The 144,179-nt window shown below is 45.9% G+C and overlaps 2 protein-coding genes, 1 long non-coding RNA gene and 1 pseudogene across 3 annotated transcripts in view; all 4 read left to right on the forward strand.

The window, feature by feature from the left end:
* The first annotated feature begins 248 nt into the window (after window positions 1-248).
* Window positions 249-23,886, forward strand: LOC129406539 (RAD52 motif-containing protein 1-like; annotated as a pseudogene).
* A 3,170-nt stretch (window positions 23,887-27,056) lies between these two features.
* LOC129406540 (leucine-rich repeat-containing protein 37A-like) lies at window positions 27,057-79,335 on the forward strand. The gene is made up of 16 exons (XM_055144701.1): window positions 27,057-27,114; window positions 28,029-28,100; window positions 28,308-30,600; window positions 32,291-32,362; window positions 34,884-34,955; window positions 38,360-38,431; window positions 41,144-41,224; window positions 60,250-60,321; window positions 61,138-61,212; window positions 63,483-63,601; window positions 72,862-73,784; window positions 73,884-74,603; window positions 75,280-75,384; window positions 77,780-77,823; window positions 79,054-79,108; window positions 79,192-79,335. Exons 1-16 carry the CDS (start codon window positions 27,057-27,059, stop codon window positions 79,333-79,335), a joined length of 4,977 nt encoding a protein of 1,658 aa, XP_055000676.1.
* A 48,105-nt stretch (window positions 79,336-127,440) lies between these two features.
* On the forward strand, window positions 127,441-141,408 carry LOC129406519 (uncharacterized). The gene is made up of 5 exons (XR_008631064.1): window positions 127,441-127,532; window positions 128,224-128,375; window positions 138,348-138,458; window positions 139,651-139,844; window positions 141,270-141,408. It is a non-coding gene; the product is annotated as an uncharacterized LOC129406519 (long non-coding RNA).
* An 87-nt stretch (window positions 141,409-141,495) lies between these two features.
* Window positions 141,496-144,179, forward strand: part of LOC129406518 (ral guanine nucleotide dissociation stimulator-like) — a 3,794-nt gene continuing 1,110 nt past the window's right edge. The window contains exons 1-6 of the mRNA XM_055144628.1: window positions 141,496-141,586; window positions 142,172-142,381; window positions 142,853-142,956; window positions 143,144-143,213; window positions 143,511-143,564; window positions 143,906-143,977. Of these exons, the coding sequence (XP_055000603.1) occupies window positions 141,578-141,586; window positions 142,172-142,381; window positions 142,853-142,956; window positions 143,144-143,213; window positions 143,511-143,564; window positions 143,906-143,977 (519 nt within the window). The 5' untranslated portion in view covers window positions 141,496-141,577. The remainder of the gene's footprint in view (window positions 141,587-142,171; window positions 142,382-142,852; window positions 142,957-143,143; window positions 143,214-143,510; window positions 143,565-143,905; window positions 143,978-144,179) is intronic.

Raw genomic sequence — 144,179 nt, forward strand, 5'->3', positions numbered from 1 at the left:
GAAAACCGTCGGTAGCAAAGGCACCGCCCATGAGAAGGACGCCGGGATGCCGGGCAACCTCGTGCCGGCTGTCAAGCAGTCCAGCGAGACGCAGTGGGAATATCACAACGTGGCCACCGACATCGTCTCTGCCTCACAGAAACCACACCCCGGAGACCAACTGGACATGCAACTCATCCAGCAGCTGTGGTCCTGATCCCCAACAGTGACGTGAGGAAGCTCATTGCTCACGGGATCCGGACTCTGAAATGGACCGCTCTGAGCCCCAGGTGAGGCTGGCGTGTGCCAAGCTCCTCTCCGGAACCGGCCTCCTGATGAAGCGTCTCAGTGAGCAGCAGGAAGTAAAGGTTCCCGAGGCAGAATGGGATACAGACCAGTGGAAGACTGAGAACTACATCAGTGAGAGAAGGAAGACCAGGGTGAGCAGAACAGCCAGAGGCAAGTGAAGTGAGAATAGATCTTTCTTTCTTTCTCTTTCTTTCTTTCTTTCTTTCTTTCTTTCTTTCTTTCTTTCTTTCTTTCTTTCTTTCTTTCTTTCTTTCTTTCTTTCTTTCTTTCTTTCTTTCTTTCTTTCTTTCTTTCTTTCTTTCTTTCTTTCTTTCTCTCTTTCTTTCTTTCTCTTTTTCTTTCTTTCTTTCTTTCTTTCTTTCTTTCTTTCTTTCTTTCTTTCTTTCTTTCTTTCTTTCTTTCTTTCTTTCTTTCTTTCTTTCTTTCTTCCTTTCCTTCTTTCTTTATTTCTTTCTCTCTCTCTCTCTTTCTTTCTTTCATGAAGAGGCTCATGCTGAGTGAACAGAACAGCCAGAGGCAAGTGAAATGAAAACAGATTTCTTTCTTTCTTTCTTTCCTTCTTTCTTCCTTTCTCTCTTTCTCTCTCTCCTTTTTTCTTTCTTTCTTTCTTTCTTTTGTTTTCTTTCTTTCTTTCTATTATTCTTTCTTCCTTTCTCTCTTTCTTTCACTTTCTTTCTTTCCTTCTTTCTTTCATTTCTTCCCTTCTTTCTTTCTTTCTTTCTTTCATTCTTCCTTCCTTCCTTCCTTTCTCTCTTTCTTTCTTTCTCTTTTTCTTTCCTTCTTTCTTCTTTCTTTCTTTCTTTCTTTGTTTCTTTCTTTCTTTCATTCTTTCTTTCTGTCTTTCTTCCTTTCTCTCTTTCTTCCTTTCTCTCTTTCTTCCTTTCATGGAGAGGCTCATGCTGAGTGAAATAAGTCAGAAGAAGGACAGACATAGAATGATTGCACTCATTTATGGGATGTAAAAAAAAAAGTAAAAACATAGTATGAGATTAACACCCAAGGACAGTTAGCAACAAGGGCCAGGATGAATGGTCCGTGGTTGGAAGCCTGCCTCAAGGGCTGGGAGAGAGGGCAGCTGGGATAGAGAAGGGATCACGATAACAATGATAGTTGGAAGGGATCACTCTGGATGGGAGATGTGTGCTGAAAGTGGGTAAAGGATGAAACATGATGACACTGGTGGAGGGATGGGTGTTCTAGCATTGTACGGCTGAAGCTGGATCACAATCAGGAAAGCTTTGTAACTCTATCTCACAGTGACCTGGCTCAGGGGTTTCCGGGCTCTCAGGCCATGCCATGAAAGAACATGAGCAGGAAGACCACAGTCTTATTCCTGACTCTCCCTCTCTTGCTTGCTCTCTTTTTTCATGGCCACACAACTTTTTTTAAAATTCAGAATGTTCACTGTCATCCCGTTGCTCATCGATTTGTTCAAGTGGGCACCAGTAACGTCTCTCATTGAGAGACTTATTGTTACTGTTTTTGGCATATCCAATACGCACGGGTAGCTTGCCAGGCTCTGCCCTGCTGGCTCCATACTCTAAGTAGCTTGCCGGACTCTCGGAGAGGGGCGGAGGAATCGAACACGAGTTGGCCTCGTGAAAGGCAAAAGCCCAACCACTGTGCTATCGCTCCAGCCCCAGAATGTTAGGTTACCATATTGTTTTATTATTACTTCCCTGCTTTTAATTGATTCACCGTGAGATAGTTACAAAGCTTTCATGTTTGACCTTCGGTCATATAATCATCAAACACCCATCCGTTCACTAATGCACATTTTCCACCATCAAAATCCCCAGTATTCCCCCCAAACCCCATTCCAACCCCTCCCCTGCTTGGTGGTAAACAATTTCCCCCATACTCTCTCTCTACTTTGGTTACATCCGATATTTAGACACCAGTCCCACCATGACTCAAACCTGCTAGAAAGACAATGCTAGAATTTCATGGCATTCCTATACACAAATAACGAGAGGAGAAAAAAGTGATATGAAAAAGGCAACCCTGGGGCTGGAGCGATAGCACAGCGGGTAGTTGCCTTGCATGGGGCTGACCCGGGTTCGATTCCCAGCATCCCATATTGTTGGATATCATTGGTTTGTCCTGCTCTCCTTGCAACTAGGAGCTTAGGTTTATCAGTCACACCCATCAAAGTGCTCCCGAGTCACTCCCATTCCTTTGTTTATCTGTAACCAGCTCTTCCCCTAATCTGACTCTGCTAATTTGTAAGGTCAGAACTTCCTAGGACACTGAATATTATAACATTGCCTTTCTCCCCTCTTTATGCCTTTTGAATAATTTACTTTAAAGCTATGTCTTTTTTGTATAGACACAAGAAGACAATATTATGTTTTTGTAACTTGGGACTTAATTGGCCTCGAATATTATTCCCTCCCGGGCATCTGCTTTCTCCACTTAAGCCTCAGTTGCCCTCAGTTCCTAGCACCCCAAAAGTAGGGTCCCGACGAGGGACAGGAAGGATCCAGGGCAAGCGGTGAGTTATGTGCTACCCTGGCATCGAGATGGGCCTGGCCAAAGTGCCTAATTCTTAACTATAAGTTAAGAGCTTGATCATAGACAAATGCTGTCATGATCCAAAAGTAATGATGAGACTAGGACCCTGCTAGGGATAGGAAAGACTGTTCTGGCCTGAGCACTGTAGTCTGAGATTGAGATGGCCCCAGGAGAGCAATTCTATAAGCTTTAATGCATCTCTTATTGTGTCCATACAAAATAATTAATATTATGAATTCTTATATGTTTGCTGGCTGAGGAGAAGAGAAACACATTCATGGGACTCTGCCCTTGGTGGACCCTCCTGCTGAAAGAGAATTAAGTCCTAGGCGAAGCATCCCCTGAGGGAAAGGAACCTTACCCTATTGCTGACCACACCTATGTGTATGCCCCAACCCCCTTATGCTGTGGAGATTTAACTAGGCTGTAAGAGTGGGTTGGGGGCCAGATCCACAGATCGAGAGAGAGACCGAGAGCCGGGAGAGAAGCAGAGAGAGAGAATGAAATAAACCGATCGAGCAACCAGTTTCGCCTTCTTCCTTCCATCGCCTGCCCCTTGACCGATGGCACACACAGTGGTTCCGGGGTACCGAACGTGGGCGGTGAGACAGAGCCGCCCAGAGAGCCCGCAGGTGCGCGCGCCCCCTCGGGGAAATTTAGTTTTTTACACCATATGGTCCCCTGAGCACCGCCAGGAGTAATTCCTGAGTGCAGAGCCAGGAGTAACCCCTGTGCATTGCCAGGTGTGACCCAAAAAAGAAAAAAAAAAGAAAAGAAAACGGCAACCCCATTCACAATCAGGCCTCAGAAAATCAAGTACCTTGGAATCAGCTTAACTAAGGAGGTAAAGGAACTGTACAAAGAAAACTACAAAACACTACTTCAAAAATAAAAGAGAACACAAGGAAATGGAAACACATCTCCTTTTCATGGATTGGGAAAATTAACAATGTCAAAATGGCAGTACTCCCCAAAGTATTATACAGATTCAGTGCGATCCTTATATGGGTACCCATGACATTCTTCAAAGACATGGATCAAACACTCCTGAAATTCATATGAAACAACAAGCACCACAAATAGTTAAAGCAATTCTCCAGAAAAAGAAGATGGGAGAGGGCATCACCTTCCCAAACTTCAAACTGTACTTCAAAGCAGTAATAATTAAAACAGCATGGTATTGGGACAAAAGTAGACCCACAGACCAGTGGAATAGGATTGAACATCCTTACACAAACCCTCAAATATATGAGCATATAGTCTTTGATAAGAGCAAGAAATGAAAAGTGAAGAAAGGAAAGTCTCCTTAACAAATGGTGCTGGCAAAACTGGACAACCACATGCCAAACAATGGGTTCAGACCTCTACTTAACACCATGCACAAAAGTCACATCAAAATGGATTAAAGAACTCAACATCAGACCCGAATCCATGAGGTACATTGAGGAAAAGGTCAGCAAAACCCTCTACGACATTGAAGCCAAAGGTATGTTCAAGAATGAAATGCCATTGACCAAACAAGTGGAAACAGAGATGAACAAATGGGACTATCTTAAGCTACTAAGTTTCTGTACCTCAAAGAAACCGTGACCAGAATACAAAGACAGTCTACAGAATGAGAATCCAGTTTAATTCCAGGTTTAACCTTTTTCATTTGTTTGTTTTAGTTAGGGGGCAAACACAGAGGTGCTCAGGGCCTACTCCCAGCTCAGTGCTCAGGGGTGGCTCCTGGAGCTGCTTGGAGTTGGAGACTAGGGGGTACCCTCTGCTGCCAGAGGTGGAATCTCATCTCCCAAGCATGTACCGTGTGCCGTAGACTGTTAAACTCTCCCTCTGGTCTCTCTGTTTAGTCTCTTGAATACTACCACATTGTTAAAAACTAAAAGGTACAGTATGTTTTTCCACCTCTTCACCACCAATTTTGATTGTCTGCCTCTTTCGTTGCTGCCAGCCTCCTGGTGAAAAGGGACAGCTCGACCTGGTTTGGTGTGTTTTTTCTTTTTGTTTTTAACTTAACTATTTTTTAAAATTTTATTTTCCCTTACCTTATATAGACACTGTGGCTTACAAAATTGTTCATGATGATTTGTTACAGACATTCAATTCCACCATCACTGCACCTTCCCACCACAATTATCTCCAGTTCTTCCAATGATCCCTTAAGCCTATCGACAAAGCAGGTACTCAGTAATTTATTTTATATTGCTTCTTATAATTTGCTAAAAGAATAATGAAAAAAAATTCCTCAGAAGAAAATTAGTGAAGATTGTGTATCTCACCCTGAAGCTATTTTTTTAGTTATTTTTAGTTTTGGGTGTTTTTTTGGTTTTTGTTTTTTGTTTTTGCCTTTTGGTTCACACTCGGTGATGGACAGGGGTTACTTCTGGCTCTACACTCAGGAATTTCTCCTGGCGGTGCTCAGGGGACCATATGGGATGCTGGGACTTGAACCTGGGTTGGTCGCGTACAAAGCAAATTCCCTATCTGCTGTGCTATCATTTCAGCCCCTTACCCTGTAGCTATTAAGCAATTGTACAAGACATTGCTAAGATGTTGTTATAGGGTATGCTTCTATGTTGGTACTTTCCTAATCAAGACTGGATGCCTTCTACTTTACATCCCACCCAGTCTGGTGTGCTACTCCTGGCTAATGAGTGTTGTATAGTTTGAGGTGTCACGTGGCTGCAATGCCCCTGTACATTCCAGTTAAATCCAAAGTTTTCAAGGGTGTGATAGAGGTGAAGTGAAATTCTTAACTGCTCATCTAGCCAAGGCATGCGATTCCGTGCCAGAGCGTAAGAATGTGGTCCTTTTGTGCCAGAGACCACCAGTGTGACAGTGATCCTCAAGGGTCTCCAGAGCTATACCTAGTGATGCTTAGAGTCAGATGGTGCCCGGCATCAAATCCAGGCCTGGTATGCACCACGGCCCCTAAACTTGGTCTTTATCATTTGCCACATAAATGTTTTCAGTTTATTTCAGTTTTGGGACCATACCCGGTGGCACTTAGGGCTTACTCCTGGCTCTGTGCTCAGGGGTCACTTCTGGCTGAACACCGGAGACCATATATGGTGATTGGGATCGAACCCAGGCTGTTCATATGCAAGGCAAATGGCTTACCCCTGTCCCAGAGCTCCATGAAAAGTTTTGAGTTTTGATGTAGTCCAGCGTCTATTTCCTTTTGTCACTTCGGGTTTGGGTGTTTGTAATTAAGATCCTAATTGCCAGGTGTAAGGTCATGAAAATTTATTTCTGTGCTTTTTCTTGGGAACGTGATTATTTGCTTTGGACTAGTTGAATAGGGAGACGACTCTTGGCTCTCTATTTGGGGGTCACACTGGCGATACTGAGGGGAACCTGCCATGCTGGGGATCAAATTGGGCCTCCCCTGTACAACTCATGCATTCAGTCTGCTGGGCAGCCCTCTGGCCCACCGCTTCATAGTTACGGAGTTAGCTCTTATTTTTAGATCCATGAGCCGCTTGAGCTCCCTTCTATGTCTGTTGTAAAAAGGCCCTGCGTCCGCTTACCCCTGCCCAGTCACTGAAGTCTGTTTTTCCTGCCTCTTCCTCGCCCCCTTAAGATTTCTCTGTATTTACAGTTCCCTTATTTTTGTGTACACCTCAGTAATATTTACATATGGCATATACTCTGTAGCTACTTTATGTATCCAATTCTGGAACATTCGTAGCCCACGACAACAGTGGTTTCCCAACCCGGGGTCTGTGGGTTGGTGCCAGCCTGTCCTGCCAGAAGGTTTCTGCCACTTTGTGACAAGTGATGGCCACTTTCCATGTGGCAAACCAGAGGCACGATTTTCACTTTGCAATGTTAGACTTTAAAATGAATCCACAAAGTGACGTTATAAATGATGCCTTTTGTTCCTGCCTTGTTGGTCTGCAAAAGATCACTCCCCTTTTCGCTGGTTCCACAGAAAAGGGTTGAAAACCACTGGCCCCCTGCCTTGGTTGTAACTGCGGGCTTTGGACTATGTGCAGGACAGCTGTCGGCCCACCAATGTGACAACGTCGAAGAACGCTGCTCTCGAAGGTTCCCTCCCCCACACAGAAAACACACTCTGACTGATCCCTTTTCCCCGGATGGCAGCACACAGAGTGTACTGTTTATGCCTAACATCTTCGGCTGAGTGAAATGACCGGGATCCACCTGTAAATACAGCAGGAGGCTGCGCTTGTCAGTTTTCCCTCTGTGCAGTAGTATCCCCTAGGAATACTCTAGATTATTATTATTATTAATATCTCTGGATTATTTCCAGGGTTAGATTATTATGAAGAAAGCTTCAGAGGTGGACATTGGTTGTTGTTCGGTTGTTGTTCTGTTGACACAGCCAGGTGTGTGGTCAGGGACTGGGGATTGATTGGGTCCCCGCATCCAACATGCCAAGCATGCACTCCAGCCCTTTCGACTCTCTCCCCAGCCCAGCTTTTGTGTTTTGTCATGGGGGCCATCCACGTGGGACTGGGGCTGATGGTGCCTGAAGTCCCCGTGCATCGCTGCTCACCCTGGCTCTGCAGGCCTGGTGCTCTGGCACCCAGAGGTGTGGTACTTGAGCCTGATGAGACTTAGGCCTGGAGGTGTTTGAGTCCGCCAGAACTCCTGACTGTGCATGGGAGAGCACACGAGTTGGCCATGGAACACCCGCCTTGCACATGCCAGCCCTATGCTCCACTGCTGAGCCCTACCCTGGCCAAGTCTAAAACCTGAGAGCCACTGGTTTTTGCTTCTTTACCAAAAAGAAGATGGCACTGGAGAGAGAGTGCAGCTGGTAGCCAGTCCAGAAACTAACTGGAGGCACTGGGATGGGGGAAGCCCAGCACAGGCCCTGTTGGGAAAGGTCCTAGAGCCACTCCCTCCCTGCCCCCATTCGTTTTCCTTGGGGAGTTGTGCCAGTGGCTCTGGCAGATTTGTTCAAAGGCTGTGCTGTGAATGGGCCCCAGTGGCCGCCCAGATTGACATGCTGTCCCCGTCACTAGCGAGGAAGCCCCTGTGGGTCTGAGGGTGGAAGCCCAGGAGGCTTAGTGCTGAGGCTCCCCAGTGCCTGACTGAGCAGGAGGGATGAGGAAGTGGTGAGGAGGGAAGATGAACTAAGACTCGGGGAGATGGGCAGCATACTGAAGATGTGGCAACAGAGGAAGGAGCAGTGGGCAGGAACTGTCAGTGCCTAGCGAGCTTCGACTCACAGGGCCTGGGATTTTCTGGTTCTTTCTTGGAAACAGTGTGGAGCAACCCTGGGTTGGTTGCAGTAAGAGACCCACTTAAGCTAGAAGAGGGAGAGCACGAGGAGTCTTTTTTTACAAATTGTATTTAATTTATTCATTTATTTTGTTTTTTACATCACACCCAGCAGTGCTCAAGGGTTACTACTGGCTCTGTACTCAGGAATTACTCCTGGCAGTGCTCTGGGGACTGTATGGGATGCTCGGGATCAAACCTGGGTCGGCCACATGCAAGGCAAATGCCTTACCTATTGTACTATCTCTCTGACCCCAAAAACGAGCAGTCTTGCAGAGCCCAGCCAAGGGGCTCAGGGGAACCTTGGGAAGCAAGTGGAAATAAATCTGCAAAGCTGCAAAGTGTTTGCAGGAGGATTCAGAGCCACCGTGTGTAAGGAGCTTCCTTAGCATGCAGCTGACCTGGGTTTGATCCCCAGCATCCTTTAAGGTCCCCTGAGGCTGGCAGAAGTAATTCCTGAGTGCAGAGCCAGCCAGGTGGGACCGAAAACCCGAGTCAGGTTGCCTCTGCTTTGCTGGTAACCTGGCTCCACAGCTCCCCCTGCACTCCAGCTTTCTCCACTCCTGATGGGCCCCTCAAGTTCCACCACTAAAGTCTTAAGTCTTAAAGTCTTAAGCAGCCATGAGGGTGGCTTTGGTCCAGCCTAAGTACCTGGGATGCAAAGTCCGATGGATCAGCTCCTGGTTCCAAAATTGGAGACACGGGAGCATTTGCACCAAACAATCGTGTCTGGTCGCAGCTAGCCACGCAACATTTTCAGTGGAAAAAGAAATGTCCCATTCCCCAGAGAGGTAGACACCCTCAAGCAGTCAGCTCAGCCATGGCGGGTGTTCCCATGGTTACTGAACTTCACTGCCCTTCACGGTGAACAGATAAATTAATTGTAGAAGCACCTGTCCTCTCCAGGTGACTGTGCGGTGTTGGGCAAACTCAGGTACCTCAGGGGTACTTATGACTGACTCTTTCAAGAGAGAGAGTCTGTGGGGCAAGGGTGGGGGCAACATTTTTCTTTAGCAACTCTCAGCCCAAGCAAACAGGGCCCATTCCTGTCATGGGAGAAAACTGTTTAAAATGTGGAAGCCCCCGAATGGGGTAGAGCAAAGGCCACAGATGAGGGCAATTGACAGGAACCATCAGAAGGGCCACAGGAGGCCGGAGCAGAGATCCACCACAAAGGAGACCCAAGGAGTGGCCACGGGGGCTCACAGAGCACTGGGTCAGGATGGATGAAGCCAGAACCAGTGTTTTGTCTCTACAGGCTGATGTGGAAGCTGTGCTGTGAGGGCCGACCACTCTCTTCCTGGGTGACAGAGTGTCCCCTGGAATGAGGCGGGGGAAGCCGGCCTGCTGTGGAGTTTTCCCAGAACTACTCTCGCTCCTCACTTGGGGATTCTCCATTTCTTCTGTCCTTTGCTTTCATTCTCTGTCACTTTCTTCCCTTCCCCATCACAAGCCAAATGGAGCCAGAGCCCCAGGACTAATGGGTTTCCAAGGGCTGCCTTCTCATTCTCATGCAAGTCTGGGCCCCTAGCTCCTGACTGTCATTCATAAAACCAAGGGGACCCCAATGAAATGTCTATATTTGGGGGTTCATTAAAGTATTCCTTGTACGAAGAAAGCGTTCACATTTTCCTGATCGAATTTGAGTGTCAAGGGCAATCGGATCGCTCAGGGTAGTAAAAGGAAGATAAAATTATTGTCCTCGAATGTTCATTGTGAAGTGGAGACCTGTGTGAACAGTTTCACAGGGTATTGGGAGAGTCAGTGAACTCTGTAATTACTGGTTTGAAACAGTATCAGACTCCAGGTAACATAACTAAAGCCAATCGTTTTCTATGGAGAGAGAAATCTCGGGTACAGCTTTATGATCTCGTATTGATTGAGGCATGGAAAATAGTGGTGGGTGGAGGAAGTGTGTCAGAATGCCAAAGATTTCAGCCTGCTATGGAAGAATGAACTAGAATTCAGATCATCTTTACAAAGTCCTGGATAGGGCTACAGCAATAGTACAGCAAATGTTGTGTTTGCCTTGTACGCAGCCGACCCAGGTTTGATTCCCAGCATCCCATATGGTCCACTGAGCGTCGCCAGGACTAATTCCTGAGTGCATGAGCCAGGAGTAATTCCTGAGTGCATGAGCCAGGAGTAATTCCTGTGCATCTCCAGGTGTGACACAAAAAAAGAAGAAAAAAAAGGAAAAAAGTGCTGGATGGAATCTATATCTCTGTTTTGTTTAGGGCAGGGCTATTTGGGACCACACCCAAGTGTCTGGGGCTATTCCTGAATGTCTTGCTCAGGAGTGACCCCTTGGAGTGCTGGGGATACACTCCCAGTCATCAACCAAAAACAGGAACATTAACGATTAGGGATGATCCTTTCTAAAAAGACGAGGGTGGGGGGCTCCCAACATGTTCCTTTATATTTTACATACTATTCCAAGGATCAGAGTTGGGTTGGCCACATGCGAGGCAAGCACTTTACCCTCTGTCCTATGTATCTTACACAGGATCTAATTTTTTGCTTTTGCACCACACCCGGTGATGTTCAGGGGTTATTCTTGACTATGCACTCAGGAATCACTCCTGGCAGTGCTCAGGAGACCATATGGGATGCTGGGGAACGAACCAGGCCACTCACATGCAAGGCAAGCACCCTACCACTGTTGATTTCATTTTCTTAGGAGGTGCCAATATGGAATGAAACCTGCTTAAGGACTTTTAGGGGTTAGCAGATCTCTGCCCAGGGGAGGCGCGGTGGAACAAAAGAACAAAAGAACAAAACCAAGACAACTCTTTCTGCAAAGGCACGGGGTTTATTCAAGCCAATATAGCTATATTGGGACCTTCAACTGTGCCTGAAAAGCAGCAAAGTCGAAGGCCTCGGAACTCAAAAAGAGAGCTGTTTTTAAACCCTTTTTGGGGAGAAAAGGGAAAATCACACATATTGGACCAAAGGAAATTACACCTATTAGATCAAAGGAAATCACATCTATGGATCAAAGGGGATCACACATATGTCACTTAATTTGCTTATCTCAACATTTGTTGACTTTTAACTGTTTCCCTGCAAATGCAAATGTTTGCTTACAGTTCCTAGGGCAGTTTGTTGGCCCATTTGGTGACAGTTTCCTGCCCAGCAGTCTGGAAAACCTCTTTCAAAGCAGCCAAGAAGTTACAAAGGCAAATTTAACCCTTAACCTGCCCTCCTCTTCAGACAATACAGGGCAATTTGCAGAAAAGGGACAGATGGAGGCATGTCCTACATGTAGCAGCCATCAGTACTGATAAAACTGGGGTGTGCCTTGAATCACTCATGTTCCTACTTTTGAGTTTTAACTACAGCAGATATAAAATGAGAAATGATGATGTGGTAGTTTCCAGACGTGTAGGTTTCCAGAACAGAAAAAAACAAGAATAAAATTAAGACTATGATTAAAGATTTTCCATTTGTAAAGCAACTTTAAGACTGAAGGGAATAAATTATTTTTAAAATTCTTCTTTATAAAACAATTATTAGCATTGTAGAGAAGTCACACTTAACTAATGCAATCAGTTTTTGTCTTAGAAAAGAAGAACATTGGTTATATTATCCTTTATGTTTTTTGGGAGGGGCCAAACCAGGCAATGCTCAGGGGTTTCTCCTAGCTCTGCACTCAGGAATTACTCCTGGTGGTCCTCAGGGGACCATATGGGATGTTAGGGATTGAACCTGATCAGCTGCATGCAAGGCAAATAAATACTCTCCCTGCTGTACTACTGCTCTGACCCCTGATTATATTATCCTTTTTTCAAGTGTAAAAATCTAAGCAAGCCGAAGTGCGTGTGCACTCGTGGGCTCTCAGGGCGGCTCTGTCTCACTGCCTGCATTCGGTCCTCTGGAACCGCTGTGTTTGGGCTGGATCGGGAAGGCTGTTGGCCAAAAACAGGCGAAGGAAGAAGGAGGACCAAGCTGGTTGCTGATTCGTTACCGTTTATTCAATCTTCCATCTTTCTCATCTCCCGCACTCCTAGCTCTGTCCTCTCTCTGGATCTACTGCAGCCTCTCATCTCCTCTTTTTCTCTCTCCCCCTTGCCCCTAGGCTACACACATCCAGGCAGCAAAGTCAACATAGGAAAGCCCTTCCTGAGGGCTCTCAGGTTCAAAGCCAATACTACCTAAGGGCATTCCAAAGCCCTTCCCCACTGTCAGCAGGCAAAATACCTCTTAAGGTGTTTTTCTCCTTTCCTTCCTCCAAGAACTTATTCAGTCTTAATACTAGTTATTTTTGTATGGACATAGCAAGAGACACATTGAGGCTTGCAAGGCAGCTCTCCTGGCAACATTTTGCCACAGACTCAGACTACAGCACTCAGGCCAGATTAATCACTCCTAACCCTAGCAGGGTCCAAATCTAGTTATCACTGTTTGGATCATGACAGCATTTGTCCATGACCAAGCTCTTCACTTATAGTTAAGCATTAGGCACTTTGGCCAGGCCCATCTCGATGCCAGGGTAGCACACAACTCACCGATTGCCCTGGGTCCGTCCCGTCCCTCGTAGGGACCCTGCTTTTGGGGGGTGCTAGGAAGTAAGGGCAGCTGAGGCTTAGGTCAGAGAACAGATGCCCAGGAGGAAAATATCATGTAGAGTCAAATGACTCCCAGGTTACAAAAGCATAGCATTTGCTAAGTCTTCCTGTGTCCATACAAAAGGACATGGCTCTGAATAAATTATACAAAGGACTCAAGAAGAGAAAAACAATATTTACAAGTCAACAGAACACAAAGAAAGAAGTTATAAATAAACTCAGAGGGATGGGATCACTGTGATGAGAGTAACCCAAAAAACCTAAACTACCTGAGGCTATGTTATCCTACATACCCCCCTTTTTCTTTTACAGAAACACAAAAATTTGAATAAGGAACAATTCCAAATCACAACATAATTCCAAATCACAATACAGTCTTATTAGTTGTACTAAGATTTCAGTCCAACCCTGGGCTCAGAGCAGTGCTTGTAGTAAAGCGTCCAATTGTCCTGCACTGTCCAGGGGTGATAAGAGTCACCAATGATAAGTCATGTAGTCCCATTTTGAAGAAATGAAGTGTCTGGATCAAAATTGAAGAGTTGTTCCTGTAACAGCATCAGTAGTGGTTGCAGCAATGAGTCTCAAGGGAGCAGCTATTAGGAGTCTGATAAATTTCAGGAATCAGTTGGGGAACACTGGAACAGGAGCATCACAACTCCTGGCAGGAGAACTTCAGCAGGGGAATGCAGCCATTCTTTGGTCAGGTTCCTCGGTAGTCCTAGAGGTGCAACCTAGCTTATGTCTGAGAAAAAACACTTTTTTAAAGTTATCAGAGACTTTGACAGTTGAGGTTTGGTCTCCATGCCTGTGAATAGAAAGAGTCAGAGGGAAGCTCCAATACAAAAGGATATCCTAGAGAGAAATGAAAAGGTGTTCCTGTTAAAAGCCATTCCTTTCTCCTTCAGGAAACTGTGAATTCCAAGGAAAGAGTAAAAGTAAAATACTGGTAATTCAGGATACTTGGTGTGGCATTGTCCAATCCACAACCTGTAAAAGAGGGGTATAAGAGATGCTCTTAATGTGATCTCATGTTATTTTAAAGGAGTTCAGAGGCCTTTTCTTCAGGTTCTCTGACGCTGGCTCATCTTCTTTCCTTGTGATTTCCAGCTTGGAGCTGGAATTTGAAGGGTTGTGAGTCTCTGGAGGTCTGAGATCCAAATCACATGGTTGAATTCTACTTCTTATGAGACATAATGGGATCCAAAGTTTCTCAGTGGGGTTATCATCTGTTGAAACAAAAGCATAGCCTTTTCCTCGAATGAGGAGTTTTCCTGCTACATTCAGTTGAGAAAATACCTCCTTTTTGTATTTGATTTAACATTCCATATGTCCACTGAAGATGCAGAGGTTGTGGGCTTATTGAAAAGGAGTTGTAGTAACTGTATCTGGGCAGGAAATATCCAAGGCCTTCCTGCCATCACTGGCTTCAGCGATTATACTGATTGGAGCTCTGAAGCTCCACACTGGGAAGAGGGGCTGAAACTGAGAACATCCCCAGATTTTGTGGGGCCTGACTCTGGCCCCCTTGCAGGTGTCCCGAGTTGGGGTCACCCACTGCATCAAAATTAAAGCGACAATCTCTGGCCCAATGATTTCCCCTCTTACACCGGGGACAGGGCCCAGGATGTGCTCTCACAGTAGAACAATCTTTACAAAAGTGGCCTGGTTTTCCACAATTAAAACATCTTTTCTGAGCTTGTCTCTGTAAGGCATAGACCTGCACCATATGTTTAACAGAACCAACATTCCAGCATGCTTTCAAGTACCCCATTATGTCTTCCTTCTCCTTAATAGGGCACAGAAAGGCCTGGCGGTTCTCATTAGCATTTTCAAAGGCCTATAGTTTAGTCAACAGCTCCTGAGTTTCCTTGTCCTTAACCTACATTTCAATGGCTTTCATCAACCTTCCTATGAAATCTGCATAAGGTTCTGAGGCTCTCTGGAAAATCTTTGTAAAACCTCCCTTAAATTCTGCATCTGGGGCTGGAGTGATAGCACAGAGGGCAGGGCGTTTGCCTTGCATGCGGCTGACCCGGGTTCGATTCCCAGCATCCCATATGGTCCCCTGAGCACGGCCAGGGGTAATTCCTGAGTGCAGAGCCAGGAATGACCCCTGAGCATTGCTGGATGGGACCCAAAAAGCAAAAAAAAAAAAAATTTCTGCATCTACATCAACCTTCTCCCACGCATGCAGGGCTGCATCATGGACATGAAGAAAAACAGCACACAGCAAGGTGACTTGCCTTTCTGGGTCACGCCATTTCCTTTCACCAATTAACATCTCATAAATCAACTTAATTCCTGAAAAGTTTTGTCCAGCATGGCCTAGGCCTTGAAGCTTTGCCTTGGCCTCATCACTGAGACACATTCTCCACTCCAAGTACTGAGAAGAGCTTTAGCAAGTCTTAGCAACCACATGAAAATCTTGAGATACCCAGTAGGCCTTTTTTGCTGCAGCCTGTAAGATACTCCCTACAGTACGAAGATGTAGGCCCATATGAGACACAGGCCTTTTTGAAACGACTGAGAGAATCCATCCTTAACCTGCGATAAGATGGATGCTGCTTCTGCTCTGCCTGGACTGGGCGATTGGGAGCATGTCCCAAGCGGTCTGGAGTCCCTCTCGGACTCAGAATCTGAGTAAGTGGTGGCAGACTCATAACTCGCATCACTTTCATCTGATGCACTGGAAGTAGAGCTATATTCACCAGCCTCAGAAATATTTTTACTATGAAAACCCTTTTGAGACTTAGGTGTGGAAGGAACTGAGGTCGTGTTATTTATAATATTCTCCTCCACATCAATTGTACTTTTCAAAAACAGGAGAATAGAATTAACAATCTCCCATGTAATCCAGAATTCCACGGGGATCTTAGTCCCTTCCTTAGATGCCTTATAGGCATTATTCTTAACTTTTTTCCAAGTCTTGGTTTCTAGAGTTCCTTCATCTGGGAACCACGGGTTAACCTTATAAACTACTTTAAAGCAGGACCGGAGTTGGTCTCTGGAAATGCAGAGTTCTGGGTCTCCTGTTCTGCAGAAGAAAAATGGAATCAAATCCATAAATGGCCTGCCCTGTTCAGTCTGGCTCGAGAAAATATGAAAGATGTTGGGAAGGCCCAGAATCTGCCCCATCTTAGTGGGGGAATGCTGTTAGGATTCCAATCCCCAGCACACTAAAAATCCTGTTCTCCCACTCACTTTCTAGACTGGGGGTGCACCGAACGCTATTCTTACCTTTGGACTGGGTTGCGCAGATGCAGTGAAGCTGAGGAGGGCTGAGGTGGTACCTTTCACGGTTCCCAGCGAGAGTGACAAAACCCTGTTGGTGTGGGAGCTGAGCCCTGACCCCAAGGTCAAAGCCTTGCATGTGAGCCAGGTCCGGAGGGCAGGACGGGGTGTTCCGGGAAAGGCGCCCCGAGCCCTGACTTCCCACCGTGGCCCCGCACCCTGTCCTGTGCCAAGGGAACCCTGGCTGTCAGCTCGCCGCGACACTTTCTCCTGCTGCACCCCGGGGCCCGTGCCCCTGCGACGCTGCTGCAGCCCGGGCTTGCAGAGTGCAGCGTGCTGGGGAAGTGGCTCCCCGCGCGGGGCCGGGGCGTGTGCGGGGAGGGTGGGCCTCGGCCGCGGACTGTGCGGTGGGTGACCGCGGCGGCCCCGCATCGTTCTCTGTCCGCAGCCTTCTCCCGCTTTGGCCTCCTGTATGCGGTGCGCGTCTTCGCCAACGCTGCGGCCGCCCCGCAGGGTTCCTACGCCATGGTCAAGTTTTATTCTGCGCGCGCCGCTCACTCAGCCCAAGGGGCCTGCGGCCGGCAGCCGCTCTTCTAGTCCTCTCCGCTGAAGGTGGGTCCGCACTCGGCGGGGGCCGGGCCCCGTGGGAAGCAGTGCTGGGCGGGGGCACCTTACACTGGCAGCTAGCCGCCCCCACCCACCAGCCTCCCGCTGCCTTGCAGAGTGTCCCCCAGAATCCGGGTAGCAGGCAGCCTGTCCCCCAGGGCTGCTGCTGCAGAAAGGCCAGGGCTGGTTGCAGGAAGAGACTCGCTGACAGGGTCAGAGCCAGTTCCCAGCCTCCTCTGGGCTTTGATGGGGTCCACCTGTGCGCTTGGCAGTCCTTTTGGCTGGAGGGACTCCCGGCCAGCGTCATCCCTCTGTCTTAAGCCAGCCGTTCCCGATGCCCACCCCCAGTTTCCCACTGTAAACTTTCTTCCCTTTGAGTGCACCCCGCCCCACAGTCTCCAGCTCCCGAATTCCGTCTCGCTTGGGCCTCATTTTGGTCCCATTCTTTTGTCTGACCCATTTCCATTCTTCTGTGGTTCGTTTCGCTTTTGGTGGAATAGAGTTGGGTGTGGAGGGGATGGGGATAAGAACCTAGGGGTCCCCCTCTCTGCTGTTTTCCCGTGCACGCCCCCCACCACTTCCCATGCCTCTGAATATATGAATGAGGATTATTCTTTTACAAAACTTTCATTTGATAATTCTAAGCCTTCTCTGATTGGCTCCCTGAACTGGCTTCTCACCCCTCATCTTGCTGGTCATTCTCACTCCCCATCCTTTCCTCCTTGCCTGCTCCTCCATCGGACATGAGAACACCCCTCCGTGGTGACCATAGACTCTGCTGCTCCTCTGCAGGCTCAACGCCTGCTTCAGTCCCTGCTCTATGCCCTATACATACCTATACTCAGGAGCACATATGATTGCCCCAACCACCACCTGGAATGATCCCAGAGCACAGAGCTCCGAGTAACTGATTGTTGCTGAGTATGGGTCTGAAACAAGAGCAACCACCAAAGTTTGTACAATTTGCTCTTCACAGCTATCTTATGAAACTTGTATTGAGAAGTCTTGGGTCGGCTGAATTAGATCTCTGTGGCAATTCGTTCCAATCCTCGAGTATGTCTCTTATGTCTTTAGATTCGTCTCAGCAGACATAAAGCAGTTCAACATCGTGCCCTTGCCCTAAACAGCTCCCAATGCCAGGAACTGGCAAGCTACTATTTTGGTTTCAATGGATGGTCTGAAAGGATTGTCAGGGTAGGAAGTGGAGAGAGTTCAAGTGCAGAGCCTGTGCCCACCGTGTTCAAGGCCCTGGCTTTTGTCCTGAGTACTGCACGACTCCACAGCACTGTGGGTTGTGACCCCAGCAGGCCCTGTGGACCGACAGACCTGGCAGATGAGAGTTGTCTAAGTGAAAGTGTCTGAGCCTCGGTCACACCCCAGAATCAGTAAAGATCTCAGTGAATTGACGGTGTTGTCCATATTCTACAACAGTTGTGTGCTCTGCATGTGCATGGTTGGTGTAGTTCATGAAAAGTTTTGCTTAATGTTGAAGTCACAGGTTACTTCAAGTGTTAGCCTGGATTGCTGGAGTTTCATTTTTATTTCTAATTAAACATTTTAAAGTCTACATTGAGATGTCCAGAAGGACCTTCAATCTAAAATCCAGCTTCAGGATCTTTCTGACCTCGAAGAAAGGGAAAATGAAGATATTGTGGCACCACTTCAGAAGCAAAGCGTGAAGATCTTCTGTGCTTTAGAGGTGGTATTGTCACCCTTTGATTGCAAGAGCCCTGGAGTTGGCATAGCCAAGGAAATTTTGGATAAACTGGAAGGTCTCTGTGGGGACTGGAATGGGGGTGTGGGAAAGAATTCATTCTCTCTCTCTCTCTCTCTCTCTCTCTCTCTCATCATATTTTCAGACATCAGAAACAGCCCTTTCCTTGCTAAGTTGCTAAAGCCTTGGGCAGATGTTTTTAACAATACTTGTTCAAATCTTAGGTAGTAACCACAGAACCATTGTTTTTTTTTTTGGGGAGGGGAAGTGCTAGGGACACCTGATGATACTCCTTGCTCAGCACTCGAAATCACTCCTGGAGGTGCTCAGAGGACTCTGTGGGATGCTGGAGATCAAGCCTGGGTTGGCAAGTGCCCTACCTGCTGTTCTGTCACTCTGACAGAACCTTGAACTTCACAATTTTAGAGCTGTCTTCCTACCAAGAAGCTTAGGGGTATGGAGATGGGAACAGTGTTTCTCCTATTTGGAGTAATAATCTTCTTTGTTCCAAAGTATCTTTCAAGTATAGATCATGTGTAATCTTCTGTTATCCCAGCAAATTCTTCATCTAGATAATGAAATAAACTAATATAAATGTTTTTTCCCCCAGAATCTGTGGCACGTAGGCTTAGGGTATTCAGTCAAAGGCAGGGCTGTTAGTGAAAGAACTGGAACAGCCTCTGTTGGTGAATCTTAGGGAGAGACCAGCTCATCTATGCCACTACCAACCCTTTCTCAATCTCCTGTGGGTTTTTTTTGTTTGTTTAATTTTATAGAGTAATTCACATTATTGGATTACATTTAATATTCAAACACCAATCCCACCACCATTACACCTTCCTACCACCATATTTTGGGTGTTTCCATCCCGATCTCGAACTCCAGCCCCAAAGCAGAAAGAAAGAATTTATTTTGTATTGTTTGCTCTGAATCAACTGTTGAATATGCTCCAAAAAAGTTTCCTTAGAGGAAAGTATGTGAAGATTGCTGTATTTCCCTCAGGGACCATTAAGCCCTACAATAAGAGATTATTGATATGTTGTTAAAGGTTGAGCCTTGTGTAAAATGTAAAATGTATTTCCCTCTGTAAAAATGTATTTCCCTCTGAGATTGGTTGCCTCCTACTTCAAACCCCATCAACTGTGGTGTACTGCTCTTGGAATATTAGTGATGCGAGGTATGTCAACTTCCTAGTTTATAGTAGTGTAATCTGTAGGTGTCTAGCTTCACTTTGCCTATTTGAAATACATAATCAGTGTGAGCTCTGTGCCATGATCTTGACTGATTTCTCCCATCTAGTTCACTTATTCAGGAATGTACAGAATACATCAGACAGCAAAAATGTATGGTAATAGCCCTGACAGAATATACCTACCACAGAGCCTTTGAGACATAGCCTTGTTGAGCGGTATGGGCCATGTAGCAGCAAAGGATAGGGTTAATGTTTTGCTAACTTGCTTGATTGCTTTCTGTAACTTGCTAAATTGCCTTCTGTAACTTGCTAACTTACTTGATCACTCTCTGTAAAATAATACCTTGCAGTATGACCTAAGCTACACAAAACAAGGACCTGTTTCAGGAAATGAAACTGCCCAGACGCCTGGTAATGTCCAGGAAAGGCACGGACATATGGCGAAATTTTCTCTAGCAAAGCAGAATGTCACTGATGACCCCCCTTGATCCCAAAAAATGAAGATGTTGATCAAAGTTACCTTGGAAAAATGGGAAAAATGAGAATAATGATCAAAGTAATCTTATTTACTAAGGTGTATAAAAAGAGTCTGAACTCTGTATACGGGGCTCTCTTTCTCTCTCTCTAACCCTCCTCTGCGTAGGAGTGAAAGCGGAGGGAGAGCCCCAGCGTGCTGGCCTGAATAAATCCCCTTGCTGTTGCAGAAGGAGCAGTTTCGGTTTTGTTCCTTCACGCCTCCCCCCTCCCCCTGGCAGAGATCTGCTCGACCCTAACATTGTGTGGTGCCTTCCCTTACTCACTAAGATCATGATGTAGTTCTCTTTTTCTTTCTTTCTTTCTTTCTTTCTTTCTTTCTTTCTTTCTTTCTTTCTTTCTTTCTTTCTTTCTTTCTTTCTTTCTTTATCTATCTATCTATTTACTTATTTATTCATTTATTCATTTATTTATTTATTTCCTGCACAGCAGAGCCTGGCAAGCTACCAGTGGTGTATTCAATATGCCAAAAACTGTAACAAGTCTCAAAATGGAGACATTACTGGTGCCCGCTGGAGCAAATCAATGAGCAAAGGGATGAGAGTGATACAGTGATACAGTGATTTATTTATTTTTAATTTTTAAAAACGTTTTGGGTCACACCCAGCAATGCTCAGGGGTTACTCCTGGCTCCAAACTCAGAAATTACTTTTGGCAGTCCTGGCTCTGCACTCAGAAATTACTTTTGGCAGTGCAGGGGAAACCAAATGTGATTTCGGGGATCGAACATGGATCCACTGCATACAAGGCAGAGTCCATACCTGCTATAGTATTGCTTCATCTCCAGTTCTCTTTTTAGACTTCATTTAAGTCAGTTAATACAGATTGGCATTGTAAATCTATTTGTTTGGGTTGGATTTAGGATCATAATTATGACTCAGAAGTTTGCTATTCAAAAGGCTGTGTCAGATGCATTTCAGAAACTGCTCATTGTGGTTTTAGGTAAGACTTTTCTCAGTTGTCCTTGAAGTACTGCAGTTTTCTTATTTGAAGAGCAAATAAATTGAATTTGAGAAGTCAATTTTATTGAAAATGCACTGTGGCACTGTCATTCCATTGTTCATCGATTTGCTGGAGCACGCACCAGTAACATCTCCATTTTGAGATTTGTTGTTACTGTTTTTGGCATATTGAATGTGCCATGGTTAGCTTGCCAGGCTCTGCCGTGTGGTTCAGATACTCTCGGTAGCTTGCCAGGCTCTCTGAGAGGGAAGGAATAATCGAACACGGGTTGGCCGTGTGCAAGGCAAATGCCCTACCTGCTTTGCTATTGCTCCAGCCCTATATTGAAAATAATGGAAATAGTAGTACTTCCTATTCTTTTATTCACTAGATGCTTTTCAGAAGTCTCAAATTTGTTCTTTGTGGAACCTGTGAAAAATAATTACAGTAAATATTACCCCCAATGTATAAATATAGAATAGTTTAGATTGTAGAGTGTTTGATCCAATTCTTCTTTCTCAATTGCTAGTCAATAAAACAGAATAGTATAGTGGTTATAAACTTCAGACTCCTGTTTAAGTACTAGCTCTGTTCATTTTTCTGCCTTTGGACTGGAGCAATAGCACAGCGGGTAGGGTGTTTCCCTTGCATGAGGCCGACCCAGGTTCGATTCCACTGTCCCTCTCGGAGAGCCCAGTGAGCTACTGAGAGTATCCTGCCCGCACAGCAGAGCCTGGCAAGCTACCCGTGGCATATTCGATATGCCAAAAACAGTAACAACAAATCTCACAATGGAGATGTTACTGGTGCCTGCTCAAGCAAATCGATGAACAACGGGATGACAGTACTCCAGTGCTCCTTACTTTTCTGGGTTTTGGGCCACACCTGCTGATGCTTAGGGCTGACTCCTGGCTCTGTGTTCAGGGACCACTGCTAGCAGGACTTGGGGAACCACATGGGATTCCGGGACTCATCCTGGGTTGGCTTCATGCAGGGCAAATGTACTATCCACTGTAATATTACTCTGGCCCCTCTGTCTCAGTTTTTAAATGTAACTGTAGGTCTTCTAAACAGATATGCGAAGGTATTTCTAAGCTACAGTTTTCTGAAAAAATATACTTTTAATTTAGCTGACCTTATGGGCAATATTGTAAAAGTAAATACTTAACGCTTACATTTGTGGAATATAAAGTAACAGTGGGAGACTAGCACCCAAGGATAGTAGAGAATGAGACCAGGAGGATTGCTCACAGCTTGGATGCTAGCCTCACATGCTGGTGCATGTGGGACAGCTCAGATAGAGAAGGGAACACCAAGTCAAGAATGCTTGGAGGGCCCATTTGGGATGGGAGATGTGTGCTGGAGACTACAGACCAAACATGATGGCCACTTAATGCCTATATTGCTAACCACAACACCCAAAGGAAGAGAGTAAAAGGGAATGTACCTACCACAGAGTGGGAGGAGGGGTGTCATGGAGAGATACTGGGAACATTGGCAGTGGAGGATGGGCACTGGTGGAGGAATGGGTACTCAGTCATTCTATGACTGAAATGTAAGCATGAAAGTTTGTTCGTCTGTAACTGTTGTACCTCACAGTGATTCATTAAAAACAAGAAAATAAAGACATCAAATAATAAAAATTAATAAATAATATTTAAAAAACTTACCTAGAATTTAGTAACAGACAAAATATTCTAATTATTGCTACTGTTTTCCTACTGAACAGGAAACTCAACTGGCATCAGTTCAGGGTTGGTTTTCAGCACTGACATATTGAGTGGTTGTGATTTTATACAACAAACAACTATGTATTGTGAATCTTCACTGTGATTCTGCTGGGGCCAGGAAACAGCTGAGAGACGTAGTGCACATGCTGTGCATGTGGAAGGCCAAGGTTGGATTCCTGGCAACACATGGGTATCCAGGAGCACCCCCAAGTACCCAGCTCGGGAGAAGACACTAAACACTGCTGAGTGTGATCCCAAATAAAAACAAATAATGGTCATACTATTTAAGATTTTAAAATTTTTTCCTCTTATGAAATTTAATAGTGCTATGAATATTGCCGGCTGTGCCAGAAGGAAACTGAAGAATCAGTAGAGAATCCACAAACAGAATTGCTCTCCTTGCTCTATAGCCCTGCAGTCTTAGAGACAGAAATTTTAAGCTGTCAGAGACCTTATTTACTTACACGAGTAGACCCGGAGTTGACTTCAGCCTTCCAGTCTGGGTAATTCTTCTAGGAAAAGTGACTTCTTTGGTCAGTTGGTAGAATTTCTGTCAACTATAGGAACATTTAAGAACCAATGGGGGCTTAAGAAGATGATACTGGAGCCAAGGCACCTGCCTTGCACATCCCTGCCATGGCATATGGTCCCCTCTAGCACCACCAGGGAGCACAGAGCCAGCAATAGCCCCTGAGTACCAGAAGATATGATCCCCACACCCAAAATATAAAGAAACAAAAGAAGCAGTGGGTTGGACAGATAGCTCAGCAGACTGGGCACATTCTTGGCATGCAGGAAGCATAGTTTCAGTTCCAGCTCAGCATGGCATTACTAGGAGTGACTCCCAAGTACGAAGTGGGTATAATCCCTGAGCACCATCGAGTCTGACTTCAAAACAGAGAAACAAAAAGAACCAAACTTAATTTCTGCATTGAAAAGGAAAATGCTCTTATTTTATGCCTTAAAAATAAAATTATTGGATGTATAACGGGAGTACACACCAGTATCGTTGTATACTGCCTTTATAGAAATAACATTTTAGACAGTAATTTTTCTTTTTTGCTTTTTGGGTCACACCTGGCGATGCACAGGGGTTACTCCTGGCTCTGCACTCAGGAATTACCCCTGGCGGTGTTCAGGGGACCATATGGGATGCTGGGGGTCGAACCCGGGTTGGCCTCGTGCGAGGCAAATGTCCTACCCAATTTAGACAGTAATTTTGAATTTATCCTTGTTAACTTTATTTCAGAAAGTGGTAAAATACCTGTGGAATATAGGCCTTTTGAGGAGCTGACTGATGCCAGAACTACATGATTTAATTCAAGTATGTGAAGAGAAAAACACAAGGATAACATACAGAATATGGCTATAATTCAAAATAATGAGCCGACCTTGGAAATTTTTAGCATATGCAGTCAATTCTACCATCCCCAGAAAAAAAATGAACTCTAAAACTTTATTTGAGGGAATTTCTGAAGTTTTCCTGAAGTCCTGGCCCTTGGTTCTAAACTCTTATTTGAAATTTGGAGAGTTTTCCCACCGCTGCCGAGATGTGACCCCGGGGGCCGCACGCGCGTGCGGCTCCTCCACAGCTGCACGAGCATGAATCCAGACCCAGCTTCACCAACTTCAACATGGGCTGCTCCTTGCAGACTGTCTCCAGCCAGAGAACTAAGCCTTGACCCCATGCCCGCCTAGGAGGGGAAAGGTATTTCTCTCGCGAGCCTGTCCCTTCCCGGGGATGAAGGGCGTGGGGACCGCCATATTATGACGACCACTGATGGGGTTTACAAGCTTGCAATGATTCAATATCCGGAAGAAATCTTCCTGGACTTAGTTGTTAAAGTACAGAAATACAAAACCGCAGTAGCGGCCGCGCGACCTCATCTCTCTTCACAACAGGTCTGACTCTAGTGGGGTGCTCCTAATAATAATGGTGAGGTTTGTGTTGAAATATTGAATGTAACCAAAGTAAATAGAAAGTTAAGTGAAATTTATCAGTTACAAGGCGGGGTGGGGTGCGGGGGTAGGTGGGATGGGAGGTGTACTGTGTTTTTTTTTTTTCTTTGGTGGTGGGATATGGGCACTGGTGAAGGGATGGCTGTTTCAGCATTTTATGACTAAGACTTAAGCCTGAAAGCATTGTAATTTTCCACATGGTGATTCAATAAAATAAAATTTAAAAAAAGAAGAAGAAAATAAATTAGCCTACATTTAAAAATAAAAGAAATTTGGAGAGTTTTAAGTGCCCTCTGAGTTCTGTCAGAGAAATACCTTTTTGAAATCCCCTTAAACAGGATCTAGGGATTTTGGCCTTAATTGTGATTATGTTGCAGCATTTGAAAAGTTACATTTTTTTCAAGTAAGATACAATACCTAGAGCTCATTATCTCATATATATCTTGTATGAAACATTTTATGAAAGAACATTTCTCTTAAACAAGTGCACCGTATTCCAAATTAGGAATTAATTTGCTAATTTCCAGGAGAAAATATAAATGCACTATTTAACTGTGTGTGTTCTAGTGATGGCGGAAGGAGGGGCTGGGTGCAGAGGGGTGGGAGTAGGCGGGAAAATGTGTTTCATACCATTGGGATTAAATTTGGAGTTGGACATATGTAATTAATGTGGCTCAAAATCAGACAATGTATTTTCAAAGTTAGGAAAAGAAAGGGAGAGAAAAGGTGTTGTGTTCCTCTTTTTAAAAATATTATTTTGTTTGTAAAATAATTTTTATTTGTGGAGTAGGTAGCGTGGCTCACACTTGGCACTGATCAGAAATTACCTGGCCTCTCTCTTCCTTATAATCACTTGTCAAAGTGCTCAGAGGACCAGGTGATGGTAGGAAGCAAATCCAAACCTTTCTCCTGCAAAGCATGTGCTCAGTCTTTTGAACTCTTGATCTAGTTATGCAAAATAATTTTTCAAATAGTTTAAAACAAACACATCAAGAAAACTTCAAACACCTATACTTGGATCTTAACAAGACTAGCTCAGGAGCCTGAGACATAGTTATTCAGGCTGGAGCATGGACTGTGCGCGAGGGAGACCTGGGTTTGATACCTGCCACTGCATGGCCTCCGGAGCACTGCCAGGAGCAACCTCAAACAGCTCCAGGTGTGGCCCCCAAACAAACAAAAACGTCCACCTTATTATGAAATGTGAGAAGACATTTAGTACTAATGCCAAAGAATTCAGAAAACTAACACCCATCCCTAAATGAGGACTCTCTTGGAACCAACTCCATTCAAAGCTCTCTACTCAACTAGACACTGGGAGGAAGCCCCTTCACATGGAATGTATATTCTAGAAGTGTGAGATAATGAAAACTGAAATCCATGAGAAGGACTGTGAAGAAAGTTAAATGGGTGCTAGTCACAGTATTGCAAGAGAGCCCTGTTACATTCTGACATTAAGCTCTTCAGTGGTCTCTCCAGGAGTGCTAGAAAGGCAGGCAGCCCTCTAGAAAGGGGCTTGCTACTTTTTCTCTATGAATTAATGTTGAGCTCCATGCAAGAAAGGGGGTTTTGCCCCAGGCCAGTGTAAAGGAGTGTATATGAGTGTTCATTCGTTTATGGTCAGTCTCCCAGAATAAACTGTTTATGGCCCCAGAGCCCTCCTTCAGAAAATTTTGGGTCAGTGGTTCCATGCTATCCCCTCTCTAGGAGAGTATTAATCAGAGATACTGAGAGTTTAAAGGAAATGAGAACATTTGGGAACCCCCATCCATCCTAAGTAGTGCTCCTTTTGCAGGTCAGCTAGCTTTCTTGGAAGCAGGATGGGCCAGGGGAGGAAGAATGTGTCTCGGATTTCAGTAGTGAGGAGGACACACCAAGACCACCACAACTGGACTAGTACTGTTGAATTCGCCAGTGTGCCCAATGGGGGACACACTGTTCCTTCCCCTCCCCACCCCCACCACAGGGCTAGGCCCAGAGTCGTTGGCAGTCCCAGTCCTGTTTGGCTGGCAGGGGAGGCTGGGGGTGGGCGGAGAAGGTGGGAAGAGGACCTGATTGGACGTCTTTGGTGCCTTTCAAGTGCCTTTCTGGGTCCTGCTGGTTCCCCAATAAAGGCAGCATAAAGGGGCTGTGGGGGAGGGGCGCGGGGTTGCTAAAGGTGTGCCGTTGCTAAGGTCCTCAGTGCCTAAGGGTGCCACGGATCTCCTGGCTGCCACAATGGCTGGCCTCGGGTCCGGACGCCCGCGCCCTAGTGGCTTGGACCATGGCTCTCGAGTTAATCCGAGTGTCATGTCCTGGCAACAGCGATATGTCCTGTGTCTACTCTTGTGGCCACCAATGTGGCTGCTTGTGCAGGGAGCTCCGATCATGAAGCAGGTCCTGCACCCAGTCCCGCTGATCCCCGACCCCTCCACCCCCAAGCCCTGGATTTCACCTTCCCGTGCTCTGCACCTGAATCGCTTCATGCCCTTCAACCACGGGTCAAGTCCGGGTTTTTTCAACGTTTCACCCCGACTGTTGGCCGGATGTTGTTACCGCCGCAGAAGTTTAAAGGTTTCATCCCCATTCTGCATGAATACTCAGGTAAAGGGTTGCCCTCTGCATCCCATCGATTTGCCCTTCCACACCAGGGTTTGAATGACAAGCCAGCAACACATCAGAGGCTCCCAGTTGATCCAATAATATGATGGACTCAGGATCAGAGTCCACTTCTAGCTTTGTCTCTTAGAGGGGCAAGTACAAGTCCAACTATAGTTCTAGGTCAACCTGAAGATCACACATCTGAAATGCCTGCTCCACCTCTAGGTGGACAGGTTCCAAAACTACTAAACTTCATTATTTCTCCTGAAAACAGGAGGGAGGGTCTAGTTGGCCATCACCATGCTGCTGAAATTGTTGTGTTGGGTCCAGAGCCGCAAGAAGCAGAGACGGGCCAGACTTGCAAGGAAAAAGTTTATTCAAACCAACATGCTGGGGCTGCACCTCAAGTGGATGCAGCAGTTTGTGCTAGTTAGGGTAGTCTTTTTATAGGGCTCAAGTCCTCTGGGCCAGTCACGTTAGTCACGTAGCCTCGTCCGGAACCACTATCTCGGAATTCGTGTGTCTGGAGACATTCTTTCATTCTTCTTGGCCTTCGTCAGGAGTTACTATCTGTAGAACCCTGGGACCGGAGTCACTATCTGGGCTATGTGTCAGGGGCCGGAGTCACTATCTACTGGGCCGGATTCACTATCTGCTGGGCCGTGGGACCGGAGTCACTATCTGGGCTCCTTGTTCTCAGCAACTCCTTCTGTGAGCGGGTCCCTATCTTTTAGGCACATACGTGAATTCCAGCCCAACCGACAGTCAGATGTCAGGATGTATGTGACAGGACCCAGGCATAGTACATTATTATATACAGTTCAGGGTCATAAGCATGGTTACAGAAGCAGAACAAAGCGAGGTTACAAAGGTCAAGAGTGGGCTTTAACACAATATAATTTCTTTTAACTTAACAGTTGGAACTCCCAGAAAATCTAAGAAACCTCATCATCGACCACAACAGATGCAGGATGAGGACTTAGATTCCAGTATGGATATCTTTTATCCTGAGGGGAATGAACCCTTGGATGTACTGGGAGATTCAGAGCCACATCCACAGATCCCTCACAAGACTGAATCCTTTTCACCCCAGTCCCAGCATCCAGAACCCTCTGAAGAGCTAGAACAGCTTCCCTTTAAGGCCCTGGAAGCTGAAGTTTCAGCAAGCACACAACAGACCCCAGCTGCACTTCCAGGATTTCCCGAGGAATCGAAACCTTTAGTTCCAGACTCAGATTTGCTGTCCAGTACCCCTGAAGAGGGTGATACTGCTTCGGTCCAGCCAGAAATCCTAGTTCAGCCTACATTGGCTCCTGAAGAAAGGGGGTCTTCAGTACCTCAGGAGATGGAAGCTCAGTCTTCAGAGTCAGGTCTGAAAGTGCAGTCTTTACTTCATCATCAGCCAAATGAACTGTCTCCAGTCCAGAAAGAAGCCCATCTTTCAAATATTTCTACTGTCATCATCAAACCTGCCTATCTGCAGATTACTGGAACTCCAAGAGTCAACAAGAAGGATGAAATTTCAACCCAGCCAGAAACCCTAAGTCTAAGTCACACAGGAGAGAACCGTGAAGAGAATGAACACTCTCTAGCTCAAGAGGTGGCCCAGTCTCAGCCTCTAGAGAGCCCTGAGGGTGACTCTGCCATACAGCAGGAGGCAGTGGCTCAAGCTCCAGAGATCCTTGAGGTGACTGAATCTTCTATCCAGCAGGAATCCCTAGCTCAGCCTCCTGAATCTTCTATGGAGTTGGAAGCTCAACCATTTCTTCATCCTGCAGAAAATCTTCCAACTCCAAGTCAGAATGGAACTTCACACTTAAACTTGCCCCATGTCACTGCTCAGCCTTTGAGTGTGACATTTTCCATTTTTTCAGAGGTTGGTGATGAGGTTGAATCTTCTCCAGTGCCACAGGAGGCCCTGGATCAACCGTCTGAGCCATCTGAGGAATCTGTCACTAATCCACCTCTGCATCCCGAAGAGTTTATTACATCTCCACGTCACAATGAATCCCCAAGCTTAAATTTGACATATGTCAGTGCTAAACCTATTGGTGTGACATTTTCCATATCTACAGAGATCAGTAATGAGGATGAACCTTCAGTCCAGCAGGAGATGCAGGCTCAATCTCCTGAGCCATCTGAGGAATCCGTCACTCACCCTTTCCCGCATTCTGAAGAAAATATTCCATCTCCAAGTCACAGTAAAGCTCCACACATCAACTTGCCCAGTGTCACTTCTAATCCTAAGGGTGTGACTATTTCTGAAACTACAGAGGTCATAAATGAGGTCAAACCTTCAGTTCAGCAGGAGGCCCAGGCTCAACCTCCATCCCAGGAGGTCCAGGCTTCATTTCCAGGCCTCTCTGAGAACATGGAATTATCTGGCTGGCAGATTGTATCATCAACCATTTCTGAAACACAGATGTTCCAGAGTGAGATGGTAGCTCTACATTTGGGTCAGACTCTAACTCAGCTTTCGCCAGACAAGGAATCTGCTGAGAAAATGGAAATTTCTTCACCTGTGCAGGAGACCCTCACTCAGCTTTCAGAGTTACCAACAGATATCGTTTTGGCTCAGGCTTCAGAGCATTTGGAAGGACCACTTTCAGCATCAACTCAGCATCCATCATCAGTCCGGGTCACGACTCTCACGGCAGAACCAAGTAGGGAGAGCAAAGCTTCTACGACCCTGAAGAAGACTAGCGCTCCCACAGAGCACACTGTGACAAAACCAACAGGGAATGTGCGGACTCATTCAATCGCCACTAAGATTTCAGCTCTACCCAGTCTGGGGGTTTTGAAGACAGTACCTTCTCCAACCACACAAAAGACCACAGGTCAGACTTCTCATCAAAATCAACCTTCTACACACCAATATATAACTGTAACTCCGGAACGCACTGTGAAGACTAAACCCTCGACAACCCTGACAAGTACCAGTGCTACAGAGCACTCAGATGTGACACCTATTACACCATCTCTGAGTCCTCATTCAAACTTGAGTGAAGTCACATATCCACCTATAAACAAGGACGTTCCTGTCACTGAAGGCAGTTCAGTTACAGCTCCAACCATGCAAGAGACTGGAGTTCCGTTTTCAAAGGCCCCAAAGAAAGCTGAGGTAACAGTTTCAACAAGTACCACTCTGACAACCCCCACAGAGGGATTGCTGTCAGAACAGCGTCAGCATCAACACACAGATCTGAGTGAACAGACATCTGTAACTTTGGACGAAACGCCACAACCAGAAACATCAAGGACAGCTTCCCTGACTCACTCTTCAGCCCTATCTTCTGGACGATCTACTTCTGAAAAGGCACATGTAGATTTCCCTGAGCAACTGCAACAGAATGAACACATGACCTTCAACATATGTGAGCTCTGTACCTGCACAGAGGATACCCTCTCCTGCACCGGTCTCAGTCCAGAGAAGAGGCTCCGTAGAGTGCCTGTGCCAGGGCCCAACATCAACAGGACCTTCACTATACTGTAAGAATCACCTTTCCTCTCATCTCTGCATTCTGCCTATTGACGTAGCAAGCCTTTGCTTCAATGTCTTCCTGTATCTGCCTCATCCCCCATGTCCACGTTAAATGATTCTCTCTCTTTTTTCATATTTTGTTGGTCAAAAGATATCCTCATTCTTTGGGGCTGGAGCGATAGCACAGCGGGTAGGGCATTTGCCTTGCACTCGGCCGACCTGGGTTTGATCCCCGGCATCCCATATGGTCCCCCAAGCACTGCCAGGAGCAATTCCTGAGTGCAAAGCCAGGAGTAACCCCTGAGCATCACTGGGTGTGACCCAAAAAGCAAAAAAAAAAAAAAAAGATATCCTCATTTTTCTTTAAATGTTGTTTCTTCTTCCCCAGTCTTTTTCTTATAATTGTCCATACTCTCTTTCCTTCCCTATTTTTGTCTCACCCTCAACCTATCCTTCATCCCCTCATTCCTTCATTTAATTCCCTAACCTTTGTTTTCTTTTTTGCCCTAGCTTTTTTTTTTTTTAGACAATAGTATGTCTTCCTTATCTTTTTTTGCTAGTGCCACACCTTGTGCTTATGGACATGATTTCTGGAGCCAGACTGCCTGAGTTTGTCATTTGTTAGCTTTGTTACCTTGGACAAGTCATTTAGCTCTGTGACTCAGTTCCCTTTTCTTTAGGTGGGGAGTATGGTAAATTATCACTTCCTAGTATTGCTGTGATACTTGTTCATTTTGATACTTATGAAGTTAAGTACCAGGGGTAAGTCCTCAGCACCATCCCCCCGCACCCCTACCAATTTCATGCATCTATACATGTGTAAGTTCATAAACTTTGGTACAATAGGTCAGTAAAGTAAACAGGATAATGTGTGAAAATCCCACTTTCCCACTCTCCCAGCTGTATGACTACCGCACAGTAACTCCTGTTACCATCTTGGGTTTTCTTCTACTTTCTTTCCTGTGTATTTTTTCCCCCACTAAAGATAATTCTTTGTGATTTGTTCTTTTCCTGGTGAAGTACATTGAATATATCTCTCCTCACTAGTCCCATTCATTTTCTAATTTCCCTAGTCTGTCTAGAAATTTCTACTATCTCGAACTTCGAATAGAGAGTATAGATCTAAAACTTTGGTGTTCTCTGGCAATGTTTTTTAAATATTTATTTGCTGATAATTTTGTTCATTTCCCTGTATATTATACTTTTGAAATTAAAAGTTTCTCCATTGATTTGCAGTAGGAGTTACAATAGGTGTGAGTTTGGAAAAATGACTTACATGCTAATTAATTGGCATTATTTTAGCTACTCAAGGAATTAGGAAGTTTAGGTTGTCAGATATTTCATTGTTTGACTAGTCACCCCACATTATGTCTCTAGTGGGGCAAAATGGGAATCTGATAGCTGTGGAAATAAGCTGGTGTCTTCTGTGTTTTCTTTATTCTTTTACTTATTCTGTTTTGTTTTGTTTTGCTTTTTGGGTCACACCCTGCAATGCTCAGGGGTTATTCCTGGCTTTGCCCTCAGGAATTACTCCTGGCAGTGCTCGGAGGACCATATGTGAAGCTGGAAATCGAACCCGGATCAGCTGTGTGCAAGGCAAACGCCCTCTCTGCTGTGCTCTCGCTTCAGCTCCTCTTTTACTTATTCTGTTCATTCTTTTCCTACCTATTCAAGTCTCTGAACTGTGTTTCTTCATAGAAATTTCCAAGGAAACTCTATTTCTTCCATTGATGGAAATACATGGAAGGCATACCCTTGGGTTGAGAAACTGTGAGTATATTCTCTCCAAATATGAATATTAAAAAGTAATTGCACCATAAAATCCTCCTTAGTATACAATTTTAAGATCAATACCTCTGATAAAAGGAATTTCCCCCTCACATCCCATAACAACCTCCATTAGTTATAATAGTTTACTTCTTTAAAAATTTTTTGTTTACTGGGCTGGAGCGATAGCACAGCGGGTAGGGCGTTTGCCTTGTATGCGACCAACCCGGGTTTGAATCTCAGCATCCCATATGGTCCCCTGAGCACTGCCAAGGGTAATTCTTGATTGCAGATCCAGGAGTAACCCCTGTGCATTGCCGGGTGTGACCCAAAAAGCAAAAATAAATGAATAAATAAAAATTTTTAGTTTACCAAGCTCTTATTTAAAATGTCTCTTTGTTTTCCATTCTATAACTAATAGAGTTAATTTTATACACACGTATACATATATGTATATATTTTGGTGATGCAGCTGGTTTTTATTGAAACTTACTTTAGAAAGATGTGAGAGGAGAAAAAGAGAAGTACATGTTTTAGAGACAGCCCACACAGATGAACAAACATGATATGTGTTCACATTCTTTTTTATTTTTTGCTTCTTGGGTCACACTTGGCAATGCACAGGGGTTAGTCCTGGCTCTGCACTCAGGAATTACCCTTGGGGGTGCTCGGGGGAGCATATGGGATGCTAAGATTCGAAATTGGATTGGCTGCGTGCAAGGCAAACGCCCTACCTGCTGTTCTATCACTCCAGCCCCATGACTACATTCTTAATTAAAATTTAAAAAATGATTCATAGTGCAAAATTTAATCTTCTGATTTGTTTTTTTCCCTGTAAATATAACATCTGCCACTTGATACTTTCACTTTATTTTGCTTTAGACTTCTTTCCTTTATGGTACATAAAGGTTTACCCCATCCATTTAAACTCCTGTTTAATAGTAATTGTATTGAAAGATGTTTTGATTTTTTTAAATTTGTTTTTGTTTTTGTTTTTTGGGTCACACCCGGCAATGCGCAGGGGTTACTCCTGGCTCTACACACAGGAATTACTCCTGGTGGTGCTCAGGACCATATGGGATGCTGGGAATTGAACCTGGGTCGGCCACGTGCAAGGCAAATGCCCTACCCACTGTGCTATTGCTCCAGCCCCCTTGATTTTTTTTTTCACATGAATTACTGCAGCTCATGGTCTTGTGAATATGGGCAAATAGGTCTGTTAAATAGATAAATAGATATAGATTTGCTGGGCTGAAGGATATGTAGTTATAAAAATTTAATTGACCTCAAAATAGTTGTGCTAATTTAACAGTTCATGAAAGCATTGATTCTCCATGCCCATCCACCTCTGAGCATTCTTCATTCGGGGGCTGGTCTGATGAATGAATAAAAGGGATCCCATCTGTATTTTAATTTTTCTGGTTATTTTTGAATTTAAATACTTTTACATGTTCACTGAACCTTTGCATTTTTTGAATGGATGGTCCTTTGCCCATTTTTCTGATGTTTATTGCTTTTTTAATTGTGTCAATTGAGACACAAGTGATGTATAGAAAAATATTGACATCCGAAGTAGTAGACTAATCTTTTATGAGTTTTGTATGTCATTAAACTTGAATATGAGTAATAAATGATGTTTAAATTAATGAAAGCATGATAGTCATAGGAATTTGATACTTACTGGCAAGATCGGAAAAGGCTATAATTAATTCATTTTTAAAAATATCTTTTTATTTTAGCTATTTTGATTTACAGTTTTACAGTATTTGTCCATAGTAGTGTTTCATGGTTGTTCATGGTTAGGTTTCAATCGTACACTGTTTCAACACCCATCCCTCCACCAGTGTACGTTTCCCAGCACCAGTATCCCTAGGTTCCTCCCATCACCCCCCACCCCCCACACCGTGCCTGCTTTGGACAGGCACTCTTCTTCTCTCTGTCTCTGTCTCTGTCTTTCTCCTTTTGGGTATTGGGGTTGCAATATTGATACTGAAAGGTTATCAGGAATATCCCCTTATCTACCTTAAACACTCAATTCTTGTCCAGCGTGATCACTGGCCTCAATCATTCTTGAGTATTTGTCATATGCACTTTGTGCACGTTTTATTTCCCAGAACAAAAAAAGTTAATGGTGTTAAGTTTCAAAGGGCTTCCTTTACAGATTTAATTTCATTCTTCATGGGGTATCCAGAGTAATGTTTGGAAGAGAGGAGGGAGTGGCAATCCTGAGGTTCTGGTGTCACCCAGAATTTGGATCTGACAGATTTTCTGACCTAGAGAATATGCTTTGAATAAGTTACTTGGTGTGAAGAGTCAATAGCTGTGCTTGTGTGATGGATATCAGTATATGATGGATATAAGTGAGGACAAAACAAAGAGTTTAAACAGAGATCACTATCCCTAAGTTAAATAAGAATTGGGGTCTTTAGAAAGCACCATGATTATGTGTAAGAATTAGTCCTATGTAGTAAATAGTCATAGTTATTTTGCATTTTGGTCCAGAAATAATTTTTCCATTTCTCAGAATCCTCAGTGACAATTCTTTGACTGAATTACATAAGGATTCATTTGAAGGCCTGCTATCCCTCAAGTACTTGTAAGTTAGTTAATCATTCATTTATGAGATTTTAGCTCTGTTGTTTATAAAACAAAGGGTGTGCAAGTTAATCTTTATCATTTCTTCCAGTAATACAATTCTATAGTTTTGTGATTATAGCATTAAAAACCTCTCATGTTATTTCTGGCACTAAATTATATTTGCATTTATGTATATAAATATCTACATGTGCATATATAAAAAAACTTTAGGCTTACTCTTCAAGCCCATGTTCTCCCTGGATCGTGTACTTTGCTTACTTGTCCCCATGTCTCTTTGTTTGCTTTTTTTGGTCTGGAGAAACCCGGGTTATCTTGTGAACAAATTCTTTCTCTTTGCAACCCCCCCACATCTTTCTAAGAAAGTTTCATTCAATATAAACTGTCTTGCTTCACAAAAGTTTTTCTTTAAACTTTAATAATAAATGAAAAGTACTTATATTTGCATCACCCATGTAAACTTAACTTAGAGTGCTAATATACCATCTCCTCTGTGTTCGCATAGAGTTCCTTTATGTCCCCATGGATCAAAACCAATGCATGGTCCAGTTTTACATAGCCCATTAACTTAAGAATTGTTTTTGTCAGCTGGGGATATTGCACAAATGTTGAGTGTGATGCTTAGCAACAGGAGGCCCAGGTTGGTTTCCCAGCAGAACGAGGTTCTGGGCTCCCCATTCCCTGACCCCCCAGTAATGTTCCTGAAGCATCCTCTGAGCACTACTAAATAAAAACAAAGAGCTATGCAAATATGTTCCTGTTTTTATTTTTTATTTTTAAATTTTCATGTATGTATGTATGTGTGTATGTATTACTTTTGGATCACACTCAGGGATGCCCAGGGGTTACTCCTGGCTCTAAACTCAGGAATTACTCCTGGCAGTGCTGGGGGGACCATATGAGATGCTGGGGATCAAACCCGGGTCAGCTGCATGCCAGGCAAACACCCCACCCGCTGTACTATCACTCTGGCTTCATTATTTATTTATTTATTTATTTATTAAAATTTTGTGCATGAAGAAAGATAGATTTTATTAAAACTTATTTAGAAAGTTGTGAGGGAGAGGAAGTAAGAAGTATGTGTCCAAGAGAGAACACAGGTGAGACAGAGTGGAAATAAACAAGCAAAGAAACAGAAAGAAGCAAGTGAGATAGTCAGGCCCTGAAGAGCAAGCCCTGAGGACTTTCAGAAGGTGTTTTTATTCAATCCTTCCAAAAAGGTTGTCCTTTCCTGGAGTTTTGCATACTAAAAATTAGTCTGGGTGTTGTCACAGGAATGTCTTGCACTGTTGATGTTCTCTTTATAATCTCATGGATTCTTGTGTAATTTCTTTTCTGAGGGGACCAGCCTTTTCTGGGTGGGGCCTTGGATTTTTGCATCCTGGTGGTACCTCAGTTTCTCCTCCAAGAGCTCAGGATTTGCATTTCAAATGATGTGACTCAAGCTCTTGAGCTACTTTGGGGCTAGGGAATGTCTTCTTTAGTTTTAGTATTCCCCCAAAGTACATCTGCCAGCCTGCACCAGTAGGAAAGGGAAAGCAGTCCCAACCTCATCACAGGCATCCTGGGTCCACCGCCTGTCCCTTGCAGGAAAGAATTTCAAGAGGTGCAACAGTGAAGCAGATTGAATGAAACGTGCTTAGGAAGATGTGGGAGGAGAGAAAGGAGGGCTATGTTGGAGAGAGAGCACCGGCTTTTCCAGAGTGCAAGTGAATAAGCCAAGGAACATAGACCCTAGCAAGCGAGACACATGGGAGAGCACAGCTTGAAGAGCAAGCTCAAACTATGCTTGTGTTTATAAAGTTGATGTTTGTGTTTTTCTGTAAAAGAAAAAATATTATAAAAATATGCTCTGCAAAATCTAGAATATTATTATTTTTAAATTTCTGGCCTTTATAGAAAACTTTTAAAAGTTGGCTTAATAAAAATTATTTTAAAAATAAAAATAAACTTGAATTATAGAACAAGAAAATAAAGAACTTTACTTGAATTCCATTAGCCCAGAATTTTAAAAAATATGTGTAGTTTCATCATTGTGATTTGCAATACATTCTTACACCCTATGTCAGCATATTTCTGAATTATCTATAACTTAAATGAAAATTTAAATATGAAATACTTGGCTAAAACAGAGTGATTCTATAGCAGTACTATTAAGAACATGTGAGATTATCACGAGGAGAGTTCTGTTGTAGGAATTGTTGGGCTATTGTCACACAGACATCTTGGACAGAATCTTGTAAAAAGAGAGTAGGAGAAAGGTAGAACACAGGAAAAACACCTCAATGCTCTCAGAATACCAAAAAAGAGAGTAGACACCTAGACCCAGGAGTTGTAAGCCAGGGCTAGCATGCAGAGCTCCCTCGTGCCCACCTGCGCTGGGTCACTCAGGCCTGCAGTAGATCACTTGGAGGGCCTGTTAACCCCCCAACACAGTTCCTGCTCCAGCTGATTTGGAGTAGGTTGATTGGAGAACAGGCATCTTCAATCAGCTCCCAAGTGAGACTGGTGTTTGAGAACTATTTGGAAAGTTAATACATGACGGTGTGCATTGTGGGTCAGAAAAGGAAAGCCTGGGACTGGAATGATAGGACAGGGGTAAGGGGCTTGCTTCTGCACATGGGTGACCCAGGTTTGATCCCCAGCACCATGCAGGGTCCCCTGAGCCCCCCAGAGTGATGTGTGTGCAGTCAGGAGTGATCCCTGAGCAGTGCCAAGGAAGGGAACGAAAGAAAGAACAGAGGCAAGAAGAAGAGGGATGAGCTAGGAGATAGTTATACCCATCTTGGTCATATGTGAAAGAACTTAAGGAGAATTAATAGATATAAAACAGTCAACTGTAATCAAAAAAAAATTCAGCACTCTGAGGATTTTGTTTGTTCCACCCCTGTACAATGAAAGCAGTGAATTAATGGAATATTCAGAAAATATAGAACCAAAAATTGATTTTCTATTGTGATAAAAAAGTTTAATTCTAAATTAGTTCAAAGTTCTGTCTGAAAGGAGTAATTTCATTTCACATTATATGAAAAAGGATCATTTTATTAGCCTAGCTAAACAGGAAGGTATATAAACATGAGACTGTTCATTTGAATATTTGAAATGATTATATTAAATATAGTAATTTCACATGGAGGTAAAAAAAATTGAACTCCAAGTAGAATTGAGAACATAAAAATCACCCAATCAATTCTCTGCTCCAAGAAAAGATTAACTCCAATATTAGAACCAAGTAGTCATACAATTAATTCATGAAGATTTGTGGTTGAGAGAAATGAAAGAAGGTTAGGGGTTCTGGAACATTCAAATCTACTCATTCAATATTATTTTGACTTCTACTAGTTATTTCTAATATTATATATTTGGTAGTTAATTGAAACAATATTTTCCTCTTCCTTTTCCTAGAGATTTATCTTGCAATAAGATACAGTTCATTGAAAGGTGTACATTTGAAGCACTACCATTTTTGCAGCATGTGTAAGTTAAAAATCACTGTCACTGTCACTGTCATCCTGTTCATCATTGATTTGTTCCAGCAGGCCCAGTAACGTCTCCATTATCCTAGCCCTGAGATTTTAGCAGCCTCTCTTTACTTGTCCTTCCTAGTGGCATTGCATTAGAGGCTCTTCAGGATCAGGGGTTTGAGACCCATCATTATTACTGTATTTGGCATATGAATACATCACAGGGAGCTTGCCAGGCTCTCCCCCCATGTGGGCAGTAAACTCTCAGTAGCTTGCCAGGTTCTCCAAGTTACGTGAGTTATGATAACCATGTATAAACTAGCTAAGAGAAAACTACAGCAATTTGTTCTCAACACAATAGTTAGAAAAGTAAACTAGTTTTCAGGAAGTACTGGAAATGTCTAAAGTCTTCTATTCTGTAGATTCTCAAATGTAGGATGAGGCAATATCCCCAATTTCTCCTGAAAAGAGGAATATCCAGGTATGTTTAAAGACTTCATATTATAGAGCATTCCCTAATTACTTTATTTAAAGAATTAAGTGAAGCTTGGGTGAAGACTCATTAGCCTATGGTGACCTCAGTCGATCCTTATTTGGGATGCTTTGAAAGGTCACTTGACAGGATCAGCTACAGAAGAGCACAGAGATTTAATATAGACTGAGTTACTGTTCCTTGAATGAGGCCTAACAATGCAAATCTTTAATATCACTGTAAACAAGTATTTGAAAAATAATCAGCTAAGCAAGTCTAGTGCACATTTCTTTTACATTTACTTTATTTCTGGGTTCAAATTCAATGCTATTGTAATACAAATTTCTTTTTTATTATTTTCAGAAGACACACTCTCCTTCTACCACAGTAATTATGACTGAGACAGCATTTTAAAGCTTACATACACTCCCCCAAATGTCACCACATTTGATTACACTCGTACAGTGAAAGAATGAACAGGGACAGAACTGAAGAAAATTGGACAATATCTATTTTAATATGTGTGCACAGGAAAGCAACGCTTTGTTTGCTAGCAACTTCTTAAGATCTGTTTTATTAGGGGAAATATTTTTATAATTATTTCTAACAAAACTGTTAATAGCAGGGTCAGGAAATCAATTAGCAATAGAGTCCCACTTCCAAAAATAACATGTTTTTTATAAGCACCATAAAGATGATTCCATTCCCTTGTACAACGTTTTTTACTCTTTTCCGAGGCTAAGAAACACTGTTTAATATCACATACAGAAAGGGTTTCATTAGCATCATTGCACAGGCCTCATTGCATCCCTCCCTGCTCCCAACTTCACACACAATGCTAGACTCTAGCTTGGGAGACACATTTTAGCCCAGAGAGAGGCCAGTTGTGCAATGAAATCCAAAATAAAACCTTATGTTTGAGTTACTAAACAGTTCCCCTAACATTGTCAACACAGCGAATTTTAAAAGCTGCAAAGATCTTCACTTAACTAAGTTTGAAAGATTTTTTTCCTTCTTACTCCTAGTAGCTTCAGCTACTAAAACTACAGCAAATCCTTTTTTGCCTGTAAGTAAGTATTAGTATGAGAATTACTAGTCAGAGCAATGTGAACAATAGAACCATGGCCCTCAACCTGGATGATTTTGTGCCCACATGACCCTTGATAGTGCCATGAGGTAGTTTTTATTGTTTTAATTGTCAGATCTATAATGATGCTGTTGGTGCCTAGTGAGCAGAGACCTCCAGATACACTGCTGAATAGCTACAATGCACTGGACAGCCCCCCCATAAGTATCCAGTCCCCATGTGGCAGTAGTGCTGAAGTCATGAATCCCTGTTCTAGAGAACTTCATTAGTGAAGTATTTGTTAAGCATTTGCTATTTTGTGTCATAAACATCAAAGAATAAATCTTAAAGGTCTTTCACAGTGATGTTTAGTGCATGAAATGTGGTTATGTGAATTAGAAGTAATGCCTCCTTCTTCTCCTTCTCCTTCTCCTTCTTCTCCTTCTCCTTCTCCTTCTCCTTCTCCTTCTTCTCCTTCTCCTTCTCCTTCTCCTTCTCCTTCTCCTCCTTCTCCATCTCCTCCTCCTCCTCCTTCTCCTTCTGCATCTCCTTCTTCTCTTTCTCCTCCTCCTTCTGCTCCTCCTCCTTTTTCCTCCATCTCTCCCTCCTCCTCCTCTTCCTCTTTCTTCTTCCTTCTTTCTCTTGTTCTCCTCCTCCTTCTCCATCTTCTCCTCCTCGTCTTCCTCCTCCTTCTCCTTTTGCATCTTCTCCTTCTCCTTCTGCATCTCCTTCTTCTCCTTCTCTTCCCTTTTCTTCTGCTCCTCCTCCTTTTTCCTCTTTCTCTTCTTCCTCCTCCTCCTCTTCCTCTTTCTTCTTACTTCTTTCTTCTTGTTCCTCCTCCTCCTTCTTCTCCTTCTCCCTCTTCTCCTCCTCCTCCTTCTCTTTCTGCATCTCCTCCTCCTCCTCCTCCTCCTCCTCCTCCTCCTCCTCCTCCTCTTCCTCCTCCTCCTCCGGCTCCTCCTTTATTTCCTCTTCCCCTTCCTCCTCCTCTTCCTCTTTCTTTTTCCTTATTTCTTCTTCTTCTTCCTCTTTCTCTTCCTTCTTCCTTCTTCATCTTCTTCCTTCTTTCACCTTCCTTCTTTCTTCTTTCTTCCTTCTTCGTCCTTCTTCTTCTTCTTCCTTCTTCTTCTTTCTTCTTCTGCTGCTGCTTTTGTCTTCTTTTTTTTCCTGTGTTTTTTCTTTGGTAGGAATCTTGGTTGCAATTTAATCACTGAACTGAGCTTTGGAACGTTTCAGTCCTGGCATGGAATGCAGTTTTTACACAAGATGTAAGTAAAAAAGCAGATAAATATACATAATAACACTGCATCAAAACATCATACAGTTATTATTAACTAACTGGTGCAAGGCCAGTGTGAACTCTATGTCTTGAGATCCAATTCTTTTTGTTCAAACGAAGAAACTAAGGAACAAAGAGGCCAAGAGATTTGCATGATGCCTGGCATGCTTTGCTTTCTCTATTATTGATTATTGGCTCGAGCACTAACAGAAAGGTATCCATTAGCATTGTCTTGTGATTCCCACTGGTATGGCCCTGAACTGTGAATGAGGCTTTGAATTCCCAGTTTAATTCCAACTTTGGTTCCTGTTCATACGCAAAGTTTCTAACCACTTAAATGTATGCAACAAAGAGCCGGGAAGAACTAGGTATAACAGTTTTTACTGGGAGTTGGCTGAGAAGGAGAATTATGGATTCATTCCTAGCTGGTAGCTTCTTTTACATGGGGAAGGAGAAGAGTTCCTGAACATCTGTCTTAGCATATTTCCCTCCCTCATAATCTAGACCATTATTTTGAAGAAAAAATACATATGTATATATATAGACATATATATACATATATATACATATAGATACACACCTCTAAAGTGAATTCACTGTGGTCAGTATAAAGATTTGAGCTGTGGTAAAAGTTGGTAAAAAGCTATGATAAAAACATACCATAGGCTTCACACCTGGCAGTGCTGGGGAGGGATCCAGGATCACTCCTGGCAAAACTGGCATCACACTGGCCAGCTGAGCTAGAAGGCGGCCATGGGAGGCACCTGGAGTTCTGTGGTGTGGTGGGATCAAACTCTGGGCTTATACATGGCAGACATGTGCTCCATCTCTGAAACTATCTCTGTGACCCCAAAAGTGTTTGTGTTACATCAGAGTGAGTGAAAAACATTCATCAAACATACATTGTTCTTGCCTAATTTCATTGTACTTACTTTTCTGATTATTCATGTGTAAGAAGCGTGTGGTTTTATACCACTTGGGTGAAAAGTTCCCTCTGATTTCTCTCTGATTTGATGTGACACAAGCAGATCAAAATTCAGAGGCTTAAAGGAAATTCTGTACTCAAGCGGAAGGTCCTCCTTTCAGTCTGACTTTGAAAAGAGTCTTCACCTGCTTGTGTTTCAGAAATCCAGTTTTATACCATTCCTGCAGATTAGATAAAGGAAGGGCAGGAAAGCAGCTCGGTGATTCTGCATGGGTATAAACCTGAGTCGATCCTCCGGCAGACAGATTAGATGGGGCGGGTAAGGGTTGGAGTGTGTCTGGGCCGGGGTCACAGTTCCTGCAGGTGCCCACCTGTAGCAGCTCCCCTTCACCTCCTTAATTTACTGACAATGGCAAAAAGAACCCTGAAGACCAGTTTAGTAAGGAGCAGGCTTAGAGATTATTGTCACCTCAGTGCCTCTAATGCCACATTTTTACTAAGCATTATATTATACCAAGCACCGTAAGAACCTCAGTTTTGGTATAGTTTTGTAGGAGACAGCGGGGGCGGGGTGGAATGGCATCATACTTTATAAAAATTAAGACATTCAAGAACATTCACAGAGTGCCATTTCTTCTGAGTGTCAAGCCTAACTATATGGAAGAATAGAGCAGGGTGTTTGTCACCAAGAACCTTGAGTACTGGAAGAAAGAAGACAGATGCTGGTGGGAAAACATGAGAGCCCTACTGCTAGTGCAGACAGCAGGGTAACAAGATAGTGGGGCGACACTGGAGATAATGGTGGGTGGTGTACTGAGAAGGACTCATCATGAATGAGGTTGAGGAGACAGCTCAGAGAGCTGGAGCCTGAGCTTTGCATTGCCAGCAGTCACTCCCATTCACACCTCCAAATGTGGTCCCCAAACAATGAGAAGAAAACCCAACAAATTTATAATGGAGAAGGTGACGATTTATTTGAATTGCATATATTGAAATTTTACTCTCAAATGAGAGAAAAAGGTAATGAAAGAATCATAGATACCTGGAAAGAAATGATCATCCCTGTCATGTGATTTAAATAGAACTAGCTCCTAAGAGTAATTCAGTCACCTCAACAGATTGTCATGGAGTCTGGGGAGATAGCGCACTCTGTAGGTGCTGGAGCCCCAGGGTTAAGCCCCTGCACGACATGGTTCCCCAGCACTCATGGAGTGCCCAAGTATGGCACTACCCACCCCAGCAACAAAAGTGTGGGAGCCCAAATGTGCTGGGGGATGGGCTCCTTTCTTTGGGGCTCAATCTTTCTAAATGACCTAGCTCATTCCTTTCAGGTACAAGTTGCCTGCGTGATCAAAACTCTGTGTCTGGAGCACAAGTACAGTGGGTGCATGACTTGCCTTGCACATGGCTGATCTGGGTTCAAGTCTCAGCACCCACATGCTCTCCCTGAGCACAACCAGGAGTAATCCCTGAGCACCCTGCTATGTGTGGCTGAAAAACAAGGGAAAATAATGTTACATCTTTTTCCAAAGGCAAGGGATTCACTTAGCTCATTTTATTACCTATCTGACAAATGACTGGGTTGATTAGAGGCTGGGTTGATCATAATTTACTCCCTGCATTAAATATATCTGGGGAAAGGTCGAGGTGAGAGCCAGAAGAGCTCAGTCAGCTGAGGGCATGCCAGGTGTAACCCAAACCTAAGCACAAACAAAACAAAATGGCCCAGCTGAGGTGAATTGATAAGGAATTAAAGGAAGCTGAACTCCAAACCTCACTTGCAGGATCTCGGGGAAGATCCCAGCGATTTTTATATTCATAACTTTGCATTTCATTTATTTTGTTAAACAGGATTTTAATAAACTAGATGAAATTTAGGGTCCACAAAAGCTTGATTCTTCCTGGGTTCCAGGTAATTATCACTCAGTGAGTTTTTTGAATGAAACATCTATAATATTAATAAACACTGAATGGCGAACACATTATCAGTTGAATGAGTAACAGGTCACCTACAATATGACATAATTATTTGCAAATGTAAATTAATAAATTTTCCATAAATTGCCAAAATATTAGTAAGGTGCCATTGTTTTTGAAAGGGAGCTAATCACATCTCTTACAGATGAAATCAGGAATGACATATGTTATGGAAATCCAACAGCATTTGCTAATCCTAAACGTTCAGTATCTTTTTGTTTCCTTTTTGTTTTGGGGCCACACCGCCATGCTCAGGGGTTGTTCCTGGCTCTCCTCTCAGGAATTACATATGGGATGGGGGATCAAACACGGGTCAGCCGTGTGTAAGGCAAACACCCTACCTGCTGTACGATTGCTCCAGCCCCAAGCATCTTTTTTTTCCCTTCTGACTTTCAAGTGTTTCTTTGTTCACCTACACAGGTCTACACTGATGGCTTGTTTAAAAAATTCTTTTAGTCTTCTCATCAGTTCTAAGGTTACAAGTTCCATGATTGTAGCAACTGCAGACTTGACAAAGTAGAAAGGCGATGCCTTACTCAGACAGAGCAGTGGACACTCTGGCTTGTTTGTGGAACATCAGTGTTTTGCCAAGACATAAGTACTAAGAGAGAACAAAGGAAACCCAAACCTTGTTCCTACTGACCGCTTGACCCCACTGTGGAGATTGTCAGTGAGGTGGGGAGCTGCACTGTGAAGGCAGACGGAGCTGGGGTCACAGCGAAGCCCTCACGCTCTCCCAGCCACATAGCATAATGGCCTGTCTTTAGATGAGTGTCCACACGAGAGCTTACTCTAAGGCATTGTTATCAATTTGGGGTGTGTACTGAAATCCTGGCAGCAGCTTCTTATCGTTCAAAAGCTTCTACCTTAAAGAGGAAGACTGCTGAGGACCTTGGAATGGTTTAGGGGTGACTGGATTCTTTGTAATAATTTGGGAAGTTGAGGAGTTGGTCACATTCAGCAACTACTCTGGTCTCCCAAGTGCGTCTTTTCCTTCCCATCTTTATAAGGGGATATTCTCTGTTTCAACTTAGTAGTGCTGCCAGAGCACTGTAGGGGTCACACCTGAGCACCACCCAGATTTGGTTCAGCTCCCCGCTGCCCCCATACCTCCAATTGGGTTTTACCTTTCTTCCTCATCTTTTTTGTTGCGAGATATCTGAGGGTGATACACACCCCTGGCTGTGATGCTCCCATATTCAGTTGCGGTGCTCACCAGAAATCCTACATCAGAGCCAGGCGCTTGCCCCCTGAGCTGATGGTTGCTGCAGGCCTCCATCCTTTCGGGAAGGGTGTGTGTGTGTATGGGGGGATCTCACACACGACCACCAGGGGTTGCTCTTCTACTCGTGTTACTCATGTATAAGAATCTTCTAAGAGCTGTGCTCACACCTGTGCTTGTCAGAGGCGCCACTTCTCAGCGTGATTCTTGCTCATCGTTTCTCTTTTATATCAGAGAGCAGCAAAGACCTTCCTTGCCTGAATTTCGAGGTGGATTCATGTGTCTCTTGGGGTCTTGCTTTTCCTGAGACTGAACTCCACCCGTGCCCACTGGCAGAGAGCCATCTGCTCAGCCACAGTGGCCTGGGCTGGAAGCCACTACAGGGTCTGTGGTCCCTAGCAAGAGGACAGTGTGGCTCTGTCACAAACTAAGTATCCATGTTCGTTCAGATAACCTGGGGGATTGGGAGACAGACATGAAGTCCACTGTGTGCACATCTCTTAAAAAAAATACTTAAAGAACATGATTTACAAAGTTATTGAGAGTTGGGTTTTTTTTAATTGAATCACTGTGAGCTACAGTTACAGAGCTTTCATATTTGAGTTTCAGTTACACAATGATCAAACACCCATCCCGCCACCAGTGCACATTTTTCACCATCAATATCCCCAGTATCTCCCCCATACAAATCCCAACCCTCCTCATACCTCTATGGCAGACAATTTTCTCTATACTCTCTCTCTACTTTAGGACATTATGATTTGCAATATAGATACTGAGAGACCATCACATTTGATTTTTTATCTACTTTCCGTACACATCGCCCATCCCGAATGATCTCTCCAACCATCATTGACGTAGTGATCCCTTCTCTATTCCAGCTGCCTCCTCCCCAGCTCATGTGGCAGGCTTCCAACTATGGAGCAATATTCCTGGCCCTTGTCTCTGCTGTCCTTGGGTGTCAGTCTCATATTATGTTATTTTATATTCCACAAATGAGTGCAGCATTCTATGTCTGTCCCCTTCTTTCTGTTTCTAACTCATTTCATTTAGCATGATACTCTCCATGACCATCCACTTACAAGCAAAAAAAAATTTTTTTTTTTTGCTTTTTGGGTCGCAACCGGCGATGCTTAGGGGTCACTCCTGGTTCTGCACTTAGGAATTTCCCCTGGTGGTGCTCAGGGGACCATATGGGATGCTGGAAATTGAACCCAGCTTGCGGCATGCAAGGCCAAAGGCATGCAAGGCAAACGCCCTACCCGCTGTGTATAGCTCCAGCCCTAAAAAGCAAATTTGATGACGTCTTCTTTCCTAACAGCTACATAGTATTCCATTGTGTAGGTGTACCAAGGTTTTCTTAACCAGTCGTCTGTTCTTGGGCACTTCGGTAGTTTCCAGATTCTTGCTATTGTGGATAATGCTGCAATGAACATACAGGTGCAGATGTAATTTCTACTGTGCTTTTTTGTACTCTTGGAATATATTCCCAGAAGCGGTATTGTGGGGTCATAGGGAAGCTCTATTTCTAGTTTTTTAAGGAATGCCCATATTGTTTTCCAAAAAGGGTGGATAAGTTGGCATTTCCAACATGTTGTTGGGTTTTAGGTATACAATATTTTGACCCCAACCCCACCATCAGTGTTCCTACACCCAATCTGCAATCTTGACAGGCACATTTCAAGGTCAGTGGTTGTAGGGTTTTTTGCGGGGGTGGGGGATCGGGGAAGCACACACAATGGTGCTCAGGGATTACTCCTGGCTCTGCACTCCAGAATCACTCCTCACAGGCTCAGGAGACCATATGGGTTGCTGGAGACTGAACCCAGGTCAGCCGTGTGCAGGGCAAGCGCCTTACCTGTTGGGCTGTTGCTCTGTCCCAGTGGTGGTTGTTTAAGTCTCATATTTTAAGTGTTGAGCCTGTGCTTTGAGTAGAGAGCTATACCACTTTCCCATATCATTGGTAAAATAAAGCCCTGGCCCTTGTCCCGCCCTTTATTTTCTACCGCCTGTTGATTTCTTTGCTTCTCTGTCATTCTCCTTCCTGTACTCTGGGCTCAAGACTGATGTAGGCATCCCCTTCTACTGCATTGCATTTCCTCATCCAATTATTCTATCTACCACAGAGAAGTGAGATCAACCTGTATGTGTCCTCATCTGACTTCACTCAATATGATATCCTCCAGTTCCAACCAGGTTGCAGCAAATTACATGATTTCATCATTTCTTGCAGCTGCATAGTATTTCATTGCATATCTATTCCACATCTTCACAAAACAGTCACCTGTCGTTGGACACCTACGTTGATTCCGTATCTTAGCTATTGCACTGAGTGCTGCGATGAATGTGTGTTCATGTGTCCTTTTGAATGTTTTTCTAACCTGGGGTAACATACTCAACAGTGTTTCCACAACCTTTTACTGGTGTTGCTTGCCAGGGATTGGGCCTCTTTTCTTGTGATGTTAACGTCCTCCTGACTGACTGCAGTGCAACTGGAAATCAGTTGCCGGGGATGAGGAATGGCAGAGCTGCAAGACAGACCCCAGAGCTGCCAGGAATCTCATTCAGCCAATGTGGTGACACGGGGGATCGAATTCGAGACTGCATGCTTGCAGTGAGGGGGTCAAGCCGGAGTCCCCAGATAAGATCTATTTCAAAAGGTCATTGAAAGTAATATTGCCTGGGGTCAGAGAGATGGTACAGTTGGCAGGGCACTTGCCTTGCATATCACTGACCCATGTGTAATCCCCAGCACTGAATGTTCTCCCTATAGAGCACCACCAGGGCTGACCCCTCTGTGCACAGCCAGGAGTCAGCCCTAAGCACAGCTGGGTGTGGCCGATTAACCAAAAGAAAGGGAAGGGAAAGAGATCAGTCTTTTTTATTGTTTTTGGATTATACCCTGCAGTGCTCATGGGGTGCTGGTCCTTGAGGGGGTGCTTGAGGGGGGCCATGTAGTGCCTTGAACCTGCCCCACCCCTCCCCCTCGGCAAGGCATTTACCCCAGCCCTTCTTTGTTTGCTTGTTTGAACCCTATTTTTGTTGTTATTTATTTATCTATCTATTTATTTATTTATTTATTTACTTTCTGGGTCATACCCAGCAGTGCTCAGGGGTTCCTCCAGGCTCTGCACTCAGGAATCACTCCTGGCAGTGCTGAGGAACCATATGGGATGCTGAGAATCGAACCTGGATTGGCTGCATGCAAGGCAAACCTGCTGTGCTGTTGTTCCAGCCCCTTCGTTTATTTTAAAATAGGATTCTCCAATAATGTCCAAAGGACCTAGGCACCGATTATGGTGGTGCTCACGGATCTGATGATACCAGGAGTCAAACTCAGCACCTCAGAAATGCCAGGCATCTGCTTTGCCACTTTGAGCAAACTCCTCAACTCAGTCATGGTCTCTAAGACTGATAGAAACTGTTGCTCCTTTATTTATGGGGCTGGGGATAGACCCTCAGACTTTATATCTGCAAGACAAGTGTTTTACTTCTGAGCCTTACTTCTTAGTCCTTTTGCCATAGTTGATTCCATAAAGCATAGAAATAAGTTCATGAATGTATAAGAGGCAATGGATGAACTAGGCATGCACATACATTTATCTATAAAATGCAGAATGAAGTCAGCCAGAGAAAGAACTGACATGCAGAGCAGGTGTTCAGGTGCCCTTTCCAATTTTTGACTGAATACTCACTTCTTTTGTATAGACATGTTTTCATTTTTTGTGGGCACATACCCAGGTATTAAATTGCTGAGTCTTTGGTAACTATGGCTAACTTTTTTGAGGAACCATCAAGCTTTCCTGCAGTGCCTCTTTTTATATTTTTACCAGCAGTGCATAAGGATTTCAATTTCTCCATCACCCTGGTTGCACTTACTATCTGTTTTTAGCCATCTTACTGAGTATAAAGTAGTATCTAATTGTGACTTGGATATGTGTTTTGATAATGGCAAGATATTAACTATCTTCTATTTAAAAAAATTTTTAATGACTCACCGTGGGATATAGTTACAGACTTACAAACTTTTGTGCTTACGTTTCGGTCATACAATGATCGAGTAACCATCGCTTCACCAATGCCTATTCTCCACCACCGATGATCTCAGTATCTCTCCCACCACTCCCAACCCATCCCCACTACACCCCCCTGTCTCTGTGACAGGGCATTCCCTTTTGCTCTCTCTCTCCTTATGAGTGTTGTGGACTCTCAATAGAGGTATTGAATTGCTATCATTTGGTTTGAAGTCTACTTTTAGCATGCATCTCCTATCCCGAGCGGGCCCTCCAAGCACCCCATAGTTGGTGTTCCCTTTTCTATCTGAGCTGCCTTTCCCCACTACATGTGAGGCCAGCTTCCAAGCCATGGAACAGTCCTCATGGTATTCATCTCTACTATTCTTGGGTGTAAGTCTCCCATTCTGTTTCTATATATTTCACAAATGAGTGCAATCTTTCTGTGTCTGTTCCTTTCTTTCTGACTCATTTCACTTAGCATGATGCTCTCCATGTAGATCCACATACATGCAAATTGTATGACTTTATCCTTTCTAACAGCTGCATAGTATTCCATTGTGTAGATGTACAAAATTTTGTTAACCAGTCATCTGTTCTTGGGCACTTGGGTTTTTTCCAAATTCTGGCTATTGTAAACAGTGCTGCAATGAACATACAAGTGTAGATGTCATTTCTTCTATGCTTTTTGTATCTCCGTGATATATTCCCAGAAGTGGTATTGTTGGATCAAATGGGAGCTCAATTTCTACTTTTTGAGGATCATCCTTAGTGTTTTCCAAAAGGGTTGGGCCAGTCGGCATTCTCACCAGCAGTGAAGGAGAGTCCCATTCTTGCCATACCCGCGCCAACACCAGTTGCTTTTGTTCTTTTGGACGTGGGCAAGTCTCTGTGGTGTGAGATGATATCTCATTGTTGTTTTAATCTGCATCTCCCTGATGATTAATAATAAAGAGCATTTTTTCATGTGCCCTTTGGCCCTTCGGATTTCTTCTTTGAGAAAGTTTCTGTTCATTTCTTCACCCCATTTTCTTATGGGGGTTGGGTGTTTTCTTCTTGTAGAGTCCAACAAGTACCTTGAATATCCTTGATATCAATTCCTTATCAGATGGGCATTGGGTGAATATCCTTTCTCACTCTGTAGATTGTCTTTGTATTCTGGTCACTGTATGTTTTGAGGTGTAGAATCTTCTTAGTTTAAGACAGTTCCATTTGTTTATTTCCATTTCCACTTGCTTGGTCAGTGGGGTGTCATCTTTGAAGATACCTTTAGCTACAATGTCATGGAGGGCTTTGCCAACCTTGTCTTCAATGTACCTAATGAATTCTGGTCTGATGTTGAGGTCTTTAATCCATTTTGATCTGACATTTGTGGCTGGTGTTAGGTAGAGGTCTGAGCCCAATGTTTTGCACATTGCTGTCCAGTTTTGCCAGCATTATTTGTTAAAGAGGCTTTCCTTGCTCCACTTCACATTTCTTGTTCCCTTATTAAAGATTAAATGATCGTATATTTGAGGGTGTGCATCAGGATATTTGACCCTATTCCATTGATCTGCAGCTCTGCCTTTGTTCCAGTACCATGCTGTTTTAGTTATAACTGCATTGTAGTAGAGTTTGAGGTTGGGGAAGCTGATGCCTCCCATCTTCTTTTTCCTAAGAATTCCTGTAGCTATTTTAGGGGATTTATTGTTCCATATGAATTTCAGGAGTGTGTGTGATCCATTTCTTTGAAGAATTTCATAGGTATTCTTATGAGGATCTCATTGAATGTGTACAGGGCTTTGGGCGAGTATTCTCATTTTGACAATGTTAATTCTCCCAATCCATGAGCAGGGGATATGTGTCCATTTCCTCGTGTCTTCTTTCATTTCATGAAGTAGCGTTTTGTAATTTTCTTTGTACAGGTCCCTTACCTCCTTAGTTAAGCTGATTCTGAGGTACTTGATTTTCTGAGGTATGACTGTAAACGGGATTGCTTTTTTTATGCCACTTTCCTCTCTCTCATTGTTCGCATAGCCTGCAACTTTACTATACAAGTCAATAGTTTCTAGGAGTTTCTTGGTAGAGGCTTTAGGTTTCTCTAAATATAGTATCATATCATCTGCAAATAGTGAGAGCTTGATTTCTTCCTTTCCTATCTGGATGCCCTTAATATCTTTTTCTTGCCTAATCGCTATTGCAAGTACTTTCAGTACTATATTGAACAGAAGTGTTGAGAGTGGGCATCCTTGTCTTGTCCCTGACCTTAGGGGGAAGGCTCTTAGCTTTTCCCCATTGAGGATAATGCTTGCCATTGGCTTGTGGTAGATAGCTTTGACTATATTGAAGAAAGTTTTTTTAAAACCCATTTTGGTGAGAGTTTTCATCATAAACGAGTGCTGGATCTTGTCATATGCTTTCTCTGCATCTATTGATATGCTCATATGGTTTTATCTTTTCTTTTGTTAATACGATGAATTATGTTGATTGATTTTTGTGTGAAACAACCCTTGCATCACCAGGATGAATCCCACTTGGTCGTGGCCTATGATCTTTTTTGATAATTTGTTGGATTCTATTTGCTAATATTTTGTTGAGGAAGACATAGAAGAGAGAGGGCTAACAGATCTATACAAGGCATTCCATCCCCAAAAGAAAGGATACCCATTCTTTTCCAGTGCACAGGGAACATTCTCCAAAATAGACCACGTGCTGGGCCACAAAACGTACCTCAATAGAATCAGGAAGGTAAAAATTGTATCAAATATCTTTTCAGACCATGATGCACTGAACATAGAAGTCAATCACTCACAGATGCGGAGAACTAAATCAAACACCTGGAAATTAAATAATTCAGTGTTGAACAACAAGTGGGTCAGGAAGGAAATCAAAGAAGAAATCAAAAGATAACTGGAAACAAATGATAATGAAGACAAGAGTTACCAGAACCTATGGGATGCAGCAAAAGCCATATTAAGGGGAAAATTTATAGCGCTGTATGCATTTCTCAGGAAAGAAGAAAAGGCCTACATAAATAATTGACTTCACACCTCAAGATCTTAGAAAAGGACCAATAAAAAGATCCCAAAACAGGCAGAAGGAAAATATAGCAAAACTTAGAGCAGAGGGGCTGGAGCGATAGCACAGCGGGTAGGGTGTTTGCCTTGCACGCGGCCGACCCAGGTCCTATTCCCAGCATCCCATATGGTCCCCTGAGCACCGCCAGGGGTGATTCCTGAGTGCAGAGCCAGGAGTAACCCCTGTGCATTGCCAGGTGTGACCCAAAAAGCGAAAAAAAAAGTTAGAGCAGAAATTAACAACATGGAAACCCAAAAAACAATTCAAAAGATAATGAAACCAAGAGCTGGTTCTTTGAGAAAATAAAGAACATTGACAAACCACTAGCAAGACTCACAAAGAGAGAGAGAGAGAGAGAGAGAGAGAGAGAGACCCAAATAAACCGAATCAGAAATGAAAACGAGGATATCAAAACAGAAACCAAAGAAATTCAAGAGATCATCAGAGACTACTTTGAAAGGCTATATGCCATGAAACATGAGAACTTTGAAAAAATGAACAAATTCCTGGATTCCTGTATTCTCCCAAGACTGAACCAAGAAGATGTGGAATACCTGAATAGACCTATCACTATCAAGAAAATTGAAACTGTAATCAAAAGTCTTCCCCCAAACAAAAGTTCAGGTCCAGATGGATTCACTAGCAAATTATTTCAAACCTTTAAAGAGGACCTACTGTCAGTTCTTTTCAAGATTTCCCAGGAAATTGGAGAAGCAGACATTCTCCCAAACAGTTTCTATGAGACCCATATTTCCCTAATACCAAAAGCAAAGACACCACAAAAAAAGAAAACTACAGGCCAATATCCCTGGTGAATATGGAGATACATTAACTATCTCCTCATGCTTATTATAGATATTTTAAAATCCTCTTTGGGAGCTGAGTGATAGTACAGCGGGTAGGGCGCTTGCCTTGCATGTGGACAATCTTTTTGTCCTCAGTACCACAGATGGTCCTTTAGCACCTCCAGGAGAGACCCTTGAACAGAGCCTGGAATAAGCCCTAAACACTGCTGGATGTATCCATGAGCTCCAAAATAATAATAATAATAATGATGATGATGATGATGATGATGATGATAATGATGATGATGATGATATTAAAGCTGGGATTTGTACAAAGATGATACTAAAAACACAGCTCAGTTTGATGAATGCTATCAGTAATAGGGTTCTGGTCAGGACGCGTCTTTCCATTTATTTCCATCTTTAATGTCTCCCAGGTATTTTTAAATTTACGTGTGGTTTTGGGGGTTTGGGGACCACACCCAGCAGCATGCAGGGCCATTCCTGGCTCTCTGTACTCAGGAGTGTCCCTTGGTGGGAACCATCTGGGTGTGGTTCCCTGGGTCAGTGGATGCAAGACAAGCACCTTAACCCCTGTATGATCTCTCCAGTCCTTTATCCTTTAAAAAAATTATTTTTAATCCCTGTGAATTACAAAGTTACAAAGATATTTGTGATTGAGGTGCAGGCATACATTGTTCTAACACTAACCCCTTCACCAGAGTCCACTACTTTCCACCCGTCTCCCCCTCCTCTCCCCCCGCTCCCCCCCCCAGGTCCCCTTTGACCCTGTAGCAGGCACTTTGTCCAGCCATCTCATTGTCCTACTGTTCTCCCTAACTTATCTCCCACCCCCATCTCTGCCCCAGTGGCAAGTTTCCTACTGAAGACCAGTTCAGCTGTTTGTTTCTGTTGCCGTTGGGCATTTGAGGTTCCCCTACAAAGTTTGAGAGAGATGGTTCTGAGTCCGTTCCTCTCCCTCTGACTGATTTCACTCAACACAATACTCTCCAGATCTATCCACATTGCAGCAAATTGCATGACTCTATCTCCTCTTATAGCTGGGTAATATTCCATTGTGTGTATATCTACCATAGTTTCTTTATCTAGTCATCTGTTTGTGGGAATTTGGGCTGTTGCCATATTTTGGCTGTTGTATATATTGCTGCAATGAACCTAGGAGTGCAGATGCCTTTTATGCACTGTGCTTTTGGGCCCTTAGGATATATTCACAAGAGTGGAATTTCTGGATCATATGGAAGTTTAATTCCTAGTTTTTTTGAAGAATGTCCATATTGTCTTCCAAAAAGGTTGGATCAGTTAGCATTCTCACCAGCAGTGAATGAGAGGCCCTGTTCCCCCAAATCCTTGTCAACACTAGTTCTTGTTGTTCTTTTTGATGAGTACCAGTCTCTGTTGCATGCGGCCGACCCAGCTTTGATTTCTCCACCTCTCTCGGAGAGCCCGGCAAGCTACCGAGAATATCTCACCCGCACGGCAGAGCCTGGCAAGCTATCCGTAACATATTCGATATGCCAAAAACAGTAACAAGTCTCACAATGGAGACATTACTGGTGCCTGCTTGAGCAAATCGATGAGCAAGGGGATGACAGTGATACAGTGATACCAGTCTCTGTGGTATTAGATGATAACTCACTGTTGCTTTGATCTTCATTTCTCTGATGATTAGTGATATAGAACAGTTTTTTCCACATGCATTTTGGTCATTTGTATCTCCTTTGGGCTGGGAGTTGGGCCATATTAGGCGATGTTTGGGCTTATTCCCAGTTCTGCACTTAGTAATCACTCTTGATGCTGCTCAGGGACCATATGGGATGCTGGGGATTGAACCCAGGTTTGCTGCATCCAAGCAAGCACCTTACCCACTATGCTGTCTCTCGGTCCTTGGCCATTTGTATTCTTCTTTGAAAAAGTTCCTGTTCATCTCTTCTCCTGTTTCTCATTTTTTGTGTCATTATATATGCAACCTTTTAAATTTATTTTTTAATTATTTTGTTTATTGGACCACACTTGGTGATACTCAGGACTTCCTCCTGGCTTTGCACTCAAGTGTTGAAGTGTTGGGGAGACCATATGGGATACCAGGGATCACACCCAGATCAGCTGTGTGCAAGGCAAACACCATACCCGCTGTACTATATCTCTGGGCCGTATATCTGAAACTTTAAAAAATTTAATCTTTAATTACTTCTAGCTAGTGTCTAGAAATATGACCAATTTAGGCATATTGCTCCTGTATCTTAAAACCTGGTGGAATTTGTTTATTAATGATAGTAGTCTTTTTTTCTATAGTCACATAGTCTTTGTGTCTCATGGTCCAGTTCCCCAGCAATTTGCCAGAGCATTTTGAAGTCTCTCTGGATCTCTCATTCCTCAGCTTCACCTTTGAAGTCTTTTGGTTGGGCTGACTTTTGTGCCCTAGCTTTTATCCATTGCCTCTTAAAGAGCAGCCATGTTGAAATACTTACCTATGACTGTTTTCCAAAAATTCCCTGTAGGGAGAGGCTTTTAGCTATGTATAGCTTCTCCATCAGGAGGTGCTCAAGGCTTGCTCCTGGATCCTCACACAAGACTCACTCTGGCAGTGCTCACAGGACCAGCTATGGGATGGAATCTTTTTAAAAATAGGCAAATGGAAAAATAGGGATGGAATCTGGCTTGGTTGTGTACAAGGCAAGTGCCTCAACACCTTGTAAAATAGTGCCTCAGTCCAAAGACAAGCCTTTCTCATGGAAATTCACCAGAGAAGTAAAATTCTGACAGTTCTTTGAGAATGCAGCTTTGAAGGGACCCCAGCTGCATTCTGCTCCCACTGATCCTGGGGGAAGTGGATGCTTTTTAAGCTCCCCTCAGAATGGAGAGTAAATGTCTGAAAAGTTAAAGCAATATCCATCTTACTATTCTTACAGGAATTTGTCTTTTTTCTCAACTGAATATTCCTGGGTTTTTGGTATAAACCCACTTACTAAAATTCAAGAATTCTGAAAATACGATTCTATCAAATATTCCAGTTGTTAATTTTGTGAAAGAGGAAATGAAGTTTTAGATTCTATCCTTTTCACTGATTCACCAATAGCCCGGTTACAATTCTCTAAAGTCTTGATGACTATAGCTAATTAAATATTTACTCATGGAAGATCTTTAGAAGAAGGAAATAGAGAGTTTTTGTTTGGGAGTGCTACACCAGGTCATGCTTTGGGGGATACACCTCCCGTGCTCAGGGGTTGCCAATAGGTGGGGATCTGCAGCTCATGTAGTTCTGGGGATGGTACCTGGGCAAAACCTGCATGCAGCCATATAAGCTGTCTCTTCAGTCTCCAAATGTAATTGTTATATTCTCTCCAAGATGGGAAGATAAAGCACGTAAGGGTTTTTGCTCTGTGCTCTGGGATCACTCCTGGCAGGGCTCAAGGGACCATATGGGGTGCTGGGAATAAAAATCTCCAGACGTGACTCCAGTCGCCAGCTAAAGTTTTCGGCATGGGCAGCTCCTCGCAGAATGTCTGCAGCCTAAGAACTAAGCCACGGCCCCATGCCCGCCCAGGAGGGGAAAGGTATTTCTCTCGCCTCTTCCTTGCCGGGGGTGAAGGGCACGGTGACCAACATATTATGACGACCACAGATGGGGTTTACAAGCTTGCAATGATCCAATATCTGGAAGAAACCTCCCTGGACTTAGTTGCTAAAGTACAGCAATCCAAAACCACGCTGCCGCAGACCTCATATCTCTTCAAAACAGGTCTGTCTCTAGTGGGGTACTCCTAACAATAATAGTGAGGTTTGTGTTGAAATATTGAATGTAACCAAAGTAAATAGAAAGTAAAGTGAAATTTATATCAGTTTCAAGGTGGGGGGGTGAGGGGGGGCAGGATGGGAGGTGTACTGTGTTGTTTTTTTTTTTTTGTGGTGAGATATGGGCACTGGTGAAGGGATGGTTGTTTCAGCATTGTATAACTGAGACTTAAGCCTGAAAGCATTGTAATTTTCCACATGGTGATTCAATAAAATAAAATTCTTAAAGAAAAAAAAATTCCAGAGCAAACACTGCCCATTGTACAGTCACTTGGACTCCCAGGAAGGTAGTTTGAAAGGGTATTTCTGCATTGAGTGCCCTGAGAAAATTAAGCTTACACAATCTTTTAAACCCCTTCTCATCATTCAACAGGTTAAACAGACTTTTGAGTCTGAACTGAATTTAAATCCCAGCTCTGCTTTTTACCAGTTTGATGGCTAGGACAAGTTATATATAACTGCTCTGTGGCTCAGTTCCCTCATTTGTAAAGCAGACTAACAATATCTATCAGTAAAGTTATTGTGACGATTAAATGTGAAGTGCTGATCACAGATACCAGGCATCTGGCAATAGATATTAGCTTTGTCTTTATATATATATATGTGTATATATATACACATATATTCTAATATACATGTGTATATATATTAGGGTATGCTAATGTGTATATATATTAGGGTATGCCAATGCTAATGTTTCTTGAATAGAGTTTACTGAAAATTTCTTTGTTTTTTTCCCCTCCTGTGTATTTGTCTGCTTGTTTTAAAAAGTTTGCCTATTTTTAAAAAGAAAATTCATTCTAGCATCTTGGAACAAAATTTTTTGTCAAAAATGAACTGCTTCTGGGACTGAAGTGATAATATAGCAGGAAAGGTGCTTGCTTTGCAGGCGGCTGACCCAGGTTCATGCTTGGCATTCCATATGGTCCCCTAAGCACCATCAGGAGTAATCCCTGAGCATTCCTGGGTGTGGCCCACAAACCAAAGAAAGAAAAGGGAGAGGAACTGAGGGAGGGAGGGAAGGAACTGGTTCATTTTACCAATATATCCATAATGTTCGCACAGCAGAGCCTGGCAAGCTCCCCGTGACTTATTCAATATGCCAAAAACAGTAAAAACAAGTCTCACAATGGAGACGTTACTGGTGCCTGCTCGAGCACATCAGTGAACAATGGGACGACAGTGCTACAGTGCTATCCATAATGTTATTTCTGAAGTATCTAGTAACTACCCAATATTGTCAGACCAGTGACAGTCAAGGTGACCCTGGCATTCAAGAAGCTGAAAGTCCAGGAGACTGACAGGTGACCCAGTGATCACATACAGTGTGACAAAGGTCAGGGCACAAAGATCTCTGTGAGAATGACTGGCAAAAAGACTGCTTCCACCAGATCCTCTTAGAAAACCTCCCTAACCCAAGCGCCGCAATGCTCAAGGCTGCTCCCTATGTGCTCAGGCCGAACCTCACATACGAGCAAAAATATTCCTGGACTGTGCAGCGGCAAAAGTGGCAGCACAACACGTCATAAAACACTCCCTACCCATTCTCCATAATTACCACACCACATTTGATGGGGTTCAGTTTGTAGGCAATAAATCATAGAGGGAAATATATGTATATATGCATACATATATATTTTCAGGGGTGTAATGATAGCACAGTGGGTAGGGCATTTGCCTTGCATGCGGTCAACCCAGGTTCAATTCCTCCACCTCTCTAGAAGAGCCTGGCAAGCTACCGAGAGTATCTCACCCGCATGGCAAAGGCTGGCAAGCTACCCGTGGCGTATTTGATATGTCAAAAACCAGTAACAATAAGTCTCACAATGGAGGCGTTACTGGTGCCCGCTCGAGCAAATTGATGAGCAACAAGATGACAGTGATACAGTTATACATATTTTCAGATATGTATACCAAAGCTCACACCACCCAAACTTCAACAACTTGTTAGTGATATCCTATAGAATGTCTTTTTTTTTTTAATTTTTTATTGTGGAAAGTTACAAAGTTACAAAGTTTTCAGGTTTAAATCTCAGTTATACAATGCTCGAATACCCATCCCTTCACCAGTGCTCATATTCCACCACCAAGAATCCCAGTATACCTCCACCCCGCCCCCTCACACCCCAAACCCCCCCACGCCCCTAGCCTCCCCACCCTAAGCCCCCCCCACCTGTGTAACTAATAAATTTCACTTTACTTTCAATATAGAATGTCTTAATGGTTCCTGCCAAAATAGAACAATCTTCACACTCTTTCTTATGTGAACACTTTTTTTGTAAGCCTGTTCAGCAGTTCTTCATAACAGACAATATGAAATATATTACTTCGTTTGTGTTTTGTGACATGGATTGGGGTTGGGATGGAAACATCCCGAATTTGGTGGAGGGAAGGTATAATGGTGGTGGGATTGGTGTTTGAATATTCAGTGTAATCAAACATTGTGGACTAACTTGTAAAGTTAAAAAAAATTTGAAAAAGTAATATGGAGTTTATGCCCTATATAAAATTTTAAAAAAGAAGAAAAATAATATTTGCTGCAGAGCAAGGACTTCCTGCAGACATCATCACTCTCTGGGTTTTCTTTCATCTTTGGGGGTGGTAGGGAGACACACCCAGTGGTGCCCAGGGCTTACTCCTGACTCTGTGCTCAGGGATCACTCCTGGCTTATTGTGGGGCCTATATAAGGTGGCAGGAATGGAACACAAGTGGGCTGCATGCAAGGCAAGTACCCCACATGCTGTATTATTTGGCCTCTCTTCCTAGGGTTTTCAACTTGGAAAAATTTGTCAGCATATTTTTAATTTGTTCTACATTTGTGTTTCTCTCCACCCTCCCACCCTCTTCCCTCTTCACTTTATCATCTAGAGACTTGAGTGTTCCCCAAAGGGAGAATGTTTGGGGCTGGAGCAATAGCACAGCGGGTAGGGCATTTGCCTTGCACGCAGCCAACCTGGATTCAATTCCCAGTATCCCATATGGTCCCCAAGCACCACCAGGAGTAATTCCTGAGTGCATGAGCCAGGGATAACCCCATGCATTGCCGGGTGTGACCCAAAAAGCAAAAAAAAAAATGCTTTATGGATTCTAAGCATGATTATAGATAATGACAGAAAATAATGTTTTTTCACCTTCTAGTTCCATGCTAATAAAATAAATATAAACTTTAATGCTAGTTGCTGATTATGTCTATAATTTTAATTTTATTGTATATTTTTTAGAATTCTCAGTCATAATCCTCTAACAACTATTGAAGATTCATATCTTTTTAAATTGCCAGCATTAAAATATCTGTAAGTATTATAATAGTTTTGTAGCTCATATGGTTTCTGCTATAATTTGCGGTCTTTATTTTTCTCCATTTTTGCCAAAGATTGTGTTTTGCATTGAATTTAAAAGTTATAATTTGAATTTTAACACTGGATTGTTGAATTGAGATTCATTGTCAAAGGAAAAGATTAAGAAAGAATGTACATGGGTAACAGCCAACAGAGGAAAAGAGCAATGTTGAGTACATATAGATAAGAAATATACATGTAGAAGTATTATTTATTCCAGAAAGTAATGAGTAATAATGTAAACATTACTTAAAAAAAGAAAGTAAAGAGGACCAGATAGGTGAGTGGTTGGAGCCCATGCACTGCATGCTAGAGGCCTGGATTCGACCTCTGGCGCCATGCGTGTTTCTCAGAGCTCTATTCAGAGCAACCCACAAGTACAGCACCTAGCATATCTCCCAAGTACTGCCAGGAAGGAAGGAAGGAAGGAAGGAAGGAAGGAAGGAAGGAAGGAAGGAAGGAAGGAAGGAAGGAAGGAAGGAAGGAAGGAAGGAAGGAAGGAAGGAAGGAAGGAAGGAAGGAAGGAAGGAAGGAAGGAAGGAAGGAAGGAAGGAAGGAAGGAAATTTATTTAGTCTACCAAATTGTCATTAATTTGATGATAGAGAAATCTCTTATTTCTGTAAGAGCTCTCTGGAATTATGGTCTAGAGTAAACAGTTGACCTGGCTTTACAGCGAAGCCAGAATCAAATATATGCTTCATTAATCTCATCTACTTAACTCTAAAGCTTCTGCATTTGGATTCACATCATGCTTGTGTTTTCTCCCTCAGAGACATGGGAGCAACATCAGTGTTGCTTGGACCAGTCCAAAACATCCTCATGATGACTCTTGAATTAGAAAAACTGTAAGTTGATTTTTCTGACATTTATTTTCACTTAGGTTTTTAAGGCTTTTTATTTTTGTTTCTCAATCTTGGAGAGCCTGGCAAGCAACTGAGTGTATCCTGCCCACAAGGCAGAGCCTGGCGTATTCGATATGCCAAAAACAGTAACATGTCTCACAATGGACACGTAACTAGTTCCCGCTCGAGCAAATCAATGAACAACGGGATGACAGTGCTACAGTGCCACAGATTTCTTTAAATGTTGGAGTACTGCTACTTATTCATCCATTGATTAGGCTAATTGAATTTGACATGCACTCCACAATACATTTTTTTATTCAGAATGTTAATTTAATTTAATTAAAAAATTTTAAATTGAATCATTGTGAGATACAGTTACAAAGCTTTCATGTTTGAGTTTCAGTCATACAATTATAGGACACCCAACCCTCCACCAGTGCCCACCATCCACTACCAATGTCCCCAGGATCCACCCCCTCGTCCCACCCCTACCCCTGCCTCTATGGCAGACAATCTCCCCCATACTGTCTTTTGTTGGACTGGAGTGCTAGCACAGCGGGTAGGGCATTTGCCTTGCACACAGCCAACTGGGGTTCTATTCCTCCGTCCCTCTCAGAGAGCCTGGCAAGCTACTGAGAGTATCCCGCCCGCACAGCAGTCTGGCAAGCTACCCGTGGCATATTCGATATGCCAAAAACAGTAACTAGTCTCACCATGCAGACATTACTGGTACCCGCTTGAGCAAATCGATGAGCAACATGATGACAGTGCTACAGTGCTACTCTCTCTTGTGTTGCTTGTTATGAATAGTATAAGATGTCATGAGACCAGAGGAGTGGCTGTGTGCTCCTCAAATTTTAAAAGTTTAGATAATTAAGGTGTGGAGAAATCTCTGCAGAGAGCTGCTCAGTTCAGAGTTTCTTTGTGTATCTGGATTTTGACCATTAAGGAGCTTAAGTGGCAGCCGAGGGCAGTTTGTGGGCATGACCTCCAGCTTCCCTCGGGGAGAGGGAGGCCAATGAGAGGGACCGGCCCATCCCCTATCCCTTGAGGCCTGGAGTTTGCTGTCACTGAACCTGTGTGCCTGCACTTTTCATTGTGTTCTGGAAGTTGGTGCCTGTCGGGGTTTTTAAGGGGCAGGTGGAGGGATGATGCCTGCCCCTGTCTGAGGCTCCCCAGTGAAGTTGGCCTGGCTTAAAGTCCGGAGGCATCTCGCAGAGAGCTGCTCGGTTCAGAGATTCTTTTGTGTGTCTCTGGATGGTGGCCCTTGTTTCCATCTTCTCAGAGAAATAAACTATTGGCATATGCCCTGCAGGATATGCCCGCTTGGCCGTAGGGCACCTCACCACCAGCCCTAACTGTGGCTTTTATCTCTTTCGAGATTTATGGGGCTCTGAAATATGGTTGGTAACTGAGCTTGTATAACTGAGCCAGACGTAGTTTGTGGGTTGGCTCCCACATACCAAACTTTTGGCTGTTTAGTTTCTTGGTAAACTTGCCCTAAGTTGTTGGGGTTCAGTCACAGGTACATCAGCAATTTTGGGTTATCAGGAAGCCAGAAGGCTCCATCTGGCTGCTGATGCTCTTGCCCCGCAGGTACAGGTTGACCTGCTGGTGGCACCATACCCCAGCTTGTTTATTTTTCTTAAGCTATGTTTAATTGAGTTTAAATTTATATATATATATTTTTTTTTAAGTTGAGATACTCAAGAATCCCTTTTGGTGTCTCATGGACACTGGGGATCAAACCCAGGTCAACTGTGTTCAAAGCAAATGCCAGAGCTGCTATACTATAATATTACTCTAGTCCCTATTTTCTCATAGTCTGAAAAAGTGCTTTCAGATTTCCCCAGGTTATAACTGGTATTTTTATCATTCTCTGGGAGCTGGAGAGATAGGATAGTGAGTTAGATATTTGCCTTGCATGTGGTTAACTCTTGTTCAGTCTGGCACTGTCTATGGTTCCCCAAGGCCTGCAAGGAATGATTCCTGAGTCGAGAGCCCAGAGTAATCCCTGAGCACCACCAGATATGACTCAAAAACAAAACTCAATTTTCTGAGGGCTGAAGTGATAGTTAGAGGGGTTAAGGTACACGCTTTGCACGCATCACCTCCCAGTTGGGTTCCCACCACCACTGAGTTCGAGCAGCGCCTCATCCATGGTTCTCAGGAACATTTTGAATAGCTGCACAGTGGCTTTGGCTGCCTCTTCTACCTACTTAAAGTAACCCCTTTACTCTGCACTTAATTCTCTGTGTTTCCATTCATAGGATATTACCTAGGCATCTCACCTGCTGCCTCTGTCAATTTAAAGTTATTATTGAAATCATGTGCAAGACAGTCAAACTACATTGTACCACTCAATGTTCTACCAGTACCACACACTGTGGTGAGTCTGAATTGCCTGCTAATAGATTTTTAATTTATGTTTTATTTTAATTTTAATCACTGATGGCCCATTTTAAACTGATTATGTAGTTGCATTATTTCTATTAAGAGTTCAACTCCCTATATTTCTAAGAACTATTTCCCGTGGTAAAAGTCAGAATCTCAGTTACGTCTTTACCTTAGCAGTCTATGCATGACCTGAGACATCAGAGGAATGGAAGAAAGGGATGGAAGTGGGGAAGGGAGCTAACACTAATGGTCACAAATGAGGGCCACACTGTGGGCAAGGTACTGGTCCTCCAGATGAGAGCTCAGCCACAGAATGCAGTTTGTAAACAGATTTTATATACAGCAGATCTCAAGCGCCCTTTTCTTCATAGGACAGGTGTCGCTACTTTATTGCATGTGTTTTTGTAATTCAGTAGGCAAGTACAAGTCATACTGTCTTATGAAAATTTTGCTTAGAGCCTGAGAATTTCTGGTTTTCTAAGCAGAGGTTGCCATTCAATCCTTCTAAGGATGGATGGCCTTGTGGATTCTTAGACCATCCCCACCTCTGAGCCTATTTAGAACTTTAACCCTTCCATCTACAAAGCACTCAGGCGCCCTTAAGTATTTTTCCACATAGTAAGTTTACTGACCTTAGCTTGATAACTTCCAAAATGTGTTTTTAAGGGCCCAGGAAAATAGAACAATAGGTTAAAACACATAGTTTTCATGTGGGAGGTGTGAGTGCACCCCCCACAAAACAGTTTCTGAAGCACTGCTGGGAGTATTCCTTGGGTATTACTGAATATGGGGCATGCATGCATGCGCACACGCGCGCGCGCGCACACACACACACACACACACACACACACACACACACACACATGAAACACCCAAAAAAGTGTTTTCATGCCGGGATAGTATGACTCTGATTTGCTAACAGAAATTGGGCACATCGATCACTTTGCTTCTTACACAAAGATAGTGTTATTGTTAAAATCAACTTTTAGCAAGTCTATCACTCCCTTCACAAAGGTGGGCATAACAATCATTTTCAAATCACCTTTCATAAGATGAACATCAATCCTGGGGAATTTGGGGGGTGTGGCGGGGAGAAGAATCAGACTAAAAGGGATGTACAAACTGTGGTGTCTCGACACTTCGGTGGTGGTCCAGGTGAGGTTCACTTTGTACATGGAAACCAATAGCGTTGGTACTATTGTAACCATGTTACTCCAACTGCAATAATGTTAGAGAATAACTAAACCAAATAATCGAAATCACAATAAGATACTAATAACATTTTTTATTTTATGTGAGGAGAAGCAAAACTAAAAGTGTTAAATGTGTCTAATGCCTAGATTGCGTGTTCCCAGTCTGGGACTCTTTGCAAGTCCATGCTTCTTCCTCACTTCCCTTAACTCCCTCTCTAAACTTCACCACCACCAAAAGCACTTTGAATTCTTCAGTAGAGTTTGGTTGGAGAGATCATCTAGCAGCTACAACACTTGCCTTCCATACGGCAGACTTGAGTTGGATACCTAGCATCCCAGATGGTCCCAATTACTAGCTGCAGTGATCCCTGAGCACAGAGAGAGAAGTAACCCCTGAACATTGCTGGGTTTGGCCCCACCTCCCCCCAAAAGAAACCCAACTACACAATGTTATACTTGACCTTCTCACAGTCAGAAATTTTGTATGGTTCCCTAACTAGAGCTGGAAATAGTAGGAAGTAAGTGAAGACAAAATACACATCTTATAAGAGCTGTATTCCCCAATTTTGGTAGCTCTGATATTATTTCAGGAGCCAGAGAGATAGTACAGTGAGTAGGGGACTTGCCTTCCACACAGATGACCTGGGTTCCATTGCTGGCATCCTATATAGTTTCCCAAGCACCACCAGCAGTGATTACCTGAGCACGGAATCAGGAGTAACCCCTGAGCATCACCAATTGTGGCCCACAAACAAAACAAAAAAGATTATTTTCTAGATTTTATCAACATTGCACATTGACATATACTCTGGCAAATCCATTAACCTATCCTTAGACATCTGCCCAGATTCAACAACATCACACTAAAGGCTAATAAGCGAAAGAATTAGTGGGTAGGTGGAGGAAGGGTGCATTCAGATGAGGATCTGATTTCTGGAAGAATTTCTTCTTCGTCTATGATGGTAATAAGAATATTATCACCCAAAAGAGGTAGAGAGAAAAGTCCTCTCTATATGGGCAGGACAGGATAAAGGTATGGGAGTATAACAAGTCATAGTTGAGGGACTGGAGAGATGGTCTAATGGAAAGAGTGCTTGCCTTTTTTTTTTCTTTATTGGGTCACAACCGGTGATACACAAGGGTTACTCCTGGCTCTGGCAGTGCTCAGGGGACCATATGGGATGCTGGGATTCGAATCCGGACTGACCACATGCAAAGCAAATGACCTACCTGCTGTGCTATCGCTCCAGTCCCTGGGTGCTTCCCTTTCATGCAGTCAACCTGGGTTCGATTCCCAGGATCCCATGTGGTCCCCCAGGCACCACCCAGAATAGTTTCTGAGAGCAGCACTGTAGCACTGTAGCACTGTTGTCTCGTTGTTCATTGAGTTGCTGAGAGGGCATCACTAACGTCTCCATTGTGAGACTTGTTGTTACTGTTTTTGGCATATTGAATAAGCCACGGGAGCTTACCAGGCTCTGCCGTGCAGGTGGGATACTCTCAGTAGCTTGCCAGCTCTCCTCAGGGACGGAGGAATCGAACCCGGGTTGGCTGCATTCAAGGCAAATGCCCTACCCACTGTTCTATCGATAACTCCAGCCTGATGGACATAATTACCTTAAAAAAAGATTTTTTAATTAGTTTTTAATTTGCTTTTGGGGGCCACACCCATTAATGCTCAGGGCTTACTCCTGGCTCTGCACTCAGGAATTACTTCTGCTAGTGTTCAGGGAACACGTGAGATTCCAGGGATCAAATCTGGGTTGGACACATGCAAGGTGAATGCTCTACCTTCTGTACTCTCTCTCTAGCCCTGCATTTATCTACTTTTATAAGGCGGTTCTATATTATTTTAAAAGTATACTATCAACAATTATGCAAACAAGTATAAGTAATAGGCACATGTAAAATTTAATTAAAGTAAATATTTAGCCATGATAAAGATTTTTTTTTTGGCTGGAGATAGTAAAGCAGGTAAAGTGATTGCCTTGCGTGTAACCAACCCGGATTCAATCCCTGGCATCTCATATGGTCCCCCAAACGCTATCATGAGTGATTTCTGAGTGCAGAACCAGAAGTACCCCCTAAGCATTGCCATGTAGTCCCCTCCCCCACAAAAAATCCAACTATTTTTCAAATGTAGTTTATCTTTTTGATGCATTCAGAGCACCAAGTCTAAACTTTATCATATATCATTTTACATATTTGCTTAGTACACCTTATTATGATCAACAGCAGGCTTGTTTTGTTAAACTTTTGTCAAACGTGATAATTGTGAGCCATAAAAATAACTAACTAAAAAATTAAAAAATATTATTTTTGTAGTACATTAAACCATTCAAATTTCTTGGGCTTATTCTTTTTTTTTAAAATGTGTATTCTCGTTTATTCTTCCTTAAAGATTCTTCAAGACACATTTAAGAATACCCATCAGAATTCGACTAAAAAGGCCATATTTTTCCACATTTTTGGACTTCTCTTAGGAATCGTGGTTTCCCAGAGCCATCCGTAACCTCTTGGTCCTGATTGCACAGCCACCTTTCTTATCTAGGATTATAGATTTTGAGCATTTCTGGGTCATCCCTGCTTATCAAATAATATCCTTGCCTCCGGCATGCACCTGCCTTTCTTGTTAAACAATTTTTTCAGTACCTTCTCTTAGGTTAGCTTTACATGCCCCCAATTTTGAACACATTCATACCTTGCATGTTAATGCCTCACTAACTTAACTCATACTTTCAATGAGGATTCTGTGAAAGTCTCTTTATCCTGAACAAAAAGGCTTAGAAATTACGGAGAAAATTTTATATTATATCTGTATCAATTGCTGCGATGACGCATTTTTTCACCTGATCTATCTGATATCATTCTCTCAACCACCCTGGAAGAGATGAGCTGTTCTATTAGCAAACAGGACAACTTGTCTCTTCTTGGATATCGCCAAACTGAACTAGATTTCCACTAATTAAATTGTCCTCCATCTACTGGAGAACCACGGGTTGAATTGGAGGCTTCCTTCTAAACTTCTTCTTTTTTTAATATGTTTATTTTTTTAATTTGTGAGTCACTGTGAGGGTATAGTTACAAATTTACCCATTTTCGTGCTTGTGTTTCCCTCATACAATGTTTGAGAACCCATCCCTTCACCAGTGTCCATTCTCCACCACCAATGAACCCAGTATCCCTCCAACTCTCCAATCCCGTCCTCCCCACCCCATCCCGCCTCTGTGGCAGGGTATTCCATTTTGTCCTCTCTCTCCTTTTGGGTGTTGTGGTTTGTGATAGGGGTATTGAGTGGCCATCGTGTTCAGTCTCTAGTCTACTTTCTGCACGCATCTCCCTTCCCGTGCAGGATGTCCAACCACATTTTACTTGGTCTTCCCTTCTCTATCCGGGCTGCCTTTCCCCCAGCATGTGAGGCCAGCTTCCAAGCCATGGAGCAAACCTTAGTATTATATACTACTATTCTTGGGTGTTAGTCTCCTACTCTGTTATTTTATATTCCACAGATGAGTGCAGTCTTACTATGTCTGTCCCTCTCTTTCTGACTCATTTCACTTAGCATGATACTTTCCATGTTGATCCACTTATATGCAAAGTTCATGACTTCACCTTTTCTAACAGCTGCATAATATTTCATTGTATAGATGTACCAAAGTTTCTTTAACCAGTCATCTGTTCTAGGGCACTCAGGTTTTTTCCAGATTCTTGCTATTGTAAGCAGTGCTGCAATGAACATATAAGTGCAGATGTCATTTCGAGTATATTTTTTTTGTTTCTCCAGGATATATTCCCAGAAGTGGTATTGCTGGATCAAATGGAAGCTCAATTTCTAGTTGTTTGAGAAGCGTCCATTTTGCTTTCCAAAGGGGCTGAACCAGTCGGCATTCCCACTAGAAGTGTAGAAGGGTCCCTTTCTCCCCACATCCTCTCCAGCAGTGGTTGCTTTTGTTCTTTTGGATGTGTGCCATTCTCTATGGTGTGAGGTGGTATCTCGTGGTTGTTTTGATCTGCATCTCCCTGATGATTAGTGATGTAGAGCACTTTTTCATGTGCCTTTTGGCCATTCGTATCTCTTCCTTGGGAAAGTTTCTGTTCATTTCTTCGTCCCATTTTCTGATGGGGTTGGATGTTTTCTTCTTGTAGAGTTCAACCAGTGCTTTATATACCCTTGATATCAACCCCTTATCGGATGGGTATTGGGTGAATATCCTTTCCCATTCTGTAGATTGTCTTTGTATTTTGGTCATGGTATCTTTTGCGGTGCAGAAGCTTCTTAGTTTAATATAGTCCCATTTGTTTATCTCTGTTACCACTTGGTTGGTTAGATGCATGTCATCTTTGAAGATACCTTTAGCTTCAATATCGTGGAGGGTTTTGCCGACCTTGTCTTCGATGTACCTTATGGACTGTGGTCTGATGTTGAGATCTTTAATCCATTTTGATCTGATTTTTGTGCCTGGTGTCAGGTCGAGGTCTAAGCCCATTTTTTTGCATGTGGTTGCCCAGGTATGCCAGCACCATTTGTTAAAGAGGCTTTCCTTGCTCCACTTCACATTTCTTGCTCCCTTATCAAAGATTAGATGATCATACATTTGAGGTTGTTCTTGGGCTTATTCTTATGCTTCTCTAACTCAGGGTTAAATTATCTAATAGCTGCATTATTTTTTTTAATTAATTTTATTGAATCACCATGTGGAGGGTTACATAGTTCTCAGGATTATGTCGGTTATACAATTCTCAAACACCCTTCACTTCACCAGTGCCCATCTTCCATCACCAACCCCCCCAGTATACCTGCCGCCCCCTCCCACCTCCCCAGTCCCAACCCTTGCACATGATATGTTTCACTTCGTTTACGCCTTATTTCGATTACATTCCATGTTTCAACACACAACTCACTACCGTTGTTGGGGTTTCCCCCAAAAAAGAAAAGCAGTCCTATTGCCAAGGAGGCATTTGATAATTCTCCACTGCTAAGAATATAGAGATATTAAGTCCCGCTGTTTGTTACATAGTTTTTCTTTTTCCCCCTTGCCCCGCGCCACCGAGTTCACGCCTGTTTTAGTAATCGCCACGCTGCCTGACAAGGGAAAAAAAAAACAAAAAGGATGGTTATTTCCCGTCATCAGCAGGCGTGGGGCTCTGGCTTAGTTGATAGACTAGTAGAGTGTAAGCAGTCTCTGGAACCGAAGGTCTTGCGCTGGTATCGGCTCCGGCTCGAGATTCCACCAGCGTCCCGCTGTTCCTTGTACATAATTTTTCCCCTTATATCCCATTCCCGCGCCACCAGGTCTGTTTGCTTAATGGACATCACACTGTAGTTGATGACACACCGCGTTTCTTTCCGAGAAAGAAGAAAATTTCTTCTCAGCCGGCGTGGGGATATAGCTTAGTTCAGTCTAGTGAGATGGCTACCACTTTGATTGCCTTCAATATTTCAGCAACAGACTTACTATTAGGATCTCCCACAAAAGTCCGCCCCATTAGAAAGGAACCATTACATATTGCTCATACTAAGATGACATTAGGTCGGATGCGCGGTTTTGGGTTTCTGTATAAAGTCCAGGGAAAGTACAACCAGAAATAACATCACTACAAACTTTTACCCTTTTATGGTGCTCATAAGATGGAGAAACCTAGAGAGAGGCTCGGCGTCTCCATTTTGCGCTCAGGAAAACCGCGGCCCCTGCGCTGTGCTCAGGAGGGAGGAGTTGAGAGAGAGACAAGTTAAAAGAATTGGGGGATGCCCGGGTCCCACTGCTTCAGCACGCCGTGGGGTCTCTGGTCCCATGCCGGAATTAGTTCAGTGGGCTGCTTGGAGTCCGAGGGCGCTCCCTCGGGCCCCTCCATCATGCTCGCTCCACAGCCAGGTCCAAAAGCTCTAATAGCTGCATTATTATGTCTGCAAACTTTATTAAATAGTTTTTCTGATAAACATAAAGAAGATCCAAATACATGTGATTTGTTTGACATACCAGGAACTAATCTCATAGCCATCCCAATGATACATTATGAAAAGTTTTCAAATGTTAATAGTGATTGATGGCATTAATATTTTTCAATTAGCTTATAACAGTTATAAGATAGATTCTAACATGGACCTTAGTGTTAAATTGTGTTATTAAAAGAGTAAAACTATCAGCACAAAGAATAAATTATTAAATTAGTTCAGTGTTTATATAAACCAATAAGCATGAAGAGCAGGTAGACATTAAGAAAGGTATATTTTACTCAAAAAGTGTAGACTTTAAATCAGAATTTGGAACTTGCTCAATTTTAATCTTAATTTTTCTCTATCTAAAACACTCCTCCTTAATCATAGAGGAAGGTCACTTATCTCTAAGATGCATGTTATTTAAGTCAGCTGTGCATCAATCCTGTCCTGTGGCTGAATCACAGACCCAAGGTTAGTTAGTTTTTAATGATCTGAAATATTTTCAGATTCACAGAATACAGTTGGAACCAGATTATGTTGAATTCATAACTCAACATACTTCAATTCTGAATTCCTAGAAATCAGAATTGCTAGAATTCTGAAGCAGAACCAGGAGTAACCCCTGAGCATGGCTGGAAATGGCCAAAAAATAAAACAGAAGTCATTGTTGATCTGTAAAGAGTCTAACTGGGCAGCAAATATTTGTCTTGAATACTAGGCACTTGGTCCTTGGGGACCAGTGGAATAATCATATTATTATTGTTTGTGTGTTTGCTTGTTTGGGGGCATACTCAGAGGTGCTCAAAGTTTACTTCTGACTTTGTGTTCAGGGGTCAGGCCTGGTAAGGCTTGAGGGACCCTATGGGGTGCTGGGGATCAGACCCAGGTTGGCTGCGTAGAAGACAAGTACTTTATCTACTCTACTGTCACTCTGCCTGCCAGTGGAATAATCCTAAATACATGTACTGAGTGAATTTATCTATATCTATTAAATTAGTATATATATGTATATATGTATGTATGTATATATATATATATATATATACAGATAACATACATGTAGAGCGGCCAGAGCTATAGCACAGTGGTTGGTCATTCACCTTTCACGCAGCCGACCCAAATTCGATTCCTCCGCCCCTCTCAGAGAGCCTGGCAAGCTACCGAGAGTATCGAGCCTTCGCGGCAGAGCCTGGCAAGCTACCCATGCGTATTGGATATGCCAAAAACAGTAACAATAAGTCTCTCAATGAGAGACGTTACTGGTGCCCGCTTGAGCAAATCGATGAGCAACGGGATGACAGTGACAGTGACATATAGAGTAATATATATATACATATATGTATATACATATATATATATATACACACACACATATACATATACCTCTCTGAGAGCCCGGCAAACTACTGAGACAATCTCACTCACATGGGCAGAGCCTGGCAAGCTACCTGTGGTGTATTCAATATGCCAAAAGCAGTAATGATAGGTTTCATTCTCCTGACCCTGAAAGAGTTTCTAGTATTGGGAAAGATGAGTAAGGAGAGGCTGCAAAATCTCAGGGCTTCGAGGAATGGAGACCTTACTGGTGCCTGTTCGAGTAAATAGATGAACAATGGGATGACAGTGATAGTGACATGTACTGAGCTTCATGCCTTATTTATTCTGAATAAATAGCGATGACCACTTCATTTCTCCTTTTGTCAATCACTGTCACTGTCATCCCGTTGCTCATCTATTTGTTCGAGCGGGCACCAGTAACGTCTCTCATAGAGAGACTTATTGTTACTGTTTTTGGCATATCCAATACGCACGGGTAGCTTGCCAGGCTCTGCCGCGAGGGCTCGATACTCTCGGTAGCTTGCTGGGCTCTCCGAGAGAGGCGAAGGAATCGAACTCGGGTCATCCGCGTGAAAGGCGAATGCCCAACTGCAGTGCTATCGCTCCAGCCAGCCTTTTGTCAATCATAGGTGTAAATTTAGGGTTTCCCTGTTCCCCGTCCCACCATATGGCATTCATTTACTGATTACTTATTTGCTTGCCTGGGATTTCTGTCTGTCGATGCTCCCAAAATTCTCCCCAGTCATCTTTCATGATGACAAGCAAGCTCTTTCTTTTTTACAGATGAGGAAGAGTCCGTAAGCAACACCAAAGGGGACTTCATGAAGGTTTTACAGGCCCGAAAGAGGACAACCAGCACCGAGCTAACCATTGAATCGGAGAACACCTCGCCAGAGAGGAACAGCATGTCCCTTTTAGTGAACGAGCAGCTAGACGTGAATGATGAGAGTGATATCAGTACTGGGCTAAATTACATAGTGCCTTTTCTCCTGGATGGGAACATAGGAGATTTTGAATCAACATTGTTACCCTTCGTTAAGCTCCTTTTTTCAGATATGCAAGATGGAGCAAATCCTCTGGAACATTTGAAGAATAGCACAATTCCGATGTCTCTACAGCTCGAATCCAACAATACAACATACAATAAGTCGAAAAGTCTCCATTTTCTGGAAAGCTTGATAAATGCAGGAACTCAAGCAAAAGTTCACAAAGCTAGAAAGAGAGAGAAAACTGCCACGCTGGTCAGTTCCATACTTTTCGGGCCCAAACTGAAACATCAAATCTTTCCGAAGAAATTGAAAACTGTCTGCCCAAAGAGAAAGCACTTAGGAAAGGTGGAGGAGGGGGAGAGGCAAGCACTGCAGATGAGCAGCACGTTCAAGAACCCCGGGGGCCTCCAGAAGAGGCGCTTCAAAGAAGGGGGCAATCAGCACAGCCTAAGGAAAGGGGAGGCTCTGCCCACGACGGGGAACATTGCCCAAAAAAGAAGGCTCAGGCAGCCGGCCCCAAGAGAACCGAAAGAGCTTCCCTTGGCAGGGAGGCCCACGAAATGGGTGGAAAACTCCTTCAATGAAGAGACCTCCTCCATCCAGGAGCACAAGGTGGTGTTCTCCATGCCCCTGAAAGAGTTCTCCATGGGCAACCCATCTGCCGCCACTCCTAAAGTCCCACCCAAGAACCCCAAAGACCTAAGGGACATTCTCCGTGTTTTATAAGACGCAGATGCCAGGGTTCGGAACATGAAGTTTCCCAGGCCCGTGCCACACAATGGAACAAATTATAATTTTCAGAAATCTTACTCTCAGCTGGGACACAGAAGGGCCAAACCCAGAGTGAATACAGAGACGAAGGAATCAGCACCGGAGAGGCCAGTGCGAGTCGCCAAGCGGCCTCCTTTCGCTGCAGTGAAGAGCCTCATCAAGTCCCCGCCAAGAGAGGAGTCTCTGTCTTGGAGAGATCAGGACAAACCTTTGCTCCAGTCCTTTCAACCTTCACACTCATCTGCAGGAAAAAGGACTGCAGAAAGCACGAATGCTGCAAATGGGACAAACACCAGAGGCATCACGGTGCCAGAGAAAACTGTTGGTAGCAAAGGCACCTCCCATGAGATGGAAGCCCCGATGGTGGACAACCTCACGCCGACTGTCAAGCAGTCCAGCGAGATGCAGTGGGAATATCACAACGTGGCCACGGACATCGTCTCTGCCACACAAAGACCAGACCCAAGAGAACAACTGGAGATGGAATACATCCAGCAGCTGCGGTCCCTTATCCCCAACAATAACGTGAGGAAGCTCATTGCTCACATGATGCGGACTATAAAAATGGACTGCTCTGAGCCTCAGTTGAAGCTGGCATGTGCCAAGCTCCTCTCTGAAACCGGCCTCCTGATGAAGCGTCTCAGTGAGCAGGAGGAAGGAAAGGTTCCCAAGCCAGAATGGGATACGGACCAGTGGAAGACTGAGAACTTCATCAGTGACAATACCGAAGGCCAGGATGAACAGAAACAGCCAGAGGAAAGTGAGGTGAGGACAGATTTTTTTTTCATAGAGTCTCATAAGTGAAATAAGTCAGAAGAAGGACAAACAGAATGATTGCACTCATTTATGGGATGTTAAAAAATAAATTAAATCTTAGTATGAGATTAACAGCCAAGGACATTTAGAAACAACGACCAGGATGAATGGTCCACAGTTGAAAGCCTGCCTCAAGGGCTGGGAGAGAGGGCAGCTGGGATAGAGAAGGGATCACGATAACAATGATAGTTGGAAGGGATCGCCTGGATGGGAGACGTGTGCTGAAAGTGGGTAAAGGATCAAACATGATGATCTCTTAGCTTCTGACAACCCTGGGTATGGGCTGAAAACAAAAACAAAACAACCCCAAAACATATCAAACAAGCCTATAATCCACTGATTTGAGAAAATGGGATTTTAGACTGTATAAGAATAGTTAGCCATTCTTTCTAATGTGCTTAAAAATCCTTCCCATTTTTTTGTCTAATTGTTCTTGGGTGCTGGGGCGATAGTACAGTGGGTTAGGCACTTGTCTTGCATGCCACCACCCCAAATTCTCTCCCCAGCATCCCTTTTGGTCTTCCAGGAGTGATTTCCAAGTGCAGAGCCAGGAGTAACCCCTGATCATCACTGGGTGTGGCCCTCCAAAAATAATGCATAAAAATAATTGTTCTTTTCCTTTCAGCTCACAAAAGAAGTTCCAGGATATGGCTATAATAACAAATTATTCTTGGCAATATCTGTGACTGTACTCGTGATGATATTGATTATAATTTTCTGTCTCATTGAGGTAAGAACAGTTCATTCAGACTTCCAGGATTTAATCTGTCTTATAATAGATTCAGGGGCTACAAATGGAAAATAGAAGCCCCTTTTCCTCCTATGACACTTGATTTTCCTCTTCAGTCTTGAGTAATGAGGTGTGCTTGCTTCTCATATTGCAAAGATGATCCCAGGGCTTGTGAAGAAACCTGACTCCCGGGAGGTCCTTGTGGAAGTGAAACCAAAATAACAAGCTCTTAGATAACTTTGAAGATAAGAAGGATAGAGATGAAACAAAAAGATGAACCCCCTGTGTGCTGTTTGGGGACTACTCCCTGCAATGTTCAGGTCCTGCCCCCCAGCTCAGTTCGGGGGACGGGGTGGGGGAGTGTCACTTCTGGTGGTGCTCAGGGCACCTTGCAGAGCTAGGGATCCAGCCTGGACCTTCTGCATGCAAAGCATGCACTCTGACCATTCAGCTCTCTCACTCTCTCTCTGGTCCCAATATAAACTTTTTTTCCTCTTTTAAATTCAAAAGAATGTCAGTGGTTTGATGTGCTCACCACTCACTGACATTCTTCTACTGGTTACTTTCCTTGTTGACTGGAAGGATCAAAATGGAGAGTCACCACCCTCCTGGGACTGAAAGATAAGGGTGTTGTCCTGCTGATCAGTGCAGTAGCCCTCTTTAGGTTTAAGGTCCGTCCTGGTAGATGAAGTTAAAACACTGCAGCTAAGACGGGGGTGATTTCCATACTTTGCATGACGGAGACCTGGATTCTATCCTCAGCACTACATGGTCCCGCAGACCCACCAGGGCCATCAGGAGCTCCTCCCAAAGAGCAAATCAAGTTGTTCCTGCATATGCTGTGTGGGTCCCAAACCAAACATACCCGCACTGCAGCCTGAGCCCGCATTGGGCTACTCTAATCATGGCAGGCGTGCAGTAGTTACTCCAAGGAGCTCAGCTACATCTGTCTACTGTTCAATTACACACCACTGACTTTTCCCAGCAGGCACATTAAATAAGTGATTTAAGGGCCAGGGAGATAACTCAAAGGACTAAAACTTCACCTCACTTTGCACATGGGAACCCAGGTGCTAGCCATAGTGCTACCTGGCCCCTGAGCACCACTCCAGAAGTAGCTCGCACAAGTACCAACTGCCAGGTGGAGCCTTAAAAAAAAAAAAAAAAAAAAAAAAAAAAAACAGCAAAATGTGATTGAATGGTTTGGGATCTAGGTTAGTGGTGTTGCACCTGTTTTGCGCATGTGAGGCCCTGGGTTCAATCCCTGGCACCACCATAACCACCAACAAAGAATTAGAATAAATTAGAAGTGACAGTGCTGAGGAAGAGCTCTCTGAGCCTTTGATATGTGTAAGCTGCTCGTTTGTGACATCACCAGCAAACACAGCACTGATTTATGCCAACCACAGTACAAGTCGTTTCCTATATGTTGTCTGGTTTAATCCTCGCAGTCCTCTAAGGGCAGCATTAGCATCCCTCCATTCTTGCTGTTCTTGTCATGCTGGGTACCAAACCCCCGTCTCCTGCATGCAAGGCAGGCATTCTCCCACTGAGCTACCTCCCCAGCCCCATCATCCCACTTTGAAACATGAGGGTCACATGCAAAGCAGCCCGTGCTCCTTATTCCACTGTTCCATTTTATCTCCTTAAGGACAAAAACATGGAAATGTTTAAAGTATTGAAATTTCAGTCAAAGTCGCTCAAAGAGTTGACATATTTATTTATTTATTTATTTATTTATTTATTTATTGGGGGCTATCTGTGCTCAGGGCTTATTCCTGGCTCTGCTCTCAGGGTTCACTCCCAATGGGGTTCAGGGAACCATCTAGGGTCCTGGGATCGAATCTGGGTCAACCACATTCAAGGCAAGTGCCCCATCCACTGTATGATATTTATAGCTCCAGGAATCGACATATCTCATAGAAGCTTTATTGGATTTGGTTTGTTTGGGGAGGAATCATTGCAATTGCAACCAAGTTTTGTCTCCTGTAAGACTCGACTCTGCTCGTTGCATTGAGGAGGACTCCTCACTGGGGATGAATAGTGGCGATGGGAAAGGCATCAGACTGGTCCTTGACACTGTTTAGAAAACATTGTTAAAAAGAATGTTTCTGTGTTTGTGTATTGGCAGATACTTTGTTTCCTACCTCAGTTTTTTTAATTTTAAATCTGGATTAATGTGCTGAATTTCTCTAAAACAGTCACTAAGCTGTATTCCTAACTGTGCCCCTTAAGTCATGTGCTGTAGGAGAGTCCCGGGACTATTAATCAGGAGAGAATTCCTGTTCTGAAAAAGTGACATCAGTGAGTAGGTACAGCAAAATCAATGGAATTAATAAGGTTGTATAGAGATTGGTCACCACGATAATCATGATTGTATTTTTTTAAAAAACAGATTCATTCTCATAGACCAGAGGAGTGTAAAGATGGAAGATCCAGGTAAATATTAGTCTGTCAATCTTTCATTTACCTTGGAGTGTCCTTCCCCGCCGTGCTTAGGGACCCTGGAGCCCTTCCGTGTGCTACTTGGCTCTGTGACCTGGCCTGAGTTCAGCATTAGTGTCTTAGGGCCCCGTAAGGCCAGGCTGCTCAGTCCCCCATGTGGGGTGGCTCTGCTCTCAGGGATCACAGCCCACCTGTGCTCAGGGAGGCCATATGGTGCCAGAGACCAAAGTTGGAGGCTCACGCCCAAAAGGCCCCTTTAACTCTCTTTCCAATAGCTTGGGGCTACTCCATCCTCAGCGCTCAGTGTGGTGCCAGAAATTGAACCCAAGGCCTCACACATGCAAGCCAAGTACTTTACCATTGAGGCACATCCCCCAACCTCTGTCTCTAACTCTTATAAGAAGGAACCGAGGGAAAATGGAAACTACCTTGCCCTTGGGGGTGCACTGCTGGTGAGTGGGAAAGAGCATGGTCCCTGTCGCTTGGGGCCTCTCCATTGATGACCAGAGTCCTTGAACTGGGAGCTGCATTTCTTGCCTCCACTCAGCGCCCACTTGCTCTGTACACACACACTGCCTGTAAAGCATGAGACTGCTCTCTCCTCTGTTCACACTCAAAACCCATCGCCGTGCCTCAGTGTGGTTCCTGCCTTTGATGCTGATACCTGTGGCTTCTTTGCTCACTGGCGATTGTCTGCAGGATGAAAGCTAGTGGGCTAAAGGATTTGGCTAATTGCACACAGGCATTTACTCTAGTTCAGCATCTGGGATAAAGCAGCTAGGACGATAGAATCACCTCCCCCAACCAAAACTTCCGGTAAAGGGTGCCTGAGAGACTAAATCCAGAGGCGACAAGTGGAAAGGCTTCTGGACAGACTCTAGTGCTTTCTCTCAGTGTGGTGGGCAGTTTGTTCTTTGCACATAGCATCTGCTGGGGCCACGGTGGTGAGCACAACTACATATCATTCATGTTTTCCTAGCCAGGGTACATGTAATGGTCTCTTGAGAGACTGCTGTCCCTTTGGATGGACCCAGCAAATGTCTAAAAACTGCCACAGGTATGCATGGAAACTTTGTCAAGGTGTCAGGTCATAGTGGTTTGACTCATCATGGCTCCAGACCAAGGTACCCATGTAGTTATCCTAACAAGACCAGAGACCTCCATCTTAGGAAGCATGGGAAATGGGCGAATGATGAATGATGTGTATCCGTGTTTTCCTCCAAGGTTCTTCTTTGGATTATTGCTTCATAGGAGAAGTTCAGTGGAACATGAGCCTCAGGTAAGCAAGGGGAGGGAGGGGCACTGAGGCAGGACAGGAGTGGGCCAGGGTGCAGGATCACGAGCTCCCCTTGCCTTTTCCAGGACTTTTTCTGGCGAAGGCGGCCCCTGTGGTTGAGGGACATGTATCAGCCACTCAATGCCACACGTCAGAAAAACATGGCAAGGAAGCTACACGACAAGGATTCCTCAGACGAGGACGAGACTTTCAACAGAAACCAAGGGTAAATGATGGGACAGGTCCAATACCAAATTGAAGTCAGGAAGAGGTGCAGAGGGGGGACGTACATTGTGAGAGCTGACTGTGTTCTTCTTGTTCCATGGAGTTCAGTGAGGTCGGAGTAGTGAAAACAGCAGAACTGACTCCTGAGGAGAAAGCAGCCAAGGAGACCAAGGCAGCCATGAAGACCCAGGGAGCACGGGAGACTCAGGCACCTCAGCGCCCCCCGCCACCACTTGTCCCCCTGGCACGACAGACCAGCAAATCTCTACATGACACCCTGACACCACAGACTCCCCCCCAGTCACGACAGTCCATCAGGTCTTCACAGCCCCTCTCAGCACGACAGTCCATCAAGGCTCCACAGGTCCCCCATGCACGAGAGTCCTTCAGATCCCAGGAGATCCTGTCATCACTGGAGATCTCAACTCAGATTAATGAGGAGCAATAGGAACCATCACCGGAGGACATGGTGTTAGAGGCCCCACAGTGAACGCAAAAGTTTTAAAATGTGCTACCAGTATAAAATGCGTTACCAGTATATCCTGGCCATTACCAGTCTTACAGAATTGTGGAATACCAAATTGAAAAAATTGACTAAAACAATGACATGATACATCATTAAAGGCCTCATCAGTTTGTCAAGTTTCAAAGATCAGACCTAAAAACGTGTCCTCAGAAACATGAATAAATTTCAATTTTGCAAATTAAGGATCATGAGTAACATCCATTTGCCATAATTCATTAGGAAGGAGTGCTCTCGGATTAACCCCATCAGAAACTATTCTGGAATGACGTGCACAGGCAGGGTAATTTTTAACAATCATGCTGCCTTTCTAGTAAATCCAAATTGATATTGAAAGGCTTTTGCATTTTGAGGATGTAATTTATTTGATTGTTCAGGTGTAGCAATAGCCTGGGCTGGAGCAATAGCCTAGCAGCTAGAGCGTTTGCCTAGCACGCGGCCGACATGGGTTCAATTCCTCTGCCCCTCTCGGAGAGCCTGGCAAGCTACCCATGGCGGTATTCAATATGCCAAAAACAGTAACAAGTCTCACAATGGAGACATTACTGGTGCCCGCTCGAGCAAATCGATGACAACAGAATGACAGTGACAGTTCAGGTGTAAGAATAGTATGATATCTAAGAGCAAGGTCTGCTTGCTCATTGCCTTCAGATAAAGGACCTGGTAACTCTGAATGGGCTCTGATATGTCCTATATAGACCCCAGACATCTCTGATATGTCCTATATAGACCCTAGAGATCCAGGCTTGCAAGCATTGCTGAATATTAATAAACAAAGTAACAATAGGAGAGGTACTCATTTGAGACAAAATGCCTGTTTCTACTGCTGGCAAATTTTTTGCTATATAGTAGCTATGCATAAAAATATTCAAAGTGTCTTTCCATAATTGCAAAGTTTTCCAAATAGCATATAATTCACTGCTGTGCAGATGCAGTAGAAATAGAAAACAACTCCCTTTGGACCCTGCTGTGGAGCGAGCATGATGGAAGAGCCCAAGGAAGCGCCCTTGGACTCCAAGCAGCCCACTGAACTAATTCCGGCATGGGACCAGAGACCCCACAGCGGGCTGAAACAGTGGGAACCGGGCATCCCCCAATTCTTTTAACCTCTCCCTCTCAACTCCTTCCTCCTGAGCACAGCGCAGGGGCCGCGGTTTTCCTGAGCGCAAAATGGAGACGCCGAGCCTCTCTCTAGGTTTCTCCATCTTATGAGCACCATAAAAGGGTAAAAGTTTGTAGTGATGTTATTTCTGGTTGTACTTTCCCTGGACTTTATACAGAAACCCAAAACCGCGCATCCGACCTAATGTCATCTTAGCATCAGCAATATGTAATGGTTCCTTTTTAATGGGTCGGGCTTTTGTGGGAGATCCTAACAAGAATAGTAAGTCTGTTGCTGAAATATTGAAGGCAATCAAAGTGGTAGCCATCTCTCTAGACTGAACTAAGCTATATCCCCACGCCGGCTGAGAAGAAATTTTCTTCTTTCTCGGGAAGAAACGCGGCGTGTCGTCAACTACAGTGTGATGTCCATTAAGCAAACAGACCTGGTGGCGTGGGAATGGGATATAAGGGGAAAAATTATGTACATGGAACAGTGGGACGCTGGTGGAATCTCGAGCCGGAGCCGATACCAGCGCAAGACCTTCGGTTCCAGAAACTGCTTGCAGACACTCTACTAGTCTATCAACTAAGCCAGAGCCCCAAGCCTGCTGATGACGGGAAATAACCATCCTTTTCGGTTTTTTTTCCCTTGTCAGGCAGCGTGGCGATTACTAAACAGGCGTGAACTCGGTGGCGCGGGGCAAGGGGGAAAAAGAAAAGTTATGTAACAAACAGCGGGACTTAATATCTCTATATTCTTAGCAGTGGAGAACTATCAAATGCCTCCTTGGCAATAGGACTGCTTTTCTTTTTTGGGGGAAACCCCAACAACGGTAGTGAGTTGTGTGTTGAAACATGGAATGTAATCGAGATAAGGCGTAAACGAAGTGAAACTTATCAAGTACAAGGGTGGGGACTGGGGAGGTTGGAGGGGGCGGCAGGTATACTGGGGGGGTTGGTGATGGAAGATGGGCACTGGTGAAGGGAAGGGTGTTTGAGAATTGTATAACCGACATAATTCTGAGAACTATGTGACCCTCCACATGGTGATTCAATAAAATTAAAAAAAAAAAAAAGAAATAGAAAACAACTAAAGTGTATCTTTCACAACTATACTAGCAAATCCCTTAGAGGTGCCCTCAGTAAATACAGTTAAGGCACCTGCAATAGAAGTATTTAACAACATGGGGAAAGATAAAAGATGTCTTTAAGGCAAATTGTAACAATCTATCACCAGGATAATAATGATTATAATTCAAGTGTTTTTGCTGAGCCCCTTGAAGTTTCTCCTCTACTGCTTCTAATGCCAAGGAAGCTTCTGGAGTTAAGTCCCTGGGGGATAAAGGATCAGCATCTTCTTTTAACATATCAAAAAGAGGTTTTAATTTCCCAGTGGTTAATTTTAAATCAGGTAGAATCCAATTAATATCTCCAAGTGATTTTTAATAATTATTTAAAGTTTTCAAACAATCTCTCTAAATTTGCATGTTTTGTGGCACAATTCGGTTTTGTAATAACCTATAGCCAAAATATTCATAGGGGGCTTTCCATTGGATTTTATCTGATGCTATTACAAGTCCCCATTTCTTAAGATTATCTTGTAATGCCACATATGCTTCTTTTATTAAATCTTCAATTTTGGCAGCCATAAGAATAACATTCAGGATGCAATCAAAGTAAAGTGAAAGTAAATTGAAATTTACCAGTTACACATGCGGGGTGGGGGGCTGGGGAGGTGGGGAGAAGGGGGAAGGTATACCGTGATTCTTGGTGGTGGAATATGTGCACTGGTGAAGAGATGGGTGTTTGAGCATTGTATAACTGATACTTAAATCTGAAACTTTTGTAACTTTCCACAAGGTGAGTCAATAAAAAAATAAAATTTAAAATAAATAAATAAATAAACAATTAAATAAAAAAAAAGAATAACATTCAGGGAGCTAGAGTGACAGCACAGCGGGTAGGGTGTTTGCCTTGCACACAGCCGACCCGGGTTCGATTCCCAGCATCCCATAGGATCTCCCAAGCACCATCAGGAATAATTTCTGAGTGCATGAGCCAGGAGTAACCCCTGTGCATCATCAGGTTTGACCCAGAAAGAATGTATATATATATATATATACATATATATACAAATATATATATATATAACTCATATCATGTATTATAATGACCCGCTCAAATAATTTTCTTACAGGCTGAATAGCTTTAGCTACAAACTTTTGACACAAAGTGGGGCTGTTTTTCATTCTTTGGGGTAAAACAACCCAATGATAAGGTTCATAAGGTTTTGTAAATTAATGGTAGGAACACTAAAGGCAAAGCAACAATAATATTTTTCTTGCCAAGGTGTAGTAAAAAAGCAATCTTTTAAATCCAAAACAACTGTGTAATACAGGCCAGGAATAGCAACAGGACTTGGCAGGCCGGCTGCAGAGCTCCCATAGTCTGCATATGTCATCAGCTGCTCTAAGATCTCGTCGCCTCCTCCACTTACCAGATTTCTTTTTTATTATGAAAATTCATGAGTTTCAGGGAGAATTAGAAGGCATGATGTATCCCAAATATAATTGTTCTTGAACTACTCTGCAGCAGCGAGGTTTTCTTTATTAACTGGTCACTGCTCAGTTCAGACAGGTGTATATCAGAAAGTCAAACTACTGGGTCTGCTCACTCAACAGTGACTGTGGGGGAGGAGGGAATCCAGAGAGGGTGCGACCCAAACCACACCTATTTAATTTCTTTGAGGGTAAGACTATTATGCACACGGTTTCCATGCACATTCAGTCTGACAGGAGATAGAGTAAATTCCCTGACATCCTCTCCTGCTGCTGTAGCCTTTGCAATCGCTTCCTCCCACACAGATTGCCTCTCAGAATATGGAGGAAGAGGCTGAGTATTTCCTTCTTGAGTCTTAATAGAAATATCACTTATATCACTTGTCATCCCATTGATCTTCTATTTGCTCTAGTGGGCACCAGTAACATTTCCATTTGTCCCTGTTGCGTTCTAGTGTAGCCCAATGATATCTGCTAGCTCCAGGAACAGGGAGAGCCTCAAACCGTTCATTCAGGGTTTTGATGAAGTCCGAACATCTCATTGGTGGACGGCCATGGGGTCTTTTGATGTCCCGTGGAATCCAGTCGGTAACAATTCTGGACCAGTCTCTGAATCGCATTACATGTCCGGCCCATCTGATTTTTGATGCCTTGGCAAACGAGACATCATCCCTGATTCTTGACCGTTGAGGAGGTCTGAACTCCGGATTCCTTTTCTCACTTGAGTGAGACGTGATACTCCTAGCATAGCTCTTTTGATTCCTCTTTGGGATACCCGAATAGCATTTTCATCCTGTTTAATAGGAACAACAGTTAATTTTTGTAACGGATCTGCTATAAGATTGTTAGTACTTTCTTCTTCTAAAACAGCTACTATAGGAGCTGTGGAAGTGGGAGGACCCGAGGGACTGTCCCTTGTTCTGGCTCCTCCTTAGTTTCTATTTTCTCCCTTTTTTGTTCTGGAACACATTTTTCTTCCTGGGAGCAGATCCCTTCCATAATAAATTTCCAGAGAGCAAAATTATCTACTGGAGTTTTATCAGGACCACAATTATTAAAATGCTTCTGGAGATCTTGATCCAAGCTGTTGATCCAAGCTCTTGTTTCCGAGTTGGCTCATTTACAATTCCTTGGCTAGGAAACCAAGGAGAAACAGTATGTACATGCTGCAAAAATTTTACAATCTGACTTTATTTTACTTTAAACCTCCACTTTGAATCATTAAAGCAAGCATCTGTGCAAACAGTTTTTGATTACTTAATTGTTGCTCCATTGTCCCCCCTTACTCAGCCAAAACTGTCCCGCCCCAGACTTCCTTACCTATTCCACAGCTGCCTTGTCTTTTCCAGGCCACACGCCTCGGTTCCTCTTGCCCTTAGTTCTGGCACCACTTAGAGTGCGTGCGGGCTGTCAAAGGAATGGGCTAAAAGGGAAGGTGAGGATCTTAAAGAGACAAATTAGTGGTTGAGAGGTCTGAGTGCTCGTGGACCAGCAGCCTCGATCTTTATTTCAGGAAGCCTTTTCTACATCTCTGTCAGGAACTTGGCAAGCATTGTCATCCATTGTAATGGCAAAAAGCATATTCCTAAGATCATACATTTCTTTGATCTTAACAAAATGCAATGGGGAACAACCTGATCACTCCTAAACCTTTTAATGATTAGCAGACCGTACAGCTACGTGTGTATCCTACTAATCTATTCACTGTCACTATATCACTGTCATCCCGTTGTTCATCGATTTGCTTGAGCGGGCACCAGTAAAGTCTCCATTCATCCAAGCCCTGAGATTTTAGTAGCCTCTCCTTGCTTGTCTTTCCCAATGATTGGAGGCTTTTTCGGGGTCAAGGGAATGAGACCTTTAACTATTACTGTATTTGGCATATCGATTATGCCACGGGGAGCTTGCCAGGCTCTTCCATGTGGGCGGCATACTCTTGGTGTTTGCCAGGCTCTCCGAGAGGAACGGAGACTGTATATCAGTGAATACAAGCAAGTTTGTTAAAACCTAACACGTGTGTTGCTTTAAGCACATCAGTGGGCTAGACTATAAGTGGTTGTGCAGCCACAAAGCGGCCTCGTGCTTCTGGGAGATTTGTTTTATATTGTCTCTGGATCTTGGCCCTTGATGGGATTACTAATCTATTAACACATCTATATCCTGTTAACTTCTCAGCAGGCTAAGGGTGGGAATGTATTAATCTCTATAGGCTTGGGTTGGCAATATAATAGCTTCTCTGCGTACTGGGGGTGGCAGTACAGGGAGCTACGCCAAGTGTTCTTGGCCCTCTGTGTGAGGCAGCTCCTAGGGCTATGTGAACAGGCAGCTCCCTGCAACACGCCACCTGGAAATTTTATTTTCTGAAGAGCCTCTCAGCATTTCCTGTAAAATACCTATTTTCTCACTTTAAAATGCATACATGAATAAGTCCAGCGATGGGCTTGGGAAGTAAAGCCGAAAAGGTCAACGTTCATGTAACCAATAAAGGCTGTTGGCAGGAAATGCTGGACGTGAGCTGGAATCCCTCCCCGAGGCGGGGATGAGGTCCACGAGGAGTGGGAGGATGGAAGGATGAGAGGCTCTCCTGTGGCCCCAGAATAATCGTTCCTGAAAAGCTGTTAAAGCCATCATCCTCCAGCAGGGATGAGTATTAAAGCAAATCACAAGCAGTCCTGTCGTTCTGTCCAAGGGCTCCCCAAGTGCCAAAGCAATTAATGACAGCAGATTCAATTCCTACCCCTACTTATGGTCACACTCTCGGGCTCTTGAAATGGTTAGAACTTTTGCAGCAGTGTCTATACTGCTGTTGATGCTAAAGGCCTGTCTGTTTTCCCAAGCTCTCAGACTTATTCACAAGTGCATGCCCTATCTTAGAATTGAAGGTTCTCCTCCCTTAAAACCTTGCAGAAAATTTTATTTTTTGGGGGGGCTTGGTATTCTTTTAAAACACAAACACAATGAAAAACACAGTTTTCCAGGCTGGAAAGAGAGCCCTTTCCTTACAGGTTACTGACCAATGTGTAATTCACTCCCAGCACCACCTCTGGTTCCCCAAGCCCAATTAGGAGTCACCCCTGAATACAGAGCATTAAGTATCCCCTGACCACCACTAGGTTGGGACGAAGCCCCATTTCTCAAAAAGCTAAACAAACCAACCCCCTCAGTCTGCAGTGAGCAGGATGCTGGGAGGCACAGAGTAAAGAAGAATGTGTGAGCAGTAGTTGACTAAGATGATATTTCTCCACCTCGATTTCAGAAAACATTGGTGGAGGGACGGGAGTAATAGACCAGTGGGTAGGGCACTTGTTTTGCACACAAGTGACCTGAGTTTGATCCGTGACCCTACAATATAATCCCCTGAACCTTGCCAGTAGTGATCCACAAGCACAGAGCCAAGAGTAAGACCTGGATAGATATGGCCCCAAACTATTTTTTAAAAAATTAAGAGGGGCCAGAGAGACAGTGGAAAAGGTGGTTGTCTTCCATGCTGCTGACAGGGCTTGATCTCCGGCATCTCATATGGTCCCCGAGCATGGTCAGGTGTGACTCCTGAGTGCAGTCAGGAGAACCCCCTGAGCATTTCCAGGTGTGGCCCCCAAACCAAACATTGGTGCAGCCAGGTACTGCCCGAGGCTCTCCTGGGTCCAGTGGGCTTATCCCAGTCTCATGCACCCCACCTTCCATCCCACCTGAGATAGATCTGTGGCAGCAAGAACCCCAGTAGCAGTGGAAGAAGCACAGATCTCCCTCTACAATGAAGATACTCATAACCTTTAGATACTCCAAAATAATCATCTTTGGGGTCTGAAACAATAGTACAGTGGGTAGGGAATTTGCCTTGAAAACAACTGACCCAGGTTCGATTCCTACATCCCATATGGTCCCCCAAGCACTACCAGAAGTAATTCCTGGGTGTGATCCAGAAGTATCCCCTGTGCATCACCGGGTGTGACCCAAAAAGAAAAGTAATCATCTTGATATATCACCCGTGCACTTGTAAGCCAGGAAAAGTTAAATACATGAGTGAGGAAAATGAGCAGTGAGCCAGATTTGATCACGTACCTAAAGGAGCACAACATCAATGCTGACACTTTGGACATATGAAATGAGTGTGTTGCAAGGAGCCTGGGGCCAGCACATTCTGCGGGTCAGTGTGCTGAGTGAACTGCCCGTCACTTCCTTGTCAGGGCTCTCAGTTTGTGGATGCGGAATAAGAGATAGCTGTTCTCTAGACAGCCAGTGCTCAAGTGCTCAAGCTCACACATCCAAGTCCATGAGCTGGGGTTGAACTTCAAAGCCTCCCAACTCTCACCATGCCCTGCAGGGAAGGATAAGTTGGGGCTGCCATCAAAGGTCACACAGGCTGCAGAGATTGCCTTCACTGGCTGAGCACAGAGTTTGCATGCTGGAGGCCAGGGTTCGAGCCACAACACTTCATGGTCCCAGAAGCACTGCCAGGAGTGACCATTTCCCAACCACAGACCTGAGAGTGATCTCTACATCCCACCCGGAAAAAGAAGGAGCCAAAGTACTGATGTTTTATTCGTAATTCGTTTATATGTCAGGGAGGTTATTGTGGGTCTCTTCTCCTGACTAATTTCATCTGTTCTGATAATCTCCAGATCTATCCACATAAGCAGCAGATTACATGCTATCATCTTTTCTTAGAGCTGAGTAGTATTCCATTCTAGATGTACCTTTAAAGATAGAGACAGCTTCTTTAACCAGTCCTCTATTCTTGGACATTTGGGTCGGCTCTAGATTTTGGCCATTGTGAATAGTGCTGCAAAGACCAGAAGGGTGCAAATGTCTTGGGTTTTTGGGACAGATGCCAAACAGTTGACTATAAAACATCGCGGTGGGCTTTCAGGGCGGCTCCTGTTATAAGGAGTAGGGAAAACACGTTTTCCTGAGAGCCCCCTGGGCAGGAAGGTGCTTGAGCTCTGTTGGTCCCCAGCGCCAACGGCCTGGGAAAGCAAAGACGGGCGGCTTCACAAGTGGGCAAGCTTCACTCACAGAAGCCCAGACGGACGATCCTTACACAGAAGGTGGCCGGCAAGGGAAGGTAGCCAGTAGGATCTAGAGCCTAAGACACCTGCGACAGTGGCAAGCCCCACTAGGGGGAAGGTCTTCAGGCTCCTCCGGGATCTGGGGCGAAGCCCCTAATGACTGGCCCCGCCCTCAACCTCCTCGGGGCTCCGCGATTGGGCCGTCGCGTGGGGGCGTGGCCCGACGTCCAGACGACGTGCTTGCGTCATCGCCGCGGTCGCTGCTTCCAGTTGTCTGAGGCTGCGAGGCGGCCACCGCGTCTGGAGCGAAGCTGAGGGGCTGCCCCGGCCCTGAGCGCCCGTCACCGCCTCCCGGCTCCCTGTGGTGAGTGACGGCTGAGGGGGCGAGCAGAGGGGAAGCGTCGCGGCGGCGGGGAACCCCCGCGGAGCCCCCCGGGCGCCCGCCCCGAGCCCGGCGTCTGCCAGCCCCTTCCCCACCCGAGCCCGCGAGCCCGCGAGCCCGACCCCGGCCCGCCGCCGCCCCGCGACCCCGGGGGCCGCCCTCGCCGCTCTGCCCCTCGCGTGCTCGGCTCCCTTAGCCCAGTTTCCCTCAGCTCCCTGCAGTGCACCCCGAGGCCCGCCCGGGGACCCGGGTTCGATCCCCCGCGGCATCGCGTATGGGATTCCTGAGTGTGGAGCGCAGGACTGAGCCCTGAGCACTGTCGGGTGTCTACCCCAAAAAAGCCAAAAACCAGGGGCCCCTCCTCCAAGCCCCCCTCCACCTCCGCTGGCCCCACGTTCACCAGCACAGCCAAGGCGAGTGGCCGGTGGAGCCCAGCGCTTTGGTGACAACCTGGACCAGCCCTTAAATGTGCCCGAGCTCAGCGCCTCACTCCATGTCCTTCCCGTCCTCCCTGGCCCCCGTCTCCGCTTCCTCATCCGTCTCATGACAAACCCAGCAAGGTCCTTGCACCTCTGCCCGCGGCCTCAGCTTGCACCCATGGCCCCTTGGCCCAGTCCCCATGCGGTCTGAGAAAGTTCAAGCCCTCTGCTAACCCCCCTCACTGCCCCACAGCAGCCAAATACAGACGCTTGCGCACAACCTGGCAGTTAGGGGGAGGCTAGACTTGCCCCCGAGGGGTCTCCTGGGGTCAGCTAGCTTGGGGGACAGCCTGGCAGTTAAGGGGACTGGCTGGACTGACCCCCGAGAGGCTCCACTGGTCAGCTAGCATGGGGGGCCGCCCCTGTTGCGTAGCCAGTTTCTCCTCACCTTCTGTTCCCCTGGGCTTCCTGGGGTTTGTGTGTCTGGCACTGATGCTGGACTCCCTGTGCTGGCCACCCGCCTGGTAGGCAGCAGCCAAATCCCTGAAGGTGAGTGCTGGTGCCTTAGTCGCTCACTCCACTGCAGCTGCAGGACCCAGCCCTTCCATTCACAGTGCTGGCCTGGGGAAGTGGAGATGCCACTGTGTGGTGGCAGAATGGTGTGTGAGTTGTCCTGCACATGTTAAGGCTCCTCACCTTGTGCTCCCCCAGCCAGAGCTGTTTGCTGGTCAGCCCCAACAACCACCCGGGCCTGTCAAGTTTGTTTCTTCTTTCTGCAGGTGCCAGGTCATTGAGCTTTGACCATTTGGGACACTCCTGAACCCAAGGAACTATGACCTCAGAGCAGCACACACACTTGCCCCATGCACGGTGGGTGCACATTCCCTCCACATTCTCTTGACCGGGCAGCAGACTTGGTTATTTCACGGTTGTTGATAAGGACCCTAAGGAGAACCCATAGTCTCTGTGCAGCTTCTCCGAGTCTCATTCCTTTGAGACTCCTTCAAGTGCCTCCAGGATCCCCCTGCTTAAGGTGCCAGAAATCGGACTGGTTTTCACCTTCTGCAGCTGGGTTTAATGGGAGGAGCTCTCCTCTTCACTTCCCTTTCTCAGTGACTGGAGACACCTGCCCCAGGCCTCTGTTGATTTGTGTGGTGCTGGGGATCAAACCCGTGTTCTGTGGGCAAGGCCTGTTCTCCACCATGAGCTATCTTTGACTTGCCCTTGTTTTTATGTTATTCATCAGTTCATTCAGCAAGTGTTTTTCCAAAAGCACTATTCGGGGCCCTGGAGGTGCACTGGTGGATAAACTTGTGGGGCGGGAAAGTTCCTGTTTTTATTCAGAGTCCTAGGGAACATGAGAGAAGAGTGTGAGGGGAAAAGGGTGTTCTTGGCTGGATGGAAGGAAAGAACGTTTTCACCCGGTGTCCCCCAGCAACCTATCCTTGCCTCCTGTATCCCAAGCTTAGTCTGGGAATCATACAGTGGAAGTTTCTCTCTCTACACTTGGTTCCTTCAAAGGCTCAGTTCCCATTCTCTCTCTCTCTCTCTCTCTCTCTCTCTCTCTCTCTCTCTCTCTCTCTCTCTCTTTCTCTCCCTCTCCCTTGCACACACACACACAGACCTTCCCCTCTCTCTCTCCCCACCTCTCCCACCCACCCCCATTCTGCCCCTCACAAGACACTAGTCCAGAAATCCAGCTTGGCTCAGTGCAAGACAGTGCCATTTACTCATTGAGCACTTGTGGCTGAAAAGTCAGCTGCCTTTCTGAGTCAGAAGATAACCTTGTCACGCTTCTTCCAACAGCAAAATTTGCCATGCTTCCCCAGCTGCAGAACACGATTCATCAGGTGGCACCGCCACTGCATGGCTGAGAGTCAGTCTATTGCTCCACGCGGCCCAGCACAGGACTGGGGTCAGGCCCCAGAAAGCTGGCCAGCAGGGATGGCTGAGAAGTCTCTCAGGAGCACAGATTGCTTTTTACTCCTGGATGAAGTGTTTTGAAGGCAGGAAAGTCAGCCCCTGCATTTCTTCTTTCAATGTAAGCCTCTTCTAAAGCATTCTTCTCTTTTTGTTCTTTGATCTCAGCAGGGTGGGTGGGGGAGAGTGAAAATGGAAATTGGAGAAGTAAAATTGGAAGTGTATAGAGAAGGTAAAAGAATATAAAGAGGAAAATGAAAACTGAAAACCCAAACAACCAGGGCAGTTCCTTCCTAGCTGTGTGCTGGGACATGGGAGCTGACTGGAGCCGCTGCCCCTTCAGCACTGTGGTTTCTCCATGAGTTTAGGTCTTCTCCAACCAACTGGAGCATCTGCCTATCTCCTAAAAGTCTCATTAATAAGTTGCCTTTAATGCTTTTATTTTAATACCCGTGACAGTGGTTTGGTGAGAAGCGTAGGGTTGGGGTGAGGAGACCAGAGAATTCTGTGCCTTCTCTGGGCCCATTCCTACTGAACCTCAGTTTTCTCTGTGAAAGTGGACAACAATTGTTCTGCCTCAGAGCCCAAAACACTCATACTTGGGAAAATCAGGAAACAGTAAATGTACAAAGACAGTAACTGCCTCAGTGGCCACCCACATGGGTGACTAGGATATAGGTTTTGACCCTGTGGTGCCCAGAGCCATCAAGAAGCCCTAGGGCAGCAGGCTCACTGGAAATCTTTCAGGGGACCTCCCTGAGCCCCCACAGCACTGATATTTCCCTTTGATCCCCAGTCATATGCTCTAAAGGAGTAAGGAGACCTCAGGAACCGCTGCTGCTCAACTATCCCTCGGCCTGGCCTCCCCTCTCACATGATGTCCATTCCTTCCCATGTAGTCGAAAGACTACCTCCTTCTGGCCCTTGCAAGGGGACCTGTTGGTGGCTGTGGGCCTGGGCTCTCCCGGCCTCTCCATGGGCCCTGCATTCCCTGGGAGAGGCAGGGTGTGAGAACAATGTTTGGATTGTCTGGAAACCAAATTCTGAGGTGTCTTTCTGGGAGAAGCTGAGCTTGCTTTCTCTCCTTGCTGATGTTCCATTATTCTGAGAACTTTCTTCCAGCAAAGAACTTCGAGCTTTAGTTGTGTCTTCTCTCCTCCTGGCCACTAGGACGTCTGTCCCATAGGCTGGTTCTCCTCGGAAGGCTGTTCCCTATGCCACCTTCCCAGTGCTCCTCAGAGGTTGGGCAGAGCCACTGGCTGGCTTTGTATCCTGACAAGGACTGAGTCTTTAGGCAGTAGGCTTCTGGTGCATATGTGCCTTCGTTGTCTCTTCCTACCCTACCTCGTAGAAGTTCAGCTGAAGAAAGCATTGCATCTTTGTTTTGTTTTTGTTTTGGGGCCATACTTAGTGGTGCTCAGGGCTTACTGAGCTTACTCCTGGCTTTTCATTCAGGGATCACCTGGCAGCCTGAAGCTCATCGAAGGTACCAGTTGTCAAACCCAGGCCGGTTGCTTATAAGACAAGCACTACACTCTACATTATCACTCTGACCCCTGATTGGACCTTCTATATAATATAGTAATACTATCTAATGTAGAAAGAAAATTTTAAGTTGAATTTCCATAAAGATTTAAAATCCTTTATTTATGGGGGGGAAGGAGGTGGGGCATTGGGCACCAGCACTGCTCAGGGTTCACTCCTGGCTCTGTGCCCAATAAATATTCCTTGCAGTGTTTGGGAGCCCATATGTGGTACTAGCAAATAGAATTGGAGTCAGCCACGTGGGAGACAAGTGGCATAACCCACATACTGTGTCTCTGGCCCAACATTAAAAACTTTAAAGGGCCTAATAGCCAGAATATATAAAGGCCTTTTATACTTCCGCAATAAAAAGCAGATCCAGTTAAAAATAAAGGATTTAAAGACATGTTTCTCAAGGTAATATATTAAAATAGTCAATAACTACATATATGGCATGACATGTACTCATCTGAAATACATAGGTGAGTGGTTTTTAATTTATTCACAGAACTGTGCCACCCACTGTTGCCACAATCTAATTTTAGAATATTCGCACCCCCGTGAAAGAAGTACTGTAGCACCCAGTAGCAGTTCTTCCTGTTCCCCTTTCTCTGAGTCTCTGGCAGCCATGCAGATGTTTTCTATTTCTATAGATATTCCAGTTCTGGACATCTCTTGTAAATTAATTGATACATCATGGAACCATTTGTGATGCTCTTCATGCTTAGCCCAGAGGTGCTAGCAGGGCATCATGGCAACATTTTGGTGATTTCAGACCATCAGAACAGCATGCCGAGGGGGCCATATGGTGCCGTCACTACTTAAACTGTCTCCCCTGCCCTACTTCAAGTTTGCTTATTCTTGATTTTCAGGCCACATTCAGCAGTGCTCAAATTTCAGAAGCTACTCATAAGACTTGCGGTGCTCAGAGTTCATGCAGTACTGGGGATCAAACCTAAGTCCCCCACATGCAAAGGCCTTGAGCCATCACCTCTGCCCCACTTAATTTCTTCTTTCAGCAAATACTTACTGAGCACTTCCATGTACCAGGAACTGTACCAGATGAGGGGGACAGAAAAGTACATTTAAAAATCCAGCCATGGGGCTGGATCAATAGCTCAGCGGGTAGGGCAATTGCTTTGCACATGGCCAACCTGGGTTCAATTCCCAGCATTCCACCTGGTCCCCTGAGCACCACCAGGAGTAATTCCTGAGTGCAGGACTAGGAGTAACCCCGGTGTATCACCAGGTGTGACCCCAAAATGCAAACAAACAAACAAACAAAAAATCCAGCCTTGTCCTCAGTGTAGTAATCTCAGTGCTATAGATGAGGAAATTTATTTCCATCTGATAGAAATTGGGACTCAGGAACCTGAAGTGTCTAGATGTTCCAACTGGTGACAGGCACAGAGCCGGACTAAATTCAGGCCTCTGCAGTCTCATGTCTTTCTCTCTCTTGGGTGGGAGTGAGGCTTCCAGCTGTGCTGCTCTCCACCAGCGGTGCGCCGGAGTTCCTACATGCGGTGTAGAGGATTGATTGCCAGGCCCTGTATATGCCAGGTATCATGTGCTCAGCCCTTTGAGCATCTCCAACGCCCTAGAATCCTTTCCTGTATTTTGTTTGGGGGCCACATCTGGTGTGTGCTCAGGGGTGTGTGCAGGATCCCTGGCTGGTACTCAGGGATCACTCTGCAGGGCTCAGGGAACCATATGCAGGGCAAGGGCCAGCCCTGCTCTACTACTGATCAGGTCCCTAGACTCTTTCTTACCATAGAAAGAAATGCCTGTCTTTCCTTTGTTTTCTGGCTCTAACACAGCACTTTTCCCTCTTACTGATGCTCTGCATTCTTGGTCTTGCATCAGGTGGGAAGCTCAGCCCTGTCTAGAGGCATTCCCCAGGCTCCGGAGCAGTCCCTCTGAGCCTCTTGAATCTGTGCAAAAGCCTCCCTCCAGAAACTGGAGAAGTTGTCAGTTATTTTTTCTTCCTCTAGTCATTATTCCCCTTTCTCTCTTTCCTCTCCATTTGCTACTCCTATAATAATCCATTTGCTGTTGTTCATCAATAATCTTATTTTATCTTCTATTTGCTTACCTCTTTTCTTTTGCAACATCATTTTCACGGTTGGTTAGCATTTTGTCTTCACTGTCACTGATATGGTTCTCTGCATGCAGAATTCTGTTTTTGTGGTGTGCTATCCTTGCATTCTTTACCTCCTTTAATTCCATTTGTGTGGACTCTTTAATAACACGTATCAATTCTTCCTTGATCTGATTGAGTTTCTCTTCCCCTTGCTTTATTTCTATTGCCATTTCATAAAGTGTTGATTTGAGGGTCTTTTTGATGAGGCTCAAAATTTGAATTGAGCATGAGAATTTGCCTGGACTTCTCTCTCTTTCTGCCATTGCAGATGATTTTTTTTTGTATTTTTTTTTTGTGGATGCTGCAGGTGAGCTTTAGAATTCTGTTTATCTGAATATTGACCTTATTCGTCATTAAACTGATCTAATTCATTATTTCCAGGGCTACCACTTGTGATCTGTTGTTTTCTAACTAGTTCCATGATCTTGAGATGACATTTCAGTTGACAGGCAAGTGTAGGTCTAGTTACTCCCATTTAGAAACCAGGGTTATTGTGGAAGGATTGTGGGAGAGAATTATGAAAATGCTGTAAGTGGTGTTGAAGGAGTAGAGTTGTTGCAAGGATGCTGATATGCCCACGTGTTGGGGGTTATTAGTGCAGCCACTGGGTCCACTTGGGACTGCTTGGGTTTAGAGACAGGGTCAGCTTAGGGAAGTCCAAAGGGATGGTATCGAGGCACAGGCTAGTGGTAGTGGGTCCCACAGTCCAGGTGTGGGAGGAAGGGCTGTCTCAAGGCAGGCTGAAAGGAGATGGGGTGGGTAAGCAGTAGTGCTTCACCATATGGCTCCACAGATCTTTAGACCTACATATTATTTTCACTACCTATAGAGGAATTTATTTATAAATTCTCTCAAATATGCTTACAGTTTTGAATTTCTAGGAGGAAAAGACCTTAGAGAGTTCTTTGTATAACAAAAGCATCCTTCAAAAATGAAAGAGAAATTCAAAGAGCACTGAAAAAAATTTTATCTAGCAGGTCTGCCCTACAACTAAAACCAAATTCACTGTCACTCTCACTGTCATCCCATTGCTCATCAATTTGCTCAAGCAGGCACCAGTAACGTCTCCATTTTGAGACTTGTTGTTACTGTTTTTGGCATATCGAATATGCCACGGGTAGCTGGCCAGGCTCTGCCATGCGGGCGAGATACTCTCGGTAGCTTGCCGGGCTCTACAGAGGGGCGGAGGAATCGAACCCGGGTCAGCCACATGCAAGGCAAATGCCCTACCTACCGCTGTGCTAGGTATTAAACAAGTATTTCTCAATCAGGGACCATAAGATATTTTAGGGGGTCACAGATAAAAAGTCACATAACTGGGGAGCCAGAGCATGAGACCAGGAAGCTAATTGGTAGAATGGGGTGGGAGGGAGACACAGGAAGGAAACAAGGTCAAAAGCCGTCATGATCAGAAAAAGGTCAAGACACAGTGCACTGGCTGGACACTAACTCACATTTTCATGAAGAAACATAGATGAGTAGACAATTACTATATACATAGGCGTATATAAAAATTCTATCAATGTGTTTTTTATAACTTTTCTCTAATCTCATAATAAAATAGTTACATGCTCACTAACTATAAAACCATGTTGATGGGTTATACTGTTTAAAGATGAAATATGTAAGGTAAAAAGTAAAATGAGAAAATTAAACAATAGTATTTTTTAAACTTTGTAAAACTTTTTTAAAACCTTTTTTATTTTATTTTTTTTTCTTTAACTTACTTTATTATTTTCACATTCTTTACATTTGTGCTTACAAGTGGCAAGCAGAATTCTATTGGATTATATATATATATTTTTTTTTTACAGTTACAGATTTATACATTTTTGTGCTCATGTTTCTCCTTTACAAAGTTTGATAACCCATCCCTTCACCAGTGCCCATTCTCCACCACCAGTAAACCCAACATCCCACCCCCCCTTCCCAGTCCCGTCTCCCCCCACCCCACACTGCCACTATGGCAGGGTATTCCCTTTTGTTCTCTCTCTCTGATTAGGTGTTGTGGTTTGCAATAAAGGTCTTGAGTGGCCATTGTGTTCAGTCTCTAGTCTATATTTGGCCCGCATCATCTTTCCCCCACATGACCAACAACCACATTTTACTTGCTGTTCCCTTCTCTGAGTTGCCCAGAATGAGAGAACAGCCTCCAAGCCATGGTGACAACCTCCTGGTACTTATTTCTACTATTCTTGGGTGTTCGTCTTATAGTCTATTATTCTATATTCCACAGATGAGTGCAATCTTTCTATGTCTGTCTCTCTCTTTCTGACTCATTTCACTTAGCATGATACTTTCCATGTTGATCCACTTATATGCAAACGTCATGACCTCATTTTTTCTAACAGCTGCATAGTATTCCATTGTATAGATGTACCAGAGTTTCTTCAACCAGTCATCTGTTCTAGGGCACTCGGGTTTTTTCCAGATTCTGCCTATTGTAAACAGTGCTGCGGTGAACATATAAGTGCATATGTCACTTCGACTATACTTTTTGGCTTTTCTGGGATATATTCCCAGCAGTGGTATTGCTGGGTCAAATGGGAGCTCAACCTCAAGTTTTTTGAGAATCGTCCATACTGTTTTCCAAAAGGGCTGAACTAGCCGGCATTCCCACCAGCAGTGTAGAAGGGTCCCTTTCTCCCCACATCCTCTCCAACAGCGGTTGCTTTTGTTCTTTTGGATGTGTGCTAGCCTCTGTGGTGTGAGGTGGTATCTCAAGGTTGTTTTGATCTGCATCTCTCTGATGATTAGTGATGTAGAGCACATTTTCATGTGTCTTTTGGCCATTCGTATCTCTTCCTTGGTAAAGTTTCTGTTCATTTCTTCGCCCCATTTTTTGATGGGGTTGGATGTTTTCTTCTTGTAAAGTTCAACCAGTGCTTTATATACCCTTGATATCAACCCCTTATCTGATGGGTATTGTGTAAATATCCTTTCCCATTCTGTAGATAGTCTTTGTATTCTGGTCGCTGTTTCTTTTGCGGTGCAGAAGCTTTTTAGTTTAATGTAGTCCCATTTGTTGATCTCTGTTTTTACTAGATTGCTTAGTTCCGTGTCATCTTTGAAGATGCCTTTATCTTCAATATCCTGGAGGGTTTTGCCTACCTTGTATTCATTGTACCTTATGGTTTGTGGTCTGATGTTGAGGTCTTTAATCCATTTTGATCTGACTTTTGTGCATGGTGACAGATCGAGTTCTAAGCCCATTTTTTTGCATGTGGTTGTCCAGTTGTGCCAGCACCATTTGTTAAAGAGACTTTCCTTGCTCCACTCCACATCTCTTGCACCTTTATCAAAGATTAGATGATCATACATTTGAGGTTGTGTGTGGGGATATTCCACCCTGTTCCATTGGTCTGCAGTTCTGCTTTTGTTCCAGTACCATGCTGTTTTAATTGTTACCGCTTTGTAGTAGAGTTTAAGGTTGGGAAGGGTGATGCCTCCCATCATCTTTTTCCCAAGAATTGTTTTAGCTATCCGTGGGCGTTTATTGTTCCATATAAATTTCAGGATTGCTTGCTCCGTTTCTTTGAAGAATGCCATGGGTATCCCTATAGGGATTGCGTTAAATCTGTATAATGCTTTTGGGAGTATTGCCATTTTGACAATGTTTATTCTCCCTATCCATGAGCAGGGGATATTTTTCCATTTCCTCATATCCTCTTTTATTTCATGAAGTAGCGTTTTATAGTTTTCTTCGTAGAGGTCCTTTACTTCTTTAGTTAAGCTGATTCCAAGGTATTTGATTTTCTGGGGCACAATTGTGAATGGGATTGCTTTTTTCATGTCCCTTTCCTCTGTCTCATTGTTTGCATATAGGAAGGCCATGGATTTTTGGGTATTGATTTTATAGCCTGCGACTTTACTGTATAGGTCAATTGTTTGTAAGAGTTTCTTACTAGAGCTTTTAGGTTTCTCTAGGTATAGTATCATATCGTCTGCGAATAGTGACAGCTTGATTTCTTCCTTTCCAATCTGAATCCCCTTAATATCTTTTTCTTGCCTGATGGCTATTGCTAATACTTCCAGTACTATATTAAAGAGAAGTGGTGAGAGTGGACATCCTTGTCTTGTCCCCGATCTTAGAGGAAAAGCCCTTAGTTTTTCTCCATTGATGATAATGCTTGCCATAGGTTCATGGTAGATGGCTTTGACTATCTTGAGAAAAGTTCCTCCAAAACCCATTTTGGTGAGAGTTTTTATCATGAATGGGTGTTGGATCTTGTCAAATGCTTTTTCTGCATCTATGGATATGATCATATGTTTTTATCTTTACTTTTGTTGATGTGATGGATTATGTTGATTGATTTCCGAATGCTAAACCAACCTTGCATCCCTGGGATGAATCCCACTTGGTCATGGTGTATGATCTTTTTGATGAGTTGTTGGATTCTATTTGCTAGTATTTTGTTGAGAATCTTCGCATCGGTATTCATCAAGGATATTGGTCTATAGTTTTCTTTGTTAGTGGTGTCTTTGTTTGCTTTTGGTATTAGGGAGATATGTGCCTCATAGAAACTGTTCGGAAGGGTTCCTGTCTTTTCGATTTCCTGGAAAAGCTTAAGGAGAACTGGCAACAAGTCTTCTTTGAATGTTTGGAAGAATTCGCCAGTGAATCCGTCTGGACCTGGGCTTTTGTTTTTGGGGAGACTTTTGATTACCGTTTCGATTTCCTTGATATTTATGGGCCTATTCAGGTATTTCACGTCTTCTTGGCTCAGTCTTGGGAGGTTGTAGGAGTCAAGGAATTCATCCATTTCTTTTAGGTTCTCTTGTTTTGTGGCATACAGACTTTCAAAGTAGTCTCTGATGATCCTTTGAATCTCCTTGGTTTCTGTTGTGATGTCCCCCTTTTCATTTCTGATTCGGTTCAAAACCTTTTTTATTGAATTAAAAAAAAGTCTTTTTTTATTGAATGTGAGACAGACCTTTACAAAGCTGTTCATGATTGGATTTCAGTCATACAGTATTCTGACATCCATCCCTCCACCAGTATACTCAGAACATATTTTTTTTGGGGGGGTCACACCCGGTGATGCACAGGGATTATTACTGGCTCCTGCACTCAAGAATTACTCTTGGTGGTAGACCATATGGGATGCTCAGCAGACCATATGGGATGCTGAGAATTGAACTGGGTCAGCCACGTGTAAGGTAAATGCCCTTCCCTCAGTGCTATCTCTCCAGCCCCACACAATTTCTTAACACGTGACATAAAATCCCAGAAAATAAAAAACATTTATGGTGGAAAAAATAGCAAATTCATTAAGATTAAGCAAAATAAGTATTTAATACAAAATGAAAATCCTGGAGGTATTAAGGAGCGAGAAAGTGGATGAGTAGAAAAGTAATTATAAAATAAAATACAAAAATATTGGTTAGCAATTATATTAAATGTTTATGGAGTAAACATTTTAATCAAAAAGAAGATATTTGAAGAAATGTAAGAAAAACCAGCTCTATAACTTTCTACAAGTTGTAGATTTTAGAGTCAAAGAAAGAAATAATTGAACATATGCAAAAGAATAAATTCATACAATATATGAAAGGAAAAGCTATACAATGTAAAACTAACAATAATAGAGTTTCTATGGGCATATCAATGCTGGTAAAATAAATTTTAATATGAAAATATATACAACAGAATTCCACTAAAGGAAAAGATGACAAAAAGAAGTGAAGAAATACTCCAAAGGCTACTTTCAATTGTGGATAGGACAAATAACATAATATGTACAATGAAATAGAAGATATGACAACACCACAAACTAGATCTAACAAACACAAAATACTGTCCCACACAACAGCAGAATAGATCCATTCAAGCACACAAGGTAAAGGCCATAAAACAAGTCGTAATAAGTGTAAAAATGCTGAAATTATTCAATGCATGCACTCTAGGATTAAAAAATAACAATAATTAAAATTAGATATTCACACATACATAGAAAATTAAAAATGTTGGGGTATTGACAAATGCATATAAGAAATCATATGGGAATTAGAGAACAAGTTAAGATGGATGCAAGAAAACCACAATGTACAGGGTTTGTAGGATGCTGATAAATCGGTGTTTGGAAGGAAATTCACATCTGCAAATGCTTATGCTAGTGAAGAAGAAGCATCTCCAGTCAATATCTACATTTCCATTTTAAGAAACTAGAAAAAAGGAAGTGAAAGTTCAACCCAAATCAAGCAGAACCAAAACATAAACATTAAAAAGACACAAGTGAGATAAAGTCGACAATGGGAGAAAAAATCAATAAAGTCAAAATTGGTTCTTTAAAAAGATCAACAAAATTGACAAGTATTTAGATTGGTCAAGGAAGAAAATAATGGGGGTATGGTGCCGCCAACAGGTCAACCTATACCTGCAGGGTGAGTGCATCAGCAGCCTGATGGTGCCTTCAGGCTTCCTGATATCCCAAAATTGCCACCATACCTTTGGCCGGACCCCAACAACTTGGGATCAAGTTTCCCAAGAAATTAAAAGGCCAAAAGCTCTGTGTGGGGGAGCCACACCCACAGACCACCTCTGGCTCAGCTATACAAGCTCAATTATCAGCCTTATTTCAGAGACCCATAAATAAATCTCGAAAGAGATCAAAAAACACAGTTAATCTCATACCTGCACATGGCTGAACATACCAGGGTAAATCAGAGGGGAGGATATTGGCTTGGTGACCACCCAAGTAGAGCCCCCAACAGCCACTTGCTTTCATAATCCAAAATCACCGCCATACCCTGGCCTGACTTCATGGTCTCAGGATGGACCTCACCAAGATATAATTTGCTGAAAATTCTGATATGGGGTTTTGTGACTGAAATCTCCAGGTTTTCTTGGGGGTCAGGATGGGCTACCACCCCCCACCTCCCTGTACTTCCAGAAGCCTTGGCAGTCACATCTACACCCCAAAGCTGCCACCCAATTAAAAAGCTCCTCCACCCTTAATTCGGGAGCCCCAGCCAAAATTAGAGCAAAAGTAACTGCCACCCCCCAACCCGGAGTGGGGCTCTCCTCAGGGAAGAGTCTCCCACCAAGAACTGGGGGCTTCCACCGCCCTGACCCAGGCTGGGAACTTGGGACTCAGTCCCCTTGCAAGCCCTGCACTGCCGTAGCCTGGAAGGTGCAATGGGGGGACCCCCCAGGATGGGGTGCGGGGCAAGTCTAAAGGGAACCTGGCCCCAGGGTGCACGGTGCATCCCCACCCCACCCTGCACTGTGCACCACCACCCGGCAGCCTGCACCCCGCACTGCACTGCACATCCTCCACTCGCACACTCATCCCCATTCCGCACCACACCCCCACCCACCCCTGCGCAGCCCTCACCTCGCACTCTGGCACCAAGATCCCCGCACTGAGCACCATGCACTGCGCACCCCCAGCCTACACCCCATACCCCACCCCGCCTCCGCACTTGAATCCCCCACTTGCATCCCCACCCAGTCATGTGCATCCTTCACCCTGCACTGCGTTTCACGCACTGCACACCCAAACCCTGCAATGCGCACCACACACACCCTCAGCACCCCCACGTCATAAGACGCATCCCGCATCCCCCATTCTGCACCGTGCACCTTACAGCCCGCATCGTGCACCCCCATCCCGCACCGCACATCCCCACCCAGCCATGCCCACGCAGCTCCCTGCAAGGCCCCTCTCGACACATTCGGGTGAGCCTTACGCATGAACGAATCGGCAGAAGAACTCAGGTGTGCGTGACTCACGACTAAGATCTCCAAGCCTGCTCAGATCGGGACTGGACCTCCTCCACCCAGATCCCCCATTTTCCAGTAGCTTGGCAGCCACAACCACAAACTGCCCCCGGCGCCATGTCATCCCATCAACAGCCAAGATCCAGAGACTACAAAAGAAAGCTCCCAGAAGTAACCTCTTATACCCTAGTTCTCCCTCTCAGAGAACCTGTCAGGGTACCAAGAGCATCCTGCCCACATGGCAAAGCCTGGCAAGCTCACTGTGGTGTATTCAATATGCCAAATACAGTAGCAATGATGGGTCTCATTCCCCTTTCCCTGAAAGAGCCTCCAATGCGGTACCGCTGGCAAGAATGAGAAAAGAGAGGATGCTAAAATCTCAGGGCTAGGATGAATGGAGACTGCTCAAGAAAATCTATGATGAACGGGATGACAGCGATACAGTGATACAGTGATTTGGGGTTCTCGAAATAGACTTTCCCCGCTCCAGGGGTCTCAAGGAACTAGAAAGGGTGTGAGAGCCCAGGTCGGTCACAAACATCAAAACACCTGCCAGGCTCTCCAATCTCCCTGTCCTGAACCCTGTTATTTAAGGTTTGCTGTGATGGACTTACCCGCACCCCATCTCCCTGCATGTCTGAGGGTGCCCCTTCCCCTCTCCCTGGAGAACAAAAAGCCCCAGTCCAGTTATTTCTCTCTGTCCTCTACTGATGAAGGATAAAGGGGAGATTAAGATCAAGTACTCTGAAAGCTTGGGGTGCAAGGATCTGCAATGAAAGGGAGCAGGTCAGCTCTGAGCGATAGATGCAGAGAGGGCAGTTGCCTTTTACGCAGGTGACCTGGGTTTGATGCTTGGCATTCCATATGGTCTCCCGAGCACCACCAGAAGTGATTCCTGAGTGCAGAACTGGGAGTAACCCCTGAGCATCACAGAGTGTGACCCCAAAAGCCAAGAAAGAAAGACATAAGAAAAGAAAGAAAGAAAGAATGAAAGAAAGAAAGAGAGAGAGAGAAAGAAAGAAAGAAAGAAAGAAAGAAAGAAAGAAAGAAAGAAAGAAAGAAAGAAAGAAAGAAAGAAAGAAAGAAAGAAAGAAAGAGAGAAAGAAAGAAAGAAAAAGAGAAAGATTCAAAAGTAAGATAGACAGAGAGAAAGAATGAAGAGAGAAAGGAAGGGAGGAAAGTAGAAAGAGAGAGAAAGAGAGAAGAAAGGAAGAAAAAAAGTGAGCAAGCAAGTAAGCAAGAAAGAACAGGACTCAAAAAAGAGACAGAAAAGAGAGAGAAGGAGGAAAGGAAGAAAGGAAGGAAAGAAATAAAGCAAAAAAGAAAGAGAGAAAGAAAGAAAATAAAAGAAAAGCAAGAGAGCAAGAAGGAAGGAAGAAGGAAAGGAAAGAAAGAAAGAAAGAAAGAAAGAAAGAAAGAAAGAAAGAAAGAAAGAAAGAAAGAAAGAAAGAAAGAAAGAAAGAGTAGCCAGAAAAAGGAAGGAAGGAAGGAAGGAAGGAAGGAAGGAAGGAAGGAAGGAAGGAAGGAAGGAAGGAAGAAACGAACGAACGAACGAACTCTGGGGTGGAAGAATCAGGGGGAGCTCCAAGTCGTTCTCCCCCCCCCCCCTATTGGAGGAACCACTGAACCCCCGAACAAACTTTTGGAAAAATCCTTCGAGGACTTTGGATATATCTGTTCTCTATCTCCATGTGCTGATGCTGGACATTCATTCTTAAACAATCCCCCCGGCTTCACCCCAAACCCGGGGGTTACCGGACTGAAATTTCCCCACACACCCCTCCACCGCGGCGAACAGGGCAAGCACTATGTTTAGAACATCTGAAATCTATGGGAATCCCCAAAACTCTGGCAGGGAGTGTGAGAGTGTTTGGGGGTCCTTCAAAATGTACAGAGTGGGGTGCTGGAGCTAGAGTACAGCAGGGAGGGTGTTTGCTGTGCACGCGGCCCACCTGGGTTCGATCCCCAGAATCCCATAGCATCCCTGAGCACTGCCGAAATGTACGGAGGGGGAAGAGGTGTGAGGATGACCGTGATGGGAAACCTTCAAAAAAGGGTCAAGAAAAGGGGTCAGGAATGTGGGCAGGCTCTTGCCTTACCTCGGCCCTCCTGGGTTCGATCCCCCACATCATAGGAAGCCTCGAACGCCCCACACCTTTAGCTCTGCTGTGGCCACCCCCAAATAAAGCCAGAGCACTGTGAGCAGTGTGACAGTTGGGGGGCTGCAGAGGTCGGCGAGGATCGGGGGTCCCTCAACGAAGAGCTCTAGGGTCCGGGGAGCTTCAGCAGGTTCTGGAGGAAGGTCAGGAGCAGGGGTGGACAGTCCTGAGAGATGTTCAGGGACAGGGACGGAAACGCCCCACAGCGCCATCTTGTGGCGAAGAGAGAAAGTGCCTCGTCCAGGGTTACAGGGAAGATTTCCAGCTCTGGGTTTGGCTTCAATGATTAAGGATCAAGACTCAGGCAAGAGAGCGGGAGAAAAGTGGGTAGAAAAGCTCTCCCCTCGCAGCAGTTAACCCGGGTGCCCACCTAGGCACCCCCACAGTGTTCCCTGAGCACCTACAGGAGTAATTCATGAAGGAATAGCCAGGAGTCACCCCGGAACATTCCCAGGTGTGGCCCCCAAACAGAAACTAGCAAACAAAAACCCATGACCTCAGTTTCATCATCAGCTGGTTCCTTCACCTCAGGCCCAGGGTACAGAGCTGAATCTTGTTTCGACCTTTGCCACCTACACCAAGAACAGGAAAGGGCATTTATTGAACTGTGAGGTGATGAGGTATGGGGGTGACCAAGACAGGAAACCTTTGAGGTGGGGTTCTTCGAGACAGCATACTGGGGAGGCGATGCTTTGTGCTCGACACAGTCAATTCCCGGCACTATGTAGGGACCCTGATATCACTGTGAACCAGATTTTAGGCACTGGCAAGTGGGCTTTAGCGGAAGAACGAGTCTGTTTGGAGGCAAACATTTTAGAAGCTGTTAATAAGACCCGTCTAAAGGCATGGTGTTATCTTGAAACCTCTGCAAAATGTACTGTCATTCACAAAAATCTTTCAGGAAGTAAATGAACAGATTTTATTGCCAGACTCCAGGATGCTCTTGAAAAGGCTATACCTGGCAAAGGCCTTCGTGAAATGCTTATGCTAACTTTAGTGGTGGGAAATGCTACAGCAGATTGCCAAAAGGCAATTCAAACTGCTAGGCTAATGGGAAAAAAACTCTTTAGATGATTTTATTAAAGTATGTAGGGAAGTCAGAACACCAACCCATCAGGTGCAAATAATAGCTGCTGCTTTTAAAATAATGAACCAGGTAAAATGTTACGGCTTGGAGCCTTTGGACATCTCAGACGAGATTGTTCTCGTGTTAAGTCTGAGAGTGTAAGGAAAGAACCAGGCATCTGTAGACGATGTGTGAAGGGGAAGCATTGGGCTAATAAATGTCATTAGAAAAGAGAAAAATTTAGAAAGCTAATGAGTCATTGGGAAACGGGAGTCGGGGCTCGACCCGGGGCCCCTTCAACAATACAGGAAATTGTCAATAAAACCTCAAATTAAATTCAAAAGTTTTTCATCCCCTACAATGATAATAATTAATAAACCCAAGAACTCTGGCAAAAAACTGTCTTATATTGACCTTATGAGAGCAACAGAAGGAAGTGTAGCCTCTGATAGTTCAGTTTTACAGGATTTGTTTCTGATTCCTAATAAAATTTATAAAATCCCAACTGGTGTTTATGGCCCCCTTCCAAAAGGAACAGCAGAATTTATCCTAGGGAGAAGCAGTATGAGTTTGCGAGGTGTTAACGTAAAAGTGGGACTCATTGACAGTGATTTTGTGAATGAAATCTCAATTATAGCCACTGTTCAAGCGGATATCAGAATATTTAAAGGGGAACATATTGCTCAACTGCTTTTGCTTCCGTGTATACTAGGAAAAAATACAGGCATGAAAAGAAGAGGTGATTTTGGAAGCACTAATGCAGAAATATTTGGGGCAGAAAGATTACTGATGATAAGCCTATTCTAGTTATGACCTTTAAGGATGGGACAAAACTGGAGGGTATGTTAGATTCAGGTGCTGATGTAATTTTATCGCCTCTCTCCATTGGCCTATGGTTTGGCAAAAGCGGTGTGTGGACGTTACTTTTTCTAGTATGGGAGTGGTCACTGATGTTAAACAGAGTGTGCAACCTCTTCATTGTGGTGATCCTGCTGGATACACGGCAGTCATCCAGCCATATATTGCTCCAATAGCTATCACCCTATGGGGACGAGATTTGTTGCAAAAACTTGTGTGAAGTACATTAAAGAAAAAGAGGTGTCTCAGCAATCGCCTTTTTAATTTGGGCCTCTGCTCGAAGAACACCTCTCCCAATAGTCTGGAAAAAGGTTCAGCCTGTTTGGGTTGAGCAATGACCCTTAATAAAAGAAAAACTTAAGACTTTAACTGAATTAGTTACAGAACAGTTTGAATTGAGACAAATTGTTTTTAGCTCCAGTCCCTGGAATTCACCAGTATTTGTTATCAAGAAAAAGACTGATAAATGGCGAATGTTAAGTGATCTAAGAAAAGTTAATGACTGCATGGAACCAATGGACCCTTTGCAAATGGGCCTACCTAATTTGGCCATTATTCCAAAACAATGGAATATTATTATAATTGATCTAAAGGATTATTTCTATACCATCCCATTGAGAGAAGAGGATAGAGAAAAATTTGCTTTTACTGTGACTTCTTTAAATAGTGAAACTCCTGCTAGGAGATATCACTGGATTCTTTTACCTCAAGGGATGATGAATAGTCCCACGATGGATGTGTCAATATTTTGTTAATCAACCATTGGATATAATTAGGACACAGTACCCTGAAGTCAAAATTATTCACTTATATTGAGCTCCCATTTGACCCAGCAATACCACTGCTGGGAATATATCCCAGAGAGGCAAAAAAGTATAGTCGAAACGACATCTGCACATGTATGTTCATCGCAGCACTGTTTACAATAGCCAGAATCTGGAAAAAACCCGAATGCCCTAGAACGGATGACTGGTTGAGGAAACTTTGGTACATCTATACAAGGGAATACTATGCAGCTGTTAGAAAAAAGGAAATCATGAATTTTGCATATAATGGATTGGCATGGAAAGTTTCATGCTCAGTGAAATGAGTCAGAAAGAGACAGACATAGAAAGATTGCACCCATCTGTGGTATATAGAATAACAGAGTGGGAGACTAACACCCAAGACTTGTAGAAATAAGTACCAAGAGGTTGGCTCCATGGTTTGGAGGCTGGCCTCACATTCTGGGGAAAGGGCAACTCAGAGAAGGGATCACCAACTATAATGTAGTCGAGGGCCATGCGGGGGGAAGGGTGTTGCGGGCTGAATGAGGGCTAGAGACTGAGCACAGTGGCCACTCAACACCTTTATTGCAAACCACAACAGCTAATTTGAGAGACAGAGAACAGAAGGGAATGCCCTGCCACAGTGGTAGGGTGGGGTGGGGGGAGATGGGATTGGGGAGGGTGGAAGGGATGCTGGGTTTACTGGTGGTGGAGAATGGGCACTGGTGAAGGGATGGGTTCCCGAACTTTGTATGAGGGAAGCATAAGCACAAAAGTGTATAAATCTGTAACTGTACCCTGTACCCTCACGGTGATTCACTAACTAAAAATAGATAAATAAATAAAAATTATTCACTTTATGGATGATATTCTAATCACTAATCACTGCAAATAAATTTGCAGAAAGTTTATGAAGCTATAACTTATGAACTAGAATCATGGGGTTTAAAAACTGCACGGGATAAAATTCAATGTCAGGTTTCTTGGGAATTTTGGGGACAAATTGTATGGGAGAGTAAAATTACACCTCAAAATGTCCAAATTCTGAGAGATAAATGAAAAACTTTAAATACAAACTAAATTTTGTTTATAAAATATAAACAAAAACTATTAGGATATATAAATTAGTTATGCCCTTTTTTGGGTATTCCAACCTATGCCCTACAAAATTTGTTTCAAACATTGGAAGGTGATCCCTCTTTAAATAGTCCAAGGCAACTTAGCCCAGCAGCAGAAAAAGAATTAGAAATAATTGAGGAAATTGTTAATAAGGTTCAGCTGGATAGAATTGACTCTTCAGAAAGTTTTTATATGATAGTATTATGTACTTCACATTCTCCTACTGGGATTTTGGTACAAGGAACTAATATTGTGGAATGAAGTTTTTTACATAACAAGTCTAGTAAAACATTGGTTACTTATGTAAATAAAATATCTCAAATAATTTTCAAAGGAAGAAGAAGAACTAGACAATTAATAGGGAGCAATCCTACTGAAATTATTGTACCATTGACTAGTGAACAAATTCAAGCGCTATGGGAAATTGATGAAGACTAGCATATTGCTTGCATTAATTCACTGTCACTGTCACTGTCATCCCGTTGCTCATCGAATTGCTCGAGTGGGCACCAGTAATGTCTCCATTGTGAGACTTCTTGTTACTGTTTTTGGCAAATAATATAGGCCACGGGGAGCTTGCTAGGCTCTGCCGTGCAGGCAAGATACTCTCGGTAGCTTGCCGGGCTCTCTGAGAGGGATGAAGGAATTGAACCCAGGTCGGCTGCATGCAAGGCAAACACCCTTCCCACTGTGCTATATTTATAAATGATACATATAAATTAAGTTCTTCAATAAAATGAAACCAGGACTAGGTACAGCACTCAAGTCTTAGAGGAATGCATAGCATCCATAGCACCTGTGTTCTGCGTTCGGTCCTCAGCAGCAGCACAGGATGTAGCCTTGAGGGCTCCCAGTGCCAGGCCTGGCCACTGAGCTCCCTGACCCACAGGGGGCTTAAGGGGGACCCAGATATCTTAATAAAGGTAACCCTCCTGAGTGTCTTAAGAATGACCCCTATTGGGGCTGGAGTACAGCGGGTAAGGCCTTGCACGCGGCCAACCTGGGTTCGATTCCCAGCATCCCATATGGTCCCTCGAGCACCGCTAGGAGTAATTCCTGAGTGCATGAGCCAGGAGTAACCCCTGCGCAACGCCGGGTCTGACTCAAAAAGCAGAAAAAAAAAATGACACCTGTTTTAAAAAATAGTTTAAAAAATGTAGATGTGAAACAGAAAAAAGGAATAAACAAATCACACACATAAACGACCAGGAATAGGACAGACACAGCAGGTAGAAACGGCTACAGAGAAGGCCCAGCTGGAGGGCCCCAAGGAAGACCCCCAGGCCGAGCTGTGGCCGCCTGCTGGGGGGATGCAGCTGTGGCCTGGGGGGCCAAGCCGCCGTGCTGGGGGCGGGTGGGGTGGGCTTGCCGGGATGTGCCCGAGCACTGAGCCCTTCTCCCGGCTCTTCCCTTTCCAGGAGAGACGGACGCAGCTCCTGGGGGTCGCCAGGAACCCGGGCACCTTCGCGTCCCTGATCTGATGTGACCGAGCCCTGGTCGCGCCTTCGGAACTTCGACTGTTGGTGACCCGCGGGTCGCGGGCCGAGGCGCGGGGCGGGAGGTGGCGCACAGCGGGCCCGGTGTCCATGCCCAGAAAGGCTCGGGCCGAAGCGCCGCATGTGGCCCTGGACCCCTGGGCCCGCCAGGCCGGGCCGCTGCTGCCGAGTCCTGCAGACCCCGCAGGACGCGCCTCTCTGCGCTCACCAGGTACCGCCAGGAGACACCGCCGAGTCTCCTGAGCACCACCCGACTCCCCCTGGGCTCCTGGGAAAGCCACAGACCCGAGACGGCTCAGCGGAGCATTCCCGGCGACCCTGCGGAGAGAGCTCAGGCCCGCAGCAGCCCCCCGCGGCCAGGACCCCTGGGAAGGCGCCTCCTTCTCCCGCACGGCTTCTCCACTGCCCTCTAGTGGCCACCGCTGGCATTACGCCAACAGGCCGGGAGAAGCATTTCAAGAACCCAGGTGCATTTGGACCTAGCAGGCCAGGAAGAGGGTATGGGGAGGGGCTGGAGCAGCAGCACAGCAGGTGGGCCAGCTGCCTTGCAAGCCCCGCCTCAGTTCCCGCCACCACCGTGGGTCTCCCAAGGTGTGGCCCAAAAGAATGTCTTGGGGGGAGGGGGGTGGCTGGAGCAATAGTACAGCAGGTAGGGCGTTTGCCTTTCACGCGGCTGACCCGGGTTCGATTCCCAGCATCCCATATGGTTCCCTGAGCAATGCCAGAAGTGATTTCTGAGTGGAGAGCCAGGGGTCAGCCCTAGGAGTCAGCATCATTGGGTGTGACCGAAAAATAATAAAAAAAAAAAAGAAAAGGAAAAATAAACCAAGAATGTCTTGGGAATTGTGTGTGTGACTGTGCGAGTACACATACCTGGCGAGTCTGTGTGTTTGGCGGTTGAGATGAGCACACAGCTGGTCTGTGTTTGTGTGTGTGGCTGTGAGGTCTGCACATATCTGTGCACCAGGTTGAGAGGGGTAGAGACAGTCTTTGTGAGGAAGTGAGTCTGCAGGCTATGGGGGTTCATTGCAGGGCCCCAGAGAGGGGACTGTTCAGGACAGTTCAGGAGCTGGCCTGTGGAACTAAGCCCAGGTCTGAGCTTCCCCTCATGCACAGTAACCCCTGTGCATCGCCAGGTGTGACCCAAAAAGAAGAAAAAAAAAGGCCCAGGCGCGGGCTCCAAAGGGGGACAGCAGGACTCACGGGGGAGCGCCCACTGCCCAGTCCAAAGGGGCGAGAGGACAAGTGGCGGGAAGGAGCTGCTGTGAGCCAGCCAGGTGGGATATGCCTGCGGGGACTGCTATTAGGGGAGTCTCTACTTGGGAGTCCTGGACCCCACCTGGGGCAGGCACAGGTCCGGGGCTGGGTCGGCTCCCTGGGGAGGCGGGGACCATGCACTGCTGTCCCTTTGCAGGCTGTGTGAGGGTGAGAGGTTATACTGTGCGGTGTGCGGTTTGGGCCAAAGTGCCTGGCGACTGTGCAGACACTTTCTGCCCCGCTGCCTTGCGCTGCTGGCATCCCTGAGTCATCTTGTACGTCCTGTGGATGCGGGGCTGCCCCACAGAGAGGCCCTGCTCCTGATGGCACACACCGAGCCTCTGGCTATTCGGTGCTCTGTGCTCAGGGACCATTCATGGCAGGACATAAGGGATCCTAGGTGGAGCCAGGGCTCAATCGCGTGCAAGGCAAGCATCCGACTTGCTATCCTATCTCTCCAGCCCTCACATTAGGTTTTCACCATACTGGTATAATGACGAATGTAGGCCAATCTGATTTATGATTCAATAATAGTTACCATCCTTTTTGCCTTCTGATCTCAGTCATTCTATTTTTTAGGACACACGTGGCTGTGATCAGGGCTTCCCCCAGGCTTTGCACTACAGGATCACTCCTGGTTCCGGGGATCATCTGGGGTAACAGGGATTGAGTGGGTCGGCTGTGAGCAAGGCAATGGCCTTGGCCTTCGAATGACCACTGTGACCACTCCTTCTAATTTTAAAGAAAATTGTGGCCCCAGATGCCCAGTCTTCCTGGAGGACACAGACCTTGTGACCACCTACTTGTCTTCAGGACTCACAGCATTACCCTCCTCCAAGCAGGCCTCCAGATCCCTTCCTCCCCTGACAGTCTGTCTGTGCCCTGTATCTGGGCTGTGTCTTGGCCTCACAGGGGCCGGCAGAGCTGCCATGCACATGGGTGTGGTGCTGAGACACTTGGCTGAATGGAGCTGAGGAGCTGAAGAAGGGACTTAGAGACTCAGAGAGGGGCTGTGGGAGCTGCAAACAGAAACGATTAATTTCTTGTCACTCAGCCCATAGGACTCGTGCTGCCCAGGGAGCACTGGTCCTGCTGCACGTCTGCCTGGGCTTCCAGCAGTGGCAATAGGTGGAGATACTGGGTGCATTGTTCCCAACTGAGCCCGCAGTGGCTGGACCCTGGACCCGGGCTGGGCTGGTGCGGAGGCTGATGGAGGAGCCATGGGGTCTTCGCCTTGTGTCCTGAGGCTCGGTTTCCTCTTCTGCATGGGAAGCTGAATCCTTGGAGGATGAAAAGCAATCTCTCCCCACTGCCTGTTTTGTGAGAACCGGGTTTGGGCCACCCCAGACTTAGCTCAGGGTTTACCGATGGCTCTGCATTCAAATCACTCTAGTTAGCTCGTATGCGTAGGGGGCGCAGGCTGGGGACAGGACTGTGTCAGCAGGGACCTCTATCTCTGGCCCCAGGCTCTTGTTTCTGTTCTCTCCCCACAAATGCCTCCTGAGCAAGGTCTACCAGTCCCTGATTACTGTCCACTCCCCACATAAGCAGCGCACAGGTGCTCACACTCTCAGCCTAAGACAGCCCCTCGCTCCTCATCACTCTCACTTCCTGGTCAGTAGCAACTGACTGACTTTCCTGGTCAGGACAGCTTCCTTTCTCTTCTTTCTTCTATGCCCAATGAGGAGATTTATTTGGTTTTAAATAAGGTGATGTTGGTTCACTAATGTCCCCCTTAGAGGTGCTGGTGTGAGTGTGTGTATGTGTGTGTGTGTGTGTGTGTGTGTGTGTGTGTGTGTGTGTGTGTGTGTGTGTAGGCATTTGGTGCTGGGGATCAAACTTAAGGCCTTGACTGTGTGAGGTATGTGTTTCACCCTTTGACCTGTCTCCTGGCCTATCTGCCTGGGGGCATTTAGGATGCTCTGAACCTCAGACACCTCAGAGGAGGTGCCAGGGTCAGGTCTGGGAGTACCAATTCCCGAAGCAAGGTGGCCTGCCCCTGGCTCCTCCCAACACCAGGCCTCAAGGAGGGTGAGCCCCTGCTCCCTGGAACGGCTAGTGTCATGCCTTGGGGACACAGGGGTTTCCCTCTCTGATGCCTCCTATGGCAGTGAGCCAGCGTTGGTGCCAGGCACAGTGGGGCTCACCTGGGCGAACAGGGGAGTTCACGGTGCTCCTCTCTGTGTGGGAGTCAGAGGAAGAAGCTCAGTTGTCTGCCTGGGTCTGACAGGCACTTCTGTCATGGCTCCTGCAGCGCCGAGCCCAGGAGGGGCTGGTCTATACTGATTCTTGGCAGCTGTTCCACTCCCCCCCACCCCCGTGCCCCAGCCCATGTCAGATGCGATTCCTTCTAGACCCTCTGGATTCGCCTGATTCACAATCCTCTGACCCCGGAGAACTCGAACTCCCCCAGGAAACCACCATTCCCACCTTAACTGTGAGTCCCAAGGCCTCCTCCCTGCTCTAGGGTCAGGCTGTCACCAGGAGACCTAGAGATGTGTCCTGTGACACGCACTTCACACGCAGCACCCTGAGGCCAATGTGAACCCAGAGCCTCACCCTGAAAGCAAGGTGCCGCCTCCCTGGCCCCGTAGAGCCATCCATGAGTGGTGGTTGTGGGGGGGGCGGGTGTTCTGGCCTGCTTTGACAAGTGCCAGCTGGCGGGTGGAAGTGTGCGTGTGCGGTCTGGTCCTCTGTTCCACGGTCTGCTCACTTCAGCAGCCCACAGCTCCTCTGAGCTCGTCTTTTTGATCATGAACCAACGTCTCAGCTAAGATGTTTCAGTATTTCTGCTGAAGCAAAAGAAAGCAGGACTGTAAGAGGGCCCGGAGGGGCCACTGGATGTCCTCCTATGGCTTTCAGAGGTGACTGAGCTCTGGGCACCTCAAGTTCCAGAGTTCCAGGCTGAGGAGCTGGGGTTCTGTTGCTCTTGGATGCTACCCTCCTTCCCCGGCAGACACTGAGGCCGGTCTACTTTGAGACACCGCCTCCTCCTCTGGCCCTGCAGCCCAGTTTCCAGCTATTCCAGCTCTCTGGTGGGGATGTAGTGAACTGTCTTTGGAGCCTTGCTGAGCACCCGCCTGGCTGCCACACTGTGAGGGACTGCAGGCTGCTGGACCCCTCCAGTCTCAGCCCCCAGCCCACAAACCAGCTCCCTCCGCAGGCCAGAGAGGCAGGCTGAGCCCGGTGGGGGATTCCCCCCCACTTCCTGCCTCAGTCCTGTGGGGTAGAGAGGTGGGAGGGTTGGTCAGGGCCTTCTGCAGGGCATTGAGTACTGTCCATTCCCTGACCCAGCTCCCCACACCTGCCAGGTTCTACTCAGACCATTCGCCCTCCTTCCTCCCAACAGAACTGGGACAACAAAGTGCTCTGGACACTGTTTATATGAACCATTAACAAAACACCAAGGCCAGCAAGCACAGCCTCCCCTTCCCGCTCCTGGGAACACCCAGACTCAGCCACAGTCACTATTAGACCAGAGCTTAGGGCTTCGTACCACCCACCCCCTCCTGCCACAGTCTCCTCCATCCCCTCCCTCTCCCTCTCCTTCCATTCCCTCCATTCCTTTCATTCCTCTTCATCCTCCTACATATCCCACCTGCCTCCTGTCTCTCCCCTTCTCTCTGCCCCTCCCTTCCCTCCCTCCCTCCCCTTCCTCTCTTTCTCTCCCCCCCCTTCCTCCTTTCTCTGCATTTGGAATCTTCTTCATTTGATTTTCCCCAACCTCATACACATCTTTGCCACCACATCACAGCATAGTACCTCCATCCTTTAACTAATCCCTTCTGACACAGATCTAACAGAACATCTAAAGGATTGTTTCTATACTCATATCTCTAGTTTCTGACTCAGTATTCCAAGTCTGCCCTTGGAAAGTCAGCCAGGAAACTGCTTCGTTAGATGTTCCAGAACCCTGAGCTACCCTCCCTGCTTGCAAAACATTGTGAACCATCCACTACCCTCCACCTGTCTCATGGAGTTTTCTTTGTTGTTGGTTTTTATTAGGGTCCGTGATTCGAGGAACGAGACATAGTAAAAATTGTGAGCAGATTTCCTTTATTCACGCCAAGCATATGTGACTGGTCAACCAAGTTCCCCTGCGTAGAGTGGAACCCTGCCTTGCTGTAAGCAGCCCCTTTTATGCCCTCTTGGTTTGCACCTGCTTTCCTTGGACTGACTCCCCCCAGGACCCTCAGGTGGTGTTTTTGTCTGATTGGCTTATTCCTTCCTTGCAACCCTGGCCCTAAATCTCAGGTAACTCTACCTGACTTCCTTTCCCCTGCCCTGTCTGCTGTTGGGTGTTTTACCTTTTATGGTCTTGGACTGTTGCTTATTCTTCTGCTTTTGCATGCCTTCCCAGGACTTATGCCAGTGATGGTCTCAACTAGATTAAAGATAAACCCAGATATCCTGTTCACTATGCCTGTTCAAATTAGAGCCATTACTAACACAGAGTTCCTAATACGGTCACTGCAGCCTTTCAGCTTTGTTTAGCTTTGTTTGATTTATTTATTTTGGTTTGGGGGCCACACACAGCAGTGCTCAAGGAGTACTCACAGCTGGCTCTGTGTGGGGTGTGGTTCTTGTGGGTTTGGGTATATGGGTGGTGTGGGGTCGGTTGGGGATCTGGGGGTAGGGGTGAGTGGTCACCCCAGGCATTGCTCTGGGAACATGCAGTGTCTGGCTCGCGGAGCTATCTCCCTGTCTGTGGTCATGTAGCTATGATGGTGCTATCTTCTGTCCCACAAAAACCCAGATCCCCGAAGTGCTGTGAGGAAGCCTCACTGTTCAGGCGTGAATAGGTTGGGCAGATTTATTTTCATTAATTTGGGGTGGGGCACATCCTCAGGAGCCCAGGGCTTACTGCACTTCATTCAGGGGTGGCCTCTGGTGGGTTCAGGAGACTCTATGGTGTACTGGGGATTCAATTCAGCTTGGCTGAATAAAATAAAGTGCCCACCCACTGTACTATGTCTTCGGTTCCTTTTCTTTTCTCTTTTGTTTTTACCGATTTATTTTTAAATTTTAAAGAATCACAGTGAGATACAGTTACAAATTTACAAGCATTTGTGATTATGCTTCAATCAATGTTGGAGTACCCATCCCTCCACCAGTGCCCATTCTCCACCACTAATGTTCCCAGTGTCCCTCCACCACCCTCACCCCTTCCCACCCCCTGCCTCTGTGGCAGACACATTCCCTCTTTCTCTCTCCTATCGGGTGTTATGGTTTTCAGTATAGGTACTAAGCAGCTATTATGCTTGATCCATAGTCTACTTTCAGCACTCATCTACCAACCTGAGCTATCCCTTCAATCATCATTTACTTAGTGGTCTCATCTCCATCCCACCTGCCTTTACCCCCAGTACATGAGATAGGCTTCCAAGCTCTGGAGTGAACCTCCTGGCCCTTATCTCTGCTATCCTTGGGTGTTAGTCTTCCATTCTGTGACTTTATATTCCACAAATGAGTGCAGTCCTTCTATGTCTGTCACTCTCTTTCTGTTTCATTTCACTTAGCGTGATACCCTCCATGTTGATCCACTTACATGCAAATTTTATGGTTTCATTTTTTCTAACAGCTGCATAGTATTCCATTGTGTAGATATATCAAAGTTTCTTTAACGAGTCGTCTGTTCTTGGGCATTCGGGTTTTTCCAAGATTCTGGCTATTGTAAATAGTGCTGCAATAAACATACAAATGCAGATGTCATTTCTACTGTACTTTTTGCATCTCCAGAATATATTCCCAAAAGTTATTGCTGGGTCAAATAGGAGGTCAATTTCTAGTTTTTTGAGAAATATCCATATTGTTTTCCCAAAAGGCTGGACCAGTCTGCATTCCCACCAGCAGTTAAGGAGAGTCCCTTTCTTCCCACGTCCATGCCAACACTTTTGTTCTTATGGATATGTCCCAGTCTATGGTGTGAGATGATATCTGACTGTTGTTTTGATCTGCATCTCTCTGATAATTAGTGATGAAGAGCATTTTTTCATGTGTCTTTTGAATATTTGGATTTCTTCTTTGAGAAAGTTTCTGTTCATTTCATTGCCCCATTTTCTACTGGGATTGGATGTTTTCTTCTTGTAGAGTTCAACTGGTGCCTTTTACATTCTAGTTATTAGCCCCTTATTGGAGAGTTATTGGGTGAATATCCTTTCCCATCCTGTACACTGTCATTGCATTCTTTGTAAACAGACTGTCACTGTTTTTTTGGTTTTTTGGAGATGCAGAAACTTCTTAGTTTATGGTAGTCCCATTTGTTTATCTCTTTTTCCACTTACTTGGTCAATGGCATTTTGTCTCGAAAGATACCTTTAAGCTTCAATATCCTAGAGAGTTTTCTGATTTTTTTTCAATGTTCCTGATGGATTCTGGACTAATGTTAAGGTCTTTAGTCCTCTTTGATCTGACTTTTGTGCATGGTGTTAGGTAGAGGTCTGAGGCCATTTTTTTTAAATGTAGCTGTCCAGGTTTGCCAGCACCATTTGTTAAAAAAAAAACCTTTCCTTGTTCCACTTTACATTTCTTGCTCCCTTATCAAAGATTAGATGATCTCATATTTGAGGGGATGTGTAAGAATATTGAAACCTATTGCACTGGTCTATGGATCTGCTTTTGTTCCAACACCATGCTGGGTGTGGAATAGTAGCTGGTTTGTTTATCTCCTATATTGTTTTCTCCAGAGATCAGTGGTTTCCAGAGGTGGCAATGTGTCTGTAATGGGAAAGTGACAGGGATCAATAGTTTCAAGAATTACCCATAGACCTCTGGCCACTGAGTACTGGTCCTGGAAGCTCTATTTTCTCCAACACAAGGGATGTAGAGAGGGATCTGAGCCTTGCAGCTTCTTGGGAAATGACTGTGCAATCAGCACTAAGACCAGGTTTCTGTTATTTTTTTCCTGATATTAGAAAATTGCTGGGACCTGGGAATTGGTTGGTTTCATCTGAGTTGAAACTGCTACACTTTCTCTGTGGCAACAAAGTCCCAGCCCTATTAGGTAAACACAAAGTATCCACCAAGAGTGGGGAGGTGGGGTAGGGACAGGCATCTGCAGCACAGGCCTCTCTGTCGGAATCCTGGGGTCTAGGATGTGCCAGAATATTAAGACTTAATTCTCTGCTCAGAAGTTAGTCTCTTGTGTAGAACCTTCTAGTGGGCTCAAACCCCGCCCCGCCCTTCCCCATTCCCTCCCTGTGGTGGAGCTTTTCTATGGAATGATTTCCTATAGCATTGGCTTATTGGAGCCTGCTGGTGTTTCAAGGGGGAGCAGCGCCCCCTGGAGACAGTGCTGCAAGTCGACCCTTCAGGTAGAACCTGTGGCACAGCAGGTGCCCTGGGCGCTGGGGGTGGAGGCCCAGCTCAGGATCATCCTCACAGGGGACTCGGGCCCATGCCAAGTGCTTTGGGCACACTGTTTCCTCTCCCTGAGTCTCACATTATGTTTGATCCTAACCTGACAAATTTCCCATTTGTTTTTGACACAGCAGTTGCTTCAGAGAACACTAAACCCAGCACCCTTTCATTCTTCACCATGTCTAGCAGTTTTGTGCTGAATTGATTACATCAGAGTATTCTTTTCAATTAATTGTACTTAAAAGTACTGTTATCAGTGATGGCCCTTCAATGAGTTCCGTTGAAATGAATGTGATGGTAGAATTGGTGTTATCAAATTATGTGCCTGAATTGCAATTACTTTGTAGCAGTCATTGCAATGTCCGGTTATTTTATGTGATTATTAAAATATACCTCAGCCTTCTACTATGTACTACTATTAGCCATTTTCTAGTGGGATTTCTTAATGGCAAAGCAGGTTTTTTCTGAAGTCTGTTTATCCACTGCTTAGTATCTGAGATTTCACTAGCGAGCTCTGAAGCTAGTTGCCTCCACATCAGATAGCTTATTGCTGTGTCAAACACTCAGGCAGAATTTCCTTCCATATCTCTGTTCACACATGAACCAGCGGCCCCTCATTCTTGAATATGGAGTTTTCCACCCCAGCAGTTGGGCCATTTCATTTTGGTCCTGGTGTGTCCTTTGGTAGTTTCCCGACCTGCCCATTTCATTCACATCTCCCTAGGTGACCTCTGACTTGCTTTTGCCTTTAGCCTCTTGTGAGTGCAGCTGCTGGCAATATTCCTGTGTACCTTCAGCCTGAATGGGCCCGTTTGATTCCACCACCAGCAATCATTGGCCAAAGTTTCCCCCTACCCTTCTCCCATTCGTGTTCTGGGCAATGCTTGGGAAACTGGTAGCTACTCCCAGTGACGTTTGTCCATCTGGTTGGAAAGTTTAGTGCTTGTTGGGAACGTGAATTGAATGCTGCTCAAGCCCAGTGATGTTTGGGGACACTAGGGCCACGCCTGACTGTGCTGGTGTGGGCACACAATGCGTCATGGATTTAACAGTGGAAAAATCGGTAATCATTTTACATAGGGAACTTCAGTATTTAATGATCCACTCACTAGAGTCTGTATCCGTATACAGTTGCCCTGAGTACTCTAAACAGTTTTGGGAAACACACAAGTCACAAGTCACTGTCATCCTGTTGTTCATTGATTTGCTTGAGCGGGCACCAGTAAAGTTTCCATTCTGAGAGTTGTTGTTACTGTTTTTGGCATCTCGAATACGCCACAGGTAGCTTGCCAGGCTCTGCCATGCAGGCTGTATACTGTTGGTAGCTTGCCGGGCTCTCCAAGTGGGCGGATTTGGGAAAGAGTTAATTTATAAGTTATACATAAATTGACAAAATTTTGTCATGTTTTGATGACAAGAATTTCATCTTCTCTTGCATATGTGCATAATCTGGGGTGTCATGAGTTGCCTTTTTCACGCCCATGTAAAAAGTATCAAAGTATCTTTCTCGCCAAGATTTTTTTTTTAATGTAGGAGTACTGCTTTTTATTCAGCCATTGACTAAGCTGATTGAATTGGGCATGAACTCCACATTACTTGTTTTTAATCACCCTGAGACACAGTTACAAAACTTTCATGTTCGAGACTCAGGCAATGACAGAACACCCATCCCTCCACCAGTGCACACTTCCCACCACCAGTCCTCACCCTGCCTCCATGGCAGACAGTTTCCCCAGTACTCTCTCTCTACTTTTGGGCATTATGTTTTGCTCAACTTTTCCCACCACCATTCAAGCCTGCCTGCTAGGGGCAGATGCTACATCATTTATTGTCCATTGCTCATTTTGAAAATCTTGGGTGCTGCGGCCACTCGCTTCTAGAATCCTAGATTGAAATGGTTGGGTTCAAAGACGTTTCCGGAGGGCAGTAATTCATTTGGGGATTCGGTTGGGCGTCTCTGTACCAGGACTGTTTCTGCACTAAGGTGGCACCAGGAGCCACATTTTGAGTGTAACACCCAGGCCAATAAGAAGTCGGGGAGTCGGGGAGGAACAACCTCTGCCGCCATGCAGCATGGATATTTAGTCCTGGAACCCGCATACCTGGGTCTTGCTTGTGGAAGCTCTTGGTCGCCAGGATTCCATTTGGAGTAGGTGGGCACACAGTACCTGCTCCATCTGGGATGATCCAGTGAAATTGGCTCAGTTTGGGGCCTGGAGAGATCTCCAGTTTTTTAGAGTTGTTTGGAACACATTCCTGTGTCTCTGAACCAGGGTTGTTGTTGCGCTAAAGTGGCACCCTGAGGCACATTGTGGGCAACAAGCAGGAGTGGAGCCAGGGAGGGACACCAGCACCTCTGCCATCATGTGGCATGGAGATTTAGTCCTGGAACCACCATACTGGGCCTTGCTTGTGGAAGCTCTTGGTTGCCAAGATTCCATTTGGAGTAGGTGGGGAGATTGCACCTGCTCTATTTTGGGTGCACCAGTGAAATTGGCTCGGTGTAGGGCCTGGAGTGATCTCCAGTTCTGTGGTGTCTTCCGGGAATTGCTGCTGTGTCTCTGGCTTTTGATTTCTTGGAGATTTATCTATGGGTCTCTGAAATACGGTCAATAAATGAGCTTGTCTAGCGGAGCCAGACGTGGTTTGTGGGCATGGCTCTCACATACCTAACTTTTGGCTGTTTAATTTCTTGGGAAACTTGGTCCCAAGGTCTTGGGGTCTGCCCAAAGGCACAGCAGCAATTGTGAGGTGTCAGGAAGCCTGAAGGCACCATCAGGCTGCTGATGCTCTTGCCCTGCAGCTACAGGTTGACCTGTTTGTGGCATCACATCCCCGTGGCCAAGATTCTTTGTCAAGGTCCTGGTCAAGCTGCCTACTAGGCTCACACGGACGCACACTTCCTTATACACAAGGAAGGCATGCTTCGTCACTCTTTCCTGCTTCCAGCAGATCACTAGGTCTTGCTCCTTTTTCCCCCTGGTGGGGGACAGTATGCAGTGTCAGGGAAATGAAGAAAGAGCAAACTTTTTTTTCACACCCGCTGTGCTCAGAGCTGATGCCTGACTCAGTACTCAGGGATCCATCTCTGGTGGTGCTTGGGGTACTGGAATTTCAACCTGGGTCGTCCCTGAATGAGGCAATCGCCCTACCCTCTGTACTGTCTCTATGGCCTCTTCTTTTTCTTTTTTCCCCATTCAGACAATTTGTATGCAGAAGCTGCTCTCTTCCACTTACCTGTACTCTTGAGGACTGAGGGCTGTAGCCTCCCATTCCAGTTGCCTGGAGGTGTGGCCTCCCCTGTGTGACTGCTGAGTGGGTAGGCTGGACTGTGTGACAACTGGCAGGGTGTCCTCATTTGTGTGATGTAGGGGTGTGGCCTCGCCTGTGTAATGCCTGGGGTGTGGCCTCACTTGCCTGTTGCCTAGGGGTGTGGCCTCACCTGTGTAAGGCCTGGGGGAGTGGACTCACCTGTGTAACTACTGGGGGTGTGCACTCACCTGTGTAAAACCTACATGTGTGTGTGGCCTCGCCTGTGTAACACCTAGGTTTTGGCCTCACCTGTGTAATGCCTTGGTTTTGGCCTCCGTGTATAATGCCTGGGGGTTTGGCCTGGCCTGTGTAATGCCTGGGGGTGCGGCCTGGCCTGTGTACCGCCTGGGGCTGTGACCTGGCCTGTGTAATGCCTGGGGGTGTGGCCTCCCTTCCAGCAGTGCCTCAGGCTATGGCCCACTTCTGGGCACTTTCATGCTTTTCAGGGGAGGGGGCTCCTTCCCGACAGAACCCCCTCACAGGCCTGTGCCTGGGGGTGGGGGTGGGGCGGCTGTGACTGAGGGGCTGCTGTTTTGGGCCGACCTCCTCCTGTGCTTTGGTCCCTTATTTTCTCGGGGAGGGATCCAGACCCTTTAGTCCTGCCCGCTCCTCCACGTGGTCAGAGTGGTGCATCCCCTCAGCCTCCACAGACTGAGGTCCTGCCTGGCGTGCCTGACGCCAATGCCTGCTCGCTTTCCCTGGGCTCTGAGTCCCGCTCACCGCCTCTCTGGACCCGCTGTCCCTGCAGTGACGCCCCGGGAGCGCTGGCCCTCCCCGCACAGTGCTCAGCTGGGCCCACAGACGGACCCGTTGGCCCCGACGGACGCTGTGCTTTTCCCCCTCTCCGAGGCAAAGTGGATTTTCTGAGAGAAATTTGGAGATGTGGCGGGAGGGAGAGAGCAAGAGACCACCTGCTTCTCTTGAAAATGCTCTCGGGCACCCCATTGTGTGCTCAGTTTATGCCTCTTTTTTTTTTTTCTTTTTGCGGTCACACCTGGTGATGCACAAGGATTACTCCTGGCTCTCCACTGAGGAATTACTCCTGGCGGGGCTCAGGGGACCAATAGGGATGCTGAGAACCGAACCCGGTTGGCCACGTGCAAGACAAACGCCCTACAGCTGTGCTATCACTCCAGCAGCAACACCTTTTGCTGTATGCATCCTTTTGTTCTCTTGGCCTGCCAAGTTTCTCTACAGAGTCCAGTGCAATATTATTTTCATTTCATATTCTTTAAGTGTGCTTCAATCGGGGCCTGAAGCAAGGTTATAGCAGCTAAGACACTTTGCTTTCACAAGCCCATAATAAGTTTGATCCCTGGCTCTCCATATGCAATGTGGTTCCTGAGCCCTGAGCCAGGAGTAATCCCCCAGTGCTGCCTGGTGTGTCACAAAGAAATGACACAAAACAGTCACCGTTACCAATATTTGTCATTCATTGACTTACTTTGAAGTTGCATGACGGTCAAGTTGCTCTTCTGAGACTATGGTTGATACTTGCAATCCTTTCGTAGTATTCATTGGCTCTCTGAATTCTATATTTACTTAGAAAACCATCTATCTAAATGGGCAGTCTGCTGTTACATACTAGTCCTATAATTTTCTAACTACTGCAGATACTAGAGACACTCAAACGAATCTCACAACTGAGCAGCTAGCTGCAGAGATGCTTCCAGATTTTGTAATAGGCCACTTTCACTGGGTTACTCCAGATGGGAGCAAGTGCTGTCCCTCCGCCTGCCCCCTAGAAAATCCAGCAGCCGCCATCTTCCAGAACTCAACAAAAAACCCAGGTATGTGAGAGCAGTAGCGGCAAACACCACGCCTCACAGGACAGGGGAGGAGCTGGTCCCTCTCCTTCCCACTGCCCTGATGGGACTCTGAGATGACACCCACAAAATGCCCCCGGCTACTTATTAAGCACCTAAATGACCATGATCCAGAGACATACAAATGAACCCCAGAACTGAGCAGCTCGCTGCAGAGATCTCTCCAGAACCTACATATTAAAAGTTTAGAATTCCAGGAGAGAAGCTGCTTGATATTATATTGCTTATTCATAATAAGCAATATAAAACAAATTGTCTAGCATTGCTTTTTCGGCAGGTTTGAGTGGTGTTGGGAAAATTCCCAATAATAATGTGGCCGAGATGTGATCCCGGGGGCCGCACGCATGTGCGGCCTCTCCGCAGCTGCACAAGCATGAATCCAGACCCAGCAAAACCTTTCGGCGTGGGCAACTCCTCACAGAATGTCTCCAGCCTGAGAACTAAGCCTCGGCCCCGTGCCCGCCCAGATGGGGAAAGGTATTTCTCTCTCTCGCCTCTTTCTCTCCGGGGATGAAGGGCGTGGTGGCCGCCATATTAAGACGAACACAGATTGGGTTTTCAAGCCTGCAATTATCTAATATCTGGAAGAAATCTCCCTGGACTTCTTGTTAAAGTACAGAAATTCAAAACCGCGAGACCTTATTTGTCTTCACAGTAGGTCTGAATCTAGTGGGGTACTCCTAACAACAATAGTGAGGTTTGTGTTGAAATATTGAATGTAACCAAAGTAAACAGAATGTAAAATGAAACTTATCAGTTACAAGGTAGGGGGTGGGGGGGCGGGATGGGAGGTGTACTGTGTGGGTTTTTTTTTTTTTTTGGTGGTGGTATATGGGCACTGGTGAAGGGATGGTTGTTTCAGCATTGTATAACTGAGACCTAAGCCCGAAAGCATTGTAATCTTCCACACGGTGATTTAATAAAATAAAAAAAATAATGTGGGACTGATATCTAAATATTAAATGTAATCAAAGTAGAGAAAGAGATTGTCGGTCACACAGGCAGGGAAAGTGTTGGGCTGGGGCAAGGGCAGAATACTGGGGATTTTGGTTGTGGAAAATGTGTAATGGTGGAGGGATGGGTATTTCATCATTGTATGATCGAAACTCAAACACATAAGCTTTGTAACGGTATCTTACGGTGATTCAATAAATGAAATAAATAAACAACAGAACAAAACAAAACAAAAAACCTATTGCAGATACTTTGACGGTAAAGTTCACTTTATTACTCATATTTAAGATTGTATTACCATGCTCAAGAACACAGTTGGATCGCTCAGTCTCATTGAGCCCCCATTTCTGCAGTCCTAGGACTGATAGACATAGGTGGTCACTCACACAGCTTTGGAATGAAACACTGGACTCTGTACTAACTTGACTCACCTGGCTTCTGGTTGAATGAGGATGCAGTGCTGCTTACTACCTGAGGTGCATGGAATATCAGCGCGACTCTGATGATTTTCAGATGGCTCTAAGGTCACATCCAGTGGTGTTTGGGGGGCCTCCAGAGCTTCACTTAGCAATACTTGGAGTGGGGGTGCCATGGGAGTGCCATTGGAATTGAGCTGGGGTCAGAAAATACAAGGCATATGTCTTAACCCCTATACAGTCTCCCTGGTCCCCCATACAGAACTTTTATAGGCAACTCTCTTTGGGCCTGGCTTCAGAATTGTCTTGACTTTGTGTCTAATTGAGGTTCCTGGATCTCCCCAGACTCACTAAGTCAGGGACTGGAGTGCAGGCCTGTCCTGTTTGCCAAATTTCCAAAGCGTTTCGCCACTTGTTCCCAGTGGAGAAGCCGGACGTGGAGACAGACTCAGGAAGATGGGTGGCTCATGCAGAGGTTGGAAGGGGCCATAAAGGTGCGTCAAACGAGGATGCACAGGAGCCTTCTGAGCAGGGAGAGTGAGCGGTGCTGCAGATGGCCTGGGCTGTGGTCAGTGAGGAGAATGTCTCGAGTGCCTGAGAGGGTGAGCAGAGCGGTGGGACGTTAGGTGGGCACAGACATGCTAGCGTGGGCACCGGAAAGGCCTGAGTGCTGCTCGAGCCCCCTGTGACACTCTGAGAACAGGAAGGATGCTGTCCCAGGGGCAGGTCCCTGCGCTGCACTTTCCTCGGGCAGCTGCTTCTGCTCATCACAGCCCCCCTCAGCCTACTTCATTGCCAAGTGATTTGACAGCAGATTGTTCCAGGACAGGCAGACCAGAGATGGTTCAACACCCTTTGGCAGTTCAAAGGGGGCCCAGGGTGGACAGCTCACAGTTGTGCCAGAATGCAGGCAAGAATGGGGTGTGTGTGTGGTGGGGGGAGGGTGGTGGTGGAAAGTCAAGCGACCCATTTGATTTCCTGCAGATGGAGGGAATTCAGAGTCTTGAAACCAGTTATTCAAGAAGCATTAGAAGAGCTTCTGTAAAGGACAGGAAAAATTTCCCTTGTGTTTTGAAACTCTGAGTGTGGCTCTCATTCAAAATGCTGATGGTTGCCCTCTACTAGATTAAGAAAGGTACGTTTATTCCTAGCTTCCTAAGGGGTGTTTTAAAGAGTTTTAGTGATGAATTAACATCTCACATACACTGAAAGTTCTATGTTTGATCAGATTTTTTTGCATCCAATGTGATTTTTCATTACAATCTTTTACTTATGAATACAGACACTTAAAATCTGTAACATAATATTTTCTAGGGGGCTGGAGTGATAACATAGTGGGTAGGGCGTTTGCCTTGCACGCTGCCGACCCGGGTTCAAATCCCAGCATCCCATATGGTTCCCTGAGCACCGCCAGAAGTAATTCCTTAGTGCAGACCCAGGAGTAACCCCTGTGCATCGCCAGGTGTGACCCAAAAACCAAAAAAAAAAAATTATATTTTCTAGTATAAAATCAACACTTTAGTACATTTATAGGCCTATTCAGAATTTTTCCTTTATATTTTCTTAATTCTTTTCACTTTTACTAAATTTATGTTTGAGGTTTTACCTATTTCAAACTTTTGAGTTCATTTTAAACTCTAAAATATATTATAACATAATTTAAAATGTTTTATTAATGGTGGGGAATATAAAATAAATACAAATGAGGTCCAAGTACATATTAAAATCTAATGCATTATATTTTAGATTCCAGAGTTGGAAACTTATTTATGTAAATGAGAATAGGCTTTATATTGTGTTAAATGATTTTAAATTCTCTACATAGGTTAAAAACATATAGCACTCGACCACCACAAATCGACTTATTTTCTGATAGTCCCATTTACCTTTCTTTCACGTTTTGTGGGAGGAAACAATGTGAAATAAATTTGCTCTGTGCCTGACAGGGGTGCAGGCTGATGGGTAGAAGGGAACCTGGGGACACTGGTGGAGGGAAAGTCACACTGGTGGTGGGGTTGTTCTTAGGTATTGTATGCCTGAAACAACTCTATTATGAACAACTTTGTAAATCATGGTATCTTAATAAAAATAAATTACAATAATGAATTAAATACATATATTTAAAACATTAATTAAGAGCAAGAAAATCCATTCATAACCCTGAGTCCTTCTCATCATTTATAAATGTCATACGCATACAGGGATGTCCTGAGACTGGTGTGACATCCTCAGTCCTGCAATTAGGGTCCCACGTGTGCCTAATACTTGACGACAGATGTGTGATGATGATGCTATGCTGGGAGCCATGCAGGTGAGCCATGAGGAGGATGTGGAGAGAAAAGGTGAGAAATAACTGAAACTTTCCAGGTAGATGATTCTCGGGATAAGATGGAGATGATATGCAGGGAGAGGAGCAGGAAGCGTATCAATGAGGGCCACGGGGAGCTGAATTAACTACTATGTGCCAGAAAGCAGGAGGAAAATCTGTGGAAACCCAGTAGGAACAAATCTGGGTGGTAAAACTCATTACACTATTTTGCTTTCTTTCTTTTTATTTTTATAAATCAATTTAAAACCATTTTATAGTGACCAGAGAGACAGCACAGGGGTTAAGGCTCATGCCTTGAAGTGCCTGACCCTGGCTTGACCCGAGCATAGTGTGGCCTCACTAGCATGACTGGCCCCCAACCTCTGGTAGCACCACATCCTTGGGCCTAACCTTCAGATGAAACACTCGGTTGACGGAGAGTTCCAGGGAGGGCCCCTGAGCTCCCTAAACATCACTTGAGAGGCCCCTCCACTAATATTTATTTCCCCTCGTGGTGCTACTATGATTCTGGGTCCTGCACAAGGGCAGTGCTGGAGAGTCAACAGGAGGGGTCCTCAGCCGGTCAGGTGGGCGTCTACTGCTGAGCACCCCAGGCCTCGGCCTCTTGGTCTGTGATGGTGCATCCAGTGCTGGAGGAAGAAACACTTGCCCAAGCCCATTTCTCCTCTTCTAGGATGCCAAACTGTAGGCCAAGAGGAAGAGGAGGAACAAAGGTGCCTGGTTTAAGGGGAGAACAAGACCACAGACTACTGACAACATCATGATGTTCCCCTCCAGCCACAAGACCTGGCAGTGGATGGGGAGACAGGGACCCCCGAGACGCTGGTGAGCACAAACATCAGAAATGCAGATTTCAACTGGGCTCAGGAGTGCAGGTACCTGCTGGAGGATTTCCCCACTGAAGCCTCATCAGGGTGACAGAGATGTTGCAGAGGCAGGCCCTGGGCTGTACTGTGCGTGGTCCACCTCTCAGCCCGGGAGCCCATAGTCCTTACCCTCTGCCGAGACTGACAGAGTGCACAGGGGAGCGTTTGCGAGTTCCCCAAGAGGGGAAGGTTTGAGAGGAGGCTGGGCCCCAGCCAGTGCTGCTCTAGCCACAGTGAGGGCTGCTGTGGGAGAGAGAAGCCCTGGGGTGGGGGAGTGGGGGGTGGCTCCAAGCCTTCATCAGTGTCCCGGGGAAGTTCTAACTCTTGCTGAGAACTTCAGAGCTCCTTTATGGATTTTGGTCAGTTCAACAGTTCAACCAAGAAAGTTGGGGCATGAGAAGTAGCTCAAAGCTCAGGTACAAATGCCTTACCTGTGTGCGACCCCAAGTTTTACCCCTGGACCATCTCTCCCCTGTATTGTGGTTTCCAAGCATGGCTGGGTGTGACCCTCTTGGCCCCTGTACACTCCTGGAGGGAACCCCAGAATAGGACAAGGACAGTGTACTCGGTTCTTCCAAAACTCCTTTGCTCTGTGACTGAGACGCTGCTGGGTGACAGTAGTGACAAGGCTAATGTGTCGAGCACTCACTGGTTCCCCTTCACAGTGACACTTGCCCTGGTCCTTGCATACATGAAGCCCCAGACAAGAAGGCGTCTCTGTGTCTCTGCCCCAGGGAGATGCAGCTGGAGCTCTGCAAGCCCGTTTGCTTCATTGTCTTTGGTCCACCCTGGTGGTGGGCCGCGTGTGGCCGACCAAAGTCTGTCTCCTTTCAAGGGCCTGAGTGAGCAAAAGAGGGATTTTGGTTACAAAGCCAATGAAGTGGCTCCTCGCTGCTTGCTCATCTTTGAGGGGACTGTCACATGTCCTCCTTCTCTATTTGCATACCTGTCTACCCACATGGGACTAGAGAGCAGGAAGAGAGTTCAATTTTGATTTGTTTGGGAGCCACACTTGACGGTATTCAGGGTTGACTCTGGCTCTGTTCTCAGGAATCATTCCCAGAAGACTTGGGGTACCATATGGGATGCTGGGGATCAAACCCAGATTGGATGTGTGCAAAGCAAATACTGTATCTACCAAATTATTGCTCCTTCCCCATAGAGCCCAACATTTTTGCCTCTTGCTTCTCCATAAACAAACCTTCTCTCCTTCCACAACACTATATTGAAATATTGTGGTTTGCAAAGTTGGTTGTGATTATTTGTTATAGGCATGTAATATTCTAACCCCAATCTCACCATCACTGTCACCTTCCCTCTACCATGTCTCCATTTTCCCAGCCACCTTTCAAGCCTGTCCCTGTAGCAGGCCCACAATAATTTATTTTATATTGCTTGTTACACTAACTGGCTAATGGGATGATAAGAAAAATACTTAAGTAAAAGAAAATTTGTGAAAATTGTTGTATCTCACCATGGGGATATTAAGTCCTTGTCTGAGAGTTTACTAAGCTCTTTTGCTAGTTAAGTCTTTTGTATGAGTATTTTTGTTAGTCGAAATTAGTTAATGTCTACTTACGTTCCTATCCAATCTGATGTGTTCCTTCTGGGATGTTAATATTCTAGAGTTTGGTGATTTCAAGCTTCAGAAAATTCAGGATATGTAAGTGGGCAGTCTGGCCCAAGACTGTGATCTCGTCTGCCGGGGCTTTGGTAGGGCAGACACTGATGCCGTCCGCCCCTGAGATCACCTTCGAGGTCCCAGCCGGGATTGGGTACATGAGAGATGTTTGTGGGAAGTTGATCTCTTTCGGGATTTAATCATGAGTCTCTGGAGCAGGGCCAGTAGATGAGCTTGCATGGCAGCAGAAGTCGGATAAGGTGTGGCTGCCAGAGTTTCCGGAAGTACAGGGAAATGGAGGGAGGTCACCCACCCTGACTCCAAGGAGGTCTGGAGTTTCAGCCCCCAAATCACCCAGTGTACCTGAAATTTTTGGTAGGTTAGCATCTCTGTGGGGTTAGTCATAAGGCTGTGGAGTCTGGTAGAGACATGGTGGCATCTGTTGAGGTGTGAGTGTGGCTGCCAAGGTTTTGGTATGGTGGGAACTTCGCTCCTCCACCCCCAGATCACTCTGGACATACCTTCCTTTGAAGACAGTGTGTAGATGAAATACTGGACCAGAGGACACCCTGATCTATTTCCTGCTGTCCTCCCCAACCCCAGCACCCCTGCCCCTGCTTCCCGGGACCCTGGCCCCTGCCCCCATGTCTCTGGCAGGGCAGAACTGGACTAAGTTCAACTTCACAACTCTATACTAGACAGATGCTGGACCTAGTGGACCAGGCAGGGCCAATGTTCAGCTGCCTAAAGACATCACTCACATCCAGCTAGGTCATCTTTGGTGGCACAGATGTTAGTAAAGGGCTGGGGATTTTATTCTGTTACATGAGTTATACCCCTTTCACCCATTTCCTTGATGGGTGAACTCTTGGGTTCCAGACATTCAGTACAAATGGTCCTGGAAGCTCTTCCTCCAGATGTGTCTCAAAACAAAAAGTAAGAGACATAGAGGAGAGGGAGGGAGGTATAGGAAGAGAGAAAGAGACAGGGAGGTGAGAGAGAGGGAGAGAGAAGAAACAGAGAGAGGGAGAGAGAGGGAAAGCACTAGGCAAGCAGAGATGCCCTTGAGACTTTGTGGTCTCCATGGAAGAATGGGATTCTCACAAAAAAAACTTACTGTCTCTGTCCTAGGTTTCCTGTCTGTACAACTGGGACGTTAATATAGCTGCAAGACAGGGTGACTGTGAGGATAAAAGGCAGTGATAAAAGGTAGAGTTTAGGACACCACCATTCTGGAATAAGCATGAATAAGAATGCTGTATATAATTATTACATGATGATGATGATAATGATGATGATGATGATGATGATGGTGATGATGATGATGACAATGGTGATGATGATGCCAATTATGATGATAATGATGATGGTGATGATGAGGATGATGTTGATGGTGGTGATGATAATGATGATGATGATGATGATGATGATGATGATGAGATGACGATGATGTCCTGATCTGTAGTCTGGTGATGTTCTACTCCTCGGTGGTTCTTAGGTAGTTGGCTACCAATATGAAAAATGGGTAGTGAACGTTTGTTGATGATCAGTGTTTATCCATAAGAAACAAAACAAGAACAAAATCGTTTTCAGTCAGCATTGTGCATTTGAGATACCCCTTGTTACTAAACTAGAAATCTAAGTGTTCAACATTTGTACTGCTTTGTAGGTGTTTGTCTACAAAGTGATGTGAGTGCAGGATTTGAATTTCTCCTAGAAATAGACACCAAAATTGCTTTACTATGTGACTTCTAAGCAAAAACCAATCAGACAATGGATGACGAAAAGCAGGCTAGAACCAAGATCTCCATTGGTGTTTTCAGAGTAGACAAATTAGAACTTTATAGAGCATAGTCCCAGAGACAGAAGGATGACAAAAAGCCTAGGGGAAAAATGAGACATTTTGAAGCACCCAAGTCTGAGCAATTTTCCCATCACCCCAAGGATGTTTCTGAGAATTAGAGGAAGGGAAACTTTCCATCTGAGGCACCCCAAGGATGTTTCTGAGAATTAGAGGAAGGGAAGCTCTTTCCATTTGAGAAGAGTGATTAATTAGATATCTTCAGGGGAAAATAGAATTTTATCCTTTTCACACACTGTTGGGCTAGAGCGATAGCACAGTGGTAAGGCATTCGCCTTGCACATGGCCGACCTGGATTCGATTCCTCCACCCCTCTCAGAGAGTCCAGCAAGCTACTGAGAGTATCTTGCCCGCATGGCAGAACCTGGCAAGCTACCCATGGCGTATTCAACATGCCAAAAACAGTAACAAGCAAGTCTCACAATGGAGACATTACTGGTGCCCTCTTGAGCAAATCAATGAGCAACGTGATGACAGTGACAGTGACAGTGACACACACTATTGATAAAATGTATTCCCAGTGTATCAGTGACCATAATATCATATTCATAGACTGAACATGACAGGAATCAAGAGTAGAGATCAAGAGTAGAGACTTGAAAAGAGAGAGAGAAAATAGGACCTTGGTGTATGTTTATTTCCTGCACTGGTCAGCAAGGCAAAATCAAAACATATGCAGGAAACCCTTGATTTCCTGCCATTGTAAGAACAACATGCTGATTTCACACCTAAGATCCAGATTGTTCCCCATTCCTGAAACTCCCAGCAGGACTAGAGGATTCACACTTTATCCCATTCCATCCAATACCGAGACCATGTGCAGTTTTCATTTCCTACCATCTGATGAGTACCAGGGCTACCTCTGTGACCTAAAATCAGGATTTCTCTAATAACGATGTGGTCAGAATCTATTTATGGACTTATTCGGTGTTTGGAGGCTTATTGCATTGCATCTTCTACTTCTGTTACTTTCCCTATTAGATTTCCTTCTTCTGATTTCTGATTTTTAATAACCCACCTTCATTTTTAGAGATTAAGCCACAGTCATTTCTAGGCATTGTAAAATCTTCTCTCAGCCTGTCAGCTCTGACTTGTCAAGCTCACACCAGACAAGTGAGATAAGGACCAAGGTCTAAGTTGGCTACTAGAGACTCAATGGAAGTCCTTTAGAGTAGACCAGTGGTCAACAATGCTGGTCAGAGGACTATGCTGGTCCCCAGAAGTTTCCACAGGCTTGGAATGATTCCTGAAGCTTAACATTAACTTAGATATACCTGCATTAGGTGGCAGTGACATCAAGATTGACGTATCCGTGTTAATATATGTTTCTTTCTTATAAATCATTAGAAAATTCTGCTTTAGATGTCCATTATTTTTCATTGGACCTGAAGAGGCAAATATGTGTCCCACTTTCACTGATTTGTAATGCCAAAGGCCAGGTGCACTGAATGAGACATTGATTAGATCCTGAGTCAGGGAAAGAAAGCTTAGCCAAGGGGCTGTCCTTGTCCAGGAAGGGGCTGGAGGATCAGCAAAGCCTTGTGTTAGCCACGGTACTGAGGGACCCCTCCAGGACCCTCACTGGCCTACAAGTTTGCAACTCTCTCTCTCTTTCCTTTTGATGCAACTCTCTTCTGGGGTGCTTGAGTGCTGCCTCCTCCAGCACTCAAATAAGGAGATATTTGAACTGTCCCCGGGGAGATTGAAAGGGGAGTGAGAGAGGTGGGCAGGTGCCTCCCACCCTCTGTTCCTAAGGAATCAAGTGACATTTGCCTCCCACCTCAGATCTGCTGAGGTTCTCTCCTCCCTCGTGTGGTTCTGGGAGGGCTGTAAGGAAGCCGGGGTGTCCAGACCTGCTCCCCAACATTGAGGTTGTCTACAATGTCCTCACAGGAAATATTATTTCTGTAACCTGGGCTGAAACCATCTCTGCCCCAGTCTGTGCAGACCCTGCGAACTGACACTCACAGGTCAATGTGAGTCTCTCTCTCTGGGCTTCCCCTGGTCTGGTCAGTTCAATCTGGTTCTTCTTGGTGTTGTCTTGCCCAAGTGGGCATTGGGTGGTTCATTCAAGGAAGTTTCCAAATTCCTATCATCTCGTCCATAGAAATCAGCAACAATAACGTCCCTTGAGGGTTCTTCAGATTCCTGCCTCAGATACGCATCTTGTTTCTGCCCGCCCTGGCTTTAGAATGCCTGCTGTGCCAGCCTTTGGGCCCACGGTCTCTATTCAGTGCCCATACATGTGCTCCACAGCTGGGAAGTGTGACCCGAGGTGTGTCCATGTGTGAGCACTGTGGTGACCTCTGGGGAGCACTACAACCTGACGTGAGACCCAGCTAGCACGGCTAGAATTGTGTGAGCCCCCGAGCCAGGCCTGTGAGCCCTGGGCAGTCACCATGCAGCAGCCACTAGAGGAGGGGACAGGGTCATCCAAAAGCAGTTCATATCTGCTGTCTGGAGCTCTGCTCTGATGCCCTGGCTGCTGGCTCAGGTGATTTTTGCGTGTCAATGAACCACATTGAAGGAAGAAGAAAGATTTGGGCCCTCAGTCCCATCTGCACCATGCCAGTGTCTCAACTCCCAGAGGTGAGGCTGGCTACTGTGTGGGACAGAAAGGAGTGAAATATTATATTCCCGTCCAAGCAGGACTGCTTGTCAGCAGGATTGTTTAGCTTCTACATCACTGTATCACTGTATCACTGTCATCCCGTTGCTCATCGATTTGCTGGTGTGAGCACCAGTAACGTCTCCATTGTGAGATTTGTTGTTACTGTTTTTGGCATATCGAATATGCCATGGGGAGCTTGCCAGGCTCAGCCGTGTGGATGAGATACTCTTGGTAGCTTGCTGGGCCCTCCGAGAGGGGCGGAGGAATCGAACCCGGGTCGGCCACGTGCAAGGCAAATGTCTTACTACTGTACTATCGCTCCAGCTTCTACATGATTTTTGGCTAATAAAGATTTTGCTTCTTGTTATAAATTTTGCTGGAGCAGCCCACATAATACGTACGTTATGTATATTATATTTGATCCCACTTAATTCACTCCATGTTTTCTCATAACCAACCATGCTTCTGCAGTAGGAGAGGGCTCAAGGGCTCAGTGCATGCTCCGCTGAGCTCCAGCTTTGCTTGCTGGTCCCCAAGGACTATTAGCACGATGTGAGTGTAGAGCAGCCAGTTGACTTCGTATCAGCGAGTCACTTAAATGACTGTGGTCACTATTCTTCATGTCCAGTGAGATCAAGTTCACATTTCTCGGGCTGGGGAGATCACACAGTGAGTAAGACACCTTGCAGCCATGTTGGATCCCAACCCTGGATTTCGCCCCCAAGCACTGCCAGAATCATCCCTGAGCACAGCACCAGGATAGAACCTTGAACACTGAGGGGTGGTGCCCCAAACAACCCCTATTCCCAGGGACACACACAAAAGGTCATACACATATATTTTTGTGTGGTCACTCTTACCTTTTGGATGAGTCTTTTAAAACAGCTTTGGATTTCACGAGAGTTCCAGTACCCCACCCACAGTGGCTCCTCCTAGTAATGTCTGATATTGATAGAAACGTGTGATAAATGTGAAGCAGTCCTTCCTTAGAGGTTACTTGGTTTGCCCTATTTTCTCTGTTCCGTCCCAGGTTCCCACCGTGGCCTTCTCAGTGCTTTTAGTCACCTGTCTCAGACTCCTTACAGCTATGACTGTCACCAGAGTTTAATGTGATAGACTGAGTAAAGATGGCATTGTTTTACATCACTGTAGGTACTTCAGGAAAAACAGATCCATGCCCAGACCACTGTGAGTGACAAGCACTCTGCCACCGTCCAGTGGAACCCTTTACCATGTCCACGGTTGTCAGTCTCTCTGTCCTCAGATTTAGGATTAGGCTCACTGGCTTTCCACTGCACTTCTTTCTCTTCCTGAGAGCAGTGGAAGCATTGAGTATTTCTGTTTCTTTTGGAGACCCTCCAATTCTCTCTGGGTTCTTTTTAACGGTGAGGTGCCCTCTTTTATTAGGAGCTGACAGATACGACTGTGTATGTACCACAGATTCACATTAACTTGGGCACTAGCCAATGGTTGCCTCCTGAACATGACTTTTGTCACAGACACCCTTACAATGGCAACGAACATGGCTCATATTTTGGATGCAGTTAGCAAGCAAGAGTCACTGCCTTCCACTGGAACCCCGCCTCTCATCCATGACTCCACAGCAGCTTCCCAGCAGGCGCCCTTGCAGGGCCATCTCTGTTGGCTCAGGGAGTCTCAGCCTCAGAAAAAGCTCCTGATCAAGCAAGATGCAGGGACGGAGGGTGTTTGAGGGCAGGAGAGGTTGGTGTCCCTGAAGGAGGGATGGCTGAGTCATATCCCAACAGGGGACAGCCAAACCTCTGCTCCCACCCTCTGAGTGGGCATCTGGAGACTCTTGTTCCTGTAGACCATCCAGGAAGGCAGCCCCCTAAGAAGTTCCCAGACACGGGAACTATGTGCATAGACACAAATTGCGCCAAGTTCCTCAAGCATTATGGCCTTATTTTTGGGGAAAGGCAGTCCCCGTGTGCTATGGAATTTGGGTGGAAACATCTAGAGTAGAATGAGGAGAGACGAGTAGGACACCAGGGTCCTGGACACTCTGACGCACAGTTGCCTCCACTGTAGCTGAAGAGAGGGAGGAAGTCGTGAGCTGACAGGGGGCTGAGGTTTGGTGCTTATGGGGGACACCAGCAGCCCTTGTCTCATACACAAGTCCTACCTCCCTGAGCCTGCAGGCTGTCCCAAACTTCAGTGACATTTGCTTCTGCAGAGGGGAGGGAGCCAGAGAGGGGAGAGGATTCCCAAGCCTGTGGGACACAACTCTGGAGTCCAGGGCCCAGGGGTCTGGACACGGGAGACATGAAAAATCCAGTTCCACTGAATCCTCAGAGTTAGGACCCACGTTCTATTTGCAGGTAGTTGGGGAAACCTCTCAACTCCCTGTTTCAGTCTGTGGTGCCATAGCAGGGGAGGGCATTTGGTCAGGTGGAAGGAATTCATCAGCTCATGGAACCCTGGAAAATGACCTCACTTCCCTAGTGACCATCCCCAACTGCCATAGAACCCTGGATCCCCTGTGAGCTCATTCTCGAGAAAGTGACCGTCTAGTTCACTTGCACTGAGAAGCAATAGACATGTTTTCGTGTTGTATGCCCAAGATCAGAGGCTCTGGGCTGAGGCGAGCCCAGAGTGAGGGTGATCGCTGTCCCTGCAGACTGTGGAGGAGGGCTCGTCCCCACCCGCAACACCTGTCCCAGGTGAGGAGGAACTCAAGGGTAATCCGGGCCCACAGGGTCAATAGTTCAGAGTTGTGATGCACCTCGGTAGATTCACATCCCTGTTACTGCGTGTGTCTGTGTGTGTGTCTGTGTGTGTGAATGAAATTTGATTGTGTGAGTTGTGGGTCATGGTCCAAAGGTGTCTGAGGGGAATGAGTCCTGTTCTTACGGGAAGGAGCAACTGCCTCATGAGGGAAGGCTGGTGTGTGTCATGAACTCTTCTTGACAAAACAGAGTTTCTAAAAAACGGAACCTTCTCAAGTGTATATTTCCCACCAGCAATGTTCCCAGTTTCTCTCCCACCACGCTCACCCCACACCTAACTCTATGGCACGAAATTCTCTCTCTCTCTCTCTCTCTCTCTCTCTCTCTCTCTCTCTCTCTATCTCTCTCTTTCTCTCTTTGTCTCTGATTCTCTCTGTTTTCTCTCCTCTCTCTCTCTCTACTTTGGACCATTATAGACTGTAATGCAGATACTGAGAGGTTATCATGTTTGTTCCGTTACCTACTTTCAGCTCACAGTTCTTATTCATAGTTAACTACCTTTGTCATAGTGGTCCTTCTCTACCCTAACTGCCTTCCCTGTCTCTCCCAAAACTTGTGGACCAGTCCTCCTGGCCCTGTTTCCAATGTCCTTGAGAACGAGTGTCATCCTAAGTGAATATTATGACGTTTTTCCTGGTGGCTGTGTAGTATTCCATCGTGTAGATGTACCATAATCTCCTTATTTACTCCTCTGTTCTCGACACTCGGGCTGTTTCCAGATTCAGGGTACTGTGAATAGTGCTGCGGTGAACATAGAAGTGCAGATGATGATTCAGCTCTGTGCCTATTTAGTCTGGGGTATATCCCCAGAAGTGGCATTGCTAGATCCTATGGAATTCAATTTCTAATTTTGGGGAGGGGGGAAATGGCCATATTGTTTTCCAAAAAGGCTTGGCCAGTCGGCCTTGTCACCAACAATGAATGAGACCCCCCTCTCTCCCTGCATCTGTGCCAGCACTGGTCGTTCTTATTCCATTGGCTGTGTGTAGTCTCTGTGGTGAGAGATGTTATTTCACTGTTGGACCAAAAAGACTCTTCAAGGGGGCCCCCGTGTCAGGTCCCTCCCAGGGGTGACAGAGGCTGTGTTACAGAGTTCAGCTCGGGACATCCCGGTGGAGCCCCTGGTGGGAAGCAGCTGTTCTACCTGCCAGGACACGAGCCCGGGACCGCACAGATGCAGTGACACCCAGTGCCCGGCACAGGTGAGCAGGTGACACTCAGGGTCTGAGATGGGGAGGTGGGTGCAGAGCCCAGTTCCCAGCCCAAGACACCTGAGACTCTTCCATGGTGACCCTTCAGGGTGTCCACAGCCCATCTCAGAGTGATCCAGTCCCCAATGCTCCTCTGGCACAGGGTCAGCTGAAAGTCCATCCCCACACACTTCAGAACAAGGAGCTGACCCAGAGGGCCACGCCCACGTTCCCCTCAGTCACACTGTGTGTCTGCACTGCTGCTGTGTGACCTTGTCCTCATGGCCCAGGGACACGGGGCTCAGACAGCTCCCTGTCTGGCTGACTCTCCAGGCAGGAAGCAGCTCAGGTTGGGGGTTAGAGAGAGAAGGAGCAGAGGGCTGCGGTGTCCGTTTCCCTGAAACTGCCATCCCTGGGATGCACCTCCAGGGAAGGAGGCCCAGAGAAAGGAGCTGTGTTGGCTGAGTCCCTACAGTCTGTCAGGACACGTGGGGACAGGACTCAGCCCACAGAGCAGGTACAGCTCAGCTGGCATCAGCCCCTGAGCATCTCAGCAACAGAGCAGGGCCCTCCTGTGGCTGCTTGCTGCAGTCTGGGTCTGAGGCTTCCCCAGCACAGGCCCAAGGCAGGAGAGGCCCCGCCTCCTAGTGGCCAGGGACAGAGTCTGTGGGCTGGCCCAGGGACTCCTGGAGGGGAGATTCGGTGGCACATGCCAGCTCTCTCCACTAGGGGCAGCACTGGAGCACAGTGGCCACTGGGCAAAGGGGGGCCTCAAAGGAGGGGCCCAGAGGGTAGGGGGAGACCTGGGGAGGGATCTGCCACACTCTGAAGCCCCTCAGCGGGGCTCCCCAGCCCCTCACCGGGGGGCAGAACAAACTGAAAAGGAGGCAGGTCCTGAGAGCAGCTGCAGGAGCTTCTCTGCTGATGAGGAGGGACCTGCCCAGCTGTCCCCCTGCTGTACCTCTGCAGGGGGTGGGTTCCTTGAGACCCTCGGGGCCATGCCTGTCCTCTGGCCTGTGAATGCTCCCAACTGACAACAGCAAACTTCATTGGTCAGAAGGGCAGTCCTCAGCCCGATTCCTCGCACATGTGGGCGCTCCTGTTTCTGCCCCAAGAGCTGGTTTTCCCCCAGTTCTGAGCTCCAAACCCTCAGCACCGGCTCCATGGGGAACCTGCTGACCACCTTGCACCCCCTGCCCACCAGCAGGAGGAGCCCATGTGCCCGAGCTCTCTGGATGAGGCCTGCACGATGCTGACCCTCGGCGAAAGAACTGTGGAGATGTTGGTCTCCCTGATGCAAACCTCCCCTGGGCGGAAGTTCTCCTCTGTTACCACCATCCTTCCTACCGGCCTGGCCTTCCCCATTCCCGCGCGGATCCTGCAGCAGATGCTGCGCTGGTGAGAGCCGCCCCGCCAGCCGCTGGGCCTTGCCTGCCTCCCCGCCTGGGGTGCTCAGAAGGAGCCAGGGCCTCTCTGAGCTTCTGCTGGTTCTTCTGAACACAGCGTGGAGAGAGTCACGCAAGGTCCTGGAGGAGGACATGGGATGGGCCGTGACAGTGCTGGGCTGCTGCCTGGTCTCCTGGCCATGAGCTTCCTGTTCATTCTTGTTCCTGCCCATGGAACAGCAGCCGCAACTCTCAGAGCCTGTGGCTTGGGACTCTCAGAGTACATGCACAGGAAACCCCCTCTGAACTCCAAAGCATTTCTGTCCATCCATGCCCTGGTCTTCCTCTCGGTGTTGCTGTGGGCGAATAGACGTCTCTGGGGGCCACACACGTGTCCCAGCACCACGGGACAGGAGAAGGGTTTGGTAGTTTGGTCTTTCCATACGTCAAAGCAGCACCTGGTCATACAGCATTTCTCCACACATTGTCACGCAAAAACAGAGCTACTCCCTGGGACTGAGTCCTGGTCTGAGCCTCAGGATCCTGCCGTGTGTCCGGAACACTCCATGGACACTGTCCTGCTTCCCATAGGTCTGGATGCCTCCTCCCGTACTTGGAGCAGGTTCTCAACTGCGAAAAAACACTGAAGCAGTGAGTGGTCCAGGGTCCCCGATATCCACAAGGGTCAGCCGGGTCTGTGTTGGGTGCCATGTGTGGGCAGAAGCCAGAGCTCAGGCATCATTTCCCCAACAGGGAACCTCCCTGACAGGGTCCCTGCATCACAGAGGGCTGAAGAGGGCTCCCAGGGCTCAGGAAACAGCAGATTGGGCTGGGGTCTCCCTGAGTGGCCCACACTTCCTGCCCCACTGCCCTCGTCTGGCCTCCTCTCACCTCCTCCTGCTCAGCATCCCTGGGCCTCAGCAGCAGATGGGCCCGGCAGGTGCTCTAGAATTCCCAGCAGCTCAGGACAGGCCCAGGTGGGGAAGGTCATTCTCACGACATTGGAGTCCAGGGCATGGGGACCCACTCACAGGTTCTCTGTTAGATCTTCTCAGTGGCATGATGGCTCAGCTGGGCTCCACGTGAGGGGACCTTCTGTGGGAGCAGCGGAGGCACGTTCCAGGGTCCTGACTCTGCTCCCTGCACTCCCCCCAGCGCCCTGAGTCCCATGTCGGGGTCCTGGCCTGAGGGCTCTGCTGAGTGGCTGTGCTGTGTCCCCGTGCAACCGATGCTAGGCTGCATTCTGGTGCATTTTTCTAGCTCTGGCCTCCAAGTTCATCTGAGGAAGGAACTTCTCCTGACCGCACTGATCAGGGCTCAGGGTAAAGGCCCTGCCCTCTGGGGTGGCCGGGCTCCTGCACGCCGTGGTCTGGGGACAGGGCTCTGCTGTTTCTGGTTGTGGCTTGGCGGGACCCTGAGGCGGGGCCCTTCTCTTCAGACATTGCTCCAGCCCCAGCAGTTGTCCCAGAACCACCTGAGGAGCTGGGCCTGCCTCCGCGGGATGCCCCAGAGCCGGAGCCTCTCGAAGCCTCAGCTGCGGCCGCAGCACAATGGGCAGAGCTGGAGGACGCCGGGCCTGGAGACACGCATGATGCCAGCTCGTGGGCAGCTGCCAGCTGGGCCAGCGAGGCAGCTGACGGCCCTGAGCCTTCCTGCCCCGGCAGCAGGCCCTTGGAGGAGCCGGGGAACGAGCAGGTCTCCGTCAGCACGTTCCCTGCCCGGCTGGTGGCCGAGCAGCTGACACTCATGGACAAGGTGAGAGGCAGCATCGCCCACACCTGCCTCCCCGGGCACCTCTGCAGGCAGCGGCCCTCCTGGCCCACACTCACCCTCTGTGCCGGCTCCCTGAGCCTGCCCTGTCCCGGGATGGCCGAGATGGCCCGTGGCAGGGGAGGCATGGGGAGGGGTTCATGTCCGTGAGCTTAACAGAGAGCAGTGTCTGAGTGTGCGTGTGTGTGTGTGGGAGGGGGGGTGCTGGGGTGCCTGTGGCGCGGAGACTAGTGTCGCGGGTTTGTGTGTCTGCTATGGTCTGAGCATCCTGGACTCCATGAGGCCCCTGAGGGCGGTCCCCTCAAGGGGGACGCAGGAACCAGCCCCCAGTGCAGCTATCACAGAGGAATGTGCCTCTGAGGGGTGTAGAGAGGGAGCCGGGGAGAACCCTGAGCCTGGTAGGGCCCCAGGAGCAGGCAGAGGGGTCCTGTTCCTGCACCCCGCATCAGTCTGGGTTCCGGGGTCCTGAGCCCCTCAGTGCCCAGCACAGCCCAAGGGCCGAGTGGGACTGGCCCTGTCCTCTGTTCTGTCTCCTGGGGTGTCTGTGGCTGAACCTGTCCCTCTCCCTAGGAGCTGTTCCTGGAGCTGGTGCCAAACCACTGTCGGGGGGACCTCTCATCTATCAGGAACAAGCCGGGCTACGAGCATGTGTGCCCCACTGTGCGGGCCATCGAGAGCCAGTACTACACTGTGGCCGCCTGTGTCCTTACCACCTGCCTCTCGGAACTGAGCCCGCCCGCGCGGGCACGGATGCTGGAGTACTGGATCCTGGTGGCCCAGGTATATTGGGGGGCTCCCTGTGGAATTGGGGTCCCTGGATCTTGGGGATCCAGGTATGTGGTAGCTGGGTCCTTGTGGAGTTGGGGGCACTGGGTCCTGGTGGCCCGGTATGTTTGGGACGGGGATCCCTGTGGAGTTGTGGGCACTGGGCCCTAGAGGCCTGGGTATGCAGTGGGTGGGGGTCCCTGTGCAGCTGCCTGTACTCCTGTGAAGTTTGGGAGAGAAGATGGTCTCCTGCTCCAAGGACCGCGGGCGTTTCCTGCAGGGACTGTGTCCTGGGGCCGTCCCAGTGGGGCCCGTCGTCCTGCCTGCTCCTTTCTCGAGTCATGCACACATTTTCCCAAGGTTCCTTGGGGATCTCTGTGCTCCCCATTGACCCCAGATTCTCAGTGTCCCCCATATGGGGATTTGCACCGAGGCCTGCAGGGAGCTCAGACTCCAGCTGCCCTGTCCCCTGCTCTTGTCTCCCAGGAGTGCCAGCGCCTCCGCAACTGGGCGTCCACCTATGCCATCATCTGTGCCCTGCAGAGCCCCGCCATCCGCCGACTCTGCCAGACCTGGGGCCACGTGTCCTGGTGGGTGCCCCCAGCTTTGCGGCCTCAGGGCTCTGTCTGCAGAGCCCCTCAGTGAGCTGAGACCCCTGGGGACAGCAGCCTGGGGGCCAGGTGCTGGGCAGGGAGTGGGACCCTGGCTTCCCGCAGCTGAGTGGGGCCCCAGGGATGCAGGGACAGCTCCCTCGGGACAAATGTGCTCCCTCCCTAGGTGGAGCCGGAGGAAGCTGAAGGCCCTGTGCAGACAGGCCCGGAAACATAGACGCTGCAAGCCCCTGCAGGTAGTCTGCGGGTTGGAGGACTGCATGGAGGAGGCAGGGAGGGAGGGGCGGGTTCTCTTCCGGTTTCTGTGACATTCCTGTCTTCTCTGTATGGGCACAGCAGGTGTGTGGGTTGGGTGGAGGCCTGTTGGGGGTTGTGAGGGGAGGCAGCCCTGGGGGCATTGCATGGGGCTGCTGCTCTGGGTGGGGGCTGCAGGCTCAGCGCTGTCACTGTTCTCTTCAGTCTGGGCCTGAGGGAGGAGAGTGGGGGCTGGGCGTGCGGGTAACAGAGGCTCAGGGTCGGGTGCTCATCCCCAGGTGGAACAGCGCTGCAGCTTTGTGTCCTGCTTGAGGAACCTCGGGAGACGCCAGGTGAGGGGCGTGTGCGGGACCCAGGGACAGAGGGGTGGCCCCCACAGGGGTCTTCCCTCAGAAAGGAGGCCCGGCCCAGCCCTGCTTCCGGCTGACCCCGTCCCGACCCAGGGTGGAGTGGGTGGCTGCAGAGCTGGTGTGTGGAGGGTGGGTGGGGGAACCAGGGAGAGGGCTGGGACCCTGGGACCCACGGGAGGGCTCTCAGCTTTGCAAGGAGGAGGACATTAGAAGGTCCTGGAGGGGCTCCTGCTCACCTGGAGCCTCGTGGTGGGAGGCTGAGGCTTGGGGGTGTCCTGGGGACCCCAGAGCAGGGCCCCTTTCTAACGGCCCCTTCGGCACAGGGTGTGGTCCCCTTCCTGGGGCCCTTCCTCCAGGAGCTGGAGAGTCTGGACAGAGAAATGGAGGATTTTGGGGTGAGTGAGCTGGGGGCTGGGCGGGCTGGAGCTGACACTCCCCTGCACCTCAGCCCTGGGCAGAGCCCTGAGGGAAACTCCCCTGGCGCTGGGCTGATACCCGAGGCAGGAGCAGCACGGGGCACTCAGGTCTCGTCACCCAGTTCCCAGGGATCAGCAGAGCCGCTGGTGCAGAACCACCTGAGGTCAAGGGCATCCCCAA

This window comes from Sorex araneus, chromosome 7, assembly GCF_027595985.1.
Source record: "Sorex araneus isolate mSorAra2 chromosome 7, mSorAra2.pri, whole genome shotgun sequence".
Classification (NCBI taxonomy): Eukaryota; Metazoa; Chordata; class Mammalia; order Eulipotyphla; family Soricidae; genus Sorex; species Sorex araneus.

Coding starts and splice junctions, on each gene's coding strand:
- LOC129406540 (XM_055144701.1), top strand. CDS start 27,057: ATGTTGTTACCGCCGCAGAAGTTTAAAGGTTTCATCCCCATTCTGCAT. Junction 73,785..73,883: donor ACCTAAGGGACATTCTCCGT/GTTTTATAAGAC, acceptor TCTTACTCTCAG/CTGGGACACAGAAGGGCCAA. Junction 74,604..75,279: donor AACAGCCAGAGGAAAGTGAG/GTGAGGACAGAT, acceptor TTTTCCTTTCAG/CTCACAAAAGAAGTTCCAGG.